Source organism: Lagopus muta, chromosome 5 (genome assembly GCF_023343835.1).
Source record: "Lagopus muta isolate bLagMut1 chromosome 5, bLagMut1 primary, whole genome shotgun sequence".
NCBI classification, from domain to species: domain Eukaryota; kingdom Metazoa; phylum Chordata; class Aves; order Galliformes; family Phasianidae; genus Lagopus; species Lagopus muta.
Window position 1 is genome coordinate 29,410,837 of NC_064437.1, and position 142,663 is coordinate 29,553,499.

The 142,663-nt window shown below is 42.6% G+C and overlaps 3 protein-coding genes and 4 long non-coding RNA genes across 23 annotated transcripts; 5 read left to right on the forward strand and 2 right to left on the reverse strand.

Annotated features, from left to right (window-relative positions):
- The first annotated feature begins 5,947 nt into the window (after positions 1-5,947).
- Positions 5,948-22,578, forward strand: LOC125694216 (influenza virus NS1A binding protein). 2 transcript variants are annotated; one of them, XM_048947097.1, is made up of 15 exons: positions 5,948-6,286; positions 10,977-11,218; positions 12,444-12,566; positions 13,358-13,527; positions 13,607-13,682; positions 14,395-14,568; positions 14,972-15,097; positions 16,487-16,594; positions 18,615-18,741; positions 19,221-19,445; positions 19,583-19,704; positions 19,876-20,002; positions 20,089-20,220; positions 20,540-20,713; positions 21,132-22,578. In XM_048947097.1, exons 3-15 carry the CDS (start codon positions 12,456-12,458, stop codon positions 21,383-21,385), a joined length of 1,926 nt encoding a protein of 641 aa, XP_048803054.1. In that variant the 5' UTR covers positions 5,948-6,286; positions 10,977-11,218; positions 12,444-12,455; the 3' UTR covers positions 21,386-22,578. The 2 variants fall into 2 exon arrangements, with proteins under 2 accessions (XP_048803054.1, XP_048803053.1); XM_048947096.1 differs by having other exon boundaries at positions 5,955-6,286; positions 12,440-12,566.
- Positions 22,579-23,968: 1,390 nt separating this feature from the next.
- Positions 23,969-56,920, reverse strand: SWT1 (SWT1 RNA endoribonuclease homolog). 10 transcript variants are annotated; one of them, XM_048947088.1, is made up of 18 exons: positions 56,808-56,920; positions 55,830-55,898; positions 53,250-53,308; positions 51,302-52,046; positions 50,802-50,876; positions 50,035-50,164; positions 49,809-49,907; positions 44,317-44,505; positions 43,666-43,759; positions 41,984-42,120; positions 40,989-41,176; positions 39,660-39,798; positions 38,763-38,908; positions 37,161-37,369; positions 35,322-35,444; positions 27,788-27,854; positions 26,849-26,913; positions 23,969-24,795 (listed from the first exon to the last, which is right to left on the reverse strand). In XM_048947088.1, exons 2-18 carry the CDS (start codon positions 55,887-55,889, stop codon positions 24,690-24,692), a joined length of 2,631 nt encoding a protein of 876 aa, XP_048803045.1. In that variant the 5' UTR covers positions 55,890-55,898; positions 56,808-56,920; the 3' UTR covers positions 23,969-24,689. The 10 variants fall into 10 exon arrangements, 7 of the variants coding, with proteins under 7 accessions (XP_048803045.1, XP_048803044.1, XP_048803046.1 ...); XM_048947087.1 differs by having other exon boundaries at positions 56,791-56,828; XM_048947089.1 differs by having other exon boundaries at positions 56,776-56,828.
- Positions 56,921-56,941: 21 nt separating this feature from the next.
- TRMT1L (tRNA methyltransferase 1 like) lies at positions 56,942-79,614 on the forward strand. Of its 3 annotated transcripts, none has more exons than XM_048947095.1 (16): positions 56,942-57,050; positions 59,106-59,255; positions 60,300-60,362; positions 62,324-62,437; positions 63,090-63,154; positions 63,655-63,784; positions 65,611-65,734; positions 66,884-66,963; positions 67,922-68,168; positions 69,782-69,994; positions 71,363-71,553; positions 72,873-72,951; positions 73,712-73,878; positions 74,502-74,561; positions 74,920-75,046; positions 75,155-79,614. In XM_048947095.1, the coding sequence occupies exons 1-16, from the start codon at positions 56,954-56,956 to the stop codon at positions 75,468-75,470; spliced, it is 2,223 nt and encodes a 740-aa protein (XP_048803052.1). In that variant the 5' UTR covers positions 56,942-56,953; the 3' UTR covers positions 75,471-79,614. The 3 variants fall into 3 exon arrangements, with proteins under 3 accessions (XP_048803052.1, XP_048803051.1, XP_048803050.1); XM_048947094.1 differs by having other exon boundaries at positions 56,946-57,053; XM_048947093.1 differs by having other exon boundaries at positions 56,949-57,071.
- A 12,853-nt stretch (positions 79,615-92,467) lies between these two features.
- LOC125693406 (uncharacterized) lies at positions 92,468-96,839 on the forward strand. 4 transcript variants are annotated; one of them, XR_007377087.1, is made up of 5 exons: positions 92,468-92,638; positions 92,754-92,963; positions 93,613-93,726; positions 94,653-94,691; positions 94,786-96,839. It is a non-coding gene; the product is annotated as an uncharacterized LOC125693406 (long non-coding RNA). The 4 variants fall into 4 exon arrangements; XR_007377084.1 differs by having other exon boundaries at positions 92,754-92,976; positions 94,786-96,838; XR_007377086.1 differs by having other exon boundaries at positions 92,824-92,976; positions 94,786-96,838.
- Positions 96,840-96,894: 55 nt separating this feature from the next.
- LOC125693407 (uncharacterized) lies at positions 96,895-111,041 on the reverse strand. 2 transcript variants are annotated; one of them, XR_007377089.1, is made up of 5 exons: positions 110,155-111,041; positions 104,745-104,818; positions 100,618-100,756; positions 98,963-99,109; positions 97,907-98,015 (listed from the first exon to the last, which is right to left on the reverse strand). It is a non-coding gene; the product is annotated as an uncharacterized LOC125693407 (long non-coding RNA). The 2 variants fall into 2 exon arrangements; XR_007377088.1 differs by lacking the exon at positions 104,745-104,818 and having other exon boundaries at positions 96,895-98,015; positions 110,155-111,021.
- On the forward strand, positions 96,897-98,570 carry LOC125693409 (uncharacterized). Its single transcript, XR_007377091.1, has 2 exons — positions 96,897-97,003; positions 97,291-98,570. It is a non-coding gene; the product is annotated as an uncharacterized LOC125693409 (long non-coding RNA).
- A 342-nt stretch (positions 111,042-111,383) lies between the features above and the next one.
- On the forward strand, positions 111,384-113,583 carry LOC125693408 (uncharacterized). Its single transcript, XR_007377090.1, has 3 exons — positions 111,384-111,901; positions 112,498-112,568; positions 112,994-113,583. It is a non-coding gene; the product is annotated as an uncharacterized LOC125693408 (long non-coding RNA).
- Positions 113,584-142,663: the final 29,080 nt, after the last annotated feature.

Genomic DNA, 142,663 nt, shown 5'->3' on the forward strand with positions numbered 1-142,663 from the left:
GAGTCTGGAATTTGTCACTTTGGTTTTTGCCAAGTATAAACATATAAAACATAAAAACAGGCAATAAAAATCACTGAAGAACATTCAAAAGACAGACCGTAAATGAACAAGACAAAACAAGAGAAATGAACAAGAGACAAAATATAATAGATGAAGATAGATGATCTGTTAACTTCCTTGGAGAAAAGCAAGAAAACATTATCAGTTTCTCTTTGGAATTCAGGCCCCAGCTATACAAATTGAAAATATTTCTACGAACAGATATAAAATGAGCATCTGCTTTGTTTCCTCTGGTAACCACCAGAGTTCATATAAGCTGATTACACACTCTATCTTTTCTCAGAATTGCAGAGCATCCTGAGTTGGAAGGGACCCACAGGGATCACTGAGTACAACTCCTGCTTCCACACAGCACCACTCAACCACAAGCCCTGTGGCCGAGAGCAGTGTCCAAATGCTCCTTGAGCTCTGGCAGCTTGGGCTGTGCCCACTGCCCTGGGGAGTCTGTGTGTAATAAAAGGAGAGGTTGTATTTGGTCTGAGGGCACCATCTGAAGACTTCTGATAGAAAAACACTAACAACTTTCTCTCTTTTTCCCAAAATAAATATCTTTCTAATATTATGAACGTGCAAGATTATTACAAATGTAAAACCATAAATAAACCATGCTGCAATTGTTAGAGTAACATAGTAAAAAACAACACATAGGACTGATCAGATGTGTGAAATCTATTATTTCATACAATTACTCTAGAGGCCAGTTCTTTTCCCCAGAGTTGAAAGGTAAGCATGCTTTCAGCTACAGTAGGAGTTGGAACATGATGTTGCCTGATAGGGATGGCTGATGAACTTTGGAGATGGAACAAGACATGTATATCACATATCAATAATTCTCTTGGCACCAGAAACACTTTTTACCAGCACGTTGCAAACTCTTCGTTTCACATATGATAACAACTTAACATGAAGGCCAAAGTATTTCATCTTAATAATCAGACTGCTTTTTTTTCAAGTTTAGGAGAACCGCCTTTTTTTAAGTTTTAAGGAGAAACCTTAATTTAAATACAAGTAAATTAAAAGGTAATTAAAATAAGGAGAAACATGGAACTACTCATGTCTTTTAATTTTCATGGTGATGACCTCCTTATGTATAAACAGCTCACACTGCAGACATTAAATATGAACATCTCCTATTAAAACTGTGAGAGATTTGCTCATATTAACAATGCAATTGGAAGCTACCAGACTAACAAACAAAAAGTGGGAATAGTCACTTGTACAGCTTTCAAAGGAAGTATGCGAGCAGAGGGATCTCAGTTGCCTCAGTTATCCTTTTAGCCCAACTACTGAAGAGGTTCCTACTGCAGTAAAGAATATAATAAAATCCTTATACCACCAAGATTTATGGCATTCCTTACACATCCCCATCTCTCATGTCCTCTAACATGTGTCCTGACCTCTTGCAGGCTCCAGGGAGAGAAGAGAGCTGCTAAAGACACAGGTAGTTACTGCCTCTACAGAACAGAGGAGATAAGGACTCCCTGCCAGGCATTTTGTATCACCCCTAGAATGGGAGTACTAGGCATCCAACATAAGCCCTACGCTGCACTTGCTGATGTCACATAAAACATCTGATTCAGGAGTTGGGAAGTCACTTTTTGTCAGCGTTGCCGGTTCTTGCACAGATCTCATGCAAATTAGAGCTCTCTTCAAGCAGCCCATTCATCTGTGAAAAAAAACCAAAACAAAACACAACAAATAAGAAAGCAGAGCGTAAGTGTAAAATAGCTGTCTCCTCTTATGCATTTCTGTGCTGCCAAATTTGTTTCTATACGGTTCTGAGGTTGTACAATACAACAGAATTGCAAAGTATCATGACTCACAAAAGAAATAAAACATACTCCGACAACTAAGCTCTACCTTTGGTTCAATGACAGTTTGTTTCCATCAAAGCATTACTGAGCCCTATCAAAATCTAAGATCAAGTGCAGGCCAGTTGTAGCACTCATCAGTGTTTTTGGAAACAAATCCTACCTGTAAAAGAAACATTGTCAGATGTTAAACAAAAAGCCATAACTCACATGGATGAAATCAAAGAGGATCTAAGTCCATGCATGTTATTTATTCAGACACTGCCAAACTGCAGCATAATACAGAGCAAGGACACGGCTATGTGTTCTTTGTATCCCATGGAGGGAACAGATTATATGAGTTTTTAAGATTAATTCATTGTTTTTGATCAAGAAACAATATCACTCATCTTTGGCTTGTTCCTGTCCACTTGGGAAAAAAAAAGCCTGAAAGGAGTTTCTCTCATTAACCTTTTGCCTTCCTGTCAGGATGATCTAAAAAGGGAATAGCTTTCCTTTCACAGGACATAAAGGACATTCTGTGTATTTCTTCTGCTATTTTGAAATTAAGTCTCTCATAGCATTATTGTGGCTAATGCATATTAGCAGAGTTAAAGTAACTCAGAAATAATGCTGGCCTTCTCCTTCTGAAGGAGACATGCAGAGTCCAGATTTTAAGTCAATTTTATTCACATTATTTTTAGAAGCTAGCATCACTTCAAAAATAAAAAAATATGGGCAACAGGTTTTTCTGCAAGTATGCAGAAACGCTAAAAAAAAGCTTTGCTTGAAAAAAAAAAAAAAAAAAAAAAAAAGCCAGCTAGTACAAATCAGTTTCTGAAAAGCGATTAAAAGCAAAAGAAAGGAAAAGGAAAGAAAGGGAAAAGGAAAAGAAAGGGAAAAGGGAAAAGGAAAAGCTAACTGGAAGCTACCATGTTGCTTGATTGTTTAGCTTGGACAAGAGAAGTCTCCAGGGAGACCTCATTGTGGCCTTCCAGTACTTGAAGTGAACGGAGAAACAGGAGGGGGAACGGCTATTTGTGAGGGTGGATGGTGATAGGACAAGGGGGAATAGTCTTAAACTGAGACAGGGGAGGTTTAGGTTGGATATTAGGAGGAAGTTTTTCACTCAGAGGTTGGTGAGGCACTGGAACAGGTTGCCCAAGGAGGTTGTGGATGCCTCATCCCTGCAGGCATTCAAGGCCAGGCTGGATGTGGCTCTGGGCAGCCTGGTCTGGTGGTTGGCAACCCTGCACATAGCAGGGGGTTGGAACCAGACGATCACATGGTCCTTTTCAACCCAGGCTGTTCTGTGATATGATTCTATGTTGCATTAAAGTCTACAAACATATTTTGTAAAAGCAACACTAATGATGAACAGTACAAAGATCTTACTTGCCTTCACAGCCAGAAGCTGGCAGGGTCATGAAGACAAAGAATTTAAAAGCAAAGAGTTTTACAGCCTTCTAGTGCAACACTATGAACAGGATGTTTCTGCCAAAGAAAATATTGCCCTTATGAAGCCAAGAAAGACATACAATGCAAGTATATGGAACAAGTCATCATTTTTATATTGGACAAGTAGAGCATATTTGCAAATTTCACCACCTAGCAACCATTATACAACTAGAAAGTAGGTAAGAGTTTATTTCATTTTAACCAGTAACAAATATCCAAGTTCTACAGGAAAGCCATAAACTGAAGACTTTCTGAAGGATGGTTCCTGGCCAGTCTTCTGAACACACATAGTTCAAAGAACTAGGCTTTAAGCAAGTTTCCTTTACACGTCCATCACCACTGTGGGGGAATCAGATTTACAAATCAATTTTTATTTGCTTTCCCAGAGGGCAGTAGCATGGCAGATACTGCTTTGTGCACGCTATTACACGGTTTACATGTGCACATCCATTCTTTCAGATTGGTATTACTTGTTGATTAAACACTGTTAAACCTGTCACAAGCAAGTAAAGATAACTTCTAGCATAAATTAAAGCAGTATCTCTATGCACTGAATGCACATGCTGGCAGCCGCATGGTGCAAATCGTCTTGAAAGAGGTGCAAGAGCTACAATTTTTCAAAAATTGTAGTTATCTTCTGAATGCAAGCTACATTTTCAGCCTGGAACTCCCACAATACTTCATCCTAAAGGCTGTGTTTTTGAGATTAGATCCTTCAAGAACGGGTAGTTAGAAAAATGTTTTGGTTTTTTTTTAAGACTTTAACTAGTGGCTCTGATAGAATCCTCTGCATGTTTCCTATGGACCTAATCAAATTTAATTTATTAAAAAGACTTCTGTCTATTTCATGGAGATTAGATGAGATGTAATTTATAGTCTTGGTGTGGGAGTCTGGTTTTCCATCCAACACAGTACTATCTCTAATCAAATAAAGTCACTATAGTGTCTCACAAAATTTAGAAGGAAAGTTCTTTACATCACTTAAGAAGGATGAGCAGAGACTTGATAGAAAACTGGCTTGTAAAAGGCATGGACACAGCTACTAACACTGTTCCCTCATATTGTACCTAAATTTTCTCAACCAGGCACTTTGTCTAGATAGAGTGATCTCACACACTTCAGTACTTGCCAGCAGTCAAGTTTTAACTCAACCAGTTTTTAATGTGTTCAGCAGCAAAGGGAATGGGGCAGCTGCCACCTTGGATTGGTCATTTAAAGGATTATGATATTCACGTAAAATTGCTGATGATTTCTAGACACACTTTCGGCCAAGCTCCTGGATCCTGATATCCAAGATCCTGGATAAAGTTCAAGCAGAAAATATATTTGTATCTGCAATGTTAATTCTACCACTGGATGGCTTTATATGAAAGAAGAAACAATTTAGAAAACCAGAAGAGTAATACCTTGTCTTTCTGAAATGGGGATTTTGTTCTCTTGAACAAAAGTGACAGCTGAGGAGAGCTTGTTTCTCAACTTACTGTTCTCTTTTGTAGGAAGAATGATAACTGTTTAACATTCAGCACAAACTTCATATGGAAGGAAACACATTGAAATAAACTTATTTGCATGTTACAGAAGTTTTCACAGGACGTATAGCCACATCTTAGCTGTAATAATGGTGTTTTAATGAAACTTATTTGTTTCTTATTTATTAAAACTTTATTTCATGGAGATTAGATGAGATGTAATTTATAGACTTGGTGTGGGAGTCTCGTTACATGAACTTATTTGCTTCCTATTTGTTAAAACTTATGTTTTAAGTGAAATTTATTTCATGTTAATTAGAAAGCAATCTTTTCGGCAATGAGTTTTGGTGACCAAATTGCATGTGGACCCAAGAAGACACTGCCTGAGCTCAGAGTTTAGCCACACCTTCAGAAGCCCAAGTGTATACCTTATCACAGTGACCCCTGTGAAACCAAGGGGAGAAAGCCATCTGTTAACTCTGTGCCGTAAAGAAGATGCCATACTTGCTCTTTGACATCACTAGCGATAGCTGGTAATTAATTGTGATTATAAAGACAAATTCTTTCCTGAGAATACTGTAACAGCATTTTGATTAATACTGAGATGCTAAGGAACATCCCCAGGACAGCGTTATTTGATCATAGAACTTACATCTTGTCTTCACCTCCCTCTCTATCCCAGCTTTACACAAGTGCCTTTGATTAGCACGTCCTTAATAAGATACTTCACTGAAAAAGAAAGCAAAGAGCAGGAAAGCAGGCACTGAGTTGTGGTTGTAATTCAAGAACTGAAAAGAGCAGGGGGTGGAAATACATCAGGGATATAAGAAGCCAAAACAGTCACCCGCCTTCCAGATGACCACGGCGCTTTTAATCAGGAAATAAGCAAGGATCAACCCAGATCCACCTGCATGTTTTGATTACAGTGACACCGCAAGAGCACTGTGGCTCCAGCCATGAATCAGAAACCCAGCACGCCACCTCTCACGCAAACACGTAATAAACAGACGGGGCTTCAAACACCCCTCACTTATCATAGTGACGTTTTAAAACCGCTCTAAACGGGAAAATCCGGATTCGTCTAGAGAAACAGGGGCACATCTCTCCACCACCGCAACTAAAAGTCGAGACCGGCGGAGGACTGGGCTCATCGCTACAGACCGGCCCACCCCCACTCCGCTCGGACTCTGCGCAGTTTGGAGGCAGGTTTCCGGCGTGGAGGCTTCCCGCCCTGTCGCCAGCAGGCCCGCCGCCCCACGCCGCCCCGCCTCGCTTCGCGGCGGAGCTCCACCTCCCATTCGCGCCGCAGGCGGAGGGCTACGGGTTACGGGCTGAGCCGCGCCCGCAACGACGTCTCTCCCTTCAGTCGCCCGACCACCCGCCGGCACCCAGCCCCGCTCTCCCCAGCAGCCTGTTCTCGGCGGACTGGGGCTGCTTCTCAGCGTCGGCTTCCCCTGCAGCCTGGAGGCTCCCAATATGAGCTGCATCGTTCGCGCTGAGAGACAGAAGGTAGGGGCAGTGGGCCGCGAGTGGCGGAGGCCCAGCGTGCGGCGGGCAGGCGGCGGCCGGGAGTGCGGCCCTTTGTTCCGGCGCGGGGCGCGGCGGTGGCGCGGCCTCTTCTCCTCTTCCCTCCCCTCCCGTCGCCGAGGGAGCGCGCGCCCCCGCTTGCCCGCCGCTTTCTGGGGCCGTTCTCCGCGCCTTTTTCACGTTCTTGAGTTGAGGGTCGTGCCGAGGCGGAGCGGGGCGAATCGCACTGCGACCGGCGGCCGCAACTTGGCGGGTGGGAGAGGGGCGCCGGAGGGCGCCGCGGAGCATGGTCCGGACGCGGGGCGAGGCGGCGGCGCCGGTCGGTGGGGTTGCGGGGCTGCTGGCCGCCTGCGGCCGCACGAGTCGTTCCCCGGCTCTTCCGGACGGATGCAAAAGATTTCCGGTTGCGTGCAAGTGATCGGGGAGTGAGGGAGAGCTGGGGGAAGAGAGAAATCCGCGCGAAGGGAGGCGTTGGGGAACGGAAAGATCGGGTTTGAAGAGGCTGCGGGGTTAGCACCGCGTAGGAGGGCTGTGCCTCGAACTGGAGGCCGGCTGCGGCGCTGGAAGCACGGGACTGGCGGCTGAAGCGGGGAGCGGCTCCGGCTGCGAGCGCGGCGTTGCGCGGCCGTTGGAGCGGTGGGGCGCTGCTGCGGGGCTCTGCTACGGGAAATGCTGCTTCCAGGCCTTCCCGACGTACGCTTCTGCACTTGGAGCTCCTTAAACTGCTCGCTCGTAAAGACGGCCCAAAAACTGAATTTCCTTGTACTGTACGTGAAACACACGTACCTGCTTCGGAGAATGTACCCCCTCCTTCGGTCCTTCACCACATCCAGTGATGCCTTGTGCCTCTGTCCATTGGTGGTCTGTGACAAGGACACTGCTTAGATTGACTTGCAGCAAACTGAATCTCCAGTTACAGCTTGTAGTTACTGACAATACGAAATTTGTAATGAAAAACAACCAAAAAGCGAACGTGCAAAGGAAAATTGACACAACATCCACTAGTGCTAACTTAAATGACATCTCTGATGTAAAGAAGTTGAGTCTCTTCAGTGGTGTCGATATGCATCTTAGTCTGTAATATTTTACCCAAATACAGACTCACACATGAATCTACATTCTGACACAGGAGTGAGCTGCAGGTGCTGCAGCTCTGACCCGTGTTTCTTCTGCATGAGGCTGTGAAAAGCCAGAGGGGCCATGGTGAGCAAGAAGTTTTCAGGAACACCAGCCACGGTGCTGAGTTCCATTGTGCTTACACTGTGTCCAAGCTGTCACTCATTCTATCACCAAGCATCAATTGAAAAAATAATGTTTTGGTGTGAAGTTGGAGAGGTAGTGCCTTTAATTGGCAAATGTTAAAAACCAATAGCTTTGACTCTTTTTTTTTTTTCTTTCTTCTTCCTTTCACCTGAAGTAGTGAATGCCCCACTGGGTTGTAGCAAAGACCAGAGCGTTCAGTGGGGGAAGAAGGCATGCACAGCCACCACCAAGCAATGGGCTGGGGGCTGTGCTCCTGGTGCTGCACTGTTCTTTTCCCCCAGTGGCTGTGTGGTGGAGTGTCCTGGTCTTGGAGGGCCTTGCAGAAATTCAACAGCGGTCGGTCACAGTGCAGCAGGTTTGTGGGTTGAGTTTTTATGTTAATGTTGAAATGTCTTCTGCTGTGATGTAACAGTTTAAAAACAAAACAACAAAAAAACTCACCTTGGATGAGGGAATCCTTTGTTTTCAGCGGAGTTAACAATGTGATTTTTTTTAATTTTGACTTCTGTTTGCTCTTATAGCTACCTGAGCTAATAATATTTCAATATATTTGCATTGCAGGATGCATGTAAGAGGATAGCATGGTCAGTGAAGGATAAAAAGAACTGATTTCCTGTGAAGGTGACAGAGCACTGGAACAGGCTGCCCTGGGGGTGGTGGAGTCTCCTTCTCTGGAGATATTCAAGACCTGCCCATACACCTTCCTGTGCAACCTGCTCTAGGGAACCTGCTTTAATAAAGATGAGTTTAAAAGTTAGTTTAGAGCAGTGGATTTATCATGAAGAATTTATCTATGAACTGTGAATCCTCCAAAAGATTCACCCTAGATGTGAGAGCCTCAGACAGTGCGCAGGCGGAGTGTTTGAAAGCAAATATTGGGCTGCAAGGGAGCTCTGCCAAGTGAGGTGCAGGTATGTGGGTGCTAGGCTCTTCTGTGGTGCTGGAACTGCAGCAGGAAGCAACCCAGCATTTGCATTGCTCCTCTTTGCTTTGGTTTAAAAATAAGTGCAGGAGACATTTGCTGGAAACGAGGCCTTGTCTCAAATGGAAGTTCCCATTCTGGAATGCTGATCCTGTAGCTTTAAAATATTTTAATTTTTGTGGGGTTTTTTTGGTGGAGCTCAAAAAGTAATCATTTCAGAGGTGTCAGGCTTCATGTGTGCATAGGTTACAGTGACCTCTGATTATTGCACTTGATTTAACAAATAAAGCCTTGGAAAATTACAAAAAGGAATCCAAAGCTGCTGGTAGTTCTAGTGGCAGTCCTGGATGGGGAGCTGGAAAAGAGTGTAAACTGTGATCAGAAAAGTTGTGAGTGACAGAGTTATTTAGTTTTTTAAAATAACTGTTGGAAGAAATTTTATTCACATTACTTTAAGGCAGGAAATGCTGCCTCCTTGCTGAATTCCATCTCACTGAAACCATTGTTGTAGCAGTAGTGTGCTGAGACAGCACAAGTAACATAAACCTGCAGCCAGGGGTGGAGCTTGATCCTCGAGCTTCCTTCCAAGCCATCCTATGGTAAGCATATTTGTTACTGTGGGTTTTGAGTAATTACATTAGCCATGGTTTGCACACTCCACAGTCTTGAAGTTTTGTAGTAGTACTGAGATAGCTGGGGTGTTGGGATTCCTTTGCTCTGACAGTGGGGTCTGGAACTGCAGAGCTATTTGCAGAGGGTTGTCCTGAGCCCACCCTGCCTTTGGGCCAGTGTGGGCCTGAGACTGCTGCATGGAACAGTGGTGGTGCAGGCATTTTATTGAAGTTATTCGTATAGTTGCAGATTGAAATCTTCCCAAAGGTTTGGTAGGTAATTAACAGCAATTCCAATGAATGTCGAGCAGGGGAATGCTTGTCTGGATGTGGCAGCACTATGTGTCATTTGCTGTTGGTAGCTGGACACCTCAGATGGGTGAGTGAGTGGCTGAGCTCAACTGAGAGCCCTGGCTGAGAGCTGTGGGGGACAGGGGCTGGGTTCAGCTGGTACCCCAGGTACCCCCTGCCCAGCTGCAGTACTGCTAGGCTCCTGCAGCTGCACGGCGTCTGGAGTTGGGAAGTCAGGGATCTCTGCTCTAACTGTCCTGAGCAGCTGAAAGTCTGCACTTAAGCTACTTCATTGTAACTCTTGTGTCCTAACTGCATTTTTTTTTACCAATACTATGTTTCAAATAAGGGGAATCTTCCAGGGAAGCACGTAGGCCAGGCTGTTGGCTTTGTTTTTAGGAAATGAAATGTTTTGCTTTAGGAACTGAGCTGTACCTGTTTTGCCAACAAGGGAGAAGTGCTGACTTCCAAACAGTTGGTGTTGAATAATAGTTGGTACTATACTAGTGGTATCACTGCCGTCCCAGAGCAGCTCTCCTCGGTGCGCTTCTGCCTTCTCCAGCGGCCAGGTGTAACTTTTGTGCGCGGGGCTGCTGGTGGCCCCGCCGGCCTCGGCTGGCAGCTGAGCCGCTGCCGAGCTGCTCGGAGGCTGCGTGGCTGCGGCTCCCGGCCGCCCCCTGGAGCAGGCGGTGCGCTGCTGTGCTGCTGGCAGCGCGGGGGACTTGGCCTTGTTTCCGAGATGGAAAGAGCTGCGCCCGTTTTCAGGAACGTGATTCCGAATACCACATTTAATCTGTTGCTGCAAAGATGGTTTTGGAACGCAGGCAGTTGGAGAGGTTGATACTTTCCTGAGGCAGCAGCGGGGTCATGGAAAGTTCCAGAGTGGGCATTTGCTGCCTGCTCCCTCCCTGCTGCTGCTCCTCCTCTCCTCCCCTCCCTGAAAAACCCAGTGTAAACGACTTGCCCACATGCAGCACCGCAGCAGCCTGGCCCAGGATGCAGCGCCTGTGGCTCCGCTGCTTGTCTTCGGGCAGTGAAAAGACTTGTTAGCCGAGTGGTGGTCAGAAAGAGCATCCAGCTCTGACTTTTCCATGTTTTGTTTGGAAGTGCCCAGGACTGGAGACATTCCCTGTTGCTTCAGACATGTCTGTAGTCCATCTTCAGCCCATTTTAGGCATTTAGGAGAAGGATACAAGTAGATGAGTTATGGGAAAAGAAAAAGATAGGAGGCATATGGAGTGGCTTTTTTTTTTTTTTTTTTTTTTTTTTTTTTTTTTTTATATGTAATAGTTCTTGTTGTGTTACATAGGGATTGTCTACTTGTGTAAGGAAGCACTAATGTCTAGGTACAGAAAGCACTGAAGTTAGGCTTGTCTCTCTCTGGATACACAGAAGAATACAGTTCACCTCCCCTTGGGCAGGTAGACATGCTGTGGGTATGGATTCTATAGGTTGTCTCACCTTTGTAATGGAAATCTGGGTTGAGCGGGGCTGAGGAAATTCTTCAGGAGACCTGAAGTTTGACCTGACGGTATACAGCTGTGTTGTGATTTGTCCTTACTTGATAACTTCTCCTTTATTGCAGATTACGATGCACGATTATCACAGAAGAAATTCATGTCTATAGCTTTTAAGGACTTGATTACATCATCTTCAAGCCTGGTAGTTTTGGAATCCATATTGCAGCTGCAACAACAAGTTTGCTTTTGCGTTTAAATAAACATCTTTCCTATTAGAAGATATTGAAGTGCTCTGTTTAACCACAGGGATACCACTGAAATATTGTAAGATTTCCCAGTTGCAAATTTACAGTCATATATTTGCTAGGTAAGTTACTACTGTTAGCTGTGATCCTCAGAGTTTTGCTGAAATTCTGTGACTAAAAACTTGATGTCACTTTTATTTTTGTTTGCGTTCAACAAAGCACGACAGTTGAAAATGTCTGCAAACTGAAACACTTCTGGGACTGTTGTCAGATTGGGTCAAATACTTTCTGTAGTCAGTGAGGTGAAAACAAGTGGATTCAAGATGCAGTTACTTGTGTAGGCCTTGCTATTTGTGGCACTTACATTTTGTCAGAGGTGGCTTCTCTTAAACTTCAGATGGAAATGCAGGTCATTGCCGATAGTGTTAGTAGCATCCCATGAACTCTTTCCTCTAAAACTGCTCAGGAAATCCTTCTGCAAACATTGGCAACTCAGATTCGAGAGAGACAAATTCAGCATGCCATCTCAGGCTTTTTTTTTTTTAGTATTCTTAATTAGCTTCCTGTTTGCAAAGTGGACTTTTCCTAAAGTACTTGACAAAATGAAAATTAATTAAATGATAATGAAACAGCTTTCAAATTCAAAAGTTGGTTTTCTGAAGTTATTTTTCCGATTTTGACCCTGTGTGTTTGTGGTGGCACCTTTGTGTACGGGCAAGATGCTCTGGGAAGTTATTTTGGCTTCACAGTGACTTAGATTTATGGTGGTTTTATTGGTGCTGATGTTCTTTCATAATTTTCAGCTACTCTTATGGTTAAATACTTAAGTTGTTACTCTCAAAATTTAAAAAAAATTTGAGACGTGTTTTTTTCTGTAGCTGTTCTGCTTCCCTTGTTAACTTAAATTTTCAGTTCTTAGTTTTCATTGTAGCTGCTCTTCAGGTCTGTGCAAATGTGAAGCTGGCTGATACAGCGCCTTGTGCCAGTGGCAATGATTTGGTCTTTACAGAGGGCCATAAAGCTGTTTTTGTGATCCACAGGTCTTTCACAGCACCTGGTTTTGGAGCTGTTACCTGCTGAAGTGATGTGCACTACCTTTTGGTTATTTATCCTACTTTATTTTAAAAAGTTATGGCTCGTCTCACTCTGAAAAATCATTGATCTGGTCAGTCTAGAGAATTGTTGTCAGCACACCCTGCAGCAGTAGAACTCTTAGAGTTTGTGTTTTGAGGGAGAGGCAGCTTTGAAACAGTTATGGCCAATGTCCAGTGTCAAAAACAGTCTGTACTTCTGTAAGTAAAGCAAAATGTTGTATCTGTAAATGACACACATTCCGTTTTCAGCCAGACCAACGCCAAAATGATTCCTAATGGATATCTGATGTTTGAAGATGAAAATTTCATTGAGTCATCTGTTGCCAAACTAAATGCCTTACGTAAGAGCGGTCAGTTCTGTGATGTCCGACTCCAGGTAATTCTTTTCTCTTCAGAATGGTGGTTGTGTTTCTTTATTCTTTACAGCACGTAAAGCCATATGTTTGTGCTGGGATGTATTATCAGCTGTGATGCTCTGTTTTGGCTTTTGGAGAAGAGCAGTGTTGATAACACACTGATGTTGAGTTGTTGCCGAGCAGTGCTGCGCAGAGCCAAGGATGTTTCAGCTTGTCCTGCACTGCCAGTGAGGGGCTGGGAGGGGGTGGGACCAGGACAGCTGCTCTAAGCTGCCCATGGGGATCTTCTGTACCACATGGCATTGCCTGGAAAACTGTGAAAGTGAAGGGAGTTGGTTGAGCGGAGTGAGGACTGCTGGGTGTGCTTGGCTGGTGCTGAGCAATTGCTTGTGCTTTGCTTGTTTTGTAAATGTATTTATGTTATTGCTGTTATTTCTCTCCTTTCTCTCTATCAGATAGCTCATATCTTAACCCACAGGTTCTTCCTTTCCTTTTCTGATTCTCTCCTCTCCCACTGGTGGAGGGATGGTGAGCCAACTGCTGGGTAGTGCTGGGTGGCCGGGAGGGTTAAACCACAGTAATAATTTTTCCTCAAAAATCCATGTTAAAAAAGTAGAGTTCAGGTACTACTTTGAGAGGAGCAATGTGCCATGCTAATGTGTTCTTCTCAGGTGATGTAAACTGAAAACTATTGCTTCTAAAGTAAAATACAAAGTAATTGAACTGTGCTATTCATTTGGGTAAGCCCTTATGCTGCTATAATAGGAATGTGTTTAGAAGAACTCTTACAGTTCTTATTTGTATTTTAAAGGTGTGTGGGCATGAGATGCTGGCGCACAGAGCTGTGCTAGCGTGCTGCAGTCCCTACCTGTTTGAAATCTTCAATAGTGATAGTGATTCTCATGGAATTTCTCATGTCAAATTTGATGATCTCAATCCAGATGCTGTTGAAGTTCTGCTGAATTATGCCTATACTGCTCAGTAAGTATTCTGAGAATTTAGAGAGGACAGACTTGAATTTTGAAAAATCAAAGTAGTTAAGTTATATTTCTTTCAATAGGTTGAAAGCTGATAAAGAACTGGTGAAAGACGTTTATTCTGCAGCAAAGAAGTTGAGGATGGAAAGAGTAAAGCAGGTACAGTTCCTAGCTGTTCCACATGTCCTGTATGGTTTCTCAGGCAGGCAGTGCTAGGCTTTTTGGTGTCAATGGGATGAAAAATGGACTGTGGAGAAAGTGCCTGGGGGGATGAGCTTCTGTTTGTATTGGTTTGAGTGATGTCAGCATGTGTTCTTATCTTTGTGCCAAAGGCTCTCTGAAGCTGTTTTTATTTGTGTGCTTGTGTAAGTAAAATGGTGTATGAATTGTAGCTGGCTCCCTTTGTGGGAGGCAGTGAAGTGCGTGGTTGTTTTGGGGGGCATAGTGTCTCTGGTATGCAAAAAAGGTGTTGCTGAAGGTTAAGGTTGCTCCTGCTTGGCTTTAGAAATGCTCATTCTTGCTTCAGATGGGGATTTTAACAAGATAATTGGGATTTGCGTCTACACTCAATTGCAGATAGGCAGTTTTGAATAGATAGAGAAGTTTTGAATAGTAGAAAAAGATGGGATCAGAATATCATGTCTGTATCAATATCTCATATCAATATCACACTTTTGTGTGTATATGACTTTTTTTTAAAATAAATATATGCTTTAATGGAAGGGGACGCTTCATTTACAGCAACCAGCGCACGGGGCATAGCAACAGACAGTCACTGTTCTGCTGTCAGAAGTGAGTTGTTGTATGTAGGAGTGGATAATTTATACATACCAAGACCTCACAAACTAAGATGTAGCGTTGTTTCTGAAAGGTCTGTGGTGACTACTTGCTCTCCAAGATGGATGTTCAGAGCTGCATCTCTTACCGAAACTTTGTAAGCTGCATGGGAGACTCGCGCTTGTTGAGCAAGATTGATGGCTACATTCAGGAACATCTTCTGCAGATTTCAGAACAGGAGGAATTCCTCAAGCTTCCACGGTTAAAGGTTAGCTGAAGTTTGTAGACATAGTTATATTGTGGGATTCTGGGCAATGGGAAGGAATTTTCAGATCAGCTTTCCAAAAAGTTATCCAAGGAGCTATTATTTAATTTTTCTACTTCTAGTTAGGAGGCCACAGCATGATGAGTTTTACCAACAACATAAGCATTCTGCCTGTATTAATATTCACGCTTAACTGCAGAGAGTACATGCATCCTGCTTTAACATAAGTGATAACTGCAGCCGTACTTAAATGTACTTCGGAGTTTTTGCTGCACAGTCTGAGAGCTCCAGCTGTCTTATAGCTCTGCAGTACAGTGAGAGTTACTCTCACAATGTAAAGTATGGTATGCTAGGATAAAATCTGTAGAGCTAATCATCCAGTAATGCTTTCCTCTTCTATTTAAAGCTTGAAGTAATGCTTGAAGACAATGTTGGCCTACCCAGCAATGGCAAATTGTACACAAAGGTAATCAACTGGGTACAGCGCAGCATCTGGGAAAATGGAGACAGCCTGGAAGATCTGATGAAAGAGGTTAGTCTTTAAGAAAATGGGGCTAAACACTTTTTTTTTTTTTTTTTTTTAATTATTATAAAGGATGAACCCTTTTTCTTTCTTTTTTTTTCTTTCCATTTTTTTAAACTATGACCCTCAAGAATTTAAATTTTACTGTAGGTACCCCTAAGCTGAGAAACTGGGGGGGTATTCAGGTGAGCTGAATGAACTGTTCAGTCTGGTCTTCTGCTTTCGTTTTTTGCTCGCTGTGTGCTGTATAGTACCCAAATAAGTTGCAAGTATCTTGCTTTAGAGCTGGGGAGGTGGTACTGAAACGTGCTGTAGGTCTTGATGCTTTCCTTTGCAGGTTTTGCTTGTAAATAAAAAGTAGGTAAAAGCTTCTAATGGTTGTTCCTCCCCATTGATTTATCTCCCCATAGGTTTATTAACAAAACTAGGATACCAAGGCTGAAGAATCAAGAAGAACCCTCAAGTGTATTGACACGTACAGAAGCAGCAGTCCTGCCCCAGTTCTCCTAAGAAAATCCACTGTGGGCAGAGAACGATGATGATGATTTAATGGTGTTTACTTACTCACTTACAGGATGCATTATTTTAAAAGTTTTGTGTTATTAAATGGCTTTGCTCATGAATACTAATAGAAGATGTAGCCCAGACAGTTGTTAATGTAAAAATTAGTGGGGAATCCAAATTTCTAATTGGCTGGAAAAAAAAAAAAAGGACTTCAGAAATATCCATGAAACATCAAAATTTTCCCAGTTTGTTCTACAGGCACAATAAACCTTGAGAAACGTTTGTATAGGCAAAAGTAGATGTTGATGCTGTCATATTCTCAGTGTACATTTCCTCTGGGAATAACTCTTTTTAAGCTTTGCTCGTATTGAAATTCGGATGCGTTTCACTGAAACAATTGCATCTGATGTTTAGATGTGGATAGCAGTTTCCTCCTCTGCTTAAATTTGTGTTGTCTCCTCTCATCCCCATTCCTTTCTTTTAAGAGTCCATTGTTGGCTTTTCGTAATTTCTTTTGGTCAAGATAAATATGTGTATTTTTCAAAGCAGAAAACTTGTTTGTGGGGATAACAGATACTTGCATGAGATTGTGAATTTATGTAAATTTGAAATCTGCAAATTAATGTACTTCTCGCTTGTCTAATGTTTCTGTGCTGGAAAACTCAGTAGAAGTCCTTGGAGACAGAAGATTTCTTTCAAGCTGAAAAAGTAAGGAACCTTCATCCAATGTTTGATGATTGCTGCCATGACATCTGCTTCCTTTTAGTTTTGTCATTCTGCTAGATTGAGATGAGATGACAAGAAGTATGCTGGCGACTGCCTTTTGTTAATCTGCCTGTAGCCACGTGGCAGCAGGAGCGGAAGCCAATGGGTAATCTGTTGTTGTTTTTGCAGGTTCAAACGCTGTACTACTCAGCTGATCACAAGCTGCTTGATGGAAATCTGCTAGATGGACAGGCTGAGGTGTATGGCAGTGATGATGACCACATTCAGTTTGTGCAGGTACAAATTGCAGACAGACTGAGGTAATGCCAGATAGACTGGAACAGTTCACAGCAGCCTGAAGTCTTGTGTACCGTAGCAGAAGAAGTAACTGTCATGGTGAAATACAGGACAAGAAAGTGTATCTAGATCAAGAAGGCTTGGAAGCAAATATTTAGACTCTGTTGCTGGGTATCCATCGGTTTCCATCAGACTGACTCAAAGTGAGCCTGTGCAAAAGAGTGCTTTAGGTTTGATGGTTTCACTTTGAAATAGGCCTTAGGCTGTTAGGAGGAAAAAAAGGTAGGGAAAAAAAATCTGTAGCAGATTAGTTGCAGCTTAGTAGGGATGTCTAGGAAATCATCTCCAGGACACTGAAAGAACTCTGCATGACATGCAGTTTTCCTGCTCACAAGAATGAGATGCATCTTAAAATCTCAGCACCGAAAAATATTCCAGACATAAATTCTAATAGTTGAGCTGCCAGCATCTGTGTCTTCTGTTCATCTGTATTGATAACATGCAAGAGAAATTTTGAAAAGCAGCAGGAAATTAGGGTCCAGAGGAGGGCGATAAGATGATCAGGGGGCTGGAGCACCTCCCCTATGAGGACAGGCTGAGGGAGTTGGGCTTGTTCAGCCTGGAGAAGAGAAGGCTGCAGGGTGACCTCATTGCAGCCTGTCAATACCTGAAGGGAACCTACACCCAGGAGGGGAGTAAACTCTTCAAAAGAGCTGACAACAGCAGGACTAGGGGAAATGGATCCAAGTTGAAGGAGGGAAGATTTAGGTTGGATGTTAGGGGGAAGTTCTTTACAAGGAGAGTGGTTAGGCCCTGGAACGGGCTGCCCAGGGAGGTTGTGGATGCCCCGTCCTTGGATGTGTTTAAGGCCAGGTTGGACGGGGTCCTGGGCAACCTGATCTGAATGTGTATGTTTGGTGGCCCTGCTAGGCAGGGAGGTTGAAACTACATGATCCTTGAGGTCCCTTCCAACCCGGGTGATTCTGTGATTCTGTGAAATGGTTTCTGATCAAGAGAGAGATGATGCTTTGTGTACAAATCAGTGTCATGCTTTTTGAGAAGAGTCCTTTTTACAAAATCCTTTTCATAACAAGAACTCGGTATTTCAGAAACTGGAATCCAGCTTTTTAGAAACGTGGGCAGCCAAGAGAATGTGAAAAACCCACAGGCAGTGAGTGTGGGAAAAACTGATGTTAAAAAACTGAGTTACAGGTGTTAATAACTTCTGTGGCTGTTAAGGCAGCTTAAGGAAAAGAGAACAAAGTTTTAATTGAATGAAGATTCAGAAGAAGCAGACCATCCACAAGCAAATTACTTTTCATGTTGAGCCAAATACAGCTGTTAAACTGTACTGCATGGTTGTCATGAGTAGTATAGTCTGGAAATTTTGTGACAGTTTCTATAGAAGTAAGACTGCAAGGAGCTGCAGGGGCACCAGAAACTTCGATATTAAGGTTATATAATCTTTGTTCCTAAACAGAACAGGCAAGAATTTTAACTTCTGTGTTTGGTTTTCACAATTTAGAAAAAGTTTGAACAGTCCAGCTAACTCTGCAGCATAGTCTGAAATGGGAAAGTTTGTCTTTTCTTGATAAATCACAGTACAAATTTATTGAAGAAGAAAAGGAAGCAGAAATCTCTCGGTGGGAAGTATCAAGGGGTTAAAAACCAGAAAGCCAATCTGAACACAGAGCAGAAATAAGTTAATTTGTCTCCATGGAATGAAGAGGGTAGTTAATAATCTCTTCCAAATAGCTTTATACAATTAATTTCCAGATACAGGGTTTTCGAGTTTGTAAGTCACTTGTCTCAGATTGAAGCGGATTTTCCTTTTGGTTTGAAATTCTTGCTAGTGATGCATATTGTCTAGGAATTAGCAGTGATTTCTGGTTGCACAGTGGGAGTACAAAGGTGCAAGCAAGGTGTCCTCTTGAATCGTTCTGCATTAGCTGAGAGAGGAGAAGGTAGAAGGAGGTGCAGTCTCTGGCTAGGTTTCTGTAGCTGCCTTTTGATTTTGCAGAAGAAGCCACCGCGTGAGAATGATCACAAGCAGATAAGTACCAGCTCCTCCGGAAGTCTTTCTCCAAATGCTACTGTGCACAGTTCTAAGCATGAATGGAAGATCATTGCTTCAGAAAAAACTTCAAGTGAGTATCAGAGGAAGTGGGGAGGTTGTCTAAGGGATGCATTATGTACCTGGCTCCCTTCCAGTCTGCAGGGATTCCACGTCTGTGAAGGTGTTTGTTCTTGCCGATGATTTGAATCGAGTAATCTGCCCAGTAGTGTGTGGGCCATTTCTAATATAACTGGGGCCTGCATTTTGGTTACATATCAAGGGGCATCTGGAATCTTGTAGTGTGTACACTTGACCCAGAAAGTCCTGAGGAGGTGGGCAGTCTGGTTAATTAGCAGAGCTATTTGCTGTGCATTGGAGGAGACTCCTGCCATTACTTTAGATTACTGTCGTATGTGTTAGTAGCACACAGTGTTTTTCAGTAACCAGGCTAACACTTGAAACTAATAACCATAAAAAATAGTACAAAAGGCTCTTTACACTTAGGAGAGAGGCATGGCCAAAAGGACCTAACTGGCAGTCTGGTCTTCCTTTCTGTTCTCTTTGCTGTAGGCAACACGTACCTGTGTCTGGCAGTTCTGGACAGTGTTCTGTGTGTGATCTTCCTGCACGGCCGTAGCAGCCCTCACAGCTCTCCCATGAGCACGCCACGCCTGCTGAAGAGTCTGAGTTTTGAGCTGCAGCCAGACGATGTAATAGAGAAGCCCATGTCTCCCATGCAGTATGCTCGGTCAGGGTTGGGCACAGCTGAGCTTAATGGCAAGCTAATTGCTGCAGGTAAAATAAACACTAACCATTCTTTTATATAATAGTAACAATAATAAACTTGCTTGATCTGGGGGGGCTCAGTAAACAAGTGAAGCAATTAATCTTTGGAAATTTGGTACCATTTAATGTTTTGCCTTTTCTGTTAGGTGGCTACAACAGAGAGGAGTGTTTGCGTACAGTGGAATGCTATGATCCACAGAAGGACGCATGGACGTTCATCGCGCCTATGAGAACACCCAGAGCTCGGTTCCAGATGGCCGTTTTAATGGTGTGTGGAGATGAGGTGAAATGTTGAGACTATGTAAATGTAGGTGGGACAAATATTGCAAGCTTCATAAAATGGTAACAAAAGTTGATTGTGTTCACAAGATGAGTAGAGATAATGAGTTGAATTGTTGCCTACTTGTAAGTGAAATGGGAATTCATGTTTTCCATTTAGGGGCAGCTGTATGTTGTGGGTGGGTCAAACGGTCACTCGGATGACTTGAGCTGCGGGGAAATGTATGAGCCAGAAATAGATGACTGGACTCCTGTTCCAGAACTGAGAACCAATCGCTGCAATGCAGGTAATCGGTCTGCAGCTGATCAACAGCTTTTGTTTTTTCTTTATTAATTTAATAGCTTGCTTACTGTTATTTCCTGTTACCAATAGGAGTGTGTGCCCTGAATGGAAGATTGTACATTGTTGGTGGTTCAGATCCTTATTGCCAAAAGGGACTTAAGAACTGTGATGTGTTTGATCCCATAACAAAATCCTGGACAAGCTGTGCCCCCCTCAATATCCGTAAGTTTACCGTGCAAGCTGAGAATTGTAGAATCATGGAATTCCTCAGGTTGGAAAAGGCCTTAAAGATCATCAAGTCTAACCACAACCTGACCACACTACCCCAACTCTAACAGCCCTCCGCTAAATTGCAGCCCTGAGCACCACATCCAGATGGTTGTTGAGTCACCAGGCCTGGATGTGTTTAACACCTCCCTGGGGAGGGAGGGGAAGGAGATTGTAGATTCAAAGCAGCTGAAATTTACAGGTTTTTTTGTTATGGTGTGCTGTTAGTGCAGGGCCTCTGTGCTGAGCTTTACCTTCTGGCATTTGCTTGCAGGGAGACATCAGTCTGCGGTGTGTGAGCTGGGGGGCCACCTGTACATCATTGGTGGGGCGGAGTCGTGGAACTGCTTAAGCAGCGTGGAGCGCTACAATCCTGAGAACAACACCTGGACCCTGATGGCACCCATGAACGTGGCTCGGAGGGGAGCTGGAGTGGCTGTGCATGACGGTAAGTGCACATGGGCTTAAGCAACCTCATTTGCTTCCTGAATTTGCCTTTGAGGAAACATGATAGAGAGAACTTGGCTGTGCCTTTAATGAATTAAAAACTGTGACCAGAAAAATAAATATTTATATATTTATTTTAGGAGCATCAGCTCTGCCCTTTCCTTTCAAGTTATCACACTGCAGCTTCCAGACTGTGACTGTTTGAAATTAGGCACTGGAAATTATTTCAGAGAAATCAGCTCTAACGAATAGGATAACCTGGCTGACCAGTGCCGTGACTTCAGAGCTCAAACAAGTGAAGGTTTCTGACAGGAAACCTCAAGCTCTTTCATTGTGGTGTGATCTCCCTTGAAAAAGGGAGGCTGTGGTTGGAAATGTAGAGGATGCTTAAAACTCCCATTTTTGTCTCCTTTGGACAGGAAAACTTTTTGTTGGAGGAGGATTTGATGGCTCTCATGCAGTGAGCTGCATGGAGATGTATGACCCTGCTAAAAATGAGTGGAAGATGATGGGAAATATGACCACTCCAAGAAGCAATGCTGGGATTACAACAGTTGCAAACACTATTTATGCAGTTGGGGGATTTGATGGCAATGAATTCCTGAACACAGTTGAAGTCTACAACCCAGAATCAAATGAATGGAGCCCCTACACAAAAATTTACAAGTTTTAAGTGAATTAAATTCCCATTTCAAACTAACAGGCTTAGTGATGTAATTGTGTTTTAGTAGAGGTACACATGTGAATAGGTCTGGGGAGGGCGTAGATGTTGCCAACAGCAACACAGAGCTTTTGCATATTGCATATTAATGTGCTGTACATATTTGTTTTGGGAAGAATATTGAGATGAAGGGGTTTCTGGTATATTTTAGAACTTTATTTTAGTTTTTTTTTTAAAAGACTTTGAAGATACTGCAAGAGAACCCAGACTGGGCCTATTATTTCAGGAGCTTCCTCCAGCGTTTGTTTTTGTCACTTTGCACATGAAGCAACTTTCTTTTCTCGCAGCGTGTTCCTGAGGCAGGAAGTGCAAGGACTGGGGAATAGTTTTCTCATCGGGCCTTGTTTCTCTTCAGTAACTGAAACAATCTGTAACAAGCCTTATTTAAACAGATATGTTTTTTTTGTTTGTTTGTTTGTTTTTTTTTTTTAATTAAAAAAATATATGCCTGCTACTACCTTATCTTTTATGATTGTCTTTTTATAACAGTTTTTATATACTCAGCAGAGCGTTTTATCTGTTGAAATAAAAATGGCAGATAAAGTTATTGAAGCAAGGAGGCAGCCTTGGACTTCACAGTGAATAAGTGCAACGACTGATTTACCTCTGTACGTGAGCTTCTGAGCTTTTGCCTCTGCCACAGCATTGCAACTTAGCATGCAGAACTTTGGTGAGATGGGAATGGAGTTTCTGAACGTGATGTAGCTCTGACTTTCCAGTATGGGAAGCTTATTTTGGCTCCAGATACTTTGACAAAAATGCAGAGGGTGATTTCTGTACAGCAGTTTTGTTACTATGGTTGACCTAACATTTGTAAAACAAACTTTAAGTGTGGGGTTTTTCTCATGGTTTTTAAACTATTTCTGAGTTGGCAATGAAAATGTATTCATCTGATCTGTTTAGTAACTGTCTTTTTTTTCTAATATTACAAATTTAAACTTTGGTAGGACACCAAGTTATGTGCTCATAGTACTGTGTTTAGTTCATTTCTTCTATTCATACAGATAATGCGTTGGCTTGGATGACTAAATGTGTCTAAATGTGTAGTTGCTGCACATCTAACTCCAGGTGCCAAAAGCATCACTTACGGCTTGCTGATGATGCAAACACATTAAAGGTACCTTTTGGGAAATCCTTGCACCACAGGGTTGTGTGTGGTGTCTTTGTGTTCTGTTCTTTAGTGCTGTAAACTGTCCCTAATTAAAGCAGAAGTTCAGGTGTCCCTGTGTGTAGCACCTGTAACTGAGCCATGGACTGAGGGAACCAGAAGGGTGAGGGCCTCCACGTGCCTCCCACCATGCTGATGGTACTTGCACCTGGCTTGAGGAGAACCACTGTGCTTGTCCCAGGGAGCTGCAGCAGCTGCCAGCTGCCTCCTTGCTAAGTCGAGCTGCTGCTCAACTCAAGAAAACTGCTTCTTTGTGTTCTGTGTAAATGGAAGTGAGGTGATGTAACAGGAGCTGAGGTGAGAAATCAGCCCCACAACTGCAGCGTTGTAAGAAATTCTGCACTTTAGGTGTGTTCCAAAGTATCAGTCAAGTAGCTGTGGGAAATAAAGCCTGTGGTGCTTTGGATGCATGGATGCTTATGGTGGCACTGCATTCTGAATTTACTGCTTTGACTCGCATCTCTACAAGGCTACAAGTACTACTAGGAACAGGCTTCAGCTACAGTCCTTCTGTTTCACACCCCAGAACATGTTAGTAGAATGCTAAGGCTATTTACTGAAGCAGAGAAACTGAAGAGAATTATTGTTATCCCAACCTCTAAAATGGAGTGTATTCTAACAAGGAGAGTCTGCATGAGAAATCCAAAGTAGTTGTGATCAGTCTTCCTCCAAAGTTTATCAGAGCTGTGAGCCCTCCTCCTTGGTTAAGCAAAGCAAATACAGTGTGCTTAAGTGGCTCTAGTTTCCTGCTTGTGTGGTACAAACTATCAGGAAAGCAACTTAGACAGCTATGGGACACAATTTCAGTGAAAATATCCCCCAAAATGAATAACTTTTAGAGGCCATAAGATTCACTTCAGTTAAGGAGGAGAACTGCACTAGATTGCTCTCCAGGGAGTTAGGCAGAGTGAGAACGGAGTTGATGAAAGCAATGCTGTCATTGAGAATTAACTGACATTTATTATAACAATATATTAAATTTTTATAGTAAACATTTTACAATCCAAAAGTTAATATCAAAATAAACACTTGCTGAACTTTACCAGTCATCTGTCTCTGTACAAATACATAAAAGAGGTAGGTTTAAAGACCACAGCAGCTTTGGAAATGGCTTTTAGAAAGTTTTGTTGACTTAATTAAAGCAGTTTTGGAGAGCAACAAACAATAGATTTGAATAGAGTTGTCACCTGAAAGCAGGCAAACCACAGGTACAACACACAGGGAAAGAGATGACTTTGTAAGAAAAGAGGATGAGAAGAATGAGGAATTCACCAAAAGAGTTTCTCTAGCAAGTTTCTACTGTACGAAGATTAAGTGGATATTTTAAAAAGAAAAACACCACTTTCAATTTGATAACATTTTAAGGGTTTTCTTTTTTCTTTTTTTTTTTTTTTTTTTTTTTTTTTTTTTTTTTTTTTTTTTTGGAAGTATAATTCGCATGCCTAATTAGAGACCGTTCAGGTTTCAATGCTTTTAACAGATTTGAGTTTTCAATGGAAAAGGTATTCAGGATCTTCTGACAAAAGCACTTAAAGAGAGGCCCAGGACAAACATCTACATGACAGTGAACATCAGTCCACTTCTTTCCTTACCTTCTCTGTCCAGCCTTAGGTAGTGCAGTATGCAGGAGGCTCGCATTGCATTTGTGTTTAAATCCCTCCTAGCTGTAAGAATGGCAAGCATCGTGCCTCTAAGGTTTTGCATCCAACTGTGCTCATTCCACTCCTTTCAAGAGCTTTGAATATCATATTTTCTATTTTCCCCGGCACTTCCAAAAAAATCAGCAAAAAAACCCCAGACTTACTGATTTTTCTATATAACCATGTAATCATTAGTAATAGTTCTAACTTCCAACTCACAAAATATCACAAAACTTTTATCAGACCCGAGATCTTCACTTGAAACAGGAAATGCTAATAGTTAAGAGTCAAAAGATCTTTTTTTCTTCCTTCAACTCAATTATAAAAAGCACCGTTGAGGAAAAAAAGAAGGCAGTTTTGGCTTCCTGAACATTCCCTCTCACTGCTCTCCTGTCTTCATTTGGACCAAAATCGAGGGGTGAACACTGTGGTTTCAGACCTTGTGATGTCAAAGCCACCCCCTGGTCTTTGCTTCCATGTGTGCAGATGCATGATGCTGCTTGATGCTGTGATGCAGCTCAGCCAGCTGGCAACAGCCCACCTCTAATCTTCCTCTAGAGAAGAAAAGATGGTTATTAGGACACGAGAGACATCATTTTGTAGACAGGAACATTTCAGTATACTGCTTAAAAATTCAAAGGAATAAATTCTACTGTTGCACTTCAATACTGCCAAAAGCAGAGAATACTTAGTATCTCTGGAAATCTGAATGTTACTTTAAAGCAAAAGACTAAATTTATTCCACAGATAGCTAATCATTATGCGCTTCCAACTGTACTCTGCAATGAAATGTTTAAAAAGGAACAGCCTTGAGGGTACACAGCAAGCATGACTTCATTCTTCTCAACACAAAACTGTCTTCGGCTCATACAAAACACTGCTGTTTCTCACGGGGTGAAAGAGCTGCAAGTCAGCTCTGTACATTTCTGTCCCACAGGGTGAATGGGTCCGTCCCAGGCACGCTGCATCAGACTGACGCGGGCATGAGAGAAATCTGACCAGCTTCGCAGTGCACTCATTATCTACACTGCCGTTTCCAATAATGAACGCAAACCTGACCGTATAGGAAGCAGCCCAGCAGGATGAGGTGGTGGAGTTGTCCCTTACATGGGAGGATGTGCAGCATGTGGAGCTTTGCCTCTGCTGGGCAATTGGCAGAACAGGGGCTCACGGGTACAGATGGCAGCAGACTGATGCTGTGACTGGGATGGCTATGCCACAGCCTGCCTGATAGGTGGAGAAAGTGGATGAGGCCCTTACAGGCAGCTGCCGGCTACTCTGATGCCTGAGCAGCAGCACAAGCACGGTGCAGGGGGTTCTGCACAGCACTGCCGGGGGAGGAGCCCATGGGAGCAGGTGTGCGGCCAGGCCTGACAGGACAAGAACTGAAACAGAGATGTGGCTGAGCATAGTGCCCTGGCACAGGCTGCATGGAGGCTGGGTAGCCACCCCTCAGGCTGCCCACTTGGGTGTGACGCTGGGTGACGTGTTCATGGGCCCTGCTGAGCAAGGAGGTCAGGCTGGGTCATCCCCAGAGGCCTCTTCTACCTCAGACATCCCGCAGTTCTGTTCTGTTACAGAAGCATAGGACACTCCCGGTTGGAAGGACCCATGAGGATCGTGGAGTCCAGATCTGGGCTCCACACAGGACCACCCCAATCCAAATCCTGGCAGGTCACAGCTAAATCTTATCTATACCACAGATAGCACGTAAGGGGAACTCTGAAGAAAATATTTACCCACCTTTTAATAACCACTTTTGGTTTATTATAAGTAAATATTTTTTGGCTTTTTAAGAACTCTACTGAACTGGGATTTACAAGCCCCTGACTACACAAACTCAGGAAAAACTTATGAACCAGAAACTTTCCAACAAAGAACTAAGACTTGCACATTTATTTCAGACTAATGTTTTTAAGGCCTTGAAAAACATCAGCTGTGCAACAGAACATTTATTTTCCTGCAACTGAACCATAAAAACCCTCCTAAAATAGATACAGTAATCAAAATCTTAAGTTGGCTTCTCCATTTTTTTCCACAGTAATTACTAACCACAGAGTAACACACAATAGTGTAATTTATAGCCTTAAGAACAACGGCCACAATGCAGCACACAGCTGCACACACACCCAGTTTCCTGTGCCACAGGGTTTGAAAACCACAGGCTTTTTTCCTCTGTGGACTTCAGCAAAGTTTTCACAGTGATTACGAGCTCAGTTTCAAAGAGAACTGCAGGTACACTGAAATTAATTTAAATGCTCTTCCATGTTCTAAGCCCCCTTGAATGGATGCTGACTACACTGGCCCTGCCCACTGAAAAACCAGCAGTGCAAAACCAGTACAGCAAGGCAGGCCCAACACCTCCCCTCGTGTCAGACACCTGGACAGCTCTGTGCCAGTGCTGCTGCCTCATCTCTAAGCACATCCTTCCCTCACCCACTCTAGTCTAAAAGCCTATAACAAAATTCTCCCCGTTTGTCTTCTCTATCCCTTTCCTACAGAAGCAATTATTTTACCTAACAGAATAAGTTCTCTTACTGCACTCAGGCCCACACAGTGCACGAAACCCTGCCCAGAACCCACCTGATTGATCGATAAGTGGCTTACCGATACAACTCCTGTGAGACACAATCATAGAGCTCCTCGGCAGAAAATACAATGCTGCTATTTATCTAAAACAAATAACAAAGAATTACTTGCAGTAATTTACCAAATATTGCACACCAATTGAATTATGCAGCTAGTATGACATACCATTACTGTATTACTTAACAGGCTCTCAAGCTGAGACTGTACATAAAAGAAAAAAAGTCACATGCAGCATAAAATCAATTATCACTAACTATTATGAGTGCATACAGTGTGACTGACAAATACCACTCCGGCCCCATTTTCTCACAATTCCTGCAAAAACACACATCTTCCTTCCTTCTGTAATCCTAAAACAACCAAAAGAAGTTCTGACTCACTTTAATTCCATGCATACAGTCATTCTATATGTGCAGGGCTGGAAAACAGTAATTTCTTCTATGGGAGAGGACCGAAAATCTGAAATATCTTTGTGTTCACAGGAAAAACACAGATATCCTATTGTAAGCACTTACTCATTTCCTCTTCTTAAAATCCTTCAGCACTGAAAAATTCAAGAAGAGCTGGTAATTTCTGTTTATCCTTTTTTAAATTTTTCTGCCAACTGTAGCCAGTATTCTCCACAGTCGAACGCTCCATCTTCTAAAAACGCTTATTAGCTCAGGCTGTTTTGGTGTCTTCAGCTTCGAGGCTTTTCTTACGAAACATTCATAACAAGTGAGTGCTCCAAAACTCACAGAAGCAACTCTAGTACTGGTATAGATTCTAATAATTTTTGTAGGTTTTGCCCAACCATACATCTTAGGTGTAATATCCAGTAAAGTAAATAAAAGCTAATCTTCAAAATTCTAGCTTAATGGCAATGAACTGCTAAGACAGCTAAACCCCTAAGTACTTTAAATCAGAATGAACTGAAATAGGAGTGCACCTGACAAGATGTTAAAGAAAACTTTATACCTTGAAGCTTATGAGGAAGTTATAGAGTGTCCAAATATCTTGGAAACTACTGTTCGGAGTCAGAACTCTGAAAAAGAAAAGGTTTTGTTTTTTTTAAGTATGCCAAAGGAATCCATGAAATAATTAAAAACCAGCAATCAGATACGCTTCATTAAAAAAAAAATAAATTAGTTTCTTTAAACAAAAAATAAACTCTTAATTTTTGAAGATTTTTTCCTCCCACTCATCCCTTTCCATTTCTCAAGCCAGCCGTGTTCTTAGTTTTCTGAAAAACCCAAGTAAAATGTGTTAATAAGCAAATAAATAACGTTAAATCCTCAGTGAACTTTATAGAGGTAGTCTGGAGAGTCACAATAATTTCTCCTGGGTTTATAACATAAGAAGAGGCCTAACATTTGGCTCAAAGCACTACAATATCTTCAAATGAAAGACAATTGTTTAAGGATCAAACACTGCAGTACATGGAATTCAGAAAAAAAAAAATTGGTAAGAGAAGAGCCTACACATTAACTTCCCCCACAAATCCTTAACAGGTCAACATTCATCCTCCTACTGCTGTTTCCAACTAAGCAGCAGTTGGACGACAAGCTCCAGGCCTGGAGCACATGGGCAGGGATTTTACACCGCAGCCACTATTTTAAAATTCCTTCACATTCCTTCCATCTCCATTAGCTACCATTCTGTTCTATGGAAAGCAGAGACTTTATAAGAGATGTACATTTGAAAAGCTATACATGTTTTCATACATTTTTACTCTGCACCTATTTAACCACTGCTGCTGCTTCTCTCCTAACATTACATCAAAAGTACTTCAAAAGCAAACCCATGGACACCCTTTGCCTTTCCAATTCGTTCAGCTGTGCAAAATCAAACTACGAATGGCCCTCTGTCACACACTGCAACTTCTGATTACTTCAAAAACTCTGCTCTGAGCAACTGCTGGCAAGGCTGGAATGCCATGAAAATGCAATTTGTCCTGGCTGCAGTGTGGGTCTGTGCAGCTTTCTGAATTCAAGTTACAGAAAGGCATGTTACACAGAGATACAGAACGCCAGTATGGGTGCCAGCTACAAAGCAGGAGCTAACTATTACTTCTGGAGCAGAGGGGAGGAAGGAGAGAACCAGACTTAACAATTTATACCTCAAAAGCAACTGGGCTTCCCACCCCATCTGGGATGTTTGTTTCCCTACCATCAGACAGCTGGCAGGACAATGCAGACAGATATGATATCAAGAATGGACAGGAAACAGCTCACAACAGGATCCCATACCTGGCTGGGAAAAATGCAAAGTCTATCTGGAAAGGATCAGAAAATTTACTCAGGGAGTAGAAGAAAAACACAATGTGGCAGGGAAAGCAGGTCAGCCTGCCAGCCACTAACAGACACTGAGCTCACAGACAATGAGACAGAAGGCACACACACACAAAGCCAAAGCAGAATGTGCAGCAGCTGCTCTCAGAATTCAGCCTGTGTTCACTCTCAGTGTTCCTCCTCCCTGAGCTGCACAGAGGCTGGCGCTGTTCAGCTAATGGAGCCATCTGATGGCAGCAGCCTGATGGACACAGGGCTCAGCCACGAGGCTAAGCGACTTCACTGCAGAAAAGTAAGCTTCTGGACACAGGGATCCGATCTTCTGCCTTATCTAGGGTATAGTGAGTGAAGAGGAATTGCCTTGGGCAGCATGTAAGATATGTAGGACAGTTAATGTTTACAACTAACAGAATGCATTCCTATGTTTTAATAGAAATATATAAAAAAAAAAAAAGAGAGAAAAACCCCACAGAACGTGTGGGCTATCTGACATTGTTTTTGTGAAAGCAACGCATCAGTCTGGTTGAATGGAAGGCATTGCCATCATCAGTAAGTTCTCAAGGTGTTCGTCTGAAATTTTTGATTAACTCCTATTCCTCCTGTATTTCATCCTTGACAATAACTGTTTGCAAGCACACATTACAGCAAAAAGTGATGACACAAATCATACCAGATAGTGAAGTGTGGGGTATTATTCTCTGGTGCAGTGGAATTCCAAGGTCACAGCCCCCAAGCAATAGGTGAGGATGTGGCTGGGGGGGGCTGCAGACACCTTTCTATCTCAGCGATGCTTCCGGGAGCACAGCCTGAGCCTGCACACATACCCCTCCCCCCTTCCCCAGCCCTTTCCTCCCGTGTCTGTAATAGGAATGGGGAAGGCCGCATTCCTCAGCTTGCCCCTGTCTCCAAACTGCTACTGAGAGGAGTTCATTAATTTCTCTTTGGTATCTTTTCCTATAGCACCTATTTCTCAAATAAGGACTCTGCCATTGCCTTTGTTTGCTCTGTGCTCTGGTAAGAGAGGTGTTATAAAAGTCTCTGTCTTAGTTTCAGCTGGGACAGAATTGTTTTCTTCAGAGTGCCTGGTATGCTGCCTGGTATGATTTTGGTTTTAGGAAAAAAAACAGTGTTGAGAACACTGGTGTGTGCAGTTACTGCTAAGCAGTGTTGCACAGAGCCAAGATCATTCCAGTTTCCCATCTCATGCTAACAAAGTGCTGGGAGGGGACAAATTAGGACAACTGACTTAAACTGGCCAGAGGGACATCCCGTGTCATACGACACACACGGAAGGAGAGTTTTGAGGGGGTTGGGAGTTCTTCTTGCTCTATTCCAGTGGCTGGGGGCTAGCTGGGCACTGGTTGGTGGGTGGTGAGCAATTGCTACTGCTTAGCTCCTTGTATACATTCACAACTATTATCCTTTTTCTTTTCTCTTACTTTTATCTCAATCCATGAGTTCTATTTTTGTTTTTCCCCAAGTTCTCTCCTCCATCCCTCTGGAAAGAGGAGGAGGGACGGAATGACTGTATGGTGTTCAGCAACCTCCAGGTCAAACCACAGCAGTCTGGTACGGAGATATCATCAGATTATATCATCAGATTCGAATATCTGACTGCTACTCTATACACTGCATTCAAAAATTGGCAAGCAATGTTTTTATGCCAACTGAAAATGGACTCACAAATGTATAAAAAAATTGATGATTTTTTCAGCGCTCTTGAAATCTCAAATTCCTTTATCAAAACACAAAGCAAGGCTGCAGATTTTTCACTGTTCACAGGACCATCTCTAGCTAGTGTATCAAAATGCATGAAACTGTTTGCCACAACTTGGGTCAGCACTCCACTCCACCCTCCCTGTACCCTGGTTCCAGTTCAGACAGTGGAAACTGCAGACGATGAGCTGCTGCCATGATGTTGCACCTTGCACGGCAGCGGTGCCACCGTATGGGCTGGGCTAAACCACATGCAGTTGAACGCCAGGACATGCCTGGCTTAACCCTGTGAGGCCCTGGTTAACTTCCATGTCAGAAGATCAGAAAGGCAACAAGGAATTAGAAATGGAAACACAAAACTTCTGTGCCACCCAAAATCTTGGTAACTCAGCAATTCCTCATTACACTGCTGTAGTAAGGAACAACAAGCAATTTAACAGCTTCTCTTCGGTCGTCAAGAATGTCTTGGGTTTCACATAAATTAATAATAATAACAAAACCAACAAATGACTAGTGCTAGTGTATTTTCAAATGGGATTTTCTCTCTGTTTTACTTCCAGAAGGAGATGGCATAAAGAGAAAGACTGAAAGTAAAGCTCTGAACGTAGAGACTTCCGATGAAAATAACTAAATATCTTAGCAGTCTCAGGGAAGAAAGAATTTACTAACTATGCATCAAGAAAAAGACATCTCAATTCCCTACGAAAGGCCAAGGAACCAGTTTCTCTGCATCTGCTGAACTGTTTTCAAATCAATAGGACTGTTTTTAAGTTAGTTAACTGCAAAACATCCAACTCAAAGATAACATCGGATACGGTAACACTGCACTGCCTTTCTGAGAAGACCTCTAAAAAATTACACTTTAAAAAGTTTAGATGAGAAATTAATAAACCAGTGCTTTCCGAATTGTAAACATATTATAAATTCCACTCTACTACAGAATTCAGGTTACTTCCTGCAGTAGGTAACAGATACCTGCATACCTTGCACTGCATTGGTACAAATGTCTGAGTTCTGTAGCTAACAGTACTTGCTATAAGCCATTTTTTGTGAGCAATTTTGAAGTTGACATGTGAACAAAGTATTTTTTTTTTCTTAGTGTACAGCTTAAAAAAACACCAACCAACTAGAAAGAACTACATAGATTCACCGAAGACAAAACACACTTCTGATTTTGAAAAGGGTTTCACATCTAAATGAACTTGGTCGGGAACCACAACACAGTAAGGTTCCATGTCAAACTCCCCAGTGGGGCATGCAGACCCTCGAATCAGAATTTACCCTCTGTCGAATGAAACTTGGTTTACACAAACACTTTCAGACACACTTAAATGCTGCCAATAAAGCTTTCAAAAGGTTAAGAAAGCTGTTTCTAGCATTCCAATCACTATGTTAAAGCAAGACCAACAAGACATAAGAAGATATTTCAGAAGACTAGCCATAAAAGGCTACAAGCACTTCCAGTCCTCTACTGGCACACACCTCAACTTCAACAGGTGAAAAGTTAAACACATCCTCAATGCGTAGAGAGGAGGGAATTCCAGTACGTACACCCCAGCAGCCATTTCTTGTGATGCATTCTGCATTTCTTCAAACAGAATTTCTGAAGAACTAATCATCTGTGATAAATAGTTAAACTTTTCTTCCCTCCAAACGTGAAAGGCCCAAATACTTTTCAGTGGGATCAGTGGAAGAACTTTTAAAGTGATGAAAAAATTGGCACAAACTTGGAAACCATGAGTTGCATAAATTCTTCTGTTGTTCAAAGAGCTACTTGAAAACCAAAAAATATTTCAAGGATCAGGACCCACAATGGGCCCTTTGTAAACTAGTTCAAAATAATATCTAACACAACTAACAATACTCAATACAATACTAGCGTAAGTCATCGCTGAAAAGATGCAGAAATACTGCTCAAAGCAATTAAAAACAATTTATATACTTCAGTTATATAAAACGACTTGCGGACCAATATCACTGCTTTGGAATAAAGTGAAGACTGCCAACAGATTTTTCTTCCTACTCTTCCCACCTTTGGCATTTTATAAATAACGTAGTACACTTGCTTTAAAGCATCCAGAGAAGCACTCGGGTAATCTCCAAAACGCTGAGAGCAATGGATGAGGTGCTGAGTTTCGGTAATACTGCACACCTGAGAAACATTTCATGGCTTCACAAGTAGACGTACAAACTTTGGAGATTTAATCATCTTTCTCTGTTGTGAATCCATGTTATACACACGAGCACGTACCATGCTCTTCTCTATGTAAAGGGGAAAGGAGCCATTTGTGCTCACTTTTTCATCAGTAAATTTCAAGAAGACAGTGATAGAACAGGAGCTCCCATGATCAGCCACATCTGAGACAACTATGAAGTAATGTTTTGTTTGCACGGAGCCCTGCTGCCAACAGGGAGGTTACATACAGATGCTAGCCGTACTAGTTATTGCCTTTACTGTAACACTGCCCAACATCTATGGCATACAGCACATTGCCATGTCATTTCTGTTCTGCTATCAATGTCACTGTAGGAAGAAACAACGATAAAAGTCTGTACTGCATGACGGAAGTCTCGAGGGCAGGGTAAGATGCACAGAGCTGTTGGTGAGAATTCTCCCAAGAAGCAGCCTGTTTTTCATAATATCTGTATTTGTCACAAGCATGTTCAGGTTAGGAGGTCTGAACAGACACAGCAGTGTTGCAGAATCTGTTTGTTTATGAGGAAGTGGACAATCACACACTTATCTCAAGAAGAGCAACTGTGTTTTTCTAACTGTTTTTAACAACTACAAAGCCTGAACTTCTAATGCAGCTGCACTTTCAACACAACTTATTTTTAAATATTCCAAACTTTCACAAGAGTTTTTTTCTTATTTGTTTTAGATAGCAAGGAACAGAAGCTACCATGATTTGTCACTAAACCTTTACTGTCTCCAAATTTTCAAGTTAAAACTTTTTCACTACTTTTTCTCCAGATGCTTCATTTTCTGTAATCACACCAATTGCTGTAAAATACTATTTAAAAAAAAAAAAAAAAGAAAATATATACACGTTAAATTCAGCCTCAGAAGCATTGAGATACTCTGGTAAAATGAGCCTCCTCACTTTCACAAACTTCAATTTTCTGTTTTGATATCCAGTTATAAATATATACCATGTATGTGTTCTGTATGTTACACATGTAACTGCAGTGACCTAAAAGCACAGCTGCTGACTCCAGCTGGAAAACCTACTCAGAAACCTCACACTAAGATGAAAACAGACACGTTTTACTGCTCCTGAATTTCCTGACCCACGACGCCCCCTACTGCAACTCCAGAGACAAATTCACAGCAAGCTTTTCAAATTGAAACACTTTAAGAAAACCACTTTTATTTACAGAACTAATAATAGTAGTATAGTAATAATACTGTAGTTTAGTAGTAGAAAAATTTAAGAGTATTTCAGAATTATTTCATAAATGTTACTGAGTTTCAGCATAATCACGTGAAACAGAAAATAGATTCTTCATTTCAACAAAGGACCTGAGTCCTGTTTGCCTCAAGCACTTTTTTAATCAAAAGGCACATTTTCTGAAAAACAGATGTCTCTGACATAATGGCAGACCTTGTTATTTTAGAGTTCTTCCACAAGGGGAAATATAGAAGATAGGTTGCTTCCAGTAAGAGAAAAGAAAAAGTGTCAGAAACACCTCCATTAAGGATGCTTACAGCAGTATCTGTAACTTCAATCACAATTGCAAAGCAGTTCCCATAAGTACCCTTTACAGGACATGAGCAGGAAATGGAGAGAGCTGCACAGTCGAGAGAACTTGAAGCATTCTTCTGTAGCTGTTCCTGCTGCTGGTTAAACTTCACTGCTACAAAACGAGGACCATGTAAAGACTGCACAAGAAATACCTTCATCTTTCTGCAGTCCATATTTATTGTTCAGCACACACACAAAATAAAAAAAAAAGGAGGAAGAAGGAACAGAGGGAACACTATTCTGCCACAGCAGAGTTCAGCTTGTTACCACTGCAGCAGCACAGGTTTTGACTCATAAAGAATACTCTATAATTAAGTAACAATGAAATCTCAAAATTCCATTTAAACATTAGAAATATACCCAACTCCAGCAGGCCTCACATTTGAAAAAATAAATGTTCTAAATGATTCTCAGCTCTTGCCACCAGAGCTAATGCAGCATTTAACCACGTCACAGCTGCTGTAACACTACAAGCAGTGCCAGTGGCTTGTCATCACATCAAAACAAGTTCTAAGTCATAAAAGAAAATTCACTACAAGAAATCTGGTGGCCTACCAGTTAGCTAGTTATTTCTTATTGATTATTGATTAATTATTCTTTCATTACCAATAAACCGTACTAGATATAATACTGAGATATTACTGAGAATTATGAAACTAAGCATGCACATGTAACCTCTAGTTTGGCACCAATAGTTAAGTGACTTTTAGGACTCCGTGACTGCTGTTCTTATGACTTACGACTAGCTGAAATGCTCACCTATGAATTCCTTCAAGGATATAATTCACAGCTGCTAACAGTTTCTGCAGTCCCGAAAAAGCTTCTTCGAATGAAGACTTTGCAATTACTGTGTTGGACTCTAACTTCTGGAAAATTTCAAGCCTAATATTACAAAAACAAATATGAAACAAAGAAAAGCAGTAAATAAAAATCCTTTAAATTCATTGTTGTTTGTATGCACTGCATTCTGACTATTTATAAGGCAAGGTCAAACATCAATCTATATTATAACCACATAGTCTAAAGAAGTCTAGGAAGCCTATGCCCTACAGTTGTTATTCTCTGCTTAAAATTTTCCTTGTCAACTCTCTAACAGTATTTTGCCTCTAACCATTACCTAAACAGATTTATCATTAAACTTTACTTGAAATGAAAACATCTCTTCATATGTAACTTGAGCAAGCCTCTGCAAACCCCCCGGAAGAGGGTGTTTAGGCTGAAGAAGCAAAGAAAATTGTTTTCTATGTACTTTTCCAAGCTTTTTCATTTTCCGTATTTAGTGGATCAGGGCTGACACCTTTCCTTCAGTAGTTGCAGCAGTGGGACCAGAAGCTGCATTGCATTCACAAAGAATAAGCTCCACTGATGGGAAACAAGCAGGATTTTTTTGATGTAAGACGAGTGTGAAATGACCAACAATTCTAGAATGTTGTATTTTCTTCACACCACAGTCTTTAACAGGCAGCGAGATCCAACAACTCGGCTCCATTTTTATTTCAAGAGGTATTTTTGAAATAGATTTTCCTCATGAAACAATGTCTATTTGCAACCACGAAATTGAGAAATATCCCAGCCAGAGAACCAACTATCCCCGCTCTGGAGGTGGAATTGTTTTACACTGCTTTCTGATGCAGATCCTCATTTGGCCAGAACAGCACATGAAGTCATCTTCCAGCCAGCTTCAATTCAGATTAATCTGCATTGGTGTAAGCCCAAAAGAATTATTGGTGCAGCTCCACAGCATACTGAAAGGTTAGTTTAGAAGTGGCATGGGTAGAGTTATTATCACTGTCTGTTATATGAGTTCTTAACAGATAATTAAAAAAAAAATGTTCCTTTATGCTTGTCAGAACTCAGAGCCCACGTCTCAAAAAAGATTTTAGATTAAGACTACAGAAACCTCACAGTATTTATTCATGCTTTTTTTTAATAACATGCAAAAAAAAGCAGTGTTGAAATGATTTTCAAGCAGAGTCTTCAAAAATAAAAAAATAAAAAAACAGATTTAAGACTTCTATATGGAGGGACTTTTTTTACATGCAATTTTGAGCTTATGTGAGAAATGAAATGAATGAGCAGACTCTGCATTTGGATACTTCACCTTTAAGGTGAAGAAATTTGCTTAAAAACTATTGGAAAACTATTTCCAATAAATTAAGGTTTAAAAAATAATCTAAAAAGTGCTTTTGCATAGGGTAGTGCAGTTCCACAGGGTTTGAGAAGGAAAACACAGAGCTTGAATGCCTCTTTCTATGGAAAAAGATTAAATTTTCATTGAAGTCTCCCATTTGTGCACCTTATGAGCTCTTCAACACTGAAGTCTTAAGTAACTCATTCAATTAAGTTACTCATATGCTGCCAGGAAAAAGAACAGCAGGCTATACAGATCAGTGACTGCATCTATATAACAGTTCTTATGCTCCTCACTGCTTTGTGTGAAATGTTTGTTTGGTTTTTTTTTTATGCTTTCATTAATTTCAATTAATTACTAATAGCTTCTTCTCTAAAATGAGCAAAAACAAGCAGTTCGTACAGTATTTTTGAATGGAAATGACGTAAAGTTATGTTTAACTTTGACATTTCTGTAGTACATCATACCTGTACAAATTCATTGTATTCCATACACCCTCAAGGACTGACCAGATCTCTTGGTGCCTGTCTTCTTGAGCAACGTGCATGCTTGCAGGCAGCCCTTTTTCTCCACAGTTTTGGAGATTTGGTATTGTTTCTTCCATTCTTTCGCACAGAGAACTTTTTGAAAGAATCATGCTGTCTTCAGATGAATTCTGCTCACTGCCTGATCTCGCCTTAAAAAAGTTTAGAAGCAAATACTGAATGTATTTAATTTCCTATCTTAAGGAAATTTGAAAACTTTTAATTGCTTCAGGTTGCTTTTGCTGTTGTTAAGGTAGTGCTCAAAAAAGCAAGGCATATCTTTCCAACTTTAATCATCCTTATGACAGTCTCTGTATCTAATGCACCTCTCAGCCTTTTACCAAGATTTTCCTCTATAATTGTAGATCAGGAAACAGAAGCAAAGGTTAAAACCCTACATCAAAGCTTCACAGGTAAGTTTCATCAAAGCTTTCACAGGTAAAATCAACTACAACACTCTTACTTGCACATGGAAAGACAACACTGCTCGCTCTCTCATGAGTGATGGCACACTCCTCTGCAATAGCAGAAATATTCATACATCAGTGGCGAACCAACACAGGAGATGTATCCAGGTTAAACTGATGTGACACAAACAAGTCTGTTAAATGACATTTCCTTATGAGGTCAAAAGTCACATAAGCACAGGAGGAAACAAGCTTTCAGAAAGCTTCCTTCTCAGTGTGGCACTGATCACAGAATAGTGGCTGACTGCAATGCACGCAGAACTTAGGACTGCAGCAGAGAACCAAGACTCATGAACACAAGATACTAGATCATCCTTCCCTTCCTTGATCTTCCTCTTCTTCCTTTCCCTTCCAGCATTTTCCAAAAGTTAAAATAACTTTTTACAGGTATTCTGACCCGCACTCTTTTTTTCCACATGAAGAAAGATTTCAAGTCATCCAGGGTCACTATTCGCTTCGTATGCCACTACACTCAGAACTAACAATCATTGCAAACCAAGACACTGACATTTATTCCACAATAACTCATAGGTGAATTGCACGTAAGGCCACACTTCTCAGAGCACAAAAGGTATCAGAACACTCTTTACTAACTACCACAAAGCATACGGTATAAAAGAAGTCCCTCCTGTGTATGTATTAATACAGGAATACAGCTACTGAGACAAAGAAAGATGAAATAACGTGGCCAGGAATAATAATACAGGATTGATATAAAAAAATAAATCCTTAATTTTAATCCCTAAGATCATCTTTAACAGTTACAAATTCAATATAAAACCAAGATGTTTTTCCTGAAGGCAACTGAAGGTAAAGTTTTTCAGTCACATTCCAAATACTAACACATTTATATTAGAAAAAAGCCTACCAAGCATACATATAGAGATAGATGTTTGCTACAGGAAAATAGAAGTTAAATTTGGGGGGTTATTATAAAACAACCAATGTATTGCAATATTTTCTGCCATAATTTTTAAAAATTCTGTGAATAATTTAAATATCGAAGCCTGGTTTACAATACAAACACAGAGCAATTTCAAGAACCAATTAGGTGAACGAATATTGAAACACCTCTCACCTCTGTACATGTTTGGTATAGCTTATTCACTTTCTCATAAGCCCGGGGCAGCACTCCATCATAATCAGACCTCAAACTGAAAGCATGCAGTAATTTCTTGGTTTCCTGGAGCAAGACAACAGCTGTTGAGGTGTCCAGTGTTTTACCTGACATTTACATGTTAACATGGGAAATAAAAAAGTATAATAATTAGATGCTAAGCATTGTTAGCACTGCATTGTTAGGAGGCAATTTTAATACTCAAATATCTGAATTAACTAAGGTGGATATAAGGCCTTGAAAAATGTCTCAGAAACATCAGATAAAGAAACCTCAAGAGAAATATTAGCAATAGGGAGTAGAGCTAACATTTCTCCATCTTAACCAAGTCCTCCAAACTTATCCACAACCTGGCAAGAGGCTCTAGTGGCATATCTAACATAACAGATATGGAACAGCAATATCCCAGAGGAGCTGCATCTGTTAAAATCCAGTCCTTAAACAACACACTAAATAAATGGAAGGGTTCTTTTATTTTTCACTTTTTTTTTTAATTTTTTTTTATTTTTTTTTTTTTAGAACAAGCCACCCTGTCCTCATCCTCATTTACCACATAAAGTTCACTTTACTCCTCTACAAATTATTTATCAAATGCAGATCACTTGGCGATATGAAACACAGAAGGAAATGAAGATTATTTCCTTCCTAAAAATAGTTGAGAGACTTCAGTGACCAACACTGTAAACATTCTTTAAAATGTTTTTACATTGATTTTGGTTCTACATTACTAGATGGTAGAGCTGGGTGATCTTGTGGGTCTTTTCCAACCTTGGGGATTCTGTAATTTAACCATATAGAGTACATGCTCAGCTAAGACTACTTCTGTAACTGAAAATCAACATTCTTAGAGATTCTTACCTGTACAAAAGTGTTTATAGAGAAATTCAATAGTTGCAAGTAAGCTCCTTGGCACAACATAACCAAAAACAGCCACCCAGTGCTTTTTGTAGCACTGCAGTAAGTTTGCTAACGTCCATGGTGGCTTTAAATATAGTATCTGAAAGACAACACATTTCAAAAGTCAAACAGACATGTCCAGTTCTGTTCTTTAATAACATTACTTGCACTTGCTGAAGCAGAACTCCAACGATTCCTCAGAAATAAAGTTATATTTAGATTTAACAAACCAAAGTTATCTATTTAGAAATTTTGATTCAGCAATATCATTGGATAGGCAAAGATGTCCATGAAGAAGCATCCAATGCACAATAATAACCTTTCAACATTTGCATGATTTTTCATTCTCCTTTTCTCAAATACTCAAAACACCCTTTAGTAATCTCTTAATGCATTACCTATGTACAAAAGCCAGAACAAAAGTAAATATGCCTTTGATTTTCTACAATTATCCTTCAACTTCTTTTTAGTAAGAATAAGCACACTTTTCATAGCTGTGTCTATTATGTGCATATTACAATTAAATTGTAATTTATTGCTATGAAGTAAAACCAGAATTTGGAAAGATGTTGACAGGAACCAGTTAAGCTAATTGTAAATGCCTAATTACTTAGCAACTAATCAAAACTCCATCCTGTGAAATAGTAAGCATCCCATGCAAACAACTCTTTTAAGATCACAGAGGCATATGCACAGTAAAAGCAGTGTATAATTTAAAAATGTATTGTAACTGCATACTTATTTTATACGAACAGTACTTTTGAAAAAGCAAGTGCTTGGAGGTTAACATCCCTGTAATTATGTATCTGCAATGTAGTGTGTGAATAATTATACTCATGTGGTATATAAAAGCACTCTGATGGGAAACAAATGCTTTCAACAAGTGTAACGTTGTATAAAATATTATATATATTATATAAATCACATAAAATGTGATAGAATATTTTATTGAAGGATATATTTACAATTCAATGATTTAAACACACAGAAAAGTCTAAGTGCAGTGAAATTAATACAAAAAGTTTGGAAAATTCATACTGCACAGCCACATAGCCAGAATTTCTATTACCATATTATTATCACTGCAGGAATTACTGGTCAGATAGAATCATCTTGTCATAAAATGAAATTGTAAAATTAAACACTTAAGCAGACTGTTAAACAATTAAGCAGACTGTTACATTAATAAATTACAAGACTTAGCCGCCAGTTTAACATAGGTAAAGAAATCATTGAAATATTAAACCTCTTAATATTTGAAATACCAAGAAAGATGACATATGAAACTACCTCCATCCATAGGTTTCCAAATACAATTTTCATTTCAGTCTCCAAAATACAAGATAAAGCTTCTCCTAAGTTCTTTTCAAGATCTGGAATTATATTCGGAAATTGAGAAGTAAGATGAGTATCACTTCTTTCTGTTTTCTGGAAAGTAAGATGAGCATCACTTTCTTTTGTTTTCTGGAATTCTCTATCTGTAAAGCCAACAGCAATAAAAGATACTAATTGCAACAGCTTCTATAGCTGATATAGGCTGATAGGATACAAATCACTTGTTCCCGTAAATAAAAGACAGACTGTACTTTACACTGTGGTACAAAGCAGATAAGGTACACCTAATCAGATTTCAAGCATTTCCAGTTATACTCATTTGTACTGTGGATCTTTTTATTTATGAGCAACTAAACAAGACAATCTAATTTCCCCAAGGTATTATTCATTTGTGTTATCACTTATTCGTTCTTAAATACCTCAGATTATATACAGGCAGTGGAGCTATCAGCAAGCATGAGAAGATCACTGCTTACCACTGCAAGCTGTATTTGCATCTTTTGAAACATTAGCAAGTAACACAAGAATCTAGCTCTACTGATTGGGATGCTAGAAAAAGTAAAGGATGAGCTCAGTATAAAGGCTTTACAACTAAGCAAGAATAGAACCCAAACTCTTCAACTGGAAACATCAGTTTTCAGTCCTGTAACGTAGGACACAGTTTAAAGGACTGTAAACAAAGGTAATTCATGCTGTATTTCGTTTTGTTATTCTGTAAAATGAAAAGATGCCATGTGAATTTCCTCACATCGTAAGAGACAAATTTTTTAATAAAGGTCTCAAACTTTCAGGAAAGTGCTTACCTTAGAAAACAGAAAACCTATCCAAAACAAACACTGAGGATTCAAACTGTATAAAAATTGAGACTATATAACTATTTTTCCTCTCCTACACTGATCAGTAGGTCTCAAAAGCCAGTGTATGTTTATGCACACATTAAGCAAACTTACCACATTTCGACTGCTGCAGTTCCAGGCAGTTCAGATGCTTGTTAACATTCAGGTTCAGCAGAGCAGTAACCAAATCCACTTTACAGAGTGCCTTGACCTCACATACAATGGCTTTATTGCATAAATTTTTGTCATCTCTAGGAAAAGATAATTAATTTTTGTCATAAAACTGACAGTACTTAACATTATGTAATAAGTTATGAATAAAGCACTGAAAGATTTGAATCCTGTAAGCTTATTTTGTGATCTTCTGTATATAAGAAAGTACACCTTCTTATGAGATTAGAATCAGTTCAGAAAAAAAAAAAAAAAACAAATAGAAAATGAACTGAACTAGCTACTCTGAAAGAGTATTTGTTAGGCTCTGAGCTTGCTTTAAGAAAAACAAAACCACAAGTACTGCAGTAGTGATGCTTAGCTGCTATGATCTTAGAATGCAGACAAGGCTATGATTTGAAGACACTGATACCTTATTACACTGATATAATACAGCCCCATTTTCCATAAAGTGCTGGCTGAGTTATATTCACAGATACCACCCTGAAGCACATAAACTGTAGCACAACTGCTACAAACTTGTGCTCTGGTACTCTCTCACAAATTCCCATTGCTTACACTGATAAAGGCATTTTCAGATGAAAAGCACTTTAAAGGTCACCAGCAACACGTTCTGTTCTTTACTCAGAAAAATCTAAAGGGTGAGAGAGCTGGGGCTCTTCAGCCTAGAGAAGAGAAGGCTCTGAGGCGACATTATAGTGGCCTTCCAGTACTTGAAGGGGCCTGCAGGAAAGCCGGGAAGGAACTTTTTACAACAGACTTTTGTAGCAACAGAATGAGGGGAAATAGCTTTAAACTGGAAGAGAGTAGATTTAGACTAGATACTAGGAATAAAGTCTTTACTGTGAGGGTGGTGAGACACTGGAACAGGTTGCTCAGAGAGCTTGTGGATGCCCTCTCCCTGGAGGCATTCAAGGCCAGGCTGGATGGGGCTGTGAGCAACCCGGGCTATGGGAGGCATCCCTGTTTATAGCAGGGGGTTGGAACAAGATGGTCTTAAAGGTCCCTTCCAACACAAACCATTCTAACACTCTATGAAATAGTGTTTTCAGCAACAACCCAGTCTCACACATCAACTTACACAAACCAACTGATACGTAGATAATCAACTTTATTTCCTGAAACATACCAACCTGTTTATGGTCTAGGAATACTAGCCTTTTAAAAAATTAGCTTCACATCACTTGTATCCAAGTGTATCCAAACTAAGAATCAATTCCAGAAACTCAGCAGTTATCATGCTGTTTATCACCCTCCCCCAACCCAGAGGCAAACCCACCTGGGCAGCTAACTGGATCTCAGCCATTAATAAAAATACATTTTTTAATCTCATAATTCCATAATTTGTTACAAATTTGAGTAAGATTTTGAAAATTTGAGTTATTCTTTCAAAAATTTTCAAATTGAATAAACTTTACTTCAGGCTTTGTGCACTTGAAGGCAACTACAGCTACAATCTTCTTGTTTTACTGTACCCTTCTACAGCAGCTTCTAAGAGAGCAACTGCTCCTCAGAAGCTTATTCCAGAAGCAGCTCTTCGTTTTAAGATACGATTTGAAAATGCTGTATCTGGCATAAGACTACCTTAAATTTCGTAACAGCTCAAGAAACACCCAGGAACTCACGTGCACAGTATAACAACAGCTTGAGGAAAGAGGCTCTGGTACTGCAGACAACACTGTAACACACGATCATCGTTGTTCTCATCACACAGGCCATCTGCAAATTTAGTTAAAGCAGTGCTGACACGTATAGAAACAACTAAGCAGAAGAAACACTTCATTGCAGTCACGGTACTATTTTTAAATGCAGCACTCCCTAGACAAGGACAGAGTAGTGTATTCAAAGCACAGATCTGAGCTTTGAATTCCAAGGTTCTGCTCCTCTCAAAGAACACTACCGGTGGGGCAGAAAACTTCCAGTGAGCCCTGCACAAACTTCTCAGCATGTTAGATTCTATGACAATGAATGAAAAGCGTAAAACAGACCCTTAGCTTGTAGATTAAAAAAAAAAGAAAAAAGATGAATTTTCATTAAGTAATTACCCACATAGCAACTTAATAGATGCAATTTAAAGTGAGAAATAATCGATAAAATGACAGTGAACATCTGCATAATATAGCCATAGGATATGCTCTGAAAACTCCTGTAAGCAATTAGGAAGTTTTAATTAGCAAACTGCAAACTCAGAGCAAATACCATATTAAATTACAAATTTAGAGCAGAAGTTCACATGAGGATTAAGTACTCCAAGCCAAACTGACTGCATGTCTTACATATTTTTTGTGAAGCAAGTTGCATGGATTGCCCCCACAGTTTTGGATCCTGATTTTTGAGAGACGCATAGATGAACTGGACTGCAGGAACAGCCTTTTGTCGAACATGCACTAACATCTTCCCCTTCTTCAAGTTGTCCAACTCTTGCAAAACAACCCAGGGAATTATCAAGGCAAGTTTGCCAATCCCTACAATGAAAAAAAGGCCAAAACACAGACATTTTGTAAGGCCAACTGAAGTCCCACAGTTAAATTTTATTTCTAACACTTTATTTATATAAGCTCATGCTTTTTTTTTGTTTTTGTTTTTAACTAATAGTTTTCACATTTAGTGCTCAAGAAATACCTAGCATTAAAAACGAACCAGTGAAATCAACCAAGCTTCCTCTTTCATTAAACCTCAAACTAAAAGTTGGTTACAGGTTAAAAAACAAACAAACAAAAAAAAAACCAAACAACTACCAAATGAACAAGAGGAATAAAAAATTTTAATCAAGGAAGTATACTGACAGCAGTGGGTATCAGTATTATAAAACACAGTGATCAACGTGCTGTTACATACTCACCGTAATACTTTAGAGCAAGGTAACAGCAGCTGAAAAGAACAGGCTAAAAACACTGGAGGAACCACAGCAGTCACTGTGCAAAACCAATCAGTAAATAAAAGAGCAGTGGGTTGTGCTAATTCTCAACCAACATTCTTAAGCAAACAACAGGAAGAATGGCTACTGGACCATACTTTTACTTGCATCTAAGTACTTTTTTCAGCTTCAAAACTATTACAAATGCATTATAAATGGAATACATTATAAATATTATAAATGGAATAATGGTAATTCAGAGATTTCGTAACTGCTTTCTTGGTCCACCCAGGACAAATACTTAATTATATGCCTTCTCATTCACGTGGTAAGAATGCAATTTTTAAGATATCCACTAGCATCCACCTGCTTTGTAGTAAATAGGTAGTAGTCTGCAATCTTCTAAACATTTTCATAATTGGTCTGGTGTTTAATTGCAAAATTAAAAAACAATACATTTAAGGTAGCAGTTCCCAGTTTACACAACACAATTCCTATCTTGACAAATAGACAATCTGACACACTCTTGGAAATTACTTGGAGTCTTACTAACATTATTTTCCACACGGCTGGAATACCTGCATTCGTTATCTAAATGAATAAACCACCACAATTATTCTTACAGTTTCCAAATATGTCTAACAAGAACTAATAAGCACAATCCTAATTCTGCTAACAGTAAATCATTGTTACCACTAGTAATGGACTAGATGTTTCAATGTTTCTCTCAAATATTTTTATCAATGACCTTGAGCTGCAGCTCACATGGTGAATTACATTATCATTACATCATTATTACATCATACAACCATTTCCTGGGCTGTATCAAAAGAGGGGTGGCCAGGAGGGCAACAGAAAGTGATTGAAACCCCCCTACCCTACTCTTCAGAGGCCCGACTGGAGTACTGCATATGGGCCCATGATCCCTGGCTCAGGAAAGACACAGAGCTGTTGGTGTGATGTGGAGGAATGGCTACGTGACAAAGGGCACGTAAACATGGTACAGCTCGCTGATCACGAGTTTGAGAATTACAGAACCCAGCTTGTCTGAATTGTTAAGTGGCAAGGACACAGGACATGGTGGATACAAAGAAACAGAAGCAGTAACCAAAGGAATGAAGATGGGAGGGATTGGCATTCAGCTTTAAGCACCAATGATGAGCTCGCTTTTGCACTACATATGAGTATTATTAAGACATGTGTAAAAGAGAATCTTTGGTAATCAATAAACAAGACTTGTTGATCACTCATATTGAGTGCCAGGTGCCTTGTTACCACAGTGTGAGACCAGAAGAAGAGCACAGAGATGTTTAGGGGGATGGAATACCCCTCCTGTGACAGGATAGGGGAGTTGCTGGGCTTGTTCAGCCTGGAGAAGAGAGACTCCAGGGACCAAGTGGGAAGGGGCAACCTCAAAGACAGCAAGGGATGCAAACATGCCCCTATTGGGGGCAACAAGCAGACAGCCCGTCAGCCTGTCCCACCTTTCCCAGGTGCCTTTACAGAACAGCTATGGGGCTCTGTGTGCAGCATGGGAAATAAACAGGAGGAGCTAGAAACCGTGGCACAGTTGGGAAAGTATGACCTAACTGCTATCACAGAAACATGATGGGATGAATCTCACGATTGCAATACCAATTGAGGACCACAGGCTTTTCAGAAGGGACAGACAGGATAGGAGGGGTGGCAGAACTGCCCTCTGTTAGGAAGTGGATCGATTGCCAAGAGCTGTGTCTGAGGAACAGCCAGATCAGGTTGAGAGCTTGTGAGTAAAAATCAAGGATTGTTCCAGTAAGGGGCATTTAGTAGTTGGGGTCTGCTGCAGCCCACCTGATCAGGAGGAGCCTGTTGACGAGGCCTTCTTGCTTCAGCTGCAGAACATGCCACACTCATGGACTCTTGTCCTGATGGGGGATTTGAACCACCCGGATACCTGCTGGGATAGCAGCACAGCGGGGGGCAGACAATTCCTGCAGTGTCAAGAACAATTTCCTGGTCCAGGTAATAGACAAGACTAGACCAACCCAAGGTGAAACCTTACTGGACCTGGTGCTCCAATGCAGAGAAGAGCATTAGAGAGGTTAACTGGAGGCAGCCTGGGCTGCAGTGACCATGCCTCAGTGGAGTTTGTGATCTTGAAGAATACAGGCCTGGCAAAAAGCAGAGGTGATGTGCTTCAGGAGAGCAAACTTCCAGCTGCTCAAGGAACTGCTGAGTGGAATCCCCTGGGAAACTGTCCTTAAGGTATGGGCACAGAGCACAGCTGGCAGCTCTTTAAGGATACTCTTCTGAGAGCACAATGGCTCTCCATCCTCAACAGAAGAAGTAGAGCAGGGGAGGCAAGCAACACTGTGGCTGTGCAAAGACCTGCAGCTTAAACTGAGAGAAAAGATGGAAATGTACAGAAAGTGGAAGCAGGGTTGTGTAGTCTGGGAGAAATACAGGGCTGTTGTCCATGTGTGTAGAGATAGGATTAGGAAAGATAAGGCACAGATGGAGCTGAACTTGGCAAGGGATGTGAAAGATAACAAGAAGGGGTTCTACAGGTACACGGACAGGAGGAAATAGGCCAAGGAGAGAGAGCACCCTCTGACAAAAGGTAATGGGGAGCTGCCTTCCTCAGACATAGAAAAAGCTGAGGTACTCAATAAGTGCTTTGCCTCAGCCTTCACAGGTGATCAGGCTTCCCGCTGCTAGGATCCAGAGCCTCTAGGGGAAGGTGTGGAGAGTAGGATCTGTCCCACTGTCACAGTGGAAAAGTCCAAGTCCCCCTTATGAAACTGAACATGTATAAGTCCATGGGGCTGGATGATATCCAGCCTAGGGTTCTGAGAGACGGCTGATGTGGTTGCCGAGCTGCTCTCCATCATATTTAAAAATCATGGCTGTCTGGTCAAGTCCCCAGTGACTGGAAAAAGGGAAATGTTACTCCCATCTTTAAGAAAAGGAGAAAGGAAGACCTGGGGAACTACAGGTCAGCAAGCCTCACCTCTCTGCCTGGGAACATCACGGAGCACATCCTCCTAGAAGCTATGTTAAGGTACACATGAGGCAAAGAGGTGTTTGGAGATAGCCAGCATGGCTGCACCAAGTGCAGATCGTGCCTGACCAAACCGGTGGTCTTCTATGATGGAGTGACAGCATTGGTGGATGGGGGAATGGCAGTGGATGTCATCTACCTGGACTTCTTCAAGGCCTTTGACATGGTCCCTCACCACATCCTTCTCTCTAAATTGAAGAAGTGTGGATTTAAAGGATGGATTGCTCAATGGATTAGGAATTGGCTGATCACAGCTAAAGGGCTGTGATCAGTGGTTCTGTATCAGGGTGCAGGCCGGTCACAAGCGGTGTCCCTCAGGGGTCGGTCTTGGGACCGGTGTTCTTCAATATCTTCATCAATGACAGACGATGGCACTGAGTGCACCCTCAGCAAGTTTGCAGATGACACCAATCTGAGCGGTGCAGTCAATACACTGGAGGGAAGGGAAGCCATCCAGAGGGACCTGGACAGGCTGGAGAAGTGAAAACCTAATGAGGTTCGATAAGGCCAAATGCAGGGTGCTGCATTGGGTCAGGGCAATCAGGTATTTATACAGACTGAGGGAAGATCTTGAGAGCAGCCCTGCAGAGAAGGACTTGGGGGTCCTGGACAAGAAGCTGGACATGAGCCAGCAGTGTGCACTTGCAGCCCAGAAGGCCAACTGTGTTCTGGGCTGCATTAAAAAAGGGGTGACCAGCAGGGTGAGGGAGGCGATTGTCTCCCTCTACTCAGCTCTTGTGAGGCCCCATCTGCAGTACTGTGTCCAGGCCCACAGTACAGGAAGGACATGGAGCTCTTGGAGCGGCTCCAGAGGAGGGCACTAGGATGATCAGAGGGCTGGAGCAGCTCTCCTATGAGGAAAGGTTGAGGGAACTGGGCTTGTTTAGCTTGGAGAAGAGAAGGCTGTGGGGAGACCTCATTGTGGCCTTCCAGTACTTGAAGGGAGTGTATAAACAGGAGGAGGAACGGCTGTTTACAAGGGTGGATGGTGATAGGAGAAGGGGGAATGGCTTTAAACTGAGACAGGAGAGGTTTAGGTTAGATACTAGGTTAGATATTAGGTTAGATACTAGTAGATAGGAGGAAGTTTTTCATAGAGACACTCTGGAGCAGGTTGCCCAAGGAGGTTGTGGATGCCCCATCCCTGGAGGCATTCAAGGGCAGGCTGGATGTGGCTCTGGGCAGCCTGGTCTGCTAGTTGGTGACCCTGCACATAGCAGGGGGTTGGAACTGGATGATCATTGAGGTCCTTTTCAACCCAGGCCATTCTGTGACTCTGTAACCCCTCACTGTGACCATCCAGTACTTGAGGGGAGCTACGGGAGGGAGATCAACTTTTTATGTGGGCAGTGTCAGGACAAGGGGGAATGGTTTTAAACTAAGTGAGAGGAGATTTTGGTTAGATGTTAAGGCGAAATTCTTTACTCAGAGGGCAGTGAGGCCCGTCACAGGCTGCCCAGAGAAGCTGTGGTTGCCCCCTTCCTGGAGGCATTCAAGACCAAGTTGGAAGGGTCCCTCAGCAGCCTGATCTGGTAGATGGCAACAAGCCCACAGCAGGGGGAGTGGAACTGGATGGGCTTTACTGTTTTTTTCAAGTCACTCTGTGATTCTTTGAAGACATATTTACTGAGAATTTAAGTACATAGGTATAAGCATAGTAGGCTTTACTTAATATCTGAACTTTTCTTAAGAAGCCTATCTGGGTTCAGAGAACCAGCACTTTAAGTGAGAGCCTCCTGGCTCACATGAAACCTACTGTATTTTTAAGCTCAGATGTTTTTTGTTGTTGCTGTTTGTTTGTTTCATGCAGCCTGAAATTCTTATATCTGTTTCTCCCAAAAATTCTGGTTGATCACCATGTATTCACATACCTGGTATATCCTCAGATTTCAGGGACTTGACAAACTCAAGGTGACTAATCATTATATTTGTGTCAATCACCACTAGTATGTTCAGACCGGAAGAAGTCTCTGGCAAAAAGAATAATAGCACAGTTATTATTCTTAGAAAATCAGTTGTCTGCTCACTACACAGGGCACTAACTGATTTTAATAACCAAATGCTTGTACCACCAAGAAACACAAGATTATGACATACCAGCATAAATATTTAAATCCTGTTCTGGAAGATCTATTTCCATACTTGTCAGTTCTCCACAGGTCTGTACTACAGATTGGGCCATCCTCTTTTCAATACGAGCAACATGCAAATCCTCAACTATCTGCATCTACAATAAAAAATATGTGCACTTCTGAAATCAATTATGGGTAAGAAATCATTTTTGAATTGTTTCAAAAAAATTTACTTTTGCGTTAATTACTTTGTTCAGCTGACTAAAACTGAAAGACAAAAAAAAATTGAGTTGATACAGAAAGTGTAAAGCTGTGAGTATCTTTTGCCTAATCTCCAGTATAAGAAGTCCACAAAAAGACATCCAAAATGCAGCCAAGAAATCTTTGTTCTGAGAAATCTTTCGGCCTAGTATCCAAAACTTTTCTTCCATTTTTTGTTAAATAACCTGCAAGTAACCTGTCAGATGTTTCTCAAAAAAAAAAAAAGTCTCTCCCCCTACTGGAACACAAGAGGTTGGAAAATAAGACAGCTGAGTATGCAAGCAAGTATGAAGGTCCCTGGTGTTACAAAGAGTAAGAAGAAGGCAATCTTCCTATCTCAAAGAGTTCCTGATTACTATTTGAGCAAGTTTGTTTAGTATTTGAAAAAAAGGTTCCAAGTATTTAGATCATATAGATCTTAGACCAGCAATGCAAAATATTAGGAAAGGCCATGGAACTTCTAACTGCACAACATCAATGCCATGAATTGTAAATTCCAACTAACAAGTGTTAAATGAAAGCATTACTAACCTCTTGGTCGCCTTCTGGGTATTCACAGCCTTGAGGCAATGGAAAGGTTGCACTGCTTTGAGGGGATGGAAAGCCCTGCAGGAAGAATTAAAAACAACAACATACCAACATCACAGAGTATCAATTAAGACTGAGGAAAAAGCATCAAGTTTTTTACTCCTGTCAACAGTCAGAATATAGCACTTTAATATTATACAAGTACACTTACTTAACTTTTGGGTAGATTTTATATTATCTCTTACTTGGTAGGAGTCAGATGCGATTGAAAACTCAAAAGAAACAAATAATAATAGAAACAGAACTAGTTTGACTAAGCATTTAGTAGAGCAGATAAGCATTTTAACATGATTTATAGTGTGACCAGAAAAATCCATCTAGCAGGCTATGGGATCCTGAATCTTGCAAGAAGGCAAGTCTACTTACATACAAACTGCCTGCCATTCAGAAACCAGCCTAGAACAGACATTTGCACAATACAGAAATAACTGAGTTCTCATTACCTGCTTAAAACAAAATGCGGTGGCTTCAAAGTCCCCTTTTTCAGTCCCTGAATTACAACTAACTCGATCAGCATCCTGTTTTTTCCATTTACAACAGTCCCATTGCTGCAGTGTTTCAGTTGAGCAGTGTGATGTATGCTTGTCAGCATGTTGATTTTTCTTAGAAAACTCCTTATATTCTTCTTTATACTTTTCTTCACAAGTCCTAGATAACATATTTGACTTCTTACTGACAGGTCTATCACGACACGCCGTCTCTGTAGAGACTGTGCTAGGTGGCTTTTTTTGAATTTTTTGAATTCTGACATCTTCACTCGTTTTTCTAGATCTGTCTGCCTTTTTATGAGGTACATATAAATTATACACAGATGACTTCAGTTGTCCCAACACAGTTTGTTCAACTTTTACCTTTGGCTTACAGAGTTCAACTTTGTTTTTCTTCACCACCTTGTCTCTCTGAACCACAAAGCTATGACAGTGTCTTTTTCTTTCTTTACCATCAAAAGGACCTTTGTTATGATCTTCCCTGCTAGTTGTCACTACATCAGCAGTGCCTGTACTTTTTCCATGTTTAGCTTCTTTGGATTTAAATTGTATAACTATTCTCTTTCGCTTTTCAGATTTGATTAAAGAATTAGCTGTGGTTTTGCTTCCATTTGGAGATTCTCCTTGGGATTGTTCATCAGCACAAGTATTAGAATTTCGGTATTGTTTCTTCTCTTGTCTGCCTTTCTCTGTTTTGAATCTACAGAAATTTTACAAAAAAAAAAAAAAAAAAAAAAAGTCATGTAATCTAGCTCAGTTAACATAAAACAAGAAAAAAACAGCAAGAAACACTGCCTTCCATTTAGGCAGTAATAACTGCATATTTATGGGTACCACTTTGATGTATATTTAAACAAGAACTTGCAACATCTGTCCTCTATGAAGCTTGCTGTAGGGCTTTCATTATTTACATCTTTGGCTGTAGAGCCATTTCAAAGTACCAAAATAAGAAAAAGCTTTTTTTGTATTTTACTACCTGGAGAGATGTCCTTTTACAGTTTATTCTCATCTTAACACACAGATGAATTTTAACAGCATTTTAATTATATGTAGGGTGTATCACCCTAAAGATCAAGAATGCAGCAGTTAGGCTTGGTCTGCCACGTACTTAATGGCCCTTAAATAGGGCAGAATAAACAGACTGAGTAACTTGGAAAAGGAACAACTGAGGGAAATACATAAACTTTCTACAGGAATCATGATATGAAAACTGAATAAGAAATTACTTCTTATAAAACCAGAGAAAATATTCATTAAATTTATCAGACACTAGGTGTAAAATACCCCTGACACTTACTCCCGTGCCCTATAACAGTACTATGGAAGTGCTGAAGAGGTAAAGGCCATTTAAGAAAAGCCTGTAGAACAGATAACTTGAATGTCCTGACAAATATGCAACAAGATTTTACCATGATTAAGAAACAGACCAAAGCTTTACCATCTCAGGATTCATAAGAACATTCATACTCTATATTACTTTTCAAATACTTTTTACACTTGCTATGCTTAAGGTGAAAGGTTGCTTTATTTGCCTCAAGTAGCCTACATTTTGCTAATAGAACATGAAATATGTGGTACAGACCAACAAGGTACTGCTCAAGGCAGGAAAAAAAAAGGCTTTTTATAACAGTAGTGTTGGAAGGATACTATTCCTACTTTATTTGAAGTGTAATGGTATACTTTATAGTTTAAAATTGTTTGAATCCTGTTTTCTCAACAACCTCAAACTGACTAGTTCAGGCAGAATCCACCCATAAATCTACTCATTAGTGCAATGCCAACACTTCAGTTAAATTGCCATATTCTATTTACTGAAAACAAAAGTAGAAAACAATAAATTAATACTTAAATTCAGTATTCAAAACAATCCAATGGTAGTTATATTTAATGCCACAGAATTTACCTTTGAAATTCTGTCTGTCTGTCCACAGTTTGACTATACGACTCTGTGACTTCAGAGTTCTGAAAGAAAAAAAGCCCAAGAGAAAATTGCTGTAACAAACTCTTCACAAGACAGAACAAGCTATTATTTCACATTAGAATCACAGTGATTTTGAATAAGCTGACCTTGAAAAAGACAGCTACATGCCTCAAGGTCCAAAGGGGAGAAGTGTTACTAAATGTAACATTTTTCCCATAATCCTTTTTCCCAAACTCCTGTTTTTAATTTTCCACCCTTCAGCTTGCCCAGTGTGGGAACCACTGAGCAGTCCTTAGGAATCAGCCCTGGAACATACAGTACATGAATAGTCTCCACATATGGTGGCAGCACCTACCAGAGACGAGTGGTACGCTGGCACAGGCTGCCTAGAGAGGCCTGTGGATACTCCATCCCTGCAGACATTCAGGGCCAGCTTGGATGAGATTCTGGTCAGTCTTATCTAGCAGCTGGCAGCTCTGCCCATGGCAGAAGGGTTGGAACTAGATGATTTTTAAGGCTCCCTCCAACCTAAGCCATTCTATCATTCTATGCCCTTCACTCATACAAAGGAGGTAGTAATGCGCTTTATTGACACGAGACAGTGACTTAACAGAGCTCAATGGTAAAAATGACAGTGCTTTATCAAGGTTCAATTGCATGGCATGCTTGATTATGTATTGCGCAGAGGATTGAATCAGATGAAAATCATCAGGAAGACCTTACTATGAGTCACAAGACTCAGAGTCAAACACCTTGCCTTCCTGACACCTTCCCAGAGGACTATGGGAGCAGCTCACTCCAAGACTTGGTCAACAGTTATCTCTAAAGGATTGTATGCACCATCAATCCTTTTTATTACTTGCTAAGACTACACAGTAAGCCAGCCCTTAGTCACTCACCAAGTATTTGTTGTGGGTAAGAATTTTTTTTTTTTAATCTCTAGGATTAAATAATCACTACTTTGACAAGTGTCCCTGCTCAAGGGGAAATCCTGGTGTGGGGCCCTCTGCCATGTGGGAGAGCTGAAGGGGCTCTGGGCTGTCCCCTTCTTATGGGGTGAGACCTGGTGGATGAAAAGCTTAACGTGACCCAGCAGTGTGCTCTTGCAGCTCGGAAAGCAAATGGAATCCTGGGCTCCTTCAGCAGAGGGGTGGCCAGCAGGGACAGGGAAGTGGTTGTCCCTCTCTGCTCTGCTCTTGTAAGGCCCAACCTGCAATACTGTGTCCAGGTCTGGAGCCCCTAGTACAAGAAAGATAGGGAGCTGTTGGAGAGGATCCAGAGGAGAGCCACAAAGATGATCAGCAGCACCTCCCCTACAAAGACAGGCTGAGGGAGCTGGGCTTGTTCAGCCTGGAGAAAAGAAGGCTGTGGGGTGACCTCATTGCAGCCTTCAGTACCTAAAGGGAGCCTACAAACAGAAGGGGAGTCAACTCTTTGACTGGGTAGATAACTGCAGGACTAGGGGAAATGGTTTTAAGTTGAGGGAGGGAAGATTTAGGTTGGATGTCAGGGGGAAGTTCTTTACAGAGAGAGTGGTAAGGTGCTGGAACAGCTGCCCAGAAAGGCTGTGGATGCCCCATCCATCCCTGGGGGTGTTCAAGGCCAGGTTGGATGGGGCCCTGGGCAGCCTGGGCTGGTATTAAATGGAAAGGTGGCGGCCCTGCATGAGGCAGGGGGTTGGGGATTCATTATTCTTGAGGCCCCTTCCAAGCCTGGCCGAATTCTGTGATTCTGTAAATAATAATGAGGAATTCAGGAAGAAAAGGAGGTACGAACATTTGGCTGTATTTTCTACATGAGCAAAAAGCTTTTAATGTGTGTAACTCAGGTTATTAAATCTACCATATCACATTCATCTACAAATGCCTGCAAACGTTTTTTAGAAACATTCATATTAAGATAATTAAAAGCTCTCTCATTTCATATATGCTTTGCAAAATTAGACAGAAAGAGTTAGCAAACTGGACTTATTAAACTACTGATTTACTGGTTATATATTATTTGCAGAAAACAACTTTCTAGAAGGGTACACAAGCAATAAAAAAAAAGAAGCAAAGCCACAGGAAAGCATCAGACTGGTAGCGGATGCGTTTTATACAGATATATATCATGTACTAATAATCTAGATCTAATTTTAGTAATTGATTTGTATCTCAGTTGTTAAGAAGAAGTATCTGAAAGTTGCTTTTTAAGATGCTAAAAAGTGCAATTTGTAAATAATCAGAAAATCAACATATATCGATACAAGATAAAGAATAACCAAAGAGGAGAATAATTTTGGTAAGTTTCATGCTCAACAGCCCTCACCAGACAGATATAGTATAATTTAAAACAAAATCCCTTAATTTCTGAGACCTATCCTACCCGTGGGCTCTGGAGGAAGAGATCAGTTACCCAGCTGGAACTTGCAGCTATCTGAACATACAACCCTCCTGCAGCTCTTGGTGAAGAGCATTTCATTTTAACATTGATTCATTCTTCCATCACAAAACTGCTAAATAATTCACTCTTCTCTTTCATGTGGGGATCCGATTAAAAATACAATGATGAAGATAATCCTACTTTGTCATCCTGGCCATTCAAACTGTCCTCCTTTATTTTCCTCAGTTTCTGTTTGGACATCTTTCAAACCTATGAAGAAAAGAAACAGCATTCCTGTTATGATTTCACATTTTTATTTCCTGCTGATAATAAAAAAAAATACTGCAACTGCACTGAGAAAAAAATTCTCTGTAGTTTCCTCTTCACATTACACAGCCACAGCCAGTCTGAGCAGGGCACCAGGGATCCACATCTCACTCGGGGAACTTCCCAGAAGAAAGGCTGGCAGCTCCCTGCTCTGCCACCTGCTCGAGCCTTGTCACCACAGCAGACACAACATGCTAACAGAGGCAAACACCGTGCGTGACTTCAACAAGGCCCCAGACTTCTACAGCAGTTCCAACTATTTTTAGTTAACACCTCCACGCGTCATCCCACTGCTGTACGACAGAACGTTTCTCGGATACGAAGCACTGAAGCGATAACCGAAGCACTTCCAGGCTAACTAAAGGACAGTTTTTTACTAGCGATAAGCAAAGAGCAGAACAAGACAGAAGCGAAAAGCTGAGGCAGTCAGCTGCCAGGCTCGGCCCACTGCGATGCGCGGCGCCCAGGCGGACCGCCCCACCCCGCCCGGCTCCTTCCCGCCACGACGCTGGGCACCCCTCGGACCGGCCGCCGGGGATGGCGATCACGCCAGCTCAAACCGCGCGGACGGCATGCGAGGCCGGAAAGCCTTTCCGTTCGCTGCGAGTTTCGTCACCCGGTTACTTCAGGCCCTGAGAACTCAACACGCCACCTCCCGGAACGCAGCCCGTTCCGGGACGACGAGCCCCGTTCTCGTTTGAGGGAAGCACCGGGCGATGTGCCGGGCCCCCGGAGCGCGGCGTCCCCCCACCACAGCGCATCCCTTCTCTCCTCCTCGCTGCAGCGTAGAGCCGCCCCCACCCGCCAGGCCAAAACGAACCCCTCCAGGGCAGACCTCCAACAGCAGCCTACCGTCCCAACCCAGAAGGCCCTTCTCCCCTCCTTCCACCTAGGTGCTCTGGGAAATGTAGGCGGTGCGCCCCGCCTCCCGCCCGGCTGGGGAAAGAAAGGCGTGCGGGTGAGGCAGTCGGCCCGGTGTCCTGTTCTCAGCGCAGAAGATGGCAGCAGGGGAGGCTGTGGAGGCTGGGCTGTCTGCGGAGCGGCTGCAGGAGGCTGAGAAGGAGGCAGCAGAGAATGGGGCGAGCTCCGCGGGAGGTGGTGAGGCCGCGGCGCTCAGTAAGGGCCGTTGGGATGCCGGGTTGACGGGGGGGGGGGGAGCCGCGGCGGCCGTGAAGCGGAGACGGTGGCCTACGGCCCACTTCGACGCGGGGGGGTGGAGAGGGTGGTGTGTCCGCGCGTGGGGCCGGGACTGTGCAGTCTCATGTGGGCCCGGCGCCAGCAGTCCCGTCCGCTTCGTAGCGCGATTTCGGCCGCGGGCCGGCGGCTCGGGCCCGCCGGCAACTGGAATCCTGCTTCAGTAACGCGTGCGTTTGTCAGCAGGCCGGCTAGAAGGAGCGAGCGCACTCGTTCTCACGCGGGTGCAGCCCGCCCCGACCATCTTGGCCCCGCACGTGCTCGGGACGTGCCGGGAGACCGGCTGTGCGGCGCTGCGCTGCGCGCCCTTCCACCTCACTGCCTGACCCCAGTGGTGCACGTGCGCTCAGTTCCGCCTTCTAAAAACATGCACATAAACCCGCGATTTGATTTTGGCTCTCTCTATTTAAAAACAAATTGTGTCGAAAAAGCTTTGTGACTTTTAAATAGATGAGCAGGCGGGAAGTAAATGCGAGAATCGGGTGAGCTTTCCATCTTTGCAAATAAGTCTGCGAGAAATACAGCAGCGCTGCAGTGATGCTGAGAGCTGTGCTGATCCCAGTTTGTTTTCCTTAAGGCAGCTTTAGTGGGCGTTTCTCCTTTTCTGAACAACTTACTTGACCTGTGTCTTCAAGCGTTCCTGCAATTTCTTCTTTCTAGTTCTTTGGGATGGGAATATTGCAACGAATTGCAATTTTTAAAAGCGAAACCATCTTAGGAACTGCTACAAGATCCATCCAGCCCTTGTTCTGCCACCAGCCGTGACTGGGAATAGTTGTCTGAGGATGAACAGACTGAATGAACCCTCCAGAAATGCCTTCTGTTACAGAACAGCAGGCAGCTCATCGTTTCCTTGAGCTGATGGCTTTGGGTTTAAAAGCTCACTGGCCATTTCCCATAACATTTTTGCTTTGGGACCTGCAGACTTGAAGAAGGCAGTGGCAGGGAGCTCTGCAGCATAGCACTAGCTTATGCAGAAATCTTCTGGTGTGATTATTCCAGCGATTTGATCCATCCTGGGTTATGCTGGGAGTGAGAGAGCTGCACCTTTTCTACAGGTGTCTGTCATAATCACAGAATTATAGGGATTGGAAGGGACCTCCAGAGATCATCGAGTCCAACCCCCCTGCCAAAGTAGGTTCCCTACACCAAATAAATGGGCTGAGAAGCCATCTAACCTGTCCTGTTGGTTCTCAGTGGCTAGGAGGCTAATGCCTTAAAATTGTTTCTTGTCGCCCTTTTCTGAAACTTTCCTAGGACTATGCACGTTTTTAGTGGAGGGATATGGGGCAGTACTGCTCCATGTGCAGGTTCTCCACACTTTTTTCTTTCAGCTCCTAAGCTGGTTTTTTGTTTGGTTTTTTTTTTAGTAGGTTTTATACCTGTTCCTTTAGTCAAAACTGTGTATTAAAACCTGAAGATAGTAATCTTGACTGGTATTGCTAAGGAGACAGCACACCCATTCATTCCATTCATATGGGAAGTTAAGATTACCTTTTACCCTGAGGCCCAGCACTTTACTGCTCTTTCTTTGTTTAATTCCCCAATTGCTAGGCCTCCTTTTTCCAGACTGTTGAACTAGCCACAGTTAACTACTGTTTTCAAACTTTTTTTTTTGTCAGTCCTGTATGATAGTTAAGTGTATTTGGACCTCCTGCTTGCTGCTTTGTATTGCTCACACTGTGTTTTGCAAGACAATAACATGCCAACGTTTTCCTGTTAGCTTCAAACATCTGATAGTACAGATGAGTGAATGGTTTCTTCTGTCCAGGATGGTGTCCTCTCACCCTGGTTTCCAAGGTTTTCCAAGGGTCTTTCAAATATTCTTCTCCAATACTCTGGTTTTACAACTTTTCTCTTTTACAGTAGCAAATATGGCTGAAAGCGAATGAACATAGCATTACAATTTCGATGTATCAATAACATTTTTACTTTAATTTGTTTGATTTTCCTAAGATGGTGAAGTTGGCTGTACAAAAGTGGAAAACAACAACCTGTCTGTGAAAGCTGGGTCAGAAGTAGAAACCAAAGAAGAAAGAACAGAGCATGAATCCATAAGGGAGCCTGATAGTAACATTTTGGATGTTTCATCTGATTATCCAAGAGGTTTGCTCATAAATATGAGTATTTCTGTAGTGTGTTTGAGCAAGGGAGAAGGAAAAGGTAGAAATGGTGGGTAAGAAAGTCAAGTGGAATGTGTGCAGTTGAGTTTCTATGCATCTGGTGGCTAGTGATACTTTTTCCCATGTGGCTGTATGAAATATTTTCCTACAGTATTGAAAACTTATTTCAAGTGAGATGCCATTTCATCCTCTCTATGATTTCTGGAAGCCACTTCCAAAATTAGTGCATGTGACAGCAGTGCAAGAGAATATCCACGCAAATGGGGAAGCAGGAGTTGATTTTAACCTTAGCTTTAATGCTCCCTGTCATATCTTTGCATATTGATCAGTTGCTCTTTTCATTTCATGTAAGAAAATCTGAAAGACTAATGTTGTACAAGCATTGAAAAGTTTTAAAGTCCTTGCAGAACTGGTCTTATAGACTGAGATGTTCTGTGTGCTGCAACCAACAGAACTTACTGGATAAGCTGATCCTACTGGGCTTAGCAAATTCTATGCTATTTCCATTCATAATTTGAAAACTGGGAAGGTAGTTTTAGATGTTCTCAAACATTCTAAGAAAAAAAAAAAGGTAGAATTGAAAGTGTCCTGGTTTTATATTAGATAATTACTACTTAAAATCTATCCACCTCTGGCTGCCATTTTAGTTTTGCCAGGCCATTCATAGGATGATACTGCTTTGTGTATTCAGCAACAATGGCATGTAGAAAAGTCAGAGACAAATAGTATGTGACTTGCTCTTTTCAGCTTGAGTTTTTCAAATGAAGATCACTTCAAGTAGAGAATTCTGATGTGTGTCAGCATTGAAAAGCAAGTAGAATATCTTCATCCTACTAAAAAACCAGTTTGGGGATTAATTTTGCGAGTTACTCTTTCTACTGGAAACTAAAGGATAGAAACAAGTATTCCATTTGGCGTCACTGACCTTTTCCAGTAGTAGGCTTGAAGAGGTGGACTAAGTAATAAAATAGTAATAAAAAACACATTTTTAAGAGTATATTTAATTTTTGAATCTCTCCTGTTTTAGAGAAACATCTTTCCATTCAAAGACAACTTGCTGATCTAGAGAAACTGGCTGACCTGAATGAAGGTGAGTCTACCTTAGCAGTACCCCAGGCCACAAATCTTCATGTTTCAAGTATTTACGTTTTTCCTCAATAGCTATTTTTCAAACACTGCATCTGTTTTGTTCTTCATTTGTTTGTGATGCTCAGAGACCAAGGGATTCATTACTGAATAACTTTATAATATTTATTCTTTTTTTTTTTTTATCAACTGCTGTACTTCTTTTAGTAAATCAATACCCGTAAGCATTTTTTTTCTTCAGCATTTTTTTTAATATTGGTAGCATGCATGGATTAGCAGAATGTTTACTCTAGCTATACTTACATCAGCAGCTCAGTCTCACTTAGGCTCATTAGTCTCACTGTAGCCACAATATCAGGGAAGCTAATTGTTGTCTTTACAGCGTTTAATCTTCTGTTTCAGTTGTTTCCTTACTTTATCATTTTTTCTGATCCATTTTTTTAGTAGAGGACTGCTTAGGAGTGTTAAGCATTTTTATTGCAACTCTTAGCAACTCCTATTTTTTCTCAGATCACATGTCTGTCTTTAATATAAATAGTGCCAGTCCTTGCACCTGAAACTCGTTTTTATTCACAGATCAAGAAAAACATCAGTGTGTAAACTACATCATACAGCTCTTGCGCCTTAATAATCTTCTAGGGTGTTCACTGATAATAGCCTGCTTCTGTAGCTGCTTATTTTGACCAACAAATATACTGAGAGAATAGTTTCTATATAAAGTTAGGTTGTTCTGTATTTAATGAAGAGATGAGTAATAGATTCTTCTTAGGTCTGATGTTCATGGGTTTTAACTGCTATCAGACCAAATGCTGCATTAATCCATGGCGCCGATTAGAAAATAAAAAACAACGAAAGCAACTCTATTCCCTTGCCTGTTCTCAATAGTCAGTTTTTTCTTTCTACCATGGAATTACCATTCTTCTGCTGTGTGTGAATGAACTGACTTGTGTTTATTGTCATTACCTCGTGTTTGAGATTCAGTAACGTGTGGCAGTAGCAGAGCCTTATCAACCTTAGGGAGAAGCAATGCTTGATTTCAACTGTTAGCCGCTTCTCCTGGTGTCAGAGGCATGGGATACTGCAGGGGTGTGGTAGGTTGCTTGTAAGAAGGCCATACCAGACGAATTCTGTTGTTTGTGAGACTAAGGAATTATTATATCAACACCCACACTGTGTAGAAAGTTCCAGTATTCATCCTGTACTGTGGCACTACAAACCTTTCTGCTAAATTCTACATGAGAAGTTGATTTTTCAGCAGTAGGAGACCCAGAGGCAGCTGTATGCGTGCCCTGGTCTGTAATTCCCACAGACTAAGTGCACAGCCTGTGTGTCCCAGGAGCCAGCTTTTACTTAGGATGTATTTGGATTGCTTCAGCTTTTACTTAGGATGTATTTGGATTGCTTCAACACCTTTGTTGCCAGACAACTTTGCACTTGCTTTAGTGTTCTAAAAACAAGATTTCCCGAAGATTATTATTAGCACTGAGTACAGTATTTTTGCAGTTTGAAAAGATACCAGGTGCTTGCTTTACCTAAAGCCATGTTCAGAGGCTCAGGAGCATAAAAGACAGGTTCTTGTTCTCTCACTGGTTGGGTTTTCTTGAAACACTGTAAGCCTCTGGATGTCTGTAAAAATTCCCTCACTCTGCAATGCTGTTAAGAAGTTAGATTATGATCAAATGGCTCTGAAATTAAAAAAAAAGAAAAAAAATAAAGTCAAAAACGTGGAACTGACCGTTGTAGAAGAGGATGATCTTGAAAGAAATCATATTTTTTGTTTGTATTCCTTTAAGTAGAAAGCAAAGAGAATCCATATATTGCATATATATCCATATATATCCTGAGAAACTAATCTTCAGTTCCATTGGTTGGACTTGCCTTCTCTTTTTGATGTGCATCTCTCTTAAAAGGCATCGTAACTGCTTTTTACACGTTTCTCTTCATAATCCTTGTTGGTATTTTCAGCTGAAAAGAAGCCTTGTCCCTTGTGTCCTGAAGAGAAATTTAAAGCCTGCTATGGCCATAAACTTCATCGTCACCTCCAGAATTTGCACTGGAAAATTTCTGTGGAATTTGAAGGTAAAATAAGCCATCTTTCAACAGTAAATAGCAAAAGAGAGGGCAGATGTGGAGGACATTGGTCTGTGGTCTTTTTTAGCTCCTCTTGACTTAAGTGTGAGCTTCATGCACCTTATCAGCTCTAAACCAGAACCCTATCTTGACCATTTACTTTGCCATGGGATATAAAATAGAAATGTAAAATAGCTCTCCATTTTTTTACATGCCAAAATAGTTCAAATTGTGCATTTTCTTGTTTTAAAAAAAAAAAAGTGCTTGACGTGTCATGATAATACAATACATTTATTTGATGCAAACTACTTTAATAAATGTTTTGGTTATATTAGAGCAATTTCCACCATCGCTCCCACCTCACCCTGCTGTCCTTTTTGCGTTGTCATAACATTTCTTTGGGTTCAGATAACTGCTCCAAGTATTGATTCAGTATAAGTATTCTATAGCCTTATCTTTCACGCTACCAAACTCTGATCTGTTTACAAGATACATTAAAATCCTTACAAGGAGTTTTAAGAAAAAGAGTGAGCATCATATGTTTCTTAATGAACAAGATGTACGAGTTTGCAGGAAATAATATAACCATCCAGAGTATGGCAAAACTGAAGTTAAATTAAATGAAACAATTTTCAGACTGTAGCGTGCTTTTGTTTTATAGGGTACAGAATGTGTATCTGCCACTTGCCTTGTCGTGTAGCAAAACCAAACTTCGTTGCAGATCAGGTAAAAGTGGTGAATCATAGAAGTGTTTCTTAGCCTATGCGATGGGGGAGATGGGTGATTTTGAGCAACTTCTACAGACTGTCCTTAATCTGAAAAGTATGACTTCTTTCCATTGCACTACGCCAGGTGTGCATCAGTCCAGAATAATGTCTTGATATAAGCCTGTGGGGAGCTGAATGTCACATCTGGCGTTTTGGTGAACAGCTGCCTACATCTTGCAAGAGCAGCTCTCTGTGGGAGAGATGAAGAGTCATGGCAGCAAGCAGTGGGTGCTTCTCTGCTCTGTCCCTGTGTGCTGTGTCATGCAGCTGGATGGGCTGTGTTGCTGCAATAGGACAGTGTGCTGTGTGGGTCTGGTTATTTGCAGTCTCCAGGCTGCAGATTCACAGTGTTTTATGTGTAGTAGAGTTAAGACAGATGACTTCTTCATCAGCCTGTGTTTAGCGGGAGTCCAAATTGAACCACATTTATGTGTTCTGAAAGTACATTTTGTGTTATAGGCGTTTTCAAAGATGGGAGCACACTACCACTGTATCATCTGCTCAGCAACTATCACACGAAGAACTGATATGATAGGACATATTAATCGCCATGTCAATAAAGGAGAAACTGAATCAAGATTTATTACAGGTAAATTCTGAAAAACATTTGATACTTTGCAGCGTGGGTTATCTATGATGACAGACATGAGAAAAATTCATAAACAGAATTACTTAGGTTTACTAATGAGAATTCTGCTCTTAATTTTTCAGAATGTGTTTTTTCCTGAAAGATTTGGGAATGCTGTGATTTTTGTCTCTGTTAACCAGTTACTCTGTTTGTAGAGATGGATAACGTGCTCTTCACAAACAGATCAGTGCTGTAAATGCAGGTTTCTACCTTTCCAATACAATGGAGAACCTGGTGTCCTTAAAACAAAACCTGCACTGAGAATTTAATTCCTTCTCTTGGCTGTGTTTGTTATTAAATCAGTCTTCAGTAAATCTTTCTACAGCATACATGTGTGGTGGTGGTGGTTGTTTTTTACCAAATGGCATCAGCAGGAGTTTACAAATTGAGCTGCTCTATTATTCAGTCCTGGAGAGCTGTGATCGTGGTGTTACAAGTTCTTCGGATTTTAATTTTGTCTAACCTTCTCAAGAATTAGACTTTTTGTTTTTAAGCTTGGATAAAAATGAGACTGAAAGCATTCTAGGTAATTGGAATACCAGATGTCTCTAATTTAATTTCCTTTATTTTCACAGATTTTCTTTTATTTGCAGGAAGTACATTGTTTTGCTTTTGTGTAAAAACTAAGATTTTTTCATTATGGCCCAGACAGTTCACTATTGAAACTTGTTCTTTTTGTTTGTTCATCTATTTTGTCTGTAGACATATGGATGTTTCTGTCTGTGTGCAGATGTATGGATGTTTCTGTCTGTAGATGTATAGATTTTACCTGGTTTTAGTAAGAGCAGGACGTGATGGTCACACTTAGTTTTGTTGTCAATCTGCAGTTTAGGAATAGCAGCTTAATGCCTGGTGTCAGTTTTTATGTCTGTGAAGTAGAAGTAGAACATGTTTCCATGGAAGCTTCATGACATGAGAAACTTCAGGCTTCTCTTGCCTGTTGCATCATATCTCTGTTTGATTCCCTTCAGAGCAGTTAGTAAAAATGTTGTACTTTTAAAATGCATGTGGATAGTTTTCCTGCTGGGTAGATGAGAAGCTCTTGGAGGACGTTTGGTGCTTAGGAGACACCAGCAAATGCTGAGGGCTATGAACATGGAGCAGCATGGCAGAGCAGCTCAGATGTGCTGCCTGCCTGCGTGCTTGAAGCACCGTGAGATGGACAGGCTGTGCACTGAGAGAGGTCTCTGGCTGAAAGCTTCCACGTTTTTCCTGGTTATCTCTGGGTAAATTTTGCTGCTGTTAGACTGGGGAATAACTGCTCAGAGGAGTGACAGTGTTACAGCTGTTAAATGAAGAACACCTGTTTTGCCACAGTCTGTACAAAACTTAAACACTGAAATTGTCAATCAGTTTCATGAAGCTTTTTGAAAACTCTTTAAAAGAGATTGGATCAAGGAACTGAATGGTTCACATTCGTGGCCGTATTAAAAGTGTTTTAGTTACCTAGCAAATACTACTAGTACATACAGAACAAATGTGATAAGCCTCAGGCTCTGGGCTTACTTTCTAAAATCTAGGTGGATATAGAAGAACTGAAGTAAGAAACAATTCCTGTATTTTATGGCAAGAAAATCATGGTAGAGCTTGAGCCTTGTCTGCTGCTTTCCAGACTGTAAGATATCTTATTTTTTCCTTCCTTCCTTCTTGTGACTAACTGGTCCATGTGTGCCAGCTGGATGATTGCACTGTTTGTTACCTGGGAGCAAAAACTCAATGTCATGTATCAAATATCGTAATCTGAATTTCCGTCTCACTTTTTCCTTGCTCTGCAATTATTTTTTCAGCTCCTGCTCCCAAGTCATCTTGTGAAGTGCTGAAAGAGGCAGACACAGATGTGCAGGTTCTTCCCAACTATTTCACACCTCAAAAAACAGACTCCTATTTTAATCCCAAAATGAAGCTCAACAGGTGAGAGAACTGGGAGTGGGAAGATAGGAATGAGGGTAGGTGACTTTGCAGAGTGAAATGTCGATGAGTTATGAAGAATATACTCTGTGGGTGCTTGATTTGGAGGAGAAATAGCTTTTGTGAGTAACAAGAAATTTTCTGGAATAAGAATTCCCTTTAGATGCGCTTTTAACTTGTCTGCTAGGATAATTTCTGTTAATTTTGGAAAGTTCTCCATCAGTAAGCTCTTGACAAATACTGTTAAAATGCAGAAATGCTATTTCAGAAGTCTTGTTATTTCTAAAGTGTCTAAGACTTTGCAAAAAATATATGCAAAAGAGCAGGATTTTAAAAGAAGAGCAGGCTTGAAAACTGATTTCCATGTGTACACGTGAGATCTTTTTCTGTGAATTCCCACCGCTGCTCACTGATCATTCTTCTTTAACTGAAGGGCAGTGTACCTAGGCCTTCTTTATTTAGGGCTTTTTTTTTTTTTTTTTTTTTTTTTTTTTTTTTTTTTTTTTTTTCTTGGATGTCAAATTCTCACAGGTTTCTTCCTGTATTTGCTCTAGAAAAGATGAAGGAAGGAAAGCCTTTTTTAGGAAAATCGTAAATGATTTGTGTCTCACAAGTAAAATATGCAAGCATTACCACCAAGGCAGTGGGCTGGACTTCACCCTGGCTGACCCCTTGTCTCACTGCTGTAAATGTCCCAGCTTCCAGGCTTAAAGTTAGTTCAGATACATTTATGAAAACTGAGATGTGCTTCTGAAGGAAGCCAGCTAAGCCAGCTAAGTTTGTGGTCAATACCTCATTTCCTTTCAAATACAGAGCAATTAATAGGGCAACCTCAGATCGCGCTGGGAAAGGAGGAAAAACTCTACTTGAGATACCTGGAAATTGACTCAGGATCTTACCTTAGTGACACAGCCAAGCAGAAAATTTCTAAATTGAATGTGAAACACCATGGTATCCATTAAGGAGGTTAAAAGTAAACCTAACTACTGAAATTAATCTTTCAGTGTTAGCTAAGGTTTCTGATTTACAATTCTTTTGTTCAGAAGGTGATCTGCCTTCATTGTTCTGGGAAGGTACTCAAGGGAAACAGGTAAGAGGAAGAAAAAATTTTATCACCTTCTAATGGCTTTTTACATTTTTTAAATTTTCCAGGCAACTGATATTCTGTGCACTGGCTGTTTTAGCTGAGGAACGTAAACCAATAGAATGTTTGGATGCATTTGGTGCTACTGGTAAAATCAAGCTCTTTATCTTCAGTTAACATCCAATAGTATGAAACTGCAGAAATGAGTAGTAACAATCTTGTCATGTTGTGTTTGAGTATGCTGTTTTCTTGCTTAGGCAGGCAGTCATTGGCTTACATACAACCTTCAAGAGCTTAGATTAGGTCCTTTGAAAAAGATTGCAAATAATATTAAATTGAAGTTGAGTGGTGTGCTTGAAAACAGTTGTCTTAATGTTCATGAAATTCTGTCTTCAGAAGTGTGCAATCAAGATCTTGAGTCTTCTGAGCCTTGGTGGCTGTAAAACCAACCTTTGGTTAAACAGTGGTAGTGTATCCAGGTTTCTCTACCGAATCCTCTCTGATTGATAACAAATTCTGAACTTGAACTAACTGTAAAGTTGTTCTGCTGGAGTCCACTGGCATTCTGGAACAAAAATGAAAAACTCTGAGCTGCTGCACTACTGCACTATGATCACTCTGCTTTTATAAACCTAAATTTACAGATGAGAACAACAGTAGCCACTCAGCATTTTGCATAAACTTAGTCACTGTTCCGAACCAGGTGAAATTTCAGAGCTGCAGCCCCTCCTGTGTTTCTACAGGATAATCCTGTAGTTGGCTGAAAGTCAGCAAGAATATTTGCGAGTTGCATTTTGCTGTATTGGAGCTCTGAGCAAGCCAAGGGTCTTCAGCACAGTTTTTAACTCCATCACTTGTATTTTGGTCTGTAACTCCCAATTCTTGTATAAGAAGGTGACAGACTGCTTTTCATCCTCTCGCAAACTTCAGTGTGACTGTAGTGGTGCAGAGGGTCACCAAGATAATTGTTGCAGGAGCACACCAAAGCTTTGCAGCATGCTGTTGTGTTATAAGCATTTAAAGGGACGTGGGTTTGTTTTGAGTTAGGTGAACCAGAAGCCAGCTCCCTTGTTCCGTCATGGAGTTACGTTTCTATCTTTCCATAGGTATAATGGGATTACAGTGGGCAAAACATCTCCGAAGTTCTGTCAAAGTTACAATTAATGATTGCAATGAGAATTCTGTGACAATGATTCAGGAAAACTGCCATTTAAACAAAATGAAGGTGAAAGTGAGCGCTAAGGAAGAAGACAATTACGAAGCTCTAGAAGATGGAGAAGAAAATACTGATACCATTGAGGTGACAAAAATGGACGCCAATGTTATAATGCATTTGAGATCATTTGATTTTATGTAAGTATTAGATACTTCTCTTAATAAGTCCTCTGTTTTGATCTTGATACTCCTTGTCCTACTTCATGCCCCAGCGTAAATTGGAATTAAAGAAGCAACCAACATGCAGTTGCAAGACACATGAAAACTGAAAATTAAAAATTATTTTTAATATTTTAGAAATTGTTGGAAAAATATTAAAGACTTTTGACATCCAGAATGAAATATGAATGTGCATGAACATTTTAAGCTGAACATTTTTTGGTACAATATCATTGCCTATGTGATAAAGAGAAATGTGCACAGTGAAAACTAGGTTTCATTCTGTGACATTAAGGTCTTTTGGGAAGCATTATCATAGGCTCATGGGATGGTTTGAATGGAAGGAGCCTTGAAGCCCACCCAGTTCCAGCACTGTGCTGTGGTGAGGGAACTTCCCACCAGATCAGACCTCCTAAGGTCCATCCAGCTTGGCCTAGAGCAGCTCCAGGGGTGAGGCATCTTCTGTGCTCAGCCTGCATCAGGGCTTCACAATCTCATTGAGAAATGTCTTTCTTATGTCTAAGGTCTGCTTCCTTTATTTGATCTGAAAAGTTTTTTTTAAGTTATCCCATGTCACAGAATCGCAGAATTGTGATCAATAACTCATACCTTGGGTTGGAAGGAATCTCCAGAGATCGAGTCCAGTACATTCCTTGATTAGGAGTCTCTCTCCTCAAATTTGTCAGGTTTTTGTTTGTTTTGTTTTTTTCTTTCCTTAGAGCATCTAATGGACTTTAAATGCATGCATTTCCATGCTACTGTACAGGCCTGAATTCTTATTGCATGACTTGATTTCCTGTAATGCATTTTGCAGCACATTTGTTTTCAGTGGAGGTGAGATTGAAAACCCTACAGACATCAAAATAAGTGCTTGGATGTTTTTGTACTGTTCAGCCTCCAGATCTGAGCTAATTAAGCAGCAGGTATTCAGGCTGATGGTTAGCTACTTAGTACATAAACTGGTGTGCATGCTTAATAAATAAATAAATATATATATAATATATATATATTTTTTTATATATATATATTTTATATATATTTTTATATATATATATATATTTTATATATATTTTTATATATATATATATATTTTATATATATTTTTATATATATATATATATTTTATATATATTTTTATATATATATATTTTATATATATTTTTATATATATATATTTTATATATATTTATATATATATATTTTATATATATTTTTATATATATTTTTATATATATATTTTATATATATATATATATATATATATATATAAAAACCAAACTGCTAGAAACATTTCATATATATATATATAAAATGTTTCTAGCAGTTTGTTTTTTTTTTTTTTTTTAAGGGCAAAGGTAATTGTCAGGCCAATATTCTTGTCACTTGAGCTAATCAAGGAATCAGGATGCAAAAAAAAAAACCACACTTTCTGACCTTGTAGTGCTGTGTATTTTCCAGCACGTTCAAGTGCTGGCTCTTGTAATTTTGGCACTGAATCCTACAGTGTTGTGGAGTAATTCAAGGGAGTTGATTTTTGTTTTTAAAAGGAAGGATAAATGGTTAATGCAGAGTGCAACCTGCTTTCTTTTTAGACATTTGGACCCATTTGGAACTTCTGTGAATTACCTGGATTCTGCCTTCAGAAACGTGAGGAATCTTGGAATTGTGTCGCTGACATCCACAGACATCAGTTCTCTGTATGCAAAGGCTCAACACGTCACCCTGCGTCACTATGGATGTAACATTGTGCGAACAGAGTACTACAAGGAGCTGGCAGCCAGGACAGTCATTGCTGCTGTGGCAAGGTATTGCTAGAACAGATCAGCTCAGAGCAAATTATTTTGATGCAGAATTTCAAACTCCCACTGTAGGTTACGCATGCTGAATTTCCAGAATTCTTGGACTCTACAAGCCAGACTTCTTGATACAGAATCTATGCTTCGTATTTTATCTCTGCCACTATGTAAACTTAACTAATGTACTTTACATTAGTTAACTTCACATAGTACATTTTAAACTAAAGGCTCAGGAAAGATGGAAGTACATAAATAGGGTAGGGGTTTGGGATGTTGAAAGGGTGGTGGGTTTTGGTTTTGGTGGGGGGTGTTATCCTAGACTAGAGAATGACTAGCTGGACTTTGAGATCCGTGAGTTTGTTGGTTCTTTTCGCAACTTTGTTGCCATTTCAGTACTGCACACAGCTTTATGAATATTAACTAAAACACTTCGGTGGCTTCTAGCTAAGAATTCCAGGGTTGTGGGTTTTTGTTTTTTTTTTTTTGTTTTTTTTTTTTTTAAATGATAACTAGTGTTAAGGGAAACTGGTGTCCACTTTGGAATGGGCCACCTGCTACCCCCTGGAGCCTGGGTTGGTCCTGCCTGCTCTAGATATTTCTAATAACTTTGGCCGGTTAAACAAATGAGGACTGAAAATCTAGTCTCTAATTAAGGAAGAAAAGGACTGGCCAAACTGCTTGGGAAGAAAAAAAGAAGAAAATACATGCAGAGGTCTTTGGAATGGCAGAGCTAAAAAACTGATGGGAATGCATTTAGACTTTAATTTTTTCGTCTCCCTTCCTGTGGTAGGTTGCAGAACATTCTTAAACATCCGATTAAACAACCTTACTTTGAAACTATGTTATGAACTGAGATTTGGAGAGGGGGATGAGGTTGAACTTCTTAGCTGTTCAGATGAAGTTTGATCAGTTCTGGTTTATGAGTTCCAACTCTCTGAAAATTTTCTTCTTAACAGTGCTCATCTGCTCAGGAACTGCTGCCTTGTCTTCCTGCAGTCCTTATTTAATTAGTGTTTGATGGTTTACCATTGTGTGTGTCATTCTAAATCTCAGTTTTCTTGGCTTCTAATCCAGTTTGTTCAGATTTTTAGTTACGTTATCCTGGCAGTAGGTGGGTATTGGGATAGAAGGATGATGGAAGAACAGACCAGTATTTGTTAGTTAATGAAAACTGGAGTGTGACGTTCTCAGCGCTATGGGAAGTAGACTACACTAAGCGTTTAAGAAGTGACTCTCTCCAGATTGCTTTCCTAAAGTTTCAGTGTCAGTTTCTAGAAAGCAGGTGAGCTCAGAAGTCTTTCAGGAGCTTTGGGTGTCTGTAGAAATGTTACTCTACTACATTCAGCATCATTTGGTGTGTTTGTTTTTCCTCTGTAGATCTGCAGCTCGCTGTAATAAAGGCATTGAAGTCTTGCTTGCAGTAGCCCTAGAACACTTTGTTCTTGTAGTTGTCAGAGTTTTAAGGGGACCATCTCCTGCAGATGATTCAGTGAAGAAAGTAAGATATCTCATCCACTGTCAGTGGTGTGAGGAGAGAATTTTTCAGAAAGAAGGCAATATGGTAGAAGGTAAGTGAGTATTTCTTGTCACTTTCTTGAGCGTATGATTTCCTTTGTGGGTTTTGATTTGTTTTTTTTCCTTCTGTTTGTTAAGGTCTTGTTTATGTTTACATCTCCTTAAGTATTATTTCTATTTAATGTAAAGATGCATACAGTGTATGAAGCTACTTCTAATACAAGCTGTCTGTTTTATGGTAGCTGCTTAGATTGGTTATGTTCATGAATTTTGCTGTAAATGTTTTGGATTTACTGCTAGACAGCACGCACTCAGGCTCACTGTAGCTGCTGAGGGATGACTGATATGCTGTTCAGTCCAGCCTTCTGGTGAAGGGCTTGAGGAGCTGGCTGCCATTCTGCTCCCTCCATGCAGGAGCGGCTTGATGGATTTAGTATCAGATTGCTTTCTGCAGAGTATCGTGTTCAGTTACCTGAAAGTCCAACAAAATCAATAGTATCACTTTCCCTCAGATGAGGGTATGTTTTGCCTGCTTGGGCCTTATCTGTAAATGCCAGATGGAAGTAATTTTAGTAGGTGTGGTAAAAAAAGGTTCACAGCATCCCTTCAGTTCATCTAACACTTGGGAATAAATGGAGGCAGCCTTTCTGTCAAAAGCTGAGCTTGAGCTTGTGAGCTGTCTCTGTACAAAATTCAAGCTGGAGGGTGGACTAGCCAGGTAATAATTGAAATGGATGTAAAAGGAAAAACCTAATTTATTTCAAAGTTGCATGTTCCTGGATGTTTTGCTGTTTAGCTAGTGGTGTCTTTGAACACCCTGCTTCAAGTCAGGTGCAAGAGTGTGCAGTGATTTTTTCATTAAAGAGATTCAGTCCTGTTTTTATAGACATAAGTGAGTAACTGATAAGTGCAGTGTTATGGTGGAGATCTTAATAAATGAGTGGTTTATTTGATACTCTACCTGCAAGCAGTCTCACTTACATTCTAGAGATCTTGTAGGCAAGGTGTATTTTATGTATGTGACTGACAGATGTTCACATTTTTGTTATTGATGTTTACTGCTAGCCTGGGCAGCTGCACATATAACTGTAGGAAAACGAGTAATTTCCTCATCACTTGAAATCTGCTAAGAAATGGAGCAGGTTAGGTAGTCATTTTTACAGCATCATTTTAACAATGATTACAGCTCAAAATCGTCACTCACTGAACTTTCTTAAGCACTGCCGCAGTGTTTGACAGAAGTGAGAGTGCTGTTGCACTTGTACTGTTGTTTACCCTTCTAATTACTTCAGTAAACTTACTTCATGTCTGTATCATCTCAGTAAACACTGATAACTTCCAAATTCACTGAAATCCTGTTTTCCTGTTGCAGAAAATCCTTATCAGCAGCTGCCTTGTGATTGTCATGGCAGTATGCCTGGGAGGACAGCAGTAGTTCTTGGTCCTCTCTGGTAAGTTCAGAGAACAGCATGGAATTGCAGGGTAACTGGGGCTGGGAGGACCTGCAGAGGTCGACTGCTCAGTCACTGCATAGAAATGCAGGTCTGCTGGATCATCCGTCGCTGTAAAATGAAACTGGCAGTCAGGAGTAATTTAGGAAACAGTTGACTGATTCTGTTCTCTGAATTTAGGAAGGTGTTCAGGTTTTTGTTTTGTTCATAGCGTTCAAACCAGTAAATAAATAACAAATTCACTTTAAACTTTACGTTTAGTGAAGCTATTTTAGTATGTCCTGCACTGAAGAACCTGGCTCTGTGTTCCTCTGATTGCTAACGTCATGAAGTTGTTTATTACTGGATACTTACAGAGTGTATATAATAAATCCTAACACGTGCTGATGGAAGTACACTACTTGATGATTTTTAAATTGCCTCTTATGAAAAACAAAAATAAATTCTTTAAGTCTTCTAGTGGTTTCAAAGCAGCATTAAAAGCAGTAGCTTTCTTCCTGATAAAAGTGGGACTGAAAGACTTTCTCTACCTAGTACAGAAAGTCAGTAGTAGGAATAATAGTCCTGAGATCTTTGTTTTTTGTGCAAGATCAATGCTGCTGTCCTTGGAAACCAAGCCACTCTATACTGCTATGTTAGGCAGCAGTACAGTGCAGCTCCTTGGTGTAATCTAACTGCAAATCACTCTGAGTGATTTTTTTCAAGGGAACTTTTTTTGCTTTCATTAGTAAAGTCTTCTCACTTCTCCTACATTTCCTAGGTCAGGAGCTCTCTTTAATACTGGGTTCCTCAGAAGAATGCTGTTTGAAGCTGTCCAGTATGGCTTAGATGATGTTCAGCCACTTCTGAAAACAGTGGTCTGTGAAGCTGAGTGTACAACTTCCAAGAATTTTTCTACCCATAGTCCTTCTGATGAGAACAAACAAGGTAAGAAAAAAACTGTGACCTCTTCATGAAGAGACTGGCTTGGTGGTTTTGGAGAGATTGCTCTTGGGTAACATAATGCTAACAGCAGAGTATGTGCCACAAGGTCAAGGAAATAACTTACTTAGAAGTGTGAGGCTTGGTTTGCTGCAAAAAAAGTAGGATCTGTCGAAGGCAGAATGCTGGATTTATACCTATGTAACCACTATGGGAGATCCTGAAACAGATAAGCATAACATGGGCAGGCTGACCACTGTGAAATGCAGCATGTTCCCTGAAGGAGCTGGAGGTGGTGCGTGTCTCTCAGTTCTCTCTTGTATTCTGCTCCTCACCACTGAGGACTGCGGTTGCTGCTCTGTATTCTCTGCTGGAATAGTAAATCATTCCACCAAAAGGAACAACTTTCTGCACTTGCATGCTCTTTTACCATTAAACAAAGTTACGTTTTTAGTATTTCCTCTAAATTCAATTACTGAGCTGGTAAGCAGATGAACTATGTGCATGCCTCTCACTATACTTTTGACCTCAGGCTGGGAGCTGATGGTGGGTTTTTCTGTTGAACGCGGGCATTTTGCCATTCCATTGTTTTACAGCAGACTTAATTTTGACCTTTAATTATGTTCTAGAAGAGTGTGGCGTATATATTAAAACACCAGATATGCTGGCAGAGTCTGATGTGGTGCCTGGTAAGTTGATTGGTTTTGTTCAACCTCAGCAACTTCAGAGTATGATTTTATACTTGAAGTGATGGCCAAGCCAAACGAGTATTCAGCTGTAACTTCTTTGTATTTCATCATACTTGAGTAAGAATTATTTTCCCATTGCATAATTATTTTACTTCATCTAGAGTGATGTTTGTCATGTTTCCTGGTAAAAGCACGATGCTAATTACTTAATTAAGCATGAATACATCCATAAAGGCGTGGTTGCTGTGTGGGTTTTCTGTATGTACTATCTTTGGCTTTGCTGGCTTTTTTTTTTTTTTTTTTTTTTAGTGGACTTAGTGAATATTCATAGGTTTCACTGGCCTTTTTTGTGATTCAGGAAAAAGAAAAAATAATGAAGTGATGCGAAATGCGACCAAACGACAAAAAACTGACAACAGTGCGGAGCACCCTGCATTTTACTACAATATCCACAGACACAGTATTAAAGGAATGAACATGCCCAAGTAAGGCTTATATCTACATTCCAGTCTTACAGTGCTATGATGACTAACATATAATTTGTACTGAACCAGCCTCGCCACTGTTAATGCCTTCTTACATGGCTTTTTCAGGTTAAATAAGTTCTTAAACTACCTCTCTGAAGCTGGATACAGAGTCAGCAGAACCCACTTTGATCCTATGGGCGTTCGCACCAACGCTCCCTTGGCACAGTTCAAGACTGTTCTCATGAAGCACAGCACTCCCACGTATGCTGGGGGGCAAACAGAAGGCCCTCTCCAACTGACAGAAGATGTCCAGGTGGGAGACCAGCTTCAAGCTGCTGCAGACAGCAAGGCAAAGGATGATGAGTTTCTGGAAGAGAAAAAATCTGGAGACACTGCCGCTATCTTCACAGAAGACTGCCCTACTCACTGTGCAGCCAATTAGTCCAATCCTTTTGGATTTACATGAGAACTTGCACCTACGCTCTGTTCAAGCACACCAGTACTCCTTGCAGACCTGGAATTTGACAGTTTGAAATCCCTGCAATTTCCTGAAATCCCTGCAATTTCCATTGGAGAGGATGTTTTAGAATTCTAGACCTTAGCACTGAAAGCAGCAGTGTGTATGGTCGAGATGATTTTCCTGTGGGAAAATTATTAGATGGTTGGTTCTTTCACACTTGCATCCACTTTCACACTGAGCATTGTAGCTAGCACCAAGTCTTTGTATGGCCTTATTCAAGCTGCTGGAACAGAATATAGGAGAGTGGATGGGGCCAGAAGTCTGAAGCATTTCTGAACATAAATTTAGTCAGATGATCGTTCCTAAAACCTGACCTGTTAGAACTCAAAGGGAGGTCACATTAAGGTGATAAAATACTGCAGGACAAAATGTGACATGAAGCCAGAAGGTGCAACTTGGTGCACTTGTAACTCTACATTGCTCATGTAATTTGGCCTTCAGTTTTGTTTCTGTAGATCTACCTACAGGCAAAATCCTAACACAAGTGAGAGCAGAAAGGAACCCATACAGAGCTGTACGTAAACTTCAGTTCCTAACTAAGCTTTAGTGATTTGTCTGTACTCAACTCCAGGTAGTTTGTTTGCTCTGAGATTTAATTTGGTTGTACACTTTAAAAAAAAAAAAAAAAAAAAAAAAAAAAAGTATAGTGAGCAGACATCACAATCTGAAGTTCCAGACTATTAATTTGTTAATAGTACAGTTTGCTGTTAAAAGATCTCTTCAGTGTCTGAGACGCTATTTGTTGGTAGTCATTTTGGGTTTCTTGAAATACATGGCAACATTCCAATCAAACAAACCTGCCTTCATTTTTATTTTTTTTCCCACCCCAAAAAAATCATTTTACTTGGAGGAAAAAAAAACAAAAAACAAAACAAAAACAAAAACAAAACAAAAACAAAAAAAAAAACAAAAAAAAAACATTTTACTTGGATTCTTAGACTCACAGAATGGCTTAGGTTGGAAGGGACCATAAAGATCGTCTGTTTCCAGCACCCTGGTTGCCACCTACCAGATCAGGTTGCCTGGGGCTCTATCTAGGCTGGCCTCGATGCCCACGGGGATCCCACAGCTTCTCTCGGTGGCCTGTGACAGGCATCTCTACGCTCTGAGAAAAGAATCCCCTCCTAGCTTTAAACTAAAATAGGGGAGATTTAGGTTAGAACTGTTCCCTGTTGTTCTGTATATGCCTGCATAAGAAGTTGATCTGCCTTTAAGTATTGGAAGGTCACAATGAGATCTCCCCAGATCTGTCTTCTCCAAGCTGAACCACTTTAGCTCTCTCAGCCATCCTTCATAGGAAAGGTGCTCCAGCTCTCTGATCGTCTTAATGGTCTTCTGGACCTGCTCCAACACCTCCACATCTTTCTTATGGTGCAGTATTCCAGATGAGGTCTCACAAGGGTGGGCTTGAGCTGGACAATTGCTTCCTTCTCCCTGCTGGCCACTCCTGATGCAGCCCAGGACACAGTCAGCCTTGTGGGCTGTAAATACAAACTTTTCATCCACTAGGACCCTAAGTCTCCCAGGTCTGCTCTGAATAAATGTCTGGCATTCTCCTGACCCAGGTGCAGCATATTACACTTTGCCTTCTTGAAACTCATTAGCTTCATATGCATCCATTTTTCAGAGCTTGTCCTTTGGATGGCACCCCTTCCTTTATCATGTCAGCTGAAGCACTTGGCATGGTGTCATTTGAAAACTTGCTGCAGGGGTACTTGCCTTTGCTCTCTAGCTCATTGATAAGAGTACTGATCCTAGAATGGAGTCCTGAAGGATGTCTGCCCCCTGTTCTCACCTCCATAATGCCATTGACCAAAACCCTCTGGATGTGACCATCCAACCTATTCCTCATTGACCAAATAGTCCACACTTAGTTTCTCTCTGATTTAAAGGTAAGGATGTGACGTGGTACCGTGTCTAAGGCCTTGCAGAAGGTAGATGACATCAGTTGCTCATTCTTTGTCCGCTGATGGCATTACTCCATCGTAGAAGGCTGCCAGTTTGTCAGGCACACCGTGTCCTTGGTTGGCTGTCTCAGATCAGCTCCTTGCCTTGCACATGCCTTGTTGTAGTTCCCAGAGTGTTCTGTTCCACAGTCTTCCTAGGAATAAAGATAAGGCTCATCAGTGTGTGAAAACCCAGGTTTTCCTTTCTCACTTAAAAATGAGAGTGATGATTCATTTTTCCAAATCACCAGAGACTTTGCTTGACAGCCATGAATTTTCAAATATGATGGAGAGTGATTTGGCAACCACATCAACTGCTCCTTCCAGACCTGGGATATATGTCATCTGGCTGCATAGATTTGTAATGTTCACTCTTACAAGACAGCATTGGACTTATTTTTCCCAGTGGGAGGGATTTGGCTCCTTCAGCTCCAAGCTACATGTTTAAGGATGTGAGAAACATGGGAAGCCTGACCACGAGTGAAGACCGAGGCAAAGAACTTTCTGCGTACCTCAGCCTTGTCCGTGTCTGCTGTTCCTTGTTGTCAAGGAGAGTGTATCTCAGAGGGTATGCTCTCCTTTGCCTGTCCCTTCTGACCAGCATACCTGTAGAATCTCGTAATTTTTTCATGTCCCTCACCAAGTTTTGTTCCATGTATGCCTTGGCTTTCCTAATCCTATCTCTACACATCCAGATGACACCCCTGGATTCTTCCCAGGGGTGAAATCTCATCCGATAATTCCTTCAACAGTCAGAAATTTGTCAGAACTTCTCCTCAAGTTCAGGATCCCAACTTATCTCCTTGCTAGGCCCGTGTTCCTGAGAACATGAAATCAGCCAAGCATGATCCCTATGGCTCAGACTGCCTCCATTTTTAACCTCTTTAATGAACTCTGCATTGGTGAGCGAGGTCCAGAAATGCTTCACATCTATTTGGACTGCTCAATACCTGGACCAGGAAGTTATCCTCAATTATTACAGTCCCCTGGATTGCTTACAGCCTCCTGTGTTGCTTTCTCAGTAGGCCTCCATGTGGTTGAAGTCTCCTATCGGGATGAGAGCCTGTGAGCATGATGCTTCTTGTAGTTGAAGCAAGAAGGCGTGATCCGCAGGCTGCCTTCAGCTGGTGGCCTGTAGTAGATCTGATCACCAGAAGTTTTTCATTGGTCTGATCCTCCATTTTTACCCACCAGCTCTTAACCTGACCGTGGCTGTTTCCTTAACATGGAGGATGCTTCCACACCCCTCCTTCCCTGTTCTTCTCTTCTGAAATACTTGTAGCCCTTGGTTATAGTGTCTCACTTGAGCATTTCATCCTACCACGTCTCCATGACAGCAATTAGGTCATAGCTTTTTAATTGCACCACGGCTTCCAGCTCCTGTTTATTCCCCACTCTTTGTGTTGCTGTGGCGGCACTTCAGTGGGGCCGTCAATCAGCCTTGTTACCTTCTTGGAGGAGCATAGTTCCTTCATGACAGTTCAGAGCCTTTCCTCTGCTGCTCCATAGAGTGATAGTGATGGTGTTCGCTGGCCCTTCTCTATCACTGAGAAGTACATCCCTTTTCCCTATCAAATGTAGTTTAAAGTTCTAGTTGTCAGCCCAGCCAGCTTTCTGTACAGAATATTCTTGCCCCTCTTTGTCAGTTGTGCCCTATCCTACATCTACATACCCAGTGTCTGGTGGTATTTCCAAAGTAATGAAACGCCAAATGTGACAGCATCCACACAGCAATTGTGCACCTCACCTGTGCATCTCCTTTTTCCTGGGTCCCAGTCTCAAGCTGGGATGATAATGGAGAACGCAACCTGCAGTCCCAATCCCTCTGACATCCACCTGAGGGAAATAAAGTTTCCTGATATTTTGTAGTTCTCATTGTAGCCTCATGTTACCCAGCTTGAAAGAGCAGCAATGGGTAATATCCTCTGGCTTTATTAGCCTTGGAGCTTCCTCTTGCTGTCATGAATGCAGGTCTCTGGCAGACAGCAAACCTATCTGGAGAGATTGTCCAGGTGGCAAATGCGTACCTCAATGTCTCTGAGCGAGGAGTCTCCAATTATTAACACCCTTTGCCTTTTTTTGGTGACACTGGATCTAATAAAGGTATTTGGTTGGACCAGTTCAGTGTGTCTTCCTGCATCTGCACTCCAACCCATGCCGTCTACTCTTTGCTCCCAGTCTCCTATTTGTTGTTGGGTCATTTTAGGGGCTGTGGGGAGGCTCCTCTGCTTCAACCAAAGCCCAGGGTTCAGTCTCGCCATCTGCCATCTTGCCATCTGCCTCCTCAAGGTTGGAAGCTTGCTTTACCTTCTGTCCTTTGCAGGGACTTGAGGCAGTGCTGTTGTTCTGCCCATGTCACCGCATGATACCATCTTCATATGACATCATGATGTTTTTCTCTCAGATTCCTGGACACTTCTCTGTCTGGTAATTTCCTCTCCAAACATGTCTGGCTGCTTGAACACCTGTACCTGTGACACATCCCTCTGTCCTCATGCCCTGGCTTGCCTTCCACTTCCTGGGCTCTACAACCAAGGATCTGGGCAGCTCTGTCACTCTTTGGGACACCTGGCTCTGGGAGCACGCATCAGCCCGGAAAGGTTGTGGTGCCCTGTCAGTCTGGCTGTTGTGCTGGGTTATTACCATCAATAGAAGGCTGCACCCTGCTGCGCCTGCAGCTCTCCCTGCAGATCCTGAAATTCCTTGTGCAACATTTTTTTTTTTTTTTTTTTAATAGAATGCCTAATTTGTTCATTTTGATCCTGAGTAGTGTGGACTCTGCTGCATTTCCCATTTATGCACACATTACTTTTCTGAGTAGTTAATACCCCATAGTTTTTTCCTTCCCACTTATTTTTGCCTACAAGTCTCAAATAAAGCCACTATCTTTTTGAAGTTCTGAAAAATAAATTACTTAGCTATTATGTGTCTTATGAATCCCAGAAAATGATCTGGATTACAGCAAAGCTGATCTTTTCTAACACACATTAAATTATTTTCAATGCATACATAAACAAGCGTGGCATACTGCTGAAACGCAATGAGCCCTTTGGTGGGGAGTGCTGGTGAGCACAAACTACTGCACTGCTAGCAAGTCCTTACACTTGTCTTCAAGATACCCTTCTGAATGTTGCCTAAAGTGGCATACCTTCAGCCTTGCTATGGAATATATTCCCAATCGTCAGCTACTTTGATTCTACTAAACCCACCCACAGCCAGACAGCCCTGCTTTGAACACAGCATCTATGTGAAAGTGAACTGTCCCAAGATGGAAAGCTTTAACCCCTGCCTTTGTGATGCTCTCATGATCCAGTGCAGGTTTTCCCTCTGGAGTTCCACTGGACATTCTCACTGCAGTGGTGGCACACGGAGATACCCTGCAGTTGCAGCACACCACAGCAATGTCACTCACTCGTGGCAGTGAGGATGAGGAGGGAGGACTGCCTCCAAGCTTTGTCTGAGGACAGGCGGCCGGCTCCACACTTCAAGACCACCTGCCTCCTCCAGAAAAGAGAGGAGGGTGATAGCCACAGGTGGCTCCCTGCTGAGGAGCTGAGGGCACAATATGTCTGCCTGCCCCTACCTGCAGGGAGCTGTGCTGCTTCCCTGGGACCCGAATCAGGGATATCTCTGATATTTTCTGATGTCAGGGATATCTCTAAAAAACTGCCTAGTCTGATCCACGCCTCTGATTATAATCCTCCATTGATAGTCCAGGCTGGCAGTGATGAGGTCACCAACAGAAGCCTGAGGACTGTGAAAAATGATTTTAGGGGACTGGGGAGGTTAGTTGATGGAGCAGGCATACAGGCAGCATTTGCCTGTATTCCTACGGGGCGGGGAAGGACCTGAGAGGAGCAGGAAAATCAACCATATAAAGACATGACTGATAGGCTGGTGCAAACACAGGAATTTTGGGTTCTTTGATTATGGCGGTCTGCTCGGCACCTGGCAGGAGGGCTGCTGATGATATCACCTGTCCCAAAGGGAAACAGATCCTTGCCCAGGAGCTGGCAGGACTTGTAGAGAGGGCTTTAAAGTAGATATGAAGGGGAAGGGGATAAAGCCAGGCCAGCCAGAAATGAGCCTGGGGGAGCGGTAATGGGATTAGGGGTGAGGCAAGGGGCTCAGCTGTAGTGCATCTGCACCAATGCACGCAGCATGGGCAACAAAAAGAAGAGTTGTGTGGCAGGGTAACTGTGACCAAGCTGCCATTACAGAAATGTGGTGGGACCGCTCCCACGACTGGAGTGCTGCAATGGTTGGCTACAAACTCTTAGGAAGGATAGGCAAGGAAGGAGAGGTGGCTGAACTTGTGGCTGGGGATGATGAGGTGGAATCCCTATGGGAAAAGATCAAGGGAAGGGCTGACAGGGCAGACATCCTGGTGGGTGTCTGTTGCAGATCGCCAAACCAGGATGAAGAAAGATGAGGAGTTCTGTGAGCAGCTGGCAGGAGCTGTGTGCCATCTGTGTGATTGCCAGCCCTTGACCTCACAGGGGGCTTCAACTTCCTGACATATGCTGGGAACACAGCATGCAGCATCTGATGCACAGACTCAGATGTGAACAATCCAAATCATTTATTACAAGTTCTCACATCACTTATATTCCTTCACAAGTTTTCTTTCTCTAGCTTTCCCACCCATGCCTACAACTTTCCCACCCACCTTTCCATGCCAGCAGAGCATTCTACAAACACTCCTTAGCCGCTCATGTGGGCACTTATCCAATCAGAGCCATCAGACGTTCTTTCTTCTTCCGGAGGTCTCTTTGGTTCTCATGCCTTGCTCCATGGCTGTAGCTCTGAGCAGTATTTCTTGTATTCCAGCAGTGCACTGGTCCGTCCAGGCCCTGTGCTGGACATTCCAGCTTCGGATTGCTGCCTCACATCTCTGCCCCACATCCCAGCCCCACATCATTGCCCCACATCCCTGCGCCGCATCCCCACCATTCATCCTATCCTCACATCCCAGCCCCATAAAATCCGCAAATCCCAGATTCACATTCCTGACCCAATCTCTGCCCCAATACCTGTAAATGCCCCACACCCCAGCCCCCAATCCATATCCCATCCTCAAATCTCAGCCCCAAATAACTGCTCCTATTCTGGTATTTCTTGGAGAAAATATCACATATTTGGGATCAAACAGGTATTTCTAGGAGAGAATGCCATATATTTGGGAGAAAACAGTTATTTTTGAGAAAAAATGTCATATCTTTGGGAGAAAACTGGGTGAAAAATTTACAAATTTGGGAGAAAAAACATTTCTGGGAGAGAGTTTCATATATTTTTAGGAGAAAGCTTGTATTTCTGGAAGAAAATAACAAATGTTTTGGAAAAGCATGTTTTTCTGCAAGAAAATGTCATACTTCTTATGTGAAACTGGTATCTTTTGGTGGAAAAGTCATATATTTGGGAGAAATCAGGTATTTCTTGCAGAAAATGACATATTTCAGTAAGAAAATGGCATATTTCTTGGAGAAAATGGGTATTTCTGGGAGAAAATATAATATATTTTGCAAAAAAACTGGTATTTGTGGGAGAAAATGTCACAATATTGGGAAAAAATGTGATATTTAGGATTGAAAAGTAGTATTTCTGAGAGAAAATGCCATCTATTTGGGGGAAAAATGGTATTGTTTGGAGAAAGTACCTTCTATTGGGACTGAAAACTGGTATTCTTAGAGAAAATGTCTTTGTTTCATGAGAAAACTGATATTTCTTGGAGAAAATGTTGTGTATTTGAGAGAAACCTGGTATTTCTGGGAGACAATGTCTCATTTTTGTGAGAAATCTGGTATTTCATTTTAGGGATATTTGGGAGAAAACTGGTATTGTTTGGAGAAAATGCTGTCTTTTTGAAGGAAAACTGATACTGCTTGGAGAACATGTGCTGTTCTTGTGAGAAAACTGGTATTTCTTGGAGAACATGTCTTATTTTTGTGAGAAACCTGGCATTTCTTTGAGAAAATGTCTCATACTTGTGAGAAATCGGGTGTTTCTTTTTAGGGATATTTGGGAGAAAACTGGGATTTCCTGGAGAAAATGCCTTCTTTTTGTGAGAAAACTGATATTTCTTTGAGAAAATGTCATATATTTGAAGAAAAGTGGGTATTTCTGGGAGAAAATGTCATAAATAGGGGAAAAAAACTGGTATTTTTGAGTGAAAGTGTAGTCTTTTTGGTCCGAATTCTCCGATTCTTGGAGAAAATGCCTTAGTTTGGAGTTCACCCAGCAGGCTTTGCCCAAAGCAGAATGACCTGTGGGCACACAGTCCACCAGGTGGAAGTGACCATAGCTGGACACAGCAGCAGGTTGAGCAGCACTCTTGAGGGAAATCCTCACCGTGAACAAAGGCCCAGAAAAAGAGAGCAGCTTGTCCCTGGGTACACAAAGTAAGGTTGTGTCAACGGTTTACGGGCTGGTTCGGCCCGGTTCCGTGACCAGCAGGGCGAAAGGATCTGCAGATCCGCGCCACCAGAAAAGGGAAACAGGGGACCCCAAAATACTTGAAAACAACAGCACTGTTCTGAGGTGGAACAAATGATTTACTAAATATAGTATTAGCAAAATACGATGAGAGAGAGAGAGAGAGTCTGTCTGGATGGTAGATAGACCTCACCACAATGCTGAGGTGAGAAGTGCAGTCCAGTTGAGTGACTGAAGAAAAGCAGACTGCGAAGTGCAGATGGCGAAGCGCAGACAGCGAAGAGCAGACGGCGAAGAGCAGGCGAAGAAGAAGAAGGTCAGGTGACCTTGCACAGAGTTATATCTCCTTGCTGACCGCAAAGCCTCCTGGGGAAATGTAGTTCTTGTTGGACGAACATTCGGCAGAAGTCAAACCCCCCCCAGTGCATTACATGATGTTATGGTGTGGAATACTGATGACCAAAAATCATAGAACCATGACAGGTTGCCTTTTCTGATCTGTTACCTCTCAGGCGGTGCCTTCAGCTGTGTGATTGCTCTGCAGGAAGTGCTGATGTTCTGCATTTAACCTTATCGTTCATCTTGTTTTAAAGCTTACAGGCAACCTTAATTTCTACAGCCCTGTGCTTTGTGCCACAAGAACTCTCCAGTTTCTCCCCGTGATGTGAGACTGTAATGTGTCTACTCTACGCCAGGTTCTTCTCCTTTCATTTTAAAGTAGGAAAATTCATTTCTGGGCCAGGAGAAGAAGAAATGCAACAATCTTCCCTGCACTGCTCAGTTTGCCTGAGTTGCCAAGTGCTTCTCATTTTTCTTGTACCTTTCAATTCCAAGTACGCATTTTCCCAAAAACAAAAGAATTCAGAAGTAACCACGTACAGTTAAGTAAGCAACTTCAGTATTTATTTCTGATTGTGGCAATTACGTCAGTTCAGAAGTCACACTTAATTTATGGTGCCTGCTTTAATTCTGACAAAGGTTGCAGTTGCAGCTGACTTCCCAAGGCTGCAGTATGTGGTGATGGCACAGCCTCAGGCTTCTGCATTTGTGCTAATGCCACATTTCCTTCCTCTGTCTCGCAGGTCAGCTGGTGCTAGAAGTGGACGGCATCCAGTGTGAATGAAGGTCAGAGTAGGAGCAGCTGCTGATGGAAGGAAGGAAGTGCAGGCTAACGGACCAGTGAAGGCAGCAGTGATGCTGGGGGGCACTTGCAGAAGAACACAAGGAGCTCCTCAGCAGGAAAGCCACAGCAGCGGCAGCGGGCGGCCCAGTAGATGAAGATCGGCCCCGTGCAGTTCCTGGTGCAGCGGGAGATAGACATGACCATAGCCGACCAGTATGGCTACCTGTAACCCTGCGCTCTTCGCCAGCCCCACAGCATAAGGCAGTGTTCCAGGGGAACTGCCAGTGGCCCCATCCCTCCCCTCCAGAACCGAGCCATCCTCTGGAGTCATCATGGCAGTGGGATGAAACGTCATCTGGGCCATCAACCATTGTGGATGGGAATTTTAGGATTATTGTCATTGCTGTTACTCATTGTTTTCCATGATACATTATTAAAAGCTTTGTGTTCCCTTTGCCACATCTCTGCCTGCAGTCATTTGTGCCGTATCTCAGCCCCCCAGCTCTCCATGCCCTCCGGGGCAGGATGGGGCACCAGAGATGGCCCATGGTCTCCCTTAGCTGCCACCAGCAGCCCCAGCCCTCCTCTTTCCCTGCAGTCCTTTGTGCAGCGGGATGCAGAGGGCGTTTCACACAGCTCTCCTGCGCTGCCCATGAATTGCTGTGGGGATGGGCAGCAGGCATGGGCAGATGGAGGGGAATCATCCTGGCTCACTGTGGCCAGAAGAGACTCCAGCAGGGGCAGTTCCCATGGAGAGGTGAAGCAGGGGCGGCTGGGCCTGCTGTGCAGATAGGCATAAAGATACCTCCCACACCACAGCCCCTCTGCCCCCACACTGTTTGGCTCCTGCCAGTTTTGTCTTCAGACAGGGACCCAACCAACTCTGTACACACAGCAGGATTTGCCATCTGGCGGCCGATCACCAGTGCTGCCTCATAGGGCTCGGTGCTGGGGCCACTTCTATTGAACACATTTATCAATGATCTTGATGAGGGGATTAAGGGCACCCTCAGTGCATTCACAGTTGGCACAAGGCTGGGAGGGAGAGCTGACCTACCGAAGGGAAAGGCGCTGCAGAGGGACCTGCACAGACCAGATCGATTGTATGGTTGGGTTGTGGTTGGATTTAATTATCTTGAAGCTCTTTTCCAACCTGAGTGATTCCACGGTTCTATGATCCCGTATCCATTTCAAGTCCATCCCATATCCAAAGTCCATCTCATATATATCCCAATTCCTGATATCCCATTCCATATCCATACCCCCACAGCCCACATCCCAATCACACATTCCACACCCCAATCCCACATCCTATATCCCACATCCCAATCCCAATTCCAAATCTCAATCCCAGTCCCTCATCCCAAGCCCATCACACACCTGTCCATCTCAATCCCTCATCTCAATTGCATTCCCATATTCCCGATCCCAATCCCATCCCCTATGGCAACAGAGAGCATTCCGAGGCTGCCCGACCCCAGTAGCCGCTCCGCCCCGCCCCCGGCCTCTCATTGGTTAGAGGAACTTCCACGTCAGTTCGTGCCTCTCACTGGTCAGCAGCAGTTCCGGCCCGCCTCCATTCTCTTATTGGTCAGCAGTAGCGCCTCCTGCTCCGATTGGCTGAGAAGACAACGACAAAAAGAGAGGAGTGTGGAACTCAAGAAGATTTCTCTGAGAGCTGCCGCTGCACGTGCGCAGGTGAGTCCTTGGTGAGCGCAAGACACGGCTCTTGCTGTGCTCAGTGCCTCCGTCTGTCAGACATGAAAGTTATTGCAGAGTCCCAGGGCAAGCAATGTAATAGAAAAACACCCAGCTGTGTGTTTGAGGAAATCAGCTGTCGGTGAGAGCTGCCCAGGAGAGCTTGGATGCCTTCCTCCGGCTTGAGAAGGACACTATTGGTAACGGCTGAAGGGTTTTGCTGTGATAAAGAGCCTTGCCATGTCGGGCACTGTGACTTTAGAAACCTCGTTCCCCCAGCAGAGCTTGAATCTTACCATAGGCAGCTGTTCTGGGAAGTAATGTCAGTGACCTGAATGTCAGGAACATGCTGTTCCGCATGGGGCCGTTCTGGAAGGTTTACTGATCAGACTTTCTTAATGAGATCACCCTAGATTGTTTCTGTCCTATTTCTATACTTGTTTTCTTTCTTTCCAGTGTTCCTCAATGAACAGCCTTGTGGAGATTATGCAGAAGCTGCAACTGAAGGACTGAGAGGAAGAGCAGCAGAAGGCAGCAGCTGCAGTGCATGGTGTTACAGGGTAGTGTTCCGAATGCCGCCTTACTTGGCACTCCAAATTTGGTTGTGGTCAATAAAAAATAGTCGCAATTAGAGACTGACAAAGAGCACACGGCCTGATTTGTCCAGTGGCATTCCATGAGCTACTGCACTACTACCGGTCCAGAGTAGAAACTATGCAGCTTCAGACCACCAAGCTGCCATCCTGGCACTGTTTTTGTTGAAGGCAGTGCTCCAAGTGCTCCTGCTGTTGCTGACACCTGACGTTGCCCAGAGAGGACCTGACCGCTGCACTCCGCTCCACTTCCTGTGCCACACACATTTACAGCCCACCACCCTTCCACCTGCCATGCAAACACACCATCGCATCTTGAACACTTCAGCCACACTGCTTTCCTCCTCCTCCCCTAACCAGTTCCCATTCCTGCTTCCCATTCTTGTGCCTCCCTCTCCCCCTTTGTTGCTTTTACCCCAAAAGCCTGCCATCCCTTGCAGCCCTCCGGTTTGCACGAGGCTTTGCATCGCTTCCTTTGTACACAAGCCCCCATTACTGTGCCCCTTGTTGCACCCCTCTTTTGCAGTACCATTTAGTGATCCCCCCTACTAAAAGTACAATTAGCTCAGAAATCCAGATTGTTTTCAATTAGCATTTTTAATTAAAACACAACCTTGCAGCCAGTGCTGTGAATCTTTATCACTGAGATACTCCTGGCAGTGAATTCTCTCTCTGTAACATTGGTTTTGCAGCAGTCATTGTTAGCTTTGCCTCAACATCCCTCTGGGTTCTCTGTATGTGTCCCTTTCCGAAATTGTACTTCTCATTGGGAAACCCCCTCACAACCTTTCCTCTTTGCTTTTGTGTATGGAACACCTGTATTTTATCCTCCTTCATATGAACTTTATTACAACCTTTGGGCTGTAATACCTCTGGCCATGAAAACACAACTTGCATTTTAAAGTGACACTACTGTATTTTGTACCAATCAGTGCTCCTTTGGTCTCTTAGGTAGGACAAGGGGAAGGGGAGCAGCGTGAAGCTGTGTGCATTCCCTACTGCAGGGCCGTGCTGGTGGTGGAGGGTTGGTTTGCTTTTTCTTGGCAGGGTGGGAAGGAGTTCTGGGTTAGAGGAGCATCCTGATGCCACATGTGGGATCAGCAGCTCTGCCAGAGGAGGAGGTGAGGCTGCACACTGAGCTGCAGGAGAGGAAGGGGAGGAGGTCCCGGTGTGGCTTTGCACAATGCTCTGCAGCACTGGGTAGCTCGTTCCTGGCTCAGCAGTGGGATCGGATGAGGAGCAGGGGAGCCGGAAATCTGAGGGTGGAGGGCACTGCCAAACACAGCTGGTGCTTCTCTGTGCAGTTTTGCCTTCCAGGAGGAACCCAGAGCTTCCCGGTTTGTTTCTGCTCCTGTAGCATTTGTACGCAGTGTGAGCATAAGGTTCTACTGCCTTATTCTCCTCTTGGAAGATCCTCTGCAGCCACAGACATGTGATACAGGCACCTGCCCTTTTTTTTTTGCTGTTTTGTTTTTGTTTTTTAATCAGGACACATCATGCCTGTTGTGTTTACCGTACATTACGGGTTTGTTTTTCAAGCAGGCTTCAAGCAGTATGCAAGATGCTCACCATATGGAGTTAGCAATAGCTGTTAATTAAGTGTGCTCCAACTCTTTTTAAAGCTGTTATCATGTCCAATTTAGTCTGTGCTCAAACTGTTTTTAAAGCTGTTATCATGTCCAATTTAGTCTGAAACTAAGGTGTTTGCAAAACTAGTTTATGCGTGCTATGGTTCTAAGTCTTTCTCAGAAATCATTTTCCTTCCAAGGCTGCCTTTTTCACCTTAGAAGAAAAAGGGAGAGATGGCAAGGAATGAAAGGCAGATGAAGTCAGCTGTACAAAATTCTTAGCAGGAAAACAAAGACCTGAAGAGCATTGCCCTGATTCTGCTGCCCAACACAGATGGATAAGCTCCTTCACTAAGTCTAGCTTTTACTGCAGAGGTGGCAGGCATCTGTGCTGTTGTTTGTCTGCAGTCAGGAATGTCACGCTGCCTTTTTTTAAAGACCCATTTACTCTTTCACAAAAGAGTATCAATTTTTGATACTTGTTCTGCAAGCTGGGGAAGAATAGCTTACAGAATGCTAACTGCTGCAGAGGACAGGTTGGAAGACAGCTGCTCCACACGCCCATCATGCCACAGCAGCTCCTTGCTGGATGTGCCTGGGATAACTGCTTGGCTCCTGACAGCAATCCCCTCACAATGGGGAGGAAAGCAGCACCTGCACAGCTGGTTTTATGAGCACTAAACAAGCACAACTATAATGCTCAAGGGAGTCTGTCTTAAAGCACAGTCACAGAATGTGTTTGTTATACTGAAGACTAAAGGCATCAGGGAGAAGATAGATAAAACTCCTCACTGGCCCACGCTTCAGGATTTGTGGTATGTTTTTCTGCAAAAATTTACAGTTGCTGTTTTTAAATTTGGAAATAGACAGTAAAACATACATGGAAAGGGTTAAGAAGTCAGAGTCTCCGTAGCTACAGAAAGATGTTGGATGCCTTCTTTCTGTGGGCATTTTGTGGAAAAGTGACTTGAGTAGCTTAAATGTCTGCCTTCTGGCACAAAAGCAAAATGGAGCCAGGAATGTATTCTTACTTCCATAATAGCAGTGTCAGAAGGAAACATTCTGAGACTTCTTGTAGGGGTGCCCATGTGCTGTCTCTCAAAAACTACTCGGGAGAAAGACATGAGAGGGGTGTGCTCTGCCAGCTCCAGATCCTGAGTTAACACGAGATCTGTTTAGGAAAGACAGGGGTGAACTGAAGATGTTACGCACAGGCTTGAACGCTAGAAGGAGGTACAAGCACACTGAAAGCATGAACTCTACGCTGCTGAAAAACAGTGTTTCGAAAGCTGCCAGGGCTATGACTGAGGGCTCCTGGGATTGTGCTGCAATTTGCATTTGGCCACAGAGGATGGATTTCCCAGGCTGACACAAACCTTAGAAACTCGGTCTCTTTCAAACAGCTGAGGATGTTTCCATTCTTATAGCTCAGCCCTGAAGTCTTGCTGGTTAATTTCCTCTAAACTATGCAAAGCAAGATGCAGTGCAGGTGAGCAAACACTCCACATCTGTACAGCACTGCATCTAAGGGACAGCTTTTATTTAGCTGGCAAGTGTAACTGCTTCCTGAGGAACTGTAAAGCCATCAAAGGCATTCCAAACCATCTCTTACTTTACATTAACACATCACTGGCCTCATCTCACTGCTATGTTTAATTTCTAGAGCCAACAGGTCTGTCCAGCAGCTCTGCTTAGAGGAGAACCAAAATTTGTTTCAGACACGTGTCGTGAAATCTGGAAATCCCTGATGTTTCCAAGTGCAGGCAGTACAGGCAAAGATAGATGTCAGATGGCTTTATACACCTCGTGTCTGCCTGCCTAACCGGGAAGGAACAGCATGGTTGTGTGGCTAAACTGAGCCCATCAGGGAAATGTATGTTAGTTGAGTCCTCAGAGTCCAAAGCGAGTGGGAATTCGCTACAACACTTCAGGCACAATTAGGGTAACTTAATTTCAGCAAGTTTTTAATTAGTAATAATGGAAAAAAAAAAAAAAACCAACACCCAAACAATTATGACAGGTGCTGCAATAGAAACTCCTCTTCACTTTTCAGATGGAAAGTCAATGACTGTGTGCAATTTCTCCTGTAAAAGTGTGGGACCTTCTTCCACTTCAGTGTCTCTGCTGTCTGACACAACGGGAGAGCTGCTGTGGCCTCGTGTCCATGCCTGTGCCTCCTCCAGGGTGAGTAGCTTTGTGGGAGGAGAAGACACCCACAGGGTCTTGGACCATAATAAAGAACTGCATCCTGTAAAGGAAAAGCACAGATAAGAGGGACGATTAGCAAGCAGTACACAGTCATCACAGATCTGAGGGAGGTGCTCTATTTTTCTAAGTTTTGGCTATCCTAGCCACTGGAAGATGATGTCAAAACAACCGTTTTGTCACAGGTATGTTTATGGCAAAGGACAGACATACTCATAAGTGAGAGCAGCTTACTGTATTTAAGCAAGTAAATAAAACTCCTAACTAGTCGAGACAGGTCAGTCAGAAACCTTCACTGCCATACTTGTATCAAGCTTCATCTGCATGCACAGTATTGTGATGGTAGTGAGAGTTTTCTTATTAAGAGGTCTGGGTTTGGTCACTCCCAGGATTCAGCAACAGGAAACGCTGCACACGACTGCAGCAGCTACAACCCAGTGTGCAGGTGGACACAGAGAACTGAATCTAGCTGTGTCTTGCTCTCAGCCTGCTTTCAGCCTGTGCTTGTTTTTGGAGACAAACATTTAGATTTCTACCAAAGTAGCTGACAGTGCCAGCTGCTAGGATCTCTGAAGTCTCTCAGTGTAGAGCAGTGCAGGTGAGCACGAGGAGTCTGCTCTAAGAGCTGTCCCTATTTGTCCTTTGTGTGGTTAGAGGGGCTGCCTTGCCGGAGCAGTATTGCCACGCTTAGCTGATTCTCTGTGACATTCCCTGACCCTCCTGCTTGAGGGGAAGCAGACAATGTGAACGTCTGAATCATTAAACAGCTAGCCAAGGTGATATGCTCCATTCTACAGCCTGGATCATCGTTTGGCCCAGGCGCTTTGCATGTTGATCTATACCTGGCAGAGCTCAGCCTGCTGTGGGCTGCTCCTGTTCAGCCAAGCTAACCGCTGCATCCTGCTGACATAAAAACTGCCTTCCAGTAGGAACAAAAGCTGCACTTACAGCAACTGTGCTATCCAAAGAAGAGCAACGGTTGTATAAAATGGGAAGAAGCAAATATTCTGGAAAAGCAGCTATCTATACTCCACCAGTGGCAATAACTGCAGTGACTGCAAATCTCATTGGAAGGTTGGGGTATCAAAGCAGATGGAACAAATTTAGTGCAAATAGTGGAATAATAATTGCTTGTGCTCTTCACACTTATTCACCTATCATGCAGAGGAAACTTTCTTCCTGTTGCAACTCTGTTTGTTTCCACTAAATCAGGTACACTCACGGTCTTAGCATTTACTCAAGAAAAGCTGTAGCTTCCAGAGCTGGGCACAAACATGTTGCACCTAATTCTTCATCCCAGAGCCACAAATCAGCAGCGCAGGCAGAGAACTGGGCAATAGGCATAAGGCCTGTGCAGTGCCGGTCGCGCGGTCACGTGGTCGGCGGCGGGCCGCGAGGGCGGCGCGGTGCCGGGTTTGTCCGCTCCTCCTGGCCGTGTCATGCGTTCGTGGGGTCCGGGGCCTCCCGGGGTCGGTGCCGCTTACGTACGGGATAGGGACGGAGGGCCAGGATCGGCAGCAGCGGAGTGAGCGGGGCCGGTGGGCGTGGGCGGGGAGGGAGAGCTCTCGGGGGTGAGAGTGGCGAGAGCTGGGAGTGGGAGGGAGGAGCGAGCATCCTCCGAACGGCGTTCTGTTTCGCAGTTCTTGTCCTCAGCCTGATTTCGCTCTCCTTTCCCTGGCCGAATTCCGTGCCACGTTACGCGTCCTCCAGGGGGAGGTTGGAGCTGATGGGCAGCCGGCGGCTGGGGGCTGTGCGGGGTTCTTGTGCCACTGATGCTGCAGCAGCGTGTCCTCCGTGCTCCCTTCGCTGAGATGTGCTGTGTGTGCTCTGTGGCTGTGCTGAGGCTGCACGTAAGATATCATGGTTGGTGTCTGCAGATTCGTGAAAGAAATTTACACTTGCATTCCGAAGACGATGCTCTCCTCTCTTTCCCCCTCCTCCCCTCCCCCTCTCCTGATTAATGTAGAAATGCAAAAGTCTGAGAAGGAACTGGATTTCAATTCATGCTGCTTTTTTTTTTTTTTTTTCCCCTTACTCTCTTTTCCCCCATATGTCACCATGTGCACATTATCTGCTAATTGTACTTTCAACGGTGATTATTTTTCTTATGATCCTAACACTGTGAATTTCTCAGTGGTTGCTGAGATGAAGGTAATCATAAATACAGGTTTTAGCATTATTGTATCGAGGAACAGAAAATGTCCAATAGCTAATCACATTCTGCTGCAAAAAAAGAAAGCATAGTCTCTTTTTAAAAAAGCAAGAGACAGAGTGCTTCCCCCCAAAAAAAGGGAAACATACCCAAACGTTTATGCTGAGTTAACACGCTGAGAATGAAGAGTGGCAGCTTTGCTTCTTCCCTTCACTACTTGTTTTGGTTTGAAGTACAGAGGAAAGGATGTGTGAGCCATGCTGGAGCAGTGTGCCTGCCTGCATAGTGTGGCAGTGAGCAATGCAAAGAATTTTATAATGTCTTTATAATGTCTGTCTTCTTTCTAGATGGCACTGAGTTATCTGAGATGCGCTATGGAAATGATGAGAATGACTTCTGAGGCTGTGAGCGGTGGCTGATGAGAGAAGCTAAAGAGAGGAACCTCAAAATTGAACTGACTGGTAAATCCAAGCCTTAGGGTTTATATGCTCTTTGTTCTAACAAACACTGACCCTTAATTACTTTAAGGAACCGATGTTTTTATGTTGCACTAGACAAAGCAGGGAAGCTCTAGGACTTGGTATCCTTGCATTGATGCTACTCTCAGACTGTTTCTGCTTTTCTGTAGCAGCATAGCATCCTCAGCAATGGCTTCCCAATAGTCTTCTCATGTCAAACAATGTTAATGCTTAGACCTGATCTCAGTGGTGAATATAAATGATTTATGGTTAGGGCTGCATTTCTGAGTTTTCACTGTCTGCAGTGAAGCTTCTCAAGTTACGGTTCCCATCCCACTGAGAAAGTCTGCCCTTTGTGTTGCACTGTGGGAAGGTACATACAATGTCCATCTCTTCTGGACTGTTTCCCTTCCTGCTGCTGACTGTTTCAGTCAATGTCACTCTTGCACTCTGGTAACGCGTTGATGCTTGAGAAATGAAGCTTGGAGGGGGTGAGGTGGGAGGTGTGTGTCCGATACGAGTTTTTGCCTTGCTGTGCTTTTACAGTAGAATATAAGTTCTGCATGTGAAGTATTTAAGTAACGTCTTGTTTTCGTGTTGTTACTGACATTCTGTATGGCTATGTCTTGAAGTGAAATCGTGGAGAAAAGCATTGTCTGCAAGCTGTAGAGACGACGTTAATAGCATATAACATGTGAAGAGGCCAAGCGTTGTAGAGAGCTCTCACAGCATGGGTGTTCTTTTCAGTAAGGCTGCAGGCTGCAGGCAGAAGGATGAGAGAAATAAGCACCTTGAATTTTCATACAGATTATTTCCCTGGAGGGCTGATGAAAAAGTTCAGTAATTATGGTGAAATATTTATTTATGTGTATGCACTACTACTTTGTATATCAACAGATACTGACTTCTGTTTACTTTTTGCTTTATAGATATGCAATGAAGGGACATTTCATGGCAAATGGATGAAAGTATGTCTGTTTTCCTTCTTAAAAGTGAAATGTGCTTCTGAAGTTCCCTTGTTATCACTTTGTGATGTGCTTTGCTTGTCTGATTTTTCTGTAGAGAAGAGACCTTCATCCTGTGACTACTTTGCTTCCTGACCTCTCGTGGTAGCTGCAGGCATGAAGCACTAACAGCAACACAGGGTCCTTAGACTTTTTTTTTTTAATCTTTTATTTTATTTACTAAGCTTTTATTTTGAACTTCATAAGTCAGTGTATACTAAGGAGGGCATTTTAAAGGAAGCTGCAATTGAACCGTATGAACTCATCTTCTTACTGGTTGGAAAACAGCTTATTTTGTAAGTCAGAGATCCAGAATTCTTTCAGATTCTCAAGTGTTCCAGTGGATATGATGCCCTTTAATTATTGATGTACAGCTGCAGGCTTTCATTACATGGTCTGATTTACTTTTTCCATAAAGTAAGAGCTCAGTATTTTAACTGTGCAAAAGTCAATACCTAGTTTAGAACATGAATTGGAAAGAGACAGTATTTCACATTGGGTAACACTGTGCTGTCACTGTTTCCTTCCCTGCAACCCCTGTTTGGAAGCTCACTTCTCTTCAAGTTATGTTATGCTGAAGTGGAATCTTAATATAAGTTCTACTATATTCATTATTCATGTCCTTGTTGCTGCTTTGAGGCTAAGAAGGAAATGCATTTCTTCTCAAAAGAAGGTAAGGGCTAAGCTGAGAGTGAAGAAAACTGCTGATTCTTTTTTTCCTCTCCACGCACAACTTGGCAGAAATTGGATCCCTTCTGCTTAAAATCAGTCAGTCAGCAGCTATTAGAAAAGTTCATTTAGTTTTTGTATGCTGTACACCTTGTGTACAGTTGTGTCATTTGTCCATGGCAGCATCTGCAACTATTTTATTCAGTGATTAGTTTTAGCAGAATAATACAGAAAATGGTGTACAACAGTTAAATGTGACGTGACATTAGGAGGGAAAAACCCTTTGTAACTTCAGTGTCCTTCACAAGGCTGGCATAGATAACATTCTGCCTGCTCCAGGAAGTGCTCTCCTCTGAAACACTTTATCTTCATTTGTATGTAAGGCTGTGTGATACACTTGTAGTCTGTTAAACTGATCTATGGTCAGAGTTTATAGCAGGACAGGTAAGCAGGAATTTTATAAAGAAACTTCCTTAGGCATTGAGCTAATAAACTCTGATCACCTGCAAGAGGCTTTCTGAGAAATAGCAATTATAATATGGTGTTGCATAACTAATTTTTCTGTGGTTGTTTTGTTCCTGATTTGCCTACAGTAGGCAGGACTTGGCACCTCAGCGAGTTTATAGTGCTTTAGGAAACATGCATTGCATACTTTAATTACATAGACACGTTTTACATATGGACTTGTATTACTCACTTCCACCACTCTGTTTTCAGAGAAACTGGTGAGATCCAGAAGCTCACTAGATCTCTGTACTTTTTTGTTACAATAATGTCTGGATTCTCAGTTCCCATTTAGTTGTGATGGCAGTGCAGTGTTTGGGAAGCATGCAGCCAGCTGACTTGTTCTTCTCGATCTGGGTTTTGTCTCACAGTGATCGTGTTTTTACCTTTGTATAATCAGTAGTCTTCATTAGGGAGGAAGTCTTGTGAAGGAAATGTTGGTCACTGTCAGTGAGTCGCTCTGCAGCTCTTGCAGCTCACCCAGCATGCCTTTTGCAGCTCAGCTTGTTGCCAAGGCGTCCAAAAAGAGCCGAGTTGGGTGCTAAGTCGTAAATGAAGCTGCATGTTTCAGTTGGGACCTTGTGCTGTATCTTGCTGTTGATAATAAATATTGAAAGCTTGGCCTAAGGCAGTACAAGACTGTGCTGCTTCTCCTTTAGCGTGTTAAGGTTACAGGTCACCAAGGGCAATATCAGAATGAAGCTTTGCTTTAGCAAGCTGTGGTGGTGGCCCCGCACGGCCTCCTGCACGATCTGCCTTTCCTGTTGGCCATACCTGCCTATTCCGTCATTTCGTTGGCTGCCGCCGCCGCCGCCTGTTATAAGCATGCCCCGCCTCCGACCCTTCTTCTGGGAGAGCCCCGCCCGCCCCTTCGCCTCTGCGGAGCCAATTGGCTGCCCTGGCCGTCACTTAAAGCTCGGGCGGAGGGGCAATTAGGCGAACGAGGCTACGCGTGGTGTCTGCTCCGCGCGTGCGCGGTCCGAGTGAGGTGAGTCGGGGTAACAGGCGTGCGGAGGCGTGACGCCACCCGGCGCGACGGACAGCAGCTAGGGTGTGCGTCACGTGACCAGGGGAGCCGGCTGTACAGGGCTGAGGAAACACAGGTCCTCGCGGGGCTGGGCGGTGGGTCTGGCGCGTTATTGGGACGCGGGAGTCACGCAGGGCCAGGAAGGGAATCCAAGGCGTCCTGCTGGAGCTGCTGGTGCAGGACGCGTTCTGGGGGCCCCGTGGGGCTGGGAAGGGGGTGGAGAAGGCACGGGGGCCGGGGGGTCACGGACCTGTTTTGCGGGGTATTCCCCTGGGACTCGGGAGAAGGGGCAGCGGTCTCCGTGCCTGATGGGGCCGTTCTTCCCCCGAATTCCACCTCCTCCCTTTTGTTCCCCTCTCGCAGACCGTGACCTCTCCTCTTTACCTCACGCTGGTGCGGGGCGAGGCCTCGGAGATGACTCAGAGCCGGAGCCGGGGGGGGAGCGCGGCCGGGATCCCCACAGCAGGGCTGAGGGTTCCGCGGGAGGCGTCGGAGACCGAGGAGGTGGAGGAGGATAGTGCGGCCCAAGTGCCGCTGCCAGGGGTGTCCCTGGGGGGCCCCTCACTGCTGCAGCAGTGGCTGGGGGTGGGCGAGGGGTGGCTGTGGGGCGCGATGGCTGAGATGCTGGGACGTGGTTTCAGTGCAGCTGTGCGGCTGCTGGAAGGCCTGGGGGGGGCCTCTGGGCTGAGCCCGAGCTGGGGCAGTTGCTACCACGCGCTGCCTGTGCCTGATGCGCCGTGACCTGCGCGCCGTGTCTGCCGCCGTGGCCACCATCACCGCTGCCACCTGCTGCCTGACATCCACGGGGAGCTGTGAGAGGGGAACGCCAGCGGGGTGGTGTTGGCAGCCGCAGGGAGCTCCTGGCGTCGTCATTGCAGTGTTGCTGTCACTGGCCTCCAGCACCGTGTCCGATGGACTTGGGGGTTGTGGTTGTCGCTGATGGCGTTCTCACTGTCGCTGCATTTCCAGTGCTGTGTCCCCTTGAGCTGATGCTGCCATCGGCTGTGCCCCTGTGCTCAGTCTCAGGGGAGTGGTTTTGTGAAGGGCACAGTGGGATTGCTTTCATAAAGATTCTGGACCTCGGTTTCCTGCCCATATCCAAATTAGAATGAAAAACAGTATTAAAGATTCATCTTTTGAGAAAGAACCTCTGAGCACTTGTAGCTGGCAGTGCTTTGATATTCTAGATAACTAGAATAAAGCTGGGTGATGCTGACTGATAGCATCAGTTGTGAGCATGCTCTACAGAAAGCTTCCTTTTGTGGGAGTGAGGAAACAAAATGTGTGGGGTTAATATGGGGTTACTGGAGTCTAGGATTCTAGAGTCTGAGGATTGTATGAGGATGCTACGAGGATACTAGCTCCTGTGAGTGCAAGTTCTGTTATTTCACATCCTGTGATTGTTTCCCAATTCTAGATTCTTTGATTCTGTGATGATTCTGGGCTTCAAATGTGTGGTAATTCTGATTCCTCACTAAAAGTAGAGACTCCCAGATTTGTAGCTACACAATACAATTCATTTCCATATCCACCCCTTTGCATACCGTGTGGCATAGTTCTGAGTGCCTGACGCAAACCCAAGCAAAATCAATTTCTGTAGGTTATTTAAAAAAATAATAATGAAAATAAAATCTTTGCTGTTGTTTCTGCTCCCTGTTCCATTTATTTACATTCTGCCTTACTTCGTATGTAACAGATAATACCCTTTTTCCCTTTCATCCTTGATGACTCCTGATGGTCCCTTGTTTCTCAATTATAATGGGCTCTCAGTGTCATGAGCCCATTTATATAAGAATTTGGGAGTGGCTTTCACTCCATGAATCTTGTAATAGTTAGTGTCCCTAGTTGCTATCATGTGGACTTCACCAATTTATAACAGATACAGCTACAATATATACTTCTAAGGGGGAAGCAGGAACGTATTTGTTGATGAGCATAGATATGCTGTAGTAGATATAACAGTGACTTAACAAGACTGGAGATGGCTGGATGCACTTGGTTATTTTCCACATAGAGGGCAAGGTTACACACACACCTAGAGGATGCTCTCCTGCTGTTTCATGAGGATCAGAGCCAAGCCCATTGCTGTGTGAACTCTTCAAACCACAGAGGTAAGGTTCCTCAGCACAGCTGGATCCACTCCTAGTCCTAGACGCGTTCAGGAGTTTGTGTCTCGGGGATCCTATGTGCACAAAGATATAACATATAATCTGTATAATGGACTATTTGCATGTGAGGAGGGAATTTATAATCATGCAGATGTTCAGCCACTGTTCTGTGGCAAATGGTTGGACTGTGCAGCCATCCCTGAGGCAATCTACAGAAAGTATCTTGTCACCTCTGCCATGTTCCTCTGCAGTTGGGATAGTGGAAAATGCACTAGCTAAATCAATTACAGCACACCCACTTCTGGAATGTTTCTGAACTTATCTTAAAGCAATGGTTACCTGCTACAGCGGCTGTGAGAGGTGGGGTGTGCTTATTTAATTCCCTCCACAACCCATCACTTTTTGACAGGCCATATTGGATTGTTCCAAGCTGTAGTAGTTGACTTAAAACTCCTGCATCCAATAAATCATTAATTGTCCTGGATATCTCTTCATGCCCCCCCCCCCAGGGTCCTATTTCATTGTCACTACTTCAGTTGCAGAAGGAATCTGCACAGCAGGCATTTTTACTTTTCCCACTAAAATTGTCAGACCACTAATGCAATTCTTTATTCCAAATTGGTGCGGACTGCTGCGAAGATTCAAGGTGAGTCCTTTTGGAATACCTATCCCTATGATGTTTTCTGGGACAGGGACAATTGTGACAGGATACAATTACTTCGAGAGGTTTCCTGTTTTCATTTCTATTTGTGTTTCACAGGTTGCATTTGTTTCCCTCCCAACCCTATTACTGGTTGTCCTTTAGATTTCTCGGGGTTCCCATATACTAAGGAGGCCTCTGCTCCGGGGTCGTTTGAGGCTCTGCAGTTTTTTTGGAAAAACTGTGAGGACCAGTTTTTCCAAAATGTCTCCTCCCAGGGATACAAATTGGAATATGGTTCCCAATCCTTCTCCCTCACAACAGCCAAACCACTCGCATCAGGTGTTCTGCAAATAGGTAAGACGTCCCATTGAGTGCAGTAGGTGGAATTGTTCCCTGGTCTTTTGCTTTAGAATTTGGCACCTTCTTGCTAGGGTTTATTTAACCTTCTGTGTTTACGTGTTCTCTGTAATTCAGGAAGTGGAAAACCATCAATCTTATCGTGAGAAATCCTGTCTCTTAAGAAAGCTGTAAACAATTCTTTTGAAGAAATCCTATTTTCACTGCCATTCTGGCCTGTCCGTAAAATTCCTGGGGGTGGTTTGGTCAGGAAAGACCAAAGTGCTACCCAGTGCTGTTACAGATAAGGTTCAGGCATTCCCAGTCCCTACAACATCAAAGCAGCTGCAAGAGTTTCTAGGTATATTAGGTTATTGGCCTTCCTTTATACCTCACCTAGCGCAGCTGCTAAGGCCACTATACAGACTCACAAAAAAGGGGCAGCTATGGGACTGGGGGAAAACCGAACAGCATGCTTTCCAACAAGCAAAACTGGCAGTTAAACAAGCTCACGCATTGAGTATATTCGATCCTACCCTCCTAGCCGAGTTGGACGTTCATGTTACTGTTTTAACCAACAGAATAATGGCAAGAAGGGATTACCTTATAGCAGAGAGGTGCTGCTATACACCCAGGAGCTTCTCCATGTTTGGAGTGTCCAGCCTGGAGTTGTGAAGCGAGGCAGAGCAATGATGGAGAAAGAACTGGTTACTGCAGGCTGCCAGGAAGGGCTGTAAGTGACCTGCAAAAGCAAAGGGCATTGATATGGCTCCACATAAGTTGGGGCGGAACAAAGTAGACTGGTAACTTGTGGCTTCTGAGGGCTTCATATGCAACCATGAGAACAATGGAATAACTGTGTTGGTTCTGGGCACATGGTGCACAACTCAGGTGGAACTAGGAATGGTGTGGCATTGGCTGCACCTACAAAGGACCCAGTACCATCCTTCTGATGCGGAGTGCATCTCACCAAGCATGACACCATACACGGAAGGCAACAGTATTGTGGGTAATTCCTAGCTGGCACTGTCAGATGCGCAAACTGACCAACAGCGAATGCCTTCAGTGCAGAAGTGGCCTGCAGGGTGCGTACCAAAAGCCATCCTGAACACATTCCTGCCTGTCAGTAAGTCCCCAGAGATATAGTCAGCAATTAAAGAGCCAAATCAAAGTGACAGAAAGCATATCGTAGGTTTACAGTCCAGCTTGTGTCCAGCATTAGAGGTATGTTTTGTCAGAGCAGTCCAATGCTTTGGTCAATTAGTGCTACAGAACAGAAGCAGACAGTGACTTGTGTGTGGGCAATTGATTCTACCAAAGAGAAAAGCACTGCAGAAAGCCTTATCTCCAGCTACTGAGAAATCAATTCCCAGTCCTATGTCCATTCAATTAGGCATTGCTCCTCCATCCCCAAGGAGGATCCTGTACGAGAAGCAACATGGCAAAACGTGACCCTCTCCTAACGTTAATCCTTCCAAACTGAGGCATCCAGCATCTCAAAACAGCTGCTTGCCATATGCACTGCTGGTGGAATTCTTCTTCCAAGTCATGCCAGATAGCACCAATCCTGCTCAGGTTTCATGTTATACATATCTGTTTCTTAATTACTTTATTTCCAAGCAAAGCTATGAGGAATTTAAGGAAATGTTTCCTGCCACTTATCTCGCTACATAAAAACATCTCATAACTCAGTGCTAGGGTTGCTGACAGTGAGAAGGATAGATGCACAGTTGAGCAACTTATACACCAAAGAAAACTCAAAACCTTCACAATCTCTCAAAAATACTACTTTACACTCCTCAATAGGACATTTTCTCCACAAAGGTCCAGTTTTCACACAAAAAAATATGACAGTTGCTCTCCAATAGAAGACATTCTTTCCCAGAATTTCCCCGTTTTCTCCCACAAGTATGTCATTTTTTCCCAGAAATACTACATTTCAGTTGGAAACCTGACCTTTTCTTCCAAAAATCTGATATTTTCTCCCAGAAATACCCAGTTTCTTAGAAATGCCACACGTTTTCTCTCAAAAATACTAGATGACAATACCAAATATGACACTTGCAACCAAGAATAGGACATTTTCTCACAGGAATACCACTTTTCTCCCAAATATAAGAGATTTTCTCCAAATTGTATGACATTTTTGGTATTTACGGGAGAAATAGCTGTGCTATGTGCCACTACTAAACCCAGCAGAGCTGTGCAAGTGTGCCACCGTTAAACCCAGCAGAGCTCTTTCACCGTTAAACCAGGCAGAGCTGTATCACCATTAAACCCAACAGAGATTTTCCAGTATGTCTCAATAAAACCCAGCAGAGTACAGCAAGGGGAAGTGGTTTTAAACTGGAAAACAGTAGATTTATACTAGATACTAGGAATAAATTTGTTACTGTGAGGGTGGTACGACGTTTCAACAGGTTACCCAGCGAGGTTGTGAATGCCCCCTCTTGGGAAGCATTCAAAGCCAGGCTGGATGGGACTTTGAGCAACCTGGTTTGGAGGGAGGTGTCTCTGCCTATAGCAGAGGGGTTGAAACTAAATGATCTTAAGGGTCCCTTCAAACCCAAACCATTCAATGATTCTATGACTAAGCCTCAGCAAGTTCCCAGATTGTCAGTCCAACACTTTAATATACATTTTTGTTCAATATTTTTAAAGTTGCATGAGAAAAATAAAACTGTAAAGTCTCATTTACAGGGAGGAATGTGGCCTCCCTTTCTCCCATACAAAAGAGTATAGCATATAGTATATAGTATTTATCCCCACGTGGGTTCTGAAATCTGATGACCAACAGAAGAGCAAATGCCCTCCACAGTTCTCCACCCACAGAAAAGACATCAGGATTGGCACATTAAATCAGTAAAAGTTTCCTTGATGGAAACGAACAAGAAGGAAGCAGTGTCCTTTTCTCATGAGTTGTATAGTCGCTTGCCTTTGCAGGACACTGGCCTACTTCTCTTTAAGCCATTAGTTGCTCATTCTACAGCAGAGGAGATGTGTTAAAATCATAGAATATCTTGAGTTGGAAGAGTCCTACAAAGATCAAATTAAACTCTGGTTCCACACAGAATTCAAAATTCAAACTGTGTCTGAGAGTTGTCCAAATGCTTCTGGAAATCTGACAGGCTTGGGGTCATGACCACTGCCCTGGGGAGACTATTCCAGTGCCCAATCACTCTCTCAGTGAAGAATCTTTCCCTAATACCCAATCTTGCCCACCTTCGCAATGCAGCTACATGCTGTTCCTTCAGGTCCTGACACTGTCATCACAGAGAAGAGATCAGCACCTGACCCTCTGCTCTCCTCCCACATGGGCTGTGGCTGCCATGATGCCTCCCTTTGTTCTCCTCTTCGTTAGGTTGAACAAACCAAGGGATCTCATCTGCTCCTCATACATCTTGCCCTCCAGATACTTCACCATTTTTGGATTCTGTCCAATAGCTTTTTGTCTTTCTTATTTTGTGGCTCCCACAGTGCTTGAGGTGAGGCTGCACTAATGCTGAGCAGAGAGGAACAATCCCTCACCTGGATAGCAGTGTTTGGAGAGAAGAAATGCACTTAATGCTTCACAGTGGCTAACTCAACTGAAATGCCTGCAGAGGCCGTATCTACAGGCATAACTAAACTAGTCCCAAGTTGCTGCATCTCACGCCAGTATCCAAAGTGGCTTCTGGATGGTTCAGGAACATCAGCTCAAGGAAGGACAATTAAGCTTTGTATTTCCCCTCTGGTGTCATTACAGCTTTCGAGAACCACAGAATTCAGTTCTTGGAATGTATTTTTCTCTGTTCAGGCTAACTTCACACACTTCATCTTGTAAAACATAGGGACACAGTATGCACCGGCAGCTCTGAGGGTAAAAGGCTCTGTTAGGATTGCCACCACATCTTCCCGTAGATATTAACCTTTTCTTCAAGCTCTTCTATAGTGCATAGTTCATCAGTGTAAATTTCTCAGGATGCATCTAACTTTTAAATGAGAATAACTTCATATCTTAAAAGTTTTACATTATTCATTATCGGTTAGGAAAATTTACAGCGAGACTGGCCACATTTTGAATTTCTGAGACAACGTGGACTGAACTTGATTGAGACAGAAAAAGGAAAAAAAAAAATTGAGCAGAGTGTTACCAGGTAGTTCCATATATAGTGGAGTAATAGAACATAAGTCAATTCTAAAATATTGTCTAGCTGTCTTGTTCAATCCCTCATTTATTTCAGTCTTGAATCCCTAAATATCATCAGTCCTGTGGAAGAACTATTACAGGCACTCGTTTGTAGTAATGACATCTATTTCACAGAGCTATCAAGCCCCCAGCAGCACCAGACATTTTCAGCTTTGGAACTGGAGGTTGTCCCATTGCACTTTATCACAGACCAAGTGAGATTCTGTGTATCCATTCTCTTTGGGAGCATCTCTCCAGTATCAGAGCAGGAGCTCACTCTGCTCTTCCTTGCAGGTTAGATGCTAGACGCCTTATTTTGCAGAACCCTTCCTCCCACCTTTTCTGGGCTCATACCAGTCTCACACCATCATGAAGAGGAAAGAACGCACTCTGCTTTTTGGAAGAAGCTGCATAAACATTTGACAAAACTCCACATTGGGAGCATTCTGAAGAAAAAACAATAAAAAGACATTTAAAAAGACACAGATAGGTTTGACCTTGATATTGATTTTATCTGCTCCTATCAGAACAGTTCTGGGCATCGAGAAATGCTGCTTAATACCTGTACGTGACACTTTGAGCACCACTTCCAATTTTTTTTGCAGCAAATTGGTCAAAATTTTTCTTCCCAAGTCACTACGAAGAGACAAAGCAAAGTCAGCTGGGACACAAATGACACTGGAGGAGGCTATGTGACAGAACTTACTTCTCCATTAAAGCAAAGCAGCTGCTGCTTTGATAATATTCTAGTGTGCTGTGTTCTTACGGAGCTGCAAGGGAGCAATGGCTGAAGACAGTTGCAACAAGAGAAGCCCATGTTACACTGACCTCAGAAGTCTAATACAAAATCTGCACTGCTACCCTTACAGAAGGAAGAGCAGTTCACACTATAACCCTAGGAATCATCTCTATAGACATATATATGGTAGACACAGTTTAGGGAGAGGTGCCCTGGGCTTAACACCAGTATGACAGAGAACAGAAGATGGCCTGCAGTCAACCCCTGCTACATGAAAAAAAGACAAGTCATGTTTATGACCTGAGGAGGAATTGTTACTGAGCCTAGCCCATAGAGAAATCCCTGCACCACCCAGTTGGATCTAATAGCTCAAAGAAGCCACTGCAGCCTCTTGGAGCAGTTTTCTTGTAAACAGACAGCTGTAAAGATTAGAAGAAAAAGAACAAAATTCTATGATTTAAAAAAAGTTTGTGAACTGAATCTAAGTGGCAGTATTGCTATCAAGCTTTTGTGAAATGAATGCCTCAGTGTCTGATTCCAGGGAAGCAGCTGCAATTTTGAAGGAGTTCTCAAGGTGTTTGTCAGAGGTTTTTGATGAAATATTGCTCTTTCTGTGATTCATCTTTGCAAACAGTGTTCACATATTCTTCTACTGACAAAAAGTAATGACAACAAGAAAGCAATAATGGCAATAATGATTGTGAAGCAAGGGATATTTTTCTATTTTAACACTGGTGTGATATAAGTCTGGTAAGGAGACATAATTGAATATTTATTTTTGTTGAATGTCTAATTGTGACGCTATATATTCAATTTGAAAATTTGCACCTAATGTACTCATGTTGACTTAAAAAGAGTCTCGCTTTTATTTTAAGTGTTTTAAGTCTTGAAGGCCATTCTCAAATTTGTTTATCAGTAATGAAAGCAAGGGTTTATATTTTTCACTGCTTAAAAGACTTTATTTAGCCAGCAAAACACATGAAATCATTTTCCATAAGTTGAGTTTGCCATAATTTGAGTTTCATTACCTTTTTCATTTTGTTATGTTTTGAAGCATAGCACAGATCAGGTGATTTCACATCTTGAAGATGCATGTTTAAATCATTTAAATGAGCTGTCAAATCCACCAATAAAACTAGCTATGAAAGCCATGTCTCATCTTCACCTTTAGGAAGAATATTTCTTTTTGATTCCATAAATGACTTGATTTCATTTCGCAAATCATAACATCTTCTTAGCATTTTATCCCAACTTAGCCACCTTCCTTCAGAAAAGTAAATCACATTCTACATATAGAATTGTACACATATAGCTTTGTACACACGGCAAAGTCCAAACCGCTGCTTTCCGATGTGTGGAGAAGAGCCCGCAACTCGGGGAAAAGTCTGCCGGCTAACAGTCACCGTTTCTCGGCTATAGACAACACGAGACCGTGGCTGGAGGCTGAAAGCAGCACCCAGGGAGAAGCGCGATTTCTCAGGCAGCAACGGCAAACGCTCCAAAGCGGTTTGCCGCAAGTGCCGCTGAGAGCGAAGCAGTGCCGTTCCGATGAGACATGGCTTACCTAGTTAGCCTCATTACCTTTTTGGCAGTAGGTACATATGTGAACAACCTGTTTTCAAAGATGAACCACAGACACCTTGAGAACTCCTTCAAAATTGCAACCGCTTCCCTGGAATCAGACACCGAGGCATTCGTTTCACAAAAGCAAGGTCCACATTCCCACTAGTGTTATGCTTTCTCATTTTATGTGTTAGTCATATATTACAAAGAAGCTTTGTTACTCATATATAGTAAGGACATTATACATGTTATCTTCAGCCCAAGACAATGACTCTTCAGCTAATGCCACCCAGGCAAGCCGGATGATTGGTGATGCTGAAAAGGCTCAGGAACATTCTTCCTTTACACAGACCAAAGTCCATTCAAAGTTCAAAATTTGGCAAAATTCAAGCTTCATACTTATTTACACAATAATATTATTGGAATACGGATCAAAGAAATAAATAAGTCCCATTCTTGCAAAACCTGTTGCTGGTTCCATTGCACTCTTCTGGAAATCTGCACATACAGAAATGAAATTGAGGAAGATTCCTGTGTTGCATGCAGGAGATGTTTACTGCAGTGATCGTGGGAAAGAACTGTCATTAGAAAATTGTCATGTGAATTCACAAAGCATATCAAGAACAAGACAGCACCAAAGCTGAGAAACAAAGGTGTTTTTTCCTAAGACTGCAAGAGAAAATGCTGCTTTCCACAAAGCATAGAATTTTTTTTTTTTTTTTAATTAGTAAGCAGAATTGGGTATATCCACAGCCCATAACAATTCTTGGAACATTTATTCCTTTGTTGTTCTTTCATACCCCTACAAGGCTTGGCAATAATCCCCAGTACATACTCAAAGATGGAAAAGCTGCAGTTAGGTTTGTCACAGGAAGCAAGCTTCTGAAGTCCCTGCAACAGTATAGTACATAAGTGCTGTTTCCAGTTATTTAAAGACACCAGTTGTCAAGTGAACTAAGGAGGTAGGAGCTCCTGAAAAGCCTGCCAATCTGAAAATGAAGTTCCTTACTGATCGTATCTGAGCTACTACCTCTAAAAAACACCACTAACTGGCAGATTACATTGTGGGAAGGGTGTTGCTAGCTAAGCGTATATTGCTAATTAACTTCTCACATTTGCTCATTCAGCACTAGGCCATTATTCCTGGACACCTGCTGTCCTGGGATAGAGGTAAGTTGGAAGGAAAAATGCAGGGGAGCATCACTTGCATTCCTTCCGGATCCAAAAGAGGGACAGTTTGACCTCATGTCAGAGGCCCCTTAAGTTGTTCTTTTGCTGAGGGCCTCTTGGCAAAACAGAATAGTCTATAACACAAAAGATACAATTTTGGTACTTATTAAGTATTTCATCTTATCTACTAAGTGTGCATAAATGTAGAATAATAAGCCACTTTCTTCCAGAGAGGCTGTGGATGCCCCGTCCCTGGAGGTGTTCAAGGCCAGGTTGGATGGGGCCCTGGGCAGCCTGGTCTGGTATTAAATGTGGTGGTTAGTGGCCCTGCATGTGGCAGGGGGCTTGGAGATTCATGAAGCTTGAGGTCCCTTCCAACCCTGGCCATTCTGTGATTCTGTGATTCCTCCAGCTGCTATTACTGGTGAGGAGAGCAGCTCTGTTTCCTGGGCTGATGGACGTGGTCCTGGCCCCAGAGGCATGCATTATATACAGTGCAAGGTTCAGCCTGGTTGGAACAATATTTCTTTTTGATTCCATCAATGATTTGATTTCATTTGGCAAATCATAACATCTTCTTAGCATTTTATCCCAACTTAGCAACTCCCCTGCCTGCTGGAGGCCCACCATTGCAATTGCAAATAAAATCTGCTTTATCAGAGATACTGTCCCAGAAAATTATTTGGATATTTCCAACACTTACTGAGATAGCATTACAATTACCTGAGTATTTGAAGTTACAATGCAAGGAAATTTCGACAACGAATTTCAATATCTAGTGCTGCCAATCCCAGTTGATGCTCTAGTTCACTACAGCATACATACACAAACAATGATTCTTGAAGAAAATTAAAAAGACACCACAAGAAAAGGGCTCTGGAGATACCAATATAACAGAGTTGAAATCACAAATTCAGTACAGCATGTAATCATAATTAAACTGGCCAAAGCAATATTCCATAACATATGTTATAACACATGTTATATGTTATGACAATATGTTCGTGCCGAAGGAGTTTTGAAGGGGACAGAAACTCGTCTAACTCTCTTCTGGTGCTTGGTACGTTACATTTGCCTAGTGTTTTGCAACATACATCACTCAATTAAGATTACAAGTAGCTCAGCAGTGCAGGAGAGAAGAGAAGGTGAGTTCTGGCTCATCACAAATATGCATGAAGAGTGCCCATATCTATGGGAACGCAGACAGGGCTAGGCTCTGGGGGTTATATTCTCATATTCTGAATCCAACAAGCCTACCATCTCTTTAAGAAGTTCTGTTTCGCCACAAGCAAATGACAAAGGATCATGCCTTTGAACTATAAGAACAGTTCCTGTACTGAAATTAAATAAAGAAATCTTCGTAATTTTTCTGTTCAAGAACACTGCCAGTGTTTTCATATTTAACTGTTGCAGTGGAATTTCAAGGTCTCAGCCTGAACCAATGGGTGAGCTTCACAAGTACATGAGTGCCTGGAGTGAGCAGGGGGGTTAGAGCCACCCCTCTGTCTCCATGATATTTCAGGTCCCATCTGAGTCTGCACAGGTCCCTGTTCCCCCTGCCATTCTCTGCTGCAGCCCGACGGTACAAATGAGATAGGGTCACATTCCTCAGCTCATCCTTTTCTCTAAACTGTTACCAGGAGGGGTGAATAAATTCCTCTTGGATATCTTTTCCTAGGGCACCTATTTCTCAAATAAAGGCTCTGTCATTACTTTCGTTTGCTCTACAACTGGTTGAGACTTTGACTGTAGTTCAGAATACACAGGATTTAAAGTTAAAGCTAGAGGTTACCTTATGTGCAAAAACTGTGACATAGGTAGGCAGCACATTTACTATATGTAGGACAGAGACTTCTCATGCTTTTTTCCCTTTGCAAAAGATAATTATTATTTTTTTTTTCCTCTGGGAAGTTCTTTTCATGTTTTGAATGAGCTCCCACATGGTACATACAAGGATCTATTCCCTTTGGCCAGTAATTAGATACACACTGTAAACTTTTTTTTTTTTAAACAGTATATGTTAAAAAAAGAATATGCATGTACAGTTTCCATAGTTTACATCAATATTTGATCATTCTAAGATCAGGGTTTTCTCATTGTCCTTTATTAATCTAGACCTGGGCTGCACAGAGTAACAGGAATTGCCATGGGCTGCATATAAAATCTATAATAAACTTAATATACATAAATAATAAAATGCATGTTTTACATATTTTTGTAAAAACATGAAAAATAGGGAGCAACAAAAACTAGTGGGATGTTAGACCTTGCTTTTGTGAAATTGATACATCAGGTTTGTTCAACAGCAGCGGTTGCCACTCCTAGTGAGTTCTCAAGGTGTTCATCAGCAATTTTTGATGAAATATTACTCTTCCTGTGCCTCACCTTTGACAATAATTTTTCACAAATCAATGAAAGTACAGATGTTATAGCTATGAAATGTACCAAAGAGCTTGGCTATGCAGTTATTACACCAAAGCAGAAAAGATAGAAGTCTTACCTATATCCTGGGCTTGCTTATGAAACTCCAGTAGAATGGATCTCCAAAAGAAATCTTTCCCCCCTGGCAGTCAGCTCTTAAATGGGCCTAGGAGAGGTGGAGCCAGGCTCCATCCCTTCCGGCAGCACAGCTGAATTGCCTTCACCTGTGCCTTCACCACGGTTCCCGTGGCTGACTCATTGCTCACCTCAGATGATCACCAATCCCCTTCCATCCCAACCCCAATCCCAATCTCATGTCCAATTCCTATCTCTAATTCCAATCCCCTCCCAAATCCCATGTTCCCACATCCCCTCCTGCCACACACATCCCCATACACCCTCCTACCCCACACAGGGCCCCAAATGGCCCCAAATTACACCACTGTCCCCAAGTAATGTCCCCAAATGCCTCAAAAGTCCCCAAATAACGTCCCCAAATGTCCTAAATGTACCCAAATAAAGGCCCCAAAGGGCCCAAATATCCTCAAACAGCTCCATATAATGGCCCCAAATGGCCCCATAGGCCCTAAATAATGTCCCACACAGGTGCCAGAAGCTGTCAAGGATGGTGACAAAGGTGACAGAGGTTCTGGTTGTGTGTATTGCGGAAGTTGTTCCCCACCTGTGGGGTGGAGATGGGGGTCAGGGACACGATGGTCCCTGCATGGCCCCATGGTGCAGTGTGGGCTGTACCCCAATGATGTAGCGCACGATGCCACACTCCTTGACTGTGTGCACAGTGCTGCTGTGGGTGGCATTGCAGTCAGTGACGATGATGAGGATGCAGCGTGTCTCAGGATGGGAATCATTCTCTGCCCTGAAGATGTACTCCCTGCCAGACCTCCCTGCCCTTGAAGGGTAGGGGTGGGCAGGGGGCAATGGGGACAGGAAGAGTGTAGAGGTGGGTGTGGGGACACTGGGAACACAAAGAGGACCATGGGGATATTGGGAGTGGACGTGGGGATAGTGTGGACGGGGGGAGCACTAGGGATGGCGAGGAAGGCGTGGGGACATTGGGGGCACAGAAAGGACCATGGGGATGTGGAGGGTGGGTGGATGAACACTGGGAGGCACTGGGAGGAGGGCATGAGGTCATGGTGTGGGTTTGGGGACACTGGGGAGGTGACTGTGGGGGCACTGGGGATGGGATGAAGGGAATGGGGACACTGGGGGCACAGAGGTGGGCATGGGGACGTGGGGGTGAGAGTGGAGATGGAGCACTGGGACATTGGGATGGGTGGGGGGACATTGAAAGCACCCGCAATGCAAAATGGGCTGATGCACAGTGACCATGGGGTGATGTATTCTTTTTTCTGTTGTTTCATGGCTGTATGGGAACTGTGAAGTCACAACCTAAAACAGTGATTGAGCACTTGGTGAGGGGTGTAGCCCTGCAAGCACTGGTTGGAGCAGTTCACCTAAGATGGGATGGGGCTCAGCCTGGCTCCACCCTTCCCTGACCACATTTAAGGGCTGGAAAGCATTGTGGCAGCATCTCTTCTTGGAGACTGTCTCTTTTGGGGTGGGGGATCTTTTCTTTATGTTAGGGCTGTGAGCTTCTCCCTGTTTGTGGGGTGCGTGCGCAGCGCGTGTGTGTGTTTGTTTGTTTTTTGAGGAGGGTGAGATTCCTGACCATGTTGAAGGGCAGCATGTCTACCTGGAGGCTGTTTTCTTTGGAGCATGAGTGAGTGTTGGCCCTTGGCATGGGGCCATGTTTAAGGGCTGGCAGCCATCTCTACCTGCAGAATGCCTTCCAGGGAGTGTGGGTGAGTATTGGTCCTCAGGAAGGGGTGAGTGATTTCTTCTTAATTTCAGGGCTGTGAGCTCTGCCATTTTTTGCATATCCTGAACTGGATTAGAGCAGTATCTGTTATGTGTGTCCTTAAAATGCTCTTCAAGTTCTCCCTAAGGGAGATAAGGGTGTTATTTCCCTTTCTCTGAGCTGGTGATGGAAGGACTGATACATGTTTCAATCTTTCATTGCTCCCTCATTTCCAGAACGCTTCAGTCAGCCCCAAGATGATGCTGGTTGGCTGACTGTGCGCTACAGCTCTGGGAATGCTCAGAGCTAATGCCCTTTTCCATAAACAGGTTCTGAATTCTCTAGATCCTGTCTGCAAATCTTCTTAGACTCATTACCTTCTGGTTGAGCCTCTGTTCCCTCTTTTATGATTCTCACCTCATAGTCTCCGACCTGAGGCTCCAAACATGGTTTGTCTGCTCCAACCTCATCCCAGCCTTTTTAGTAACTAATTCACAGTGCTATATTAATTCCACCTGTGCAGAATTGCTTAAGGGTGCTCTGTTGTGTATTGTTATGTATTAATATATGTTCTATGTCTCTTCTGATCTCATTTTGCAGCTTGATGGGGTATAAGGATTACCAGGGCTCCTCTAATCAGTGGTATAAGCACTGTGAAATCTGCGGAGCAGGTAATGAAACATCATGAGCTGCTTATATGCAGGCAGGTTCGTAATGACTGTGGGAAGCTCACTTAGGGACTGAATGGGGTTACCCCATGCTTTAATTCTTGAAGTTGAATGTTTTGCACTGCAATTGTTTTGCAACGTTAACAATTGTTAATCACTCCTAGCCATCCTTGGCTTTGCTGCGCACACCTGTCCAATTGATACCAGCTTTTTCATCACCTCAGAGGCTTCCAAACAACAAAAAAAAAAGCACGACAAAATCAATTTGATTATTTATTTATTGATTTACAGATATTCTTACGTGCTTAGCAGAGGTTTGCTGGGTGTAGAGAAGTTTTCCTTGGTTTTCTTCGTCTTTTTCCAATTGACGTAATTTTCTCCTCCCTCAACCCCCATCTAACTGCATTCTTCCTCTGCCATCACGGCAGGGAGAAGAGCGCCAGAAGCTGCGGCGCGGCTGCGCGTCGAGCCAGTCGTTGTTGTTTCCACGGTCTCCGGTGCCCCCTCGTGGCCAATAGGTGGAATTGCGGCCGTGTTTGGCGCCGCAGGCAATGCGCACAGGCACGCGGCGGTGATGTACTCGCGGTGCATTCCTCGCTCTGCGCAGCAAATCCGCCGAGCTTTGTTATGGTTAATCCTCGAGGCAACAGAGCGCATGCGCTAGGACACTCGTAACTAGCATTCAAATCTACAAAGCCTCGAGGTGCAGGCGAGCAGTCGATTCCTGGAGCACTGGCTCTTCCAATCGGTCGTGCTCCTTGTCCATTTCCTCGGACGGTTTGACACTCGAGCCTGCCTCGGGAACAGCCTATTCTGGCTCCCAGCGGCCCCTGCGCCCCTCGCACGCGTAATGAGGAGTCGAAAACAACGCACGCGTAGGTGAGTACTCGAAACTAATCATGCGAAATAACCGGCCGGGGCTGGCGCGCCCATAACTTTCTCGAGACAGGCACGCGCGCAGTGCGGTGTATGGGCTTGGGCGTGCGTAGCGCTGTGCTGAGAGTAGCGTGTGCGTAGTGCTGAGCCGATACCAGCACCTGCGCAGTTCTGTGCCGGGACCGGTGCTTGAGTGAAGGAGTGCCTGATTCGCGCATGCGTGTTGCTTTCCCGAGACATGCTTGCTCCGGGTTGCTGTCATTTCGGTGCTGCTGCACGCCGGTACCGCGCAAGCGAATCTCCGAGCTGATCGTGTTCTACTGCCGCTGCGAGGGCTAGGGAATGGTGCAGGGCTGGGGGTGGAAGGGGGCGTTTGCTATTACCTACAGGACTGATTAGCTGAGCAGAGTGTTAGAACGGCACTTCCGCATTTTGTACGCGCATGCTTTGTGCTGCTTGCGGGACGCAGCGGCCGTTCCGCGCATTGGCCAGGAGGTGGCAGCAGAGACCGCGGAAAGAACTTTTCCGACGGGATTGGCGGGGAGCAGCGGCGCAGTGCCTGGCGATCCGGTCTGTGTGCTGTGAGGACGGGAGAGGGGCACGAAGTTAGAAGTGGAGGGGTTGTGGGGGGAAAGACGAAGAAGAAAGAAGGAACCTACTCCAAACCCAGGAGAGCTGTGCCAAGTGCATATAAATAGCTTTAAAAAAAAAAAAGTTTTTTTTTCTTTTTTTTCTTCTTTCTTTTTGCCAACGTCTCTTGCATTGTTTCTAAATATTCAAATACCAAAATGCAACTGCCCAGCAAATCTAATGATAATGGGATTAGAGCCCATTGGCAGAAAGTGCAGGGCCATATTAATGTTCACTCAGCCTCTGTCTTGTTTATACTTCCACGTATTTTTCTTCAAAAGCCTTTCTTTCACTGCAGGTTTCATTTTTTGCTTTCTGTTCTTTTCATGCCATAAAATGGGAAGTTTTAGGTCCTAGCAAGTCTAAGCAGCCAGATCTAGCACAAAGCTGCAGTTTTGAGTTCTGTGTGGACCATTACAGTGTTCCTACAAAGATTAACAAAAGCTGCAGTTCTCCCCCTCAGTTTACAGATGGAAAAAATTAATTCACCTGCCTAGAAAGAATTGATGTGTCACAGCTGCTGTTGGCAAGATGGCCCGAGAGTTGTGTGGGTGCATCTGGCTGTGAGAGGAATGTCTCTGTGGAAGGACAGCTTGTTCCCCCCTCTGATGGGGGCAGCTTCTCAGCTGCCCTACCCTGGTCTTCCTGCAGCTGGACAGATAGCCCAGAAGGGCACGGGGTACGCAGACTCTCCCCGGCCAGCTGCAGCAGTCGCTCCTGCCAGCACTCCCTTTCCCCCCGACCATTCCCATTTCGCAGGCTGGAGCCCTGTGTGGCAGAGGAGGAGAGAGGTGCAGGCAGAAGGAAAACAGGGTGCTGGGATTCCTCCAGCTCGCTGCCAGCTGTCTTCTCTGACATTTTGGGGGTGGGCAGGGGACTGTGGGAGCACCCTCAAGGCTCTGGGCAGGAGGGAAGGAAGCAAAGATGCAGCTGCAGGCAGCGGGCTCTGAGCTGGAGCAGTGCGGCCGGGCACTGTACAGCTCACAGCCTGGGCACAAGGAGCAAGTTTGTCCAGCTGAGGGCTGCAGGGCTGTCCTTATCAAGCACTCCCCTGTCCCACAGGTCTGCAGTGACTGCACCAGTTGCTCGAGTTCTTCAAATTGAAGGAGCTCAGAACTGACAAGAACCCTGACCAAAGCAGGTAATGGCAACATATGCACACAGGTACACACCTGATACAGAATCTGGCACTTGACAGTCCTCCCAGAGCTTCTTGCTGCTTTTTAGGCTGCTCTACAGCTATTCTGTTCTTTTCCCCCTCATTCCCCTATGTCTTGCCCTTTCCTTCGCCCTGTGCCTTCCCCAGTCCTTTTTCAGGCTTTCTCCTTTCTTTCCTCACTTCCTTCCCTGTGCCTTCTGCCTGTGACGACCCCATGTTCTGCTGCTGTTCTCAGCTGACGATCCTTAAACTGCACTTTTCAAAGACAGGGGATCAGGCTGCATACTATCACTGACTTAGAAAGAAAAAGCAAGTACAGTATTATGTATAGATAACGAACTCCTGCTTGAAAACCAATAGCATCTCCACATCCTGGAGCGTCACCATCACCCCCAGGTTGGGCTGCTCATCTGCCCTGCAGTGCTGCTCAAATGGCACCGGCACCTCCCGGCACGGCCTGCCACCTCCCTGTGTCACCTCTACGTGTCACCTCATCTCACCTCTGCAGATCTGACCCCACACCTTCACCTCATGTCCCCCCATGTCCTGACACGTCCCTGTGTCCCCACACATCCCCTCATGTCTCAAGTCCCCCCACATCCCCTGCCCCAGTTCAGTCCATGCTGATGTCACCACGGGATTGAGGACGGAGGCAGGGATGCCTGTGGGGTGCGTGGAGTCCCGGGACAAGTTGATGGCTGTGCACAAGGAGGTGATGGTGCCCTCGGCACACGGCTGTGACGGGGGGGTGTGAGTCATTGCTCCCAAAATGGGGCTTGTGCCCCATGCATGTGAGCAAGTAGTATGGGGAGTGCTTTCTGGAGATGATTTGTCTTTTCTCCAAATCTGCAGCGACTTCAGCCATCCCGCGTCGTACCGCAGCAGAAATGGGGCACTGCTGTACGTCAGCGATCTCTGACTCAAGCACAGGGGCTGCACAAAGGACACACGCTGCAGCCTCCCTGTTTCTGTGGGGTTTTGGATTGATGTTTGAGCCAAGAGGCCTCATGGTGCCATACAGGCAGGTGCTGGGTTCACCCACTGAGGACGCCAAATCCTAAAATAATGTCACAGCGGTCTTTAATCGCTGTGCGAGGAGATGACGTGCATTTCTCCCTGGGGAGCTGTAAGCTGACACCGCAGTGTGGCAGACAGCACCAAAAAGGGATGCCATGCTGTACTTTCCTACCCTAGTAACTCCTGGTTCTGCTGGTACACCTCTTGTACCTGGAGCTGGCTCTCCATCTGGCTGAGACGTCATCTTTAACACTTCAAAACAAGCCTAAGGAGAAAAGATTTTTGTGATATGACATGAAAATAGACAGCACAAATATAGACCAGGATAACAGAAGATGTACACGCTGGGTGTTGAATCTCATTTGGAAACCAAACCACAGGTGAGAAGTCCTATTTTATTTGGTTCATTTTTGCTGATCTCTCAGAGGATCAGGAGGTCAGTAGATGTAAACTAGAGATGCATCACAGGGATATTCAATCAAGGTGATGCAACACATATCTAATTGTTTTTTCATAATTACAATGACTAATAGATATTAACGTGATAGTGACTCTCTTCCTAGCTTAATATATGTTAACGCTAAATTTGAAACTGGCATCCTAATAAATAGGGCTTCTGAAAGAGGCATGCTGACAAAAGCGTGGTTTTACCTACTTGTTTTTCATTGTAATATCAATATATTGAAACATTTGCACAGGGTCAAGTAATTGTGAGGGGGTAAAACAGCACATGAGGTTATAATTACTATGTTAGGTAAAGCAGAGCATTATCAGTCTTCATTGTTGTTTTTTTTTTTTTTTCTTTCCTTCCAGTTACTTGACAGTCCAGGAAATTTTTCACAGCTGAGCCATTGTGTTTTCTTCAGAAGTTAGAAATAAGATTGGCAGATTCATGTCTGTATTCACCCACGCAGCAAAGTACTGAAGAACTGCATTATTTTATCCCACTCTTCGGTGAGTTTCTATTATAATTTACCATGTAAGAACAACTTCTTTGTAATGCCTCCCTTGTAGAAAAATGACGTGTTTATCTTCATTGCCAACCCTTGATTTCCAGTGCATGTTCAAAATAGTTGATGGGTGAAGGAATGCTGGCTGGTTTTAAGCTAAGAAAAAAGCCTCCACAAGTTCACATTCAGTACAGTGCGTACACTTTTATTTTTGCTAGATGGTCTGCTGGTTTCTCCAGTCTTCTTATGTAACACGAGGGAACATTTTGTTGTTTGAATTTCTATAACTGCCTATTTTCTGTGTTCAGAGGAGTAGATTCCCTTACATATGGGGTATTTTTAACTGGGTAGTGTAACTCGGAGTAATAACACATAAAAACAATCTTCTGTGTTGGCTGTTTGAAAGAAAGCTGTTTATTCATTAGAAATGTTAGAAACATAATAATCCCATTTGGTAGTTAGTTTTTCATCAGCCTATTAAGTTCCGAGTAGAAAATAGCACTTAAGTTCAATTGCATGTTTGAAGCAAGTCTTAATGACATACACCTTTTTAAATATCCCTCAGTAATGCATGCTATTATTGTGCTCAGGACCACTGGATCACCTCGTCTTAATGGTTGAAAAATGGCATGCAAAAAATCTTTATCTGGAAGAATATGACAACTGAGATTTTTTTATTGGTACATGATAGCACAATAAATTCTGTCACCTGTAATTAACTTGATGCCATAGTTCACTGCTGCAGATCTTAATGTAAAGATTGCTGGGGCAATGCTTTCAGGGCCAAAACTTCAGCCAGACTGTTGTGTGTGTGAAGGAAAGCACTGTAAATCTCTGAATTCTGTATGGATGGGGCCTTATAAATATTTCTATAATTGTAAGCCCGTTTCTATAACTGTAAGCCCGTTAGTCCAAACCAGATAAGGAGTCTAATTTTGGAGCTGGAGATAGTGTAACACTGTTACTAGTTGATACTTGCTATGTGATTGCATTCTAGGATTATGTAATAAACAAAAGAACTGCCTCATAGAAGAGAAGGACTTATTAATTACAATGCAGTAGTGATCTTGTTTTTGGTGTTATTATTGCATATGTATATCTGCCTTTGCATTGTTAGTTCTAGAAGATACTGTCTACAGGTATTGCTGACAATTAAAAAAAAATATAAATTACAATTCTTATTTATTCTTGGAAATATATTTCTTTGCTTGCTATGAATCAGTTAATACTGAGCCATGATATTTTGCTGTGCTAGTGCACTTTATTGAATGTATCAAAGTACATAAGACATATTGATATTGTAACAATTAAACATAGAAACAAAGACTGTGTCTAAAAAACCATTCCAAAGTTTTAGGAAGGAAGGATTATTATAGAATTCTGAGACTGCCTGATACAAGAAGAAAGTGGTTTAGGCAGATTCACATCATTTGACTTAACACACTCATTCTATATAAAAGAATTTAATCTCCAAGACTGGCAAGCCGAATTTTTAACAGGAACACTGCTACGCAAATCAAAGAGCACTTCTGTTGTCATGCTATGTACTAACTGCCAGACACTTGTTTGCTTTACAAAATATGCATTAATTTATCAAATTACCCCGCAAAATAAACAAAACTGAAGAAAACCTATGCATTTAAAGTGGTTAGGATTTGACAAAGAAAAAATAGAAAAGGTTCAAAAGTAGCAAATCCAATTTTTGGTTCTTCAGAAACAAGCTCATTTCAGGTAAAAGCTATTAGCTACTGCTATCTAAAGAAAATACAATTGATAATGTTCAGTGTTACAAATAAGAACTAATTTTGAAAAGATAACTAGTGGATTTCATGATGGCATGACTACATGAGCAGATGAGGAAAATGCTTGATGTCATCTACCTTAAGGTCAGCAGAGACTTGGACGTAGTCCCCATCATATCCTTCTTTTCCAATTCAAAATGTGTGGATTTGAAAGGTGGACTGATGAACAAAGTTTAGTCTAGTCATACCTTGAGAGTGGTGGTCATTGGCTCAATGTCTGGCTTGAGAAAGTAACAAGTGGTGCTCCTCAGGGGTCAGTACTGGGACCAATGCTCTTTAATATCTTCAGCAGTGACATTGACAGTGGGATCAAGTACATTCTCATCAAGTTTGTGGATGACAGCAAGCTATGTGATAAGGTGAAGATGACTGAGGGATGGGATGCCACTGAGAGAGACTTAGCCAGCCTTTGTCAGTGGGACAAGGAGAAGCTCATGAGGTTCAAAAAATCCAAGTGCAAGGTACTGCACATGGGTAATGGCAACCAACCCCTTGTATCAGCACAAGTTGAAGGATGTCAGGACAGAGAACAGCCCTGCCACAATGGGCATAGGGATACTAGTAAATAGCAAGTGGACATGAAGTAGCAGTGTGTACCCTCGCAGCCCAGAAAGCCACTCCTGTCCTGGACTGCACCAAAAGAATTGTGGTCAGCAGGTCAAGGTAGATGATCCTGTCCCTCTGCTCTGCATTGGTGAGACCACATCTGGAGTACTCCATCCTGACGTGGAGTTCTCGAGTACAGGAGAGGCATGGATCTCCAGCTTTAAAATTAGACTCCTTATCTGGTTTGGACTAACGGGCTTACAGCTGGTCAGAAAAAGACTCGTGTAAATAATAAGGACAGAGAACTTTCTAAAAAGTAAGCAGCTAATCAGCAGTATTTAACCTGTAGGAAAAAAAAAAATTACTGTGCTTTGACTAATTATAGAAATATTTATAAGGCCCCATCCATACAGAATTCAGAGAATATATTATATTGCTTCATTGTTTGAAGACTGATTCAACCTTAATGTGTCTGTTAAGCTGCAGTAGGTAGAGACCTTGACTACAGCTTGCCCAGCCCTGAGCTTGGCCGTCACAATCGCGTAGGCACTACTCCTGGAAAGCTGCTGAGTATAAGCTTAGCCTGAGAAGATAGATCTGCTAAATTATCTAATTTTTAACAGATGGACTTGCTTAAACACAGAAGTCTGTGTTGTTCTATGGAAAAGGCCTTTCAAAACTGAGGAAGATGTAGGAAAAGGAAAAATACGTAAGATTTTCTTTGGCTGTTCTTTGGCTCAGAACAACTTAGCATTTACAGTTGGTATGTAAGTAATGTGAAATAAGATGAATTATTATTTTTTTAATCTGAAGTTTCCAAAGCTTCAGAGATGACATAGATGAAATAGAATTAGAAAAAATGCTTTATGTAAGCAAGAATGAATTTGGTATTCCAAGCACTGTCATTCATTGTGGAAAATTCTTGGTGCTCGTGTACCTTAGATATCTACTGGGGTACTTACAGATATATGCACTTAGGTACAAGACATAATATCTGCAAACTAATGAAGATCATTTAGTTCAGGCACTGAAACCTAGCAAAGAGCTATTAAATAAACCTTAATAAAATAGATTAACTCCACAATGATCAACTGTTAGGATTCTAATAGGCTTTTATAACAAGTCTTTGTCTTGGATGCAGAAAATACCTTTGGAAAAGACAGATGGGAGGCTATCTGACTGATTTGTGAGAAGAGTCAAAATGTGCTATGAGAAGGGTTTTCCTCCAGTGTGACCCGCTGCACTGATGTCCAAGCTGCAGCTCATTTCGGAAGTGTTGCTGAGCTCCTTAATGGTGCTTTGGGACAGCTTTTCCTTATCTGAAACCACTCATTAATGATACCAAGGGTCTAACTAACTTGCATTGCTTTCAAATACCTGCATACTGAACAAACTCAATTACCTAAACTTGATTTCTCTTCATGCTTTAGAGATAATTTGATAGGAAAATCTTTGAGTTAGCTAAAAGGATCCCATTCACCCCTATGAGTGTAGGTGTTGCTATCCACATTTCTTAGATAATCACAGATTTCTGGGAATTGCAGTTATTCAGGATAAGACAGCTATTACATTCCCCAAACTGGCTCCTATTGCACTGTAGACCTCAGTGTTTTTGCAACACTGTGTGTACCGCTGCTGACAGCACTTTCCTATATTCAAGATGAACCTTTTTTTTTGAGTGCAGTGATACCATGGTTTTCATATTGCTTTATCCCAGTCTATGCACATCTGATTGCTGTTGTGGGCCTTTCCCTGTACAGGTTTGATTTCACACACCTGTATCTACCTGTATTAAATTGTATCAAACCTTTTGCTTGGAGAGTAATAAATGACTTTACCCTGGAACGAACAGAAATATTCCTTCCCTCCTTCCTTCCTTCCTTCCTCCCTCACTTACTGCTTTGGCCTATTATTGAAATGCAGATCTCCTAGAGGTCTTATTTCAAGTGTTTCAAATATTCTCTATAATACTTGTCATTAATTTATGGTATTACTTTTTTGCCCACGTTCTCTTTATTATATGGAGCTGGCCTCAGTATGAGCCTTGAGAGATTGCCATCCAGGAGCATTAAAGAGGTTGAAATCCCTTAATGTTCAGTGCTTTAAAAACTATTTTATGATAAGGCAATTAAAAATGACATGCTGCAGAAAGTAACAGGATCCCAGAGTGTGTTACAGGTGTGGCTCAGCAGAAAATGAGCACTATGTCCAATTTCTCCCCTTGGCCTCTGCTTATCTCATAAAAACTGTAACTTTCAAAAAATAAAGGAAGCAACCCAGATCTCTGCTGGGTTGAAGGATGATGTTTTGTTGCAGGGTGGAAAGTTGCAAGTTCTGAGAAAACAATGACCGTTGAAAGGAGTCCGTTCATGGTGCAGGAAATCTAATTTCTGGAGCTGTGTGTGCATGTGTGTTCTCACTTCACAACTGCTTCCGGATAATGGGGCTACCAACTCAGGCAGGAGTGGTAGGGCTGTCATCCTTAGTCTAAAGTTCAGATCTTCTTTCTGCCTTGTTATAGTTCATTTGTGGTGTTTGTAGCAATGGTCATGGCGTTCTCTGTTTGGCTGCAACTCTAAGTGGAATAGAATGATGAAGGAAAATACAGAAGCTGGTATTCTCTGGGCAAATTTGCGTGCCAAATCCACCTTTAGCAGAAGAAAGATGTGGTTTTCCAGAACTCGGGAGAGCTGTACCCGCACGTACTACAGGCATATTTGATGAGCTTGCATTCCTCTTCTGTTGAATCAAAAACCTGGGCTAAGAAGGAATGTTCCATGTAGGGAGAAGAAGATGATAGAACGTGTTCCTTTCAAGGCTGGCTTGGGAAATGTCAGGTCTTTCTGAAGGCACCATTCAGCCACGGACCCTTTTTGCCAAAAAAGTAACAAGACAGGCAGCGCTGCAGAACTGAGTATTCTCCATGTATTTACTCATTGCCTGAAATAGACTGTGGCAATTGTCTTTATGATCGTCAGCATATAGTTAAAAGGGAGCAGCTGACAAAGGTAAGGGCATACCAGTGAGTCTTTCCATTTTGAAAGATTTTCATGTAGTCCTTGCTCATCTCTTAAGTACTGAAGATTTATCACAGTCACAGATTCCATCTGTCTTTCATCATCACCATGGACTATTATTCCAAAAGCTATTAAGCTATTGCAAATGACCTTATCTGAGCCATGCTCTTTTCTCTTTTTTAACTTGAAATGCTTATTATGTATTCATTTCATGTATCTCTTATTTTTGCCTTGCCTCAAGCTGGAAGTCACTTTAAGAAAGCCATCTAAAAAATTCTGTATTTAGTATGTGTGTACATCTCAGTGTGAATTGTAGTGTATGCTATCTTTGGTTCATCCTGTACTCCGTAATGTGGCAGTGTGGCTGTACTCTTTCCAAAGCAGCATGCCTTTTCAGAAAGCACTTCACTGACAGCTGAAGTTGTTCCTGTTTTATTGAACTGTAAGGGGGATAAGAAATGCCGCGTGGAAGAAGCAGCTGTGCTGGCTGCTTCTCCTCTGTTGTCTGGGGGAACATCTGATAAGGTGCCCATCTTGTACCTATCTGTGGCTCCAGTGGAATGTGTGGCAAGGCAGAAGCAAAAGACTTGAACTTTGCAGCTGGGAAGAAAGCCTACAAAATAAGACAGTTACACACAGATTGAGATAAGAGTGACAGATGTGAATGATGAAGAAGTCCATGTAATATCTGACCTGTCGCAACCGGCGGGAGAAAAGATACGACCAAGGGCTCGATCAAGCATTCTCAAACTTTAATCAGAAGGCAGCGTTATTTATTACAGCGTATAATGAGGCTAATACATATTGCAAAAGGCGAGCTCCTGATAGGTCGGCGCGCAGGTAGCTAATAACAACCGCAGCTGCATTCCCACGGTCAGCACCCCCAGTTCTGCATCCTGTTATTCCTTCGTGTTGGTTCCTCATAATCCTGCTGTCCTTGATGATGATAGGTTAGCAGGCTCGTGTTTATGCCTAGTTATTTCAGTCTTATCAGCGGGGTTGTGTCAACATGACCCTTTTCTGCAAGCCAGCTCTCAGCTATGCTCTCCACAATTCCCCCTTTTTCTTTTAGGGCTAGCAGATTGGCAGAAAAGGCTCTAGATGTAATGCGAGTAATTAAGCTTTGCAGACAGGGAAGACAGCAAGGCACGAATATCATAACCAATAACACAAATCCCAGGAGGACCAACAAATATTTAATTATGTCGTGCACCCAGGGGCCTAAACCAAGACTTCTCAGCCACTGATCCAGCCCCAGACCTTCTTCTTCTCGCAGGCTAGAAGTTAGCCCTTGTAAAACAGATAGTTGCTTATGACTAGATTGCGAGTGATCAGACAAGTTCATACAGCACATACCTTTGAGATCCTCACACCCTTGCCCATGCACAAGTAGCAGAAAATCAATTGCGGCACGATTTTGCAAAGTGGCATGGCAGACCGAGTCTACATCTAATAAAAGATTACTAATAGCAAGTGATGTAGCATTAGTTTGCTTAGCGAGCCAGCAGCCTAGTTTGTTAAGGGTAGATAGAGCTTTGGCGCTGGCTACCCCAGGAGCTAATAGAGAAGAAAAGAACCTCTGTTCAAAATTCCAAAAGTCAGCGTTTGGGTCGCATTCTTTAGTGAAGGCATGAGCCATATGCTTGTGCCTTCTAGGCTGACGGTGTTGTAATACCATTGACGTAGTGGGGGCCAACAGTGACAATCGACCTAAGGTACAAGGCGCACCCCTCAAAAAAATTTTTTTTTTTCTTTTTCTTTTTTTTTTTCTTTGTTTTCTCTTTCTTTCTTTTTTTTTTTCTTTCTTTTTTTTTTCTTTCTTTTTTTTTCTTTTTCTTTTTTTTTCTTTTTTTTCTTTTTTTTTCTTTTTTTTTTCTTTTCTTTTTTTTCTTTTTTTTCTTTTCTTTTTTTTTATTTTTTTTATTTTTTTATTTTTTTATTTTTTTATTTTTTTTGAAAGCAAAGCGTTTAATGTCCTTTTCATGTAGACTAATAGTAAAAAAAACAGTCTTTCAGATCAATAATGAGAAGGTCCCAGTTACGAGGTATCATACTAGGATTTGGGAGACCAGGTTGTAGCGGCCCCATCCCTTCCATTTGATTGTTAACTGCTCTGAGATCATGTAACAGTCTGAACTTTCCGGATTTTTTTTTATGACGAAGATGGGGGTGTTCCATGGGCTGGTAGACGGTCTTAAATGGCCAAGTTCTAGCTGTTCCTGAACTAACTTGTGTGCCTGGATTAGGTTTTCCCTTTTTAGGGGCCATTGCTTAACCCAAATCGGAGAGTCTTCTAACCATCTTATTTGGATCGGGAAAACCAAAGCACTGGCCCCTACTAAAAACCCTTCTTGTCATTTGTTAGTCGAAACCCCAGCTGGGAGAGAACGTTTCTTCCTAGCAGACAGGCTACACCAAGTGGGAGTGGTAGAATTGACATCTTCAGTGAGAGGCTGTAGTCATCGATATTAACAGTCAGTAGGGGTGTCTGTCGAGCAATTATCATGCCTCCCACACCGGTAACTGTACCTGAGGCTTCGTAGCATGGCCAGTGCTTGGGATAAGCAGATGAACTGATGATGCTAGAGTCGGCACCTGTGTCTAGTAGCGCCGAGAGAGAGATCTTTTCCTCTTTGTATACTATGGTGATGTGCTGCTTGGGTCGCTGGCCTAGACCCACTGAAAGCAAGACCAAATTATCGGAGGAGCCAAAGCTACTGCTGCCTCTTGGTCGAATCTCTCGAGGGGTAATTCCAACCGTTTGCTGCTGGAGGGGAACGATTTGAGCGAAGCGTTGACCCTGTTGAACCGTAATTGGAGGCCAAGGCGTGTATGCCATCACATAAATCTTTCCTTGGTAATCTGCATCAATCACACCTGGTATGATAAATAATCCCAACATAGACGCAGAGGATCTTCCCAAAATTAGTCCTCCCATAGGTTGGCCTCCAATAACGAGCGGACCCTTGACCCCGGTGGAGATGCGGGTGGGTCGGTCTGAAGATAGCGTGACAGTTACTGCGGCTGCCAGGTCCAGGCTGAGGCTTCCCCGTGTTGCAGGTTGTAGGACTGGTCCTGTAGTTCCGGTTGAGCAGAGGTGGTCGCAATTTGTGTCCTTACGCGGCGGTCCCTTCTCGCGCTGGTCTGGGAGTTTCCCGGACGGCAGGCTTTAGTTGCGTGCGAGCCAGTCTTGCAGATGTCACACCATACTTTAGGGGTTTTACACTCCTTTCGGACATGACCCATGTTTCCGCACCGGTAACATTTCAGACGACGGGGGCCTTGACCTATTAGAGCACTAGAGCCGGGACCCTGTAAGGGCGCAAGTGCAGCCAGTACCTGACTCTGACAGGCTTGAGCCTGTGCTTTCATACCTTTGCCTAGCTCTTTTATAGCCTGGACTAAGAAAGCCTGTGGTCCAGAGGGTATATTCGCCATTTTTTCTAAAGCTTCCTCAATGGTCCACCCACTGCTAAGATTATTCAGAATTGATTTAGTGGCAGAGTTGCAATTCTGCAGAGCACATTGTTTTAACATGGCACCCTTCATATAGTCAGGCACCCCCGCAGCATCAATAGCTGCAGCTACCCTGTCAATAAATGATCCAAAAGCCTCATCCCTTTTCTGCTGAATACCCATGTAAGTGGGGATACCCCCAGGTGCCCTAATATGACTCAGGGCAGACCTTGCACAATTCATAGACTCACGTAATTTGTCAGGTCCTAACATCGCCTGAGCCTCGATTCTAAGAAAATTACCTAAACCCAGAATCTCATCCAGGGTAATCTGGAAAAGAGGATCTCCTGGCTGGCGCTGAACCAGCACACTTCTTTGGGCTTCATCATGCCAGTGCGCATTAAATAGCAATCGCTGATGTTGGGTTAATATCAACCTGGCTATGCCCCTAATGTCTGTGGGCAATAGTACTTGGGACCCCCAAATGAAATCCAACATCTGTTTCGTTGGCTCCCCTGTTATGCCATACTGACTAACTGTAGCTCTGAGTTGAGACAAAAGCTTCCAATCAAGATTTAGAATCGTTGCCTGTATTCCCCCGGCCGCTAATGGCGTATACACTACAGGGAATGCCAATTCTTGCACAGCATTCGCCCCTTCAGCATCCCCCTCCTGCACACATTGGCGCGCCAAATTTGCCCATGCCTCTCTACGCTGTTTTTCAAGAGCCTCAGTCAGCTCACCCCCCGCTCCCGGAATAGGCTCTGCCGACTGTACTGGCTCCCTGAGATCTGGCTGGGAGGGCGGCTCCGCTCCTGGAGGGGGAGCTGAAGGATCGATAGCATGAGCTCCGCTGGAGCCAGGAGGAGGAATAGTAATAACATTAACGTCTGGGGGAATGGGCGACGGCCACTCATACCTCTCATTTCACTGGTGTGCCGACACAATTTCTTGCGCGGCTCTTTTCTCTGCTCGGCTCTGCAGGAGTGCGTTATGTACCGGCCGCCACAATCTACCTAATTTCTTGGCTACCTTATCCCCGTCCAGGATGGCTTCCCATAGATGGTCCCCAAACCTCCTCCACTCAGATAATTCGTGAACAGTATGAGGGTTTACAAAAAACCCTTTCTCCTGTCCGTATTGCAAGAGCCCAGGGAGCTCCTTTTTTAGATCTATATCTTTTATCCCTCGCTTCTCTAAGAAGCATGTAAAGAGCATATAAGCTGCTTGCCTGTCCATTCTAACCTTTTGCCAGTTGCAGCCTCACAGGGTCCGGCAGCTCGTATCGGCTAGGCTCTCCGATGAGGTCACCCAGAGCGCGGCACTCCTTCCCTGGATAGCAGTGCTTTCGCCGTCCCCGCTGCAGAAAGGACCCGAACCAAGACGCCGTTGACCGTGGTGTTCCGATGATCCTGCCAGCAGTGATCACGTCGGGGTCACCATTTGTCGCAACCGGCAGGAGAAAACATACGACCAAGGGCTTGATCAAGCATTCTCAAACTTTAATCAGAAGGCAGCGTTATTTATTACAGCGTATAATGAGGCTAATACATATTGCAAAAGGTGAGCTCCTGATAGGTCGGCGCGCAGGTAGCTAATAACAACCGCAGCTGCATTCCCACAGTCAGCACCCCCAGTTCTGCATCCTGTTATTCCTTCGTGTTGGTTCCTCATAATCCTGCTGTCCTTGATGATGATAGGTTAGCAGGCTCGTGTTTATGCCTAGTTATTTCAGTCTTATCAGCGGGGTTGTGTCAACATGACCCTTTTCTGCAAGCCAGCTCTCAGCTATGCTCTCCACACTGACCTTCTTCCTCAGAGCAGAGATTCACTGTCAGACACACTGCTTCAGACATTGATCTCATCACACAACTGAAGCAATGACAGCGTTTGCTTACTGCTTAAAGGGAGACCTCCAGGGTAAATGCACAAACAGGTGTACAAGAAGAGTTAGCAGTTGTCACTCTTCCCAAATGCACTGTGATATGGGATGTGTTCAAGGTAGCTGACTTGCTGGAGAGGCAGATTTACTTGCAGCTACTAGGAGACCTGAGACCTGAGATATCAGTGCAGAACTTTATGATAAAACACCGTTAGTAAAATCTATTGAAGAGGTGAATCCTCCTAGTTTCTGATTTCCATGAAGTTTGTGACTCCCTAATAATGAAATGAAAATTTGTATTATTGAAAATCATGTGTGAATCTCAAGAGTGAGATTCAATTTCCAGTCAACTACTTTCCTGAACATAGGTGTCCTTGTGTCGATGTCCACATGGGAGCTAGGAACTTGACTCAGGTCCCCACATAAAGGCACCGGATGAAAGTTGAGGTGCTGCAGGCTGCTCCATGCTTCCTGCTGCTGGCACAGACAAGTCTGGGTGTCTCTGGAGCTGCATGTCACATTCAGCAGTCCTGTATGTCCTGAACTGCTACACAGTTCTGTGCACTTTTAAGGCCGTGCTGTTGGATAAGGTGATGAGAGCACTTGACCAGTATAGGACAATACAGGAACACAGGGTTCAGTCTTGTCTTGAGACTTTGGAGAGAAGAAATAAAAGTCAGCTTCAAATAGGCCCAGAACTGGGAAAGGGTCTTCCATCCCAGGCAGATCCTGCTGATGAACTGCTCAGCGCAGAGTTGTCTCATGCTCATAGTGAGGAAACCTCAACAGGAGCAAAGCTGAAAGCCTCATGGTCAGGGGCTTTGCCTGAAAGAGAGTTAAATGTTAATCTTCTTAGTTTTACACAAATTACTTTGCTCCAAGTCCCCAGAGAATGCAAGATCCTGGCCAAAATGCAGTGCAAGGAACAGCTGTGCACTGCAGCAGAACCTATTTGACGGTAAATCTGGATTTCTCACCTGTAAGACAAAACAGACAAATGCTCATAAAAGAAAGCACTTCAGAAATGTTTAAAATGTGTATATCGTGGATGTGAAGTCAGAGAGCCCCATGACATCCAATTCTCCAAGTTTAACATTTGCGTAATTAGTCTCTAGACTAATGTTACTAGAATGCCAACGATAATAATACAGATCTGTACTAGTACCAATGAGGCAACCAGGTGATTCAGTTCATCAGCTGGAAGCTACTCTTCTGTCAGAGGTGGGTTGTATCCTGCCTGTGAGAAAAGAATGTATATTAAGCTGGCTAGTTTAACCAGAACATCAGTGATTCAACAGATGCTCTTCAAGGTTTCTTTGAGTAGATCTGTGAGTGGGAGATACACATGAACACAGAAATCTTTTAAGGATACGAAGAATACATTAAAATTCCACATGTACAAAGCTAAGTATAACTGAATTGTTGTATCTAGTATTTTCTGTTCTCACATCGGGGCCAACTGCAAGTAGAGGTCAGTATTTCACTGCTAACTGTAATGTCAGAACCTTGAGAAACAGATGAGGACTCAACAAATCAATCAACAGAATTATGCTCTCCTTTTAATATAGCTGTCCCTCCTTGATGATAGCAGAGAAGGGACAGTTTGCATTAGTGTTTAATCAGTAGGTCTTGAAATGTCAGTTCTTAGTCCCCCTTGCCTTGAAAAACGAAGATACTGGAATTTGGTGCAACTCCTTTGTATGAGAGGTACAGTCCTCCTCCCAGTATTTGCCTCATGGAAGGGCTTGCTCATAACCCATAGTGTAGTGCTCATAACCTGACGTAGTGCAGTGAGTCTTGACAGAAGGCTCAGTGGTAAACTCAGAAGTTTTCTCTGTTTATTTTCTTCAACCTTAAACACATTAATTTTTAGTCATTTTATTTAAACCTTGGTTTCGAGAAAATGTTACCAGTAAAACCTGGTCAGGAAAGAAGCAGGATAAAATTATTCACTCTGCTTGAAGTTTTCAAATTATGAAGGTGAATGAAATCCCATCTGTTTGAAGTTTCATTAGAAATACCCAAGCATTTTCCTTCCTACCCCGATATACCTTAACCTAGAGGTGGCAATTAAGTATTTGTTATCCTACAAAAGGAGGTTGAGTATGAACTGAGAAATCTGTCAATTTCTAATGGCATTTCTGTACGCCTTGTGGTGAAAGTGGTGAAGACAGATGAAAGGCAAGTAGGTTGGTATATTAAATGATCATTCTTGACACTGAATAGCAATTTCATGCACTTTGAATCCAAGAATTAGAGCCTCTTGTTTTGTAACTTGATCACAGCACAGTAACTCCTAAGCTAATTTCTTAAAGGCTCATCTGTAGTCTTAGCTGATTATCCTCCCACAGTGAAATGTTTGGGATGGAAGACAGCAGCAAGTAGAGATTGCTGATTTATTTGATTGCAGCCATTATGGCTACCCTAGGAGGACTTGTAAGCAAATTCTGTTTTCCATGTATTCAAGCTAGAGTGAACCTTTGCTCCAACTGCACTAAATGTAACTATCTGAAATGCTTGTTAGTGTATCAGTAGTAAGGGTGAGCACTCTATTCAGAGTCACTGCAGTCAAAGACTTGCAGGTAGTTTTCAGAGTTCAAGACAAGTGGCTCTGTGGGCATGTTGCACAGCCACGGTCCCTCATGCATCCCTACTGGTGGACTGCCAGAGTGCCCTGAGCTTCCCTTTCAGCCTCTGCACCTTTGTTTCCTTCTCAGGGAATCGGGGTAAGAGATGAAAGGCAGAGATAACATGCAGAGTGCTTTGCCCACCTGTATTTTCTGGAGAAGCGCCTTCAGATGTCTTGGCACAAGTTTTCCCTAATGATTTTGTAGTGCTTTGCATATGGCTGCAGACTAGCACTGTAGGCCAACTTTGAACACACAACATAAAGTTAAGGTAGGTGCCCTGCTCACAAAGAAGCAAAAGTGCTTCTGACAGATTCTTGGAGATAGCAGGCAAAGTATTCACAGGTAGACCAGTAATCATGGAAAGAAAAATTGTGCTCACCCAACTAGTGAAGGGGCTCTATGGCTACACAGCACTCCGTCACAGGAAGCAGCAGCCTCGGTCCAAGAGACACTCTCTTGTCCTGGTTTTCTGTTTTTTGGTCAGTATTCCACACCATCACATCTCGCAGTGCACTGGAGTTAAAGGGTTAGTACTGCCGTTCTGTGGCTTGTCAACATTTCTGGTTTCCTGGTCTCAGAAGACAAGAGTGAACTACAACTCCCAGAGGACTTCATTGTTCCATTTCCATTCGAACAAACAGATAAAATGACGGAGTCTCAAGACTGCCTCTGTTTGCTGTCTGTGCTCCTGGCTCTCTCACCTGTAGCATTAGAGTAAGGAATGCAGTTTTGTAAACTCTCTCCTATTTTATTGATGAGCTTCAAATCCCATCATATTCTATTATCGTACATTCCGCTATTATATTTTGTAAATTAAGTTTTTCCCTTAGTTCACTGCTGCTGGTTTTCTTGCCCAGGCCTAACTTCCCCCCACCCTTTTCTCTTCTCAGTCCGTAGATCCCTTAGCTCCCTATCACCAAACGTGGCCAAACTACAACAGCTTTCTTCAGTGACTGGCCCTTACAGGAGCCCAGGCTAACAGAAGCGGTCTTATTTTCTGGAGAACATTTCTGTTCTTTTTTTCTTTTAGGAACTGTGCAAGCTTTGGGTAGCAATGTCATGGTAGTGAAAGGAGAACATGTGAACTTACCAACAGGCAGGACACAGTGCCACCTGCAGAGCTGACTTCAGACAGAGCACAGAAGGCACCTGAAGAGTATGGGATAGGGCATAGTGGATATAGCTCATCTTGCTGGAGGATCATTAGACGAGGTAATTGGAGGTAGAAGGTAAAGGAGTTTACACTGGACAGCAGGAGTTTACACTGAGCATCAGCTTAGTAAGGGCTGTGCAGAATATCTGATGGTGCCAACCTAGCTTCTCCCCATCTCACTTTTGAGCATTGCACAGACTTTTTGACGTGCTGTACGTTCTGACATGGTGGGACTCAATAGTCAGGAACCAGAGGAGACAGACCATACCCTCTCAACCCACTTGGAGGGTTTGGTTTGGAAATGTCTTGGGCTGATGCAAGTGAACAACTCTGAACCACTCAGGAAATAATTTTTGCTACTGTATCTTCAGTTAGTGAGCAGGTGTAGCTTGTGAGCTCTCAGGGCCAAATCAGATAGTATTCAGGAAAAGCAGCATTACCTTTAGGTGAGGGTGGAGCCACTTGTGTGATTAAGTTCTGAAGTGTGGTCTAAACTACTTAAAAGTAAACTCCAGGTTGAATGATTATAGCTTCACATAAAAAATGAAGATGTGTAATTGCTTACAACACAACAGCCTTGAAAATAACAGCTCTCTAGGTGTTAGATTCTTATGTCCTATTGGGGAAAGAAATTGTGTGATTCCTAGTGATTTGACCTGGGAGCATCCAAAGGTACAAAAGGAGTACTTTCAGAGAATTTCATTTGAAGTCACAGAATCACTGATTCTGTGAATACTTCACTGTTCCATTTCCATTTTCTGTTTAGAAGGAAAGAGAAAACTGGGAGTCATGAGACTTCTATTTCTGCTTGGCTCTGCAGTGTATGCTCCCTAGCTGTCCCACCTTCAACATTAGAGTAAGGCTTTCAGTTTTGGACAGTCTGTTTATTTTGTTATTTTATTATCTCCTGTTTATTTGATTTATTAGCTACAATTCCAATTGTATTGTGCTATATTGCATTCTCTCACATTGTGCTATAATATCTAGTAAATTGATTTTCTCCCTTAGCTTGTTGCCGCTGTTTTGTTTTTAGACCCATCACAGGGCGTGGGTCCATGGGTCCCCCTGTGCCATTTAGTCAAGGATCCAGGTCGAACCAGGCCAGAGCTGTGACCATGCTGTATCTGAATAACCGTGTAAAAGGCACTAAGTGCACTGAGTAGGACTTCTGCTCCTCCATACGTTTTTGTTGAGTTTGTAATATAGAGTCGGTTGTATTGAAACGGAGCTTAATTGTAACTTTCCTAAAATCAGAATGCTGTAATGTCATAATTCCAAAGATGCTCACTGTATGTTTCCCATTTACAAGTATTTATAGCTGACCTACTGTTACTGAATCCTCACTAATTTTATATTTACTTTTATTCTTTAAAGGATACAACTGTTAAGTGAGAAGATGAAAAATTCATTGTACTCTGCAGAGAAGAAAGACCATTTTCTCTGTAGGAATGGCAGAACAGCCCTGTGGCAGGATTCGTAGGGTGAGTTAATACCTTTTTCTGGACTAACTTCTCACATAGAGAAGACACGAAAGCTGCTTGCAGTTCTGAAATGGGGGATGTATGGCAGAATAATTAATATTGACCTTTGAAGGTAAATACAGACTGAGAACAGCTGTAATGTTTATAAACATGTGGTTTAGTGTAAGGTTTATAAATACCTGAGGTGTGGGGGCCATAGTGGTGAAGCCAGTCTCTTTTCAGTGGTAAGTGGAAACAAGACAAGGGGAAACAGACATAAGCTGCAGCATAGGAAGTTCCACATGAATGTGCGCAAGAACTTCTTTAGGTGAGGTGACGGAGCACTGGAACAGGCTGCCCAGGGGGGTTGTGGAGTCTCTTTCTCTGGAGATATTCAAGAGTCGCCTGGACGCCTACCTGTGCGACCTGGTGTAGGGAACTGCTTTGGCAGGGGGTTGGACTCGATGATCTCTAGAGGTCCCTTCCAACCCCTACCATTCTGTGATTCTGTGAATGACTGCAGCCTCACAGTGTTGCTCAGTTAAGAAAAAATTAAATGTAATGCAGTGGAGAAAAGGGGAAAGAAATGAAGAGTTGAGTGTTCAGATCACATACGCTGAGCCAAAAATTTCCATATATCACGTGTGAGGTGCTTCTGCCAAGTGAAAAAGTATCATTGATTTTTACCCCTAGAATCTAATGGGAGAAGTGAGAGGAAGCACCATGAATTTCCACCCAACACTGTAGGTATGCTTGCTTTATCACTTTTTTTCCACTCTCTGTCAAGGCTAGTAGGGTAAGAATCCTCAACGAGGAAAAAACTGGGGCGAAAGTACTCAGAGCATCTGCTGGGAAAAGGTGAAAAGGAATTGGGCAGTGTTGTCTGTGAGAGTGGATGTGGTGATGCCCCAAACTGCAGGTGTATTTTGTGTTGGATGTTGGCAGCAGTGTTTTCTTTGTGTAGCTCTGCTTCATGGTAGGAGTGGTGAGAGGCAGTCAGAAAGCTCACTTGGCTGTCTGCTCAACAGGCATCACATGGAACCTCTATTTCAATGGCGAATATATGATGTCTGCTGGCAGTCAGTTTGGGTATGCAATTTCTGTGGGAAGAAGGATGGGACTGAGGAGACAGCTGGCCTTTAGAGAATATGGCCTTCCAGTTGTCCCTAAAAGCAGCTTGTGCTACCATGGCCCGGAGTCACAGAATCATGGAATCATAGAATGGCCCGGGTTGGAAGGGGGCCTCAAGGATCACGAAGCTCCAACCCCCCACCACAGGCAGGGCCACCAACCTCCACATTTCATAGCAGCCCAGGCTGCCCAGGGCCACATCCAACCTGGCCTTGGACACCTCCAGGGATGGGGCATCCACAACCAGGTCTTCCTGAAAGATCTGAGCATTCACTGTAGGGACTACGTGAGTTCAGCAACTCCTCTGCTATCCATAGAAGTACATGAAAATTGTGAGTGAATGATACTACAGCACACCAACCAATATTAGTACTGCTGCTAATGCTGATGGAGGTAAAAGAAGAGATGTAAGAGAAAATGTGAAGTTAGAAGACACAAAGTTCTCCTAAAACATTTGCTGAGAGTTTTATTCACATAAGTGTTTCCATGTATTAAAGTGGTATTGTTCACATGAATACATCTTTGAAGGATTCAGTCTTTAGCCATGCCATCTTTTTCAGTGTGGAAGATTTTAATGCGACCGTTGTACATTCTTTAAAAGACAAACAGATGTTTTACTGCAGTATTCTTTTCTTTCAGTGTCAAAGACTTTACTGAAGACCACATCACTGAAGACCAGCCTCACCTTCATCCACTAAGCAGGTCACCCTGTCGTAGAACGAAATCAGGTTTGTCAGACAGGATCTTCCATTCATAGACCCATACTGTCTGGGCCTGATCCCATGGCTGACCTTTAATTGATCCACGGTGGCTCCCAAGATTATCCGCTTCACGACCTTCCGTGGCACCAAGGTGAGACTGATAGGTCTGTAGCTACCAGAATCATCTTGCTGGCCCTTTCTGAAGACGGTCTTCATATCTGCCAGCCTCCAGTCCACCCGGACATTCCCAGTTAGCCAGGACTGTTGAAGGATGATGGAGTGTGGTTTGGCAACCACATCCACCAACTCCCTTAGCACTCCAGGATGCAATCCATCTGGCACCAAGGAGTTGTGAGGGTCCACGTTTCAGAGCAGAGTCCAGCTTTTTCCTTTTCCTTTTCCTTGAACTAGGTCATTATTGGAAAGATTGTTGGTGGTTTTTTTTGTTTGTTTTTTTTTTTGTTTTTTTTTTTTAAGGATGATATTTCATTTCTGTTCAGTGTGTAAACAATCAGAAGTGTTTTACTAGTGAAAAGATAGAACACATTATTTGGAATTGATGGCTAATTTATTTTATTATGATTACCTGGAACAACTTTTGCCACAAGATTTTAATTTACATTTCTCTAATACTACTGATTTAAAGGTGACTTTAACATTCCTCAGCAGTAGCTCTTTGTGAACAATAAATCTATTTTCTCTAACAGCAGTGAATGCTTTGTCTTCGACATGTTTTAGTAACTAGATTGAGAAGTGATTTGTAATCATCCTTGTTCCACTTCCACTGAATTTTCTAAGATGCAATCTATTAAATTAAAACAAAAGTATTTTATGTCAAGAAGCAGCTTCTTCGGGGATCTAAGATTAAAGTGGGTTCCACTATCAATCTTGGTACACACAGTGCATAAAATAACTAATACAGGAAGAAAAATGAAAGAAAAAAACTTTTAACCTGTAGTACATCAAATTATTCAAACTATGTACATATTAAGTGAAAGTCTAGAAATCATGATTTATGTGATTGACACTGCCTAGATCTAGACATAGGAGTAATGAAAAAACATTACTGAAAACATGATGAGCCATCTGATGAACTAGCAAGACAATTAGATGACATTTCAGTTTTCAACAGTCTTGACCCCAGAATAGGACAGTTATGTGAGAAAGTCTCTGTACTGTGCAGATTAAAGGCAGATACTTGTGCAACCAAGGTGTTACAAAGGTAGCATTAACCCATTTCAGGCTAAGGCCAAGCTCAGGGCTGGGCAAGCTGTAGTCAAGGTCTCTACCTACTGCAGCTTAACAGTCACATTAAGGTTGAATCAGTCTTCAAACAATGAAGCAATATAATATATTCTCTGAATTCTGTATGGATGGGGCCTTATAAATATTTCTATAATTAGTCAAAGCACAGTAATTTTTTTTTTTCCTACAGGTTAAATACTGCTGATTAGCTGCTTACTTTTTAGAAAGTTCTCTGTCCTTAGTATTTACACGAGTCTTTTTCTGACCTGCTGTAAGCCCGTTAGTCCAAACCAGATAAGGAGTCTAATTTTACAGCTGGAGATAGTGTAACACTGTTACTAGTTGATACTTGCTATGTCATTGCATTCTAGGATTATGTAATAAACAAAAGAACTGCCTCATAGAAGAGAAGGACTTATTAATTACAATACAGTAGTGATCTTGTTTTTGGTGTTATTATTGCATATGTATATCTGCCTTTGCATTGTTAGTTCTAGAAGAATTTTAAAGCTGGAGATCCATGCCTCTCCTGTACTGAGAACTCCACATCAGGATGGAGTACTCCAGATGTGGTCTCAGCAAGGCAGAGCAGAGAGGCAGGATCATCTACCTTGACCTGCTGACCACAATTCTTTTGGTGCAGTCCAGGACAGGAGTGGCTTTCTGGGCTGTGAGGGTACACACTGCTACTTCATGTCCACTTGCTATTTCCTAGTATCCCTATGCCCATTGTGGCAGGGCTGTTCTCTGTCCTGACATCCTTCAACTTGTGCTGATACAAGGGGTTGGTTGCCATTACCCATGTGCAGTACCTTGCACTTGGATTTTTTGAACCTCATGAGCTTCTCCTTGTCCCACTGACAAAGGCTGGCTAAGTCTCTCTCAGTGGCATCCCATCCCTCAGTCATCTTCACCTTATCACATAGCTTGTTGTCATCCACAAACTTGATGAGAATGTACTTGATCCCACCGTCAATGTCACTGTATTAAGAGGGTTCTGAAGACAAGCTTTCCAAGCTTTCATATGATAAACATTTTTCTGCCTTCACCAAAATGAAGCAATTAACTACTGTGATAAGACACAGTATCACAAACTGATTTAACTCTTCATGGGACTGCACCCAAGCAAGGGTTACAATAAGAAGAAAAGCTTGTGGTTTTTAAATATCAGTCTCTCAACATTCACAGAGATAAACCATAGGATGTGCGCAACTGTTTGGATAAGAATGTCATACATGTATGAAAGATCTTTCTGTCTGCTGTGACAAGCCATCACTCCCACAATAACAAAGTTTCCATAAAGAATTCTTTCCCTTTTTTTTTTTTTTTTTTTTTTTTTTTGTCTTTCCCCCTCCCCCCCCCTTTTATTTTTAATGACGCTGAAGGAAAAAAAGATTGGATTAGCTCTAGGTGTATATAATGTTCTTGCAGGCAAGGGTTGAGATAGGAAATTGGCGTTGAATAACTGTGCAGTTGAAACTGTGTATAAAAGCAAGAAAATCCTACTGTTTCACTGACGCTCCCAACAAATTGACCTCGACAGTGAGAGTCATCACACTGCGAGTCTAGACAAATCCAGACATTCAGATTTGTGTTAAAAATTTAGTACTTCCTTCCCACCACATTGTTTTTTGCAGGGATAATTATAAGTGGCTGTACTTAAGATTTACAGCACACATGGAGTAGATGCTCGACAGATTAGTAGTAAACAATTTCAAGGTATTTTCTTACTTCCATATAAGTGTTTTTTTAAATTGATTGTGAAGATGAGATTTACATAGCTTAAGGAGTTCAGATAAAATCATAGAACCTTCAGGGTTGGAAAAGACCTCCAAGATCATCTAGCCCAAATGTGCACCTACCATCAATATTGCCTTCAGAACCACGTTCCTTAGTAGCACAGCTACATGTTTCTTGAACGCTTCCAGGGATGACTCCAGATGACTCTACCTCCTTCCCTGACAGCCTGCTCCAGTGCCTGACCACTCTTTTGGAGAAGTTTTTCCTAATATACAGTCTGAACCTCCCCTGTCATTGTGGTCATTTCCTCTCATCCTATTGAGAGTTACCTGGGAGAGGAGGCCAGCACCTACCTCACCACAACCTCCTTTGTTGTATTGAGCTATAAGGACTCCCCTGAGCTTCATTTTCCTCCCAATTAAAAAAAAAAACAAAAAAAAAACAAAAAAAAAACCAATCCACAACAAAACCTTTGTCCCCTCCGCAGCTTCTCATAAGAGAAGCTTTCCTGAACTGTTAACCACTAGAATTCCTAACTCTGAAAAAGATTTTTGAACCAATTTGTCTTTCTACAAAGATGACAATGTTTGCTTGGTCAGAAAAAGGAACTCTGAAGATTGCCATATGTATGTAGTGACCTACAAAAACAAAATTATCAGTCTACATTGACCAGAACACAGCTTGGAGACTACTGTCAATACTCCTAAAGTAGGGCTTGAGAAGAATAATTTCAACATTATAACCAGGCAGCAATGTTGTACCAGCATAGACAGGCCTTAACAGGACTTCTTGAATATTCGGATACTGCTATTAGCTAAGTTTTGTCGATATCACAGGAAGCTGAATCAATAAAGTCTAGTGTTGAAAAGTTTGTGCAAAGTTTTTCAGTCACATAACGAATAATTAGGCTTGTATTTACTGAGAAGTAAGGCTAACGTGGCTTCAGGGCTTCCCTTCTCCTATGTAAAAATTGGAGAAGATGATGTCCTTCTCCTTGTTAAAACTCCTTAATATAAAGCATTGGCTCAAACATCCAGGAGTGCATCTACATGCTGTTACCCACTCAAAAATCCTAACGTAATTTATGCACAAAATGCAGACAAGGCATCTGCTGCATACAGAACTTGTTGGACATGTACTCTACATTTGTATATATATTTCCTTGCACACCTATTTATTATGCAAAATAAAATATGTACTGTATTCTTTTAGAGATTGTTATTTTAATACTTTTACTTATTGTACTTTGTGCTTTTTTGTTTGTTTGTAACACCAGATTAAAATTTATGTGAGTGTTCTCAGATCTTTCCTATTTCTGAATCTGGGAGGATAATTCAGATTGGTTTTGCAAACATACATGTTAGGTGTCTATACTTATCAGTCGTTTATCCATCATGCTTGACATTGCTACACCCAGAACACTGGAGGCTTGTAAGATGCAGTTCATCACTTCACAGTTACAGATGTTATTCCACTTTGCCATCATGACCAAATTGATTAAGTGTTTACTCTAAAAAAACAACAAAAAAACCCACAAAAAGGTCAAAACACTAAGTAGCACTCAGGTATGTTACCCTAAAGACACTGGAAGTTGAAGGGTTAAATGTCAAACTGTTCAGTCCTTACCTATCAAGGATTTTGAGAAGAATGACTCATACTTTAGTCTACATTGTATTGGAATAATAGATTATAACTTACCCACAAACTTACCATTTATATTTAATCTTTTGAAGCAAAACAATATCCATTGTGATCAACAAAATATGAATTTCTAAGAGAACTAATTTTTTTTTTAATTCTTCGTCCATTAGCTTCCAGAAAATTTCAAATACACAAATATCATCATAAATAATAGTTAATATCGGAAGAATATTTACTTAGTGTTTCGTGTATTTAGCTAACATTTTGACAGTTACCTGCTTTTTTCTTTTTTTTCCCCAAGACTATTTTTATGATTTTCAAGGATCAAATAACATCTATAACAATTAATTTTCCATAGATCATTTCTTCTTTTTTTCATAACTTTGCGTTCCCTTACTTTGGAGGTTGGCTCTGAACTTCACCTCTACAATGCAAAGGGATTCCAGCCACCACATGCATACAGCCAAGACATTTCAGTGTGAATTAGATACTCAGGCATACACAACCTGTAACCCACATGCTACATGAATCCCAACTCACCTTGCACCCCCTACAGCTGTATCTATCATGGCAGCAGCTCTACCCTGAGGAGTGGCCAGGCCCAGCCCAGAGTCACAGCAAGGTTTGCAGAGCAGCGTTGAAAAATAAAGCAACAGAACTGAGAAAAGGCTGTCACCTTAAGAAAATATTTTAAACAAAGTCACATGGCAAAAGAATGTAATGACAGTGCTTTCTAATGGGATATAAGCGCCATAGCAGGTAACCATACAAGACCATAGGACCATACCTAACAGGCAACCATACATAACCTACAAGAACCATAGCAGCAGGTAATGAAGAAAAATTAGCTCACCCCTTCCAGAAACTAGTAACAACTCAAAAGAAGAGCAAACTCAGAGAGATACTGCTCCCTCTGCTGCTAACACTTAAATAAAAGCACCTTTTCCAATCATTGCTTGCACCTGAGCTCCCTGGGATAGCCTTGACCTCTCAACTACTGTTCAATCATTGGTTCAGGCTGTGAAGGGATGGAGTGCAGCAGAGTTGCCAGGTCACAGCCTGAACCAAAGATTGAGTAGGTCAGGGGTAAACTCGTGCTGTTTGGGAAACGTGAAGTACAACGTGCATCGTGATGCAGGAACGGTACCTATCAATGATGTGATTGACAGGTGATTGTTGCAAGGTGATTGTTGATAGTCTTCTTATGGTTCTGTTGGAACAGTACTTGATGTTCCTTCCGGTGGCTTATCTTCTTCAGTTCAGGTTTGGGTTCACTGATTCCCAGAATTTCAGCACTCCACCACCTGGTGTCGTGACATACCCTCGTAGACACTGAAGTATGCTGAAGTGTTGATGCTCCTACCAGTGGTCCTGTGGACTTAACAGCCTCAAGGGGAGTAGTACGGATGTTTAAAAGGTATGAGGAGTGGTGGGTCTGCCTTCAGTGGTAGGATACAGGCTGTGTTTTTGTCTTGAGTCAAACACCTCCACTTGAGCTGGGGCATGTCCTGGCCTCTGGTACAACATCCTTCAGCCCACTGGTCCTGCAAATTCCATTTTGTTAAGAGAAAGGAAAATTGGCTGTGACAAAACAGAAACAACAGATTTTTTAAGGAAAAGAGAATTTGTGAAAATACAGACACAGACCTCTTTGGTTGGAACTGGATGTCAGCATACTGTACACAATTATGAGACAAGTCATGCTGATTATCTCAAAATGTAAAGGGAGGTTGAATGAATATAGAATTATCCTCCACTGCTCAGTTCTAACAAGAAGTTAGAAGGGCTTTGAAAATATGGTGTGATTAAAGCCTACTTCCTGTCTCAGAATCCATACCAGTGCACCAGAAATGTCAGCACCGTTTCAACAATTGTAGAATTACTTCCTCTTCACATAAGCCTGGAGCCAAGAAAAAAAAGAGGGGTTCAGGCACTTGTGTATTGCCATACTTGACAAGAATACTCCTGCATAATTGTCAGTCACTGATAGTATTCCTGTTTTATGTACTAACTAGATAACAGAACTCTTGCATAGAAATAGTAGTATTAAATTGCAAGCTCAGACACATAAATATTTGCAAATGCTAGATCTAATATTTCCCAATGGAATGTTATTCATGTGCTATTGAGGATCCATTATTGTACAGCCTTGAATCATATGATCACTTGCTATTTTTGGTCCAGTCTTCATCTTCGGTACGGAATGTAAGTCGCTTACTTAGTCAGCAACTTTTCAATGTTTTACATTTTTCTGTTCTGTGAACAGCCCGATACCTTATTTACCGCATAGTATTCAAACTGTGCTTTGAAAACAGAATAGTTAGAATCACAGAGTCACCAAGGTTGGGAAAGACCTAAAAGATCATCCAGTCCAACCGTTTGCCTGTTCCCAATAGCTCCCACTAAACCATGTCCCTCAACACAACATCCAGTCTTTCCTTGAACACCCCCAGGGTCGGTGACTCCACCACCTCCCTGGGCAGTCCATTCCACTGCCTGACCACCCCTTCTGAAAAGTAGTACTTCCTGATGTCCAGCCTGAATCTCCCCTGTCGTAGCTTGAAACCATTTCCTCTGGTCCTATCACTAATGACACGAGAGAAGAGGCCGACCCCCAGCTCACTACAACCTCCCTTCAGGAAGTTATAGAGAGCAATGAGGTCTCCCCTGAGCCTCCTCTTCTCCAGGCTGAACGTTCGCAGCTCGTTCAGCCTCTCCTCATATGGCCTGTGTTCCAGACCCCTCGCCAGCTTTGTTGCCCTCCTCTGAATGCGTTCCAGGGCCTCGATGTCTTTCTTGCAGTGAGGGGCCCAAAGCTGGACACAGTACTCGAGGTGCGGCCTCACCAGTGCCGAGTACAGGGGAACTCTCTGTTCCTGCTTGCAACGCTGTTTCTGATGCAAGCCAGGGTGCCATTGGCCTTCTTGGCCACCTGGGCACACTGTCGGCTCATATTCAGCCGAGCATCAATCAATACCCCCAGGTCCATTTCCTCTACGCAGTCCTCCAGCCACACCGCCCCAAGCCTGTAGCCTCGCCTGGGGTTGTTGTAGCCGAAGTGC

Excerpts from the sequence above, each read along its gene's own strand:
- SWT1 (XM_048947086.1), bottom strand. The coding sequence starts at position 55,727 with ATGAAATGCTCTTCACCAAGAGCTGCAGGAGGGTTGTATGTTCAGATA. Across the intron at positions 50,877-51,301 it reads CCGCATTTTGTTTTAAGCAG|GGCTTTCCATCCCCTCAAAG; the intron begins GTAATGAGAACT and ends TTCTTCCTGCAG. Across the intron at positions 38,909-39,659 it reads CTATAAACACTTTTGTACAG|GTAAAACACTGGACACCTCA; the intron begins GTAAGAATCTCT and ends TGTAAATGTCAG.
- LOC125694216 (XM_048947097.1), top strand. The coding sequence starts at position 12,456 with ATGATTCCTAATGGATATCTGATGTTTGAAGATGAAAATTTCATTGAG. Across the intron at positions 12,567-13,357 it reads TCTGTGATGTCCGACTCCAG|GTGTGTGGGCATGAGATGCT; the intron begins GTAATTCTTTTC and ends TGTATTTTAAAG. Across the intron at positions 20,221-20,539 it reads CTGTGCCCCCCTCAATATCC|GGAGACATCAGTCTGCGGTG; the intron begins GTAAGTTTACCG and ends ATTTGCTTGCAG.
- TRMT1L (XM_048947093.1), top strand. The coding sequence starts at position 56,954 with ATGGCAGCAGGGGAGGCTGTGGAGGCTGGGCTGTCTGCGGAGCGGCTG. Across the intron at positions 57,072-59,105 it reads TGGTGAGGCCGCGGCGCTCA|ATGGTGAAGTTGGCTGTACA; the intron begins GTAAGGGCCGTT and ends GATTTTCCTAAG. Across the intron at positions 63,155-63,654 it reads CAAACTTCGTTGCAGATCAG|GCGTTTTCAAAGATGGGAGC; the intron begins GTAAAAGTGGTG and ends TTTGTGTTATAG.